Source organism: Xenopus laevis, chromosome 1S, assembly GCF_017654675.1.
Source record: "Xenopus laevis strain J_2021 chromosome 1S, Xenopus_laevis_v10.1, whole genome shotgun sequence".
NCBI classification, from domain to species: domain Eukaryota; kingdom Metazoa; phylum Chordata; class Amphibia; order Anura; family Pipidae; genus Xenopus; species Xenopus laevis.
Genome location: NC_054372.1, coordinates 13,869,289 through 13,999,980, shown reverse-complemented (window position 1 = coordinate 13,999,980; position 130,692 = coordinate 13,869,289). Strand labels below are relative to the sequence as shown.

The 130,692-nt window shown below is 41.1% G+C and overlaps 1 protein-coding gene across 4 annotated transcripts; it reads right to left on the bottom strand.

Moving 5' to 3' along the window:
• Positions 1-25,350: 25,350 nt before the first annotated feature.
• Positions 25,351-126,020, bottom strand: rgs12.S (regulator of G-protein signaling 12 S homeolog). Of its 4 annotated transcripts, none has more exons than XM_018239492.2 (17): positions 125,865-126,020; positions 106,413-108,371; positions 95,690-95,797; positions 62,587-62,608; positions 45,738-45,907; positions 41,292-41,384; positions 39,232-39,375; positions 38,860-39,039; positions 36,223-36,385; positions 34,412-34,524; positions 32,349-32,546; positions 30,502-30,575; positions 30,219-30,345; positions 29,457-29,553; positions 28,312-28,382; positions 27,594-27,750; positions 25,375-26,093 (listed from the first exon to the last, which is right to left on the bottom strand). In XM_018239492.2, exons 2-17 carry the CDS (start codon positions 108,231-108,233, stop codon positions 25,465-25,467), a joined length of 4,167 nt encoding a protein of 1,388 aa, XP_018094981.1. In that variant the 5' UTR covers positions 108,234-108,371; positions 125,865-126,020; the 3' UTR covers positions 25,375-25,464.
• Between the last annotated feature and the right edge of the window lie 4,672 nt (positions 126,021-130,692).

Genomic DNA, 130,692 nt, shown 5'->3' with positions numbered 1-130,692 from the left:
GGGGTGTGAGCAAGAGGGGCAGGTGGAGACCAGAGCCAACTCTTTGCCCAGAAAGGGGCTGCATAAACTCATAAGCTTTCTCCTTTGAAATATGTGTGTATATATATTATTTATTATTGTATATATATTTTTTATAAATACATAAAATAAATAAGATTGTTTAATTACAAGCTGGCTGTCTGTCAGGCTATCAAATAAAGTGCAATGCCATTGTGTCTCTGTAGGAGGCAGTGTAGCCAAACACTAAATGAAAAATGTCAATAAGAGTATTTTTGGTTCTGCCCTGCTGTTAGAATGAATAGCACAGCAGAGAAGTCAAAGTGCTTCCACTTTTATGCATGGAGGGAAATCCTTGGAACAGAGATATTCTGTTTATAGCTAAGGACAATTCTCTCCATAATTAAAATCAAGGGCAACCTAATAAATTGCAGGGTGCAATCCCGTTTAGTGTGTGCCGGGTATCTGAAGGTATCCTCAGGGTGATGTGTTTTATTTAGGGGTCATGGCGATTGTTTTTGAGCTCAATGTGCTGTTTTCTATTTATAAGTTGAATTTAATTAGCCAGTAGGGGGCAGCCCTTCAGCAGAAATCTTCTACATCTGACAAAAGAGGTGGCATCTTCTTATGTATGTGCATATAAAATAATGGAAGGATATAAGTAGTGGCTGATCTTATCTGAAGCTTCACCTGTTCAGAAAAGTGGCCCCATGTTCGTCAGAGGAGTCAGGTGCCTTTCCCTCACTATTTTGTACAGAATTATTGTACCTGTATCAGAATTCTTCAGGGATTTTTTTTTCAGCAGGTTATAGCCGATTGGGCAAGCAAAAAGAGTGGAAGGAAGGTGCCACTTAGAAGAGCAAATAATAACTGAATGATAGACTTTGTGGAGGGATCCAGGCCAGATGTGCTGAGCCTGTTCCCAGGTAAAATGGGGGGTTGTCCAAGAAGACACTGGCACTCAAAGGCAAGTAACAGCAGGGTTATACCCTTGCGTATTTATTCTGCAAACGTGCAACGTTTCGGGGTAAGACCCCTTTGTCAAGCATAGAAAAAATGTGCAAGTGCAAGCAATTTAGGGGGGGTTGGCCAGGTGGGGCTTTACATGGCTGGGAACCAAAAAGGGGGGATACACAGTGAGCAGTTTTAAGAGACCCTTACCCAGCCCCTAGGGACAGGTTAGCCATGTTGCCTTGTCTGTCCCCCCCCCTCCCCCCCAATAGTCCCAGATTCTCTTGTTATGCATCTTAGTGCCATAAAACACAAAAAATGTCTTTTGATGATTTAACAACCCAAGTTTTAAATCAGACAGGCCGATCCCGTCACTTGGTCCCCAAAATAAAGCTTGAATATCACTAGTGAAAAGTGTGGTCCCACTGGAAAGTACTGCATGCACTGCCCAATTGTGCTCCTCCGCTAGCCTTCTCCTACTTTCTTACTTGTAACTGACCAAGTTCAATCAGGTATTGTTTGGGGGATAGTTTTTATACCCTATACCTGGGCTGATAACCCAGGTATAGGGTACAACTCCAACAAGACCCAGACTGGGAGTCAGATCCCCACAGCTTGTTTATGGCTAAATCTGAACTTCTCCTTCAGTGTGCAGATGTTCTCTTCCAGTTCCAGTACAGCAGTCCCATATAGATTACACCCAACTTATCTTCACGTGGAACGTAAGGCCTGTAGGTGCATCTGGTCCTCTCTCCTTGTGATACCATGTACTTACCAAGCCCTGGAACTAGTGGTACCTACAAGCCAGTCCTGAACAATGTGTGAAGCACTAGATTGGGGTGGAGAATGACTAGAGCTGGCCAAACATTCAGCAATCCACTAGTTTCGACATTTTGACAGCTCAACCCACAATCCAGGATCGTTAATAAAATGTCCCAGCTTTCTCTTTAATCTCCTGCACTTAAAAGCCAAAAAAGATACAAAGTTTCTAACTTAATTGGCTTTTGGCAAAGAGCCCATAATAGATACTAAGATACTTTTTGGAGAACTTAGACTCACAGCTTAAAGGACAATTCACCTTCATTAGCAAAACTGTAATAATACATAAAAACCACAGAAATGTGTTCAAAGTTTCCAATTTTTTTTAAAATAGACATGTTAATTAGGGGTGTAGTCAAAAATGGACGTGATCCAAAATTTTCGCCAAGCTCCACGCCACAAGTCTTTTGACCCTCTTTCTATTTCCAAAAAGTTGGGAGGTGTGCAATTCTGGGCCCTAGGGCCCAACAATCGTCCCATGTATGGGGACCTTAATTTAGCATAGGGCTGCAACAGCTGGAACTCAATACATCAGCCATATGTTTTATTATTTCCTATAAAATTCAATGTGTTTCAATGACCAATTGGCCCGAGGGACAAATAGATGGATATAATGTAATTTGCTTTCTCTGGAAATGGAGTATTTCAGTTAATGTTTGGGAATCTGCCTTTTATTTGCACATTTCTGGAAAAGGAAACCAAACCAAAGGGATCATGCATTAAACGAATATCATGTTTTGACATTTCGGAATCATTTTCTGTGGAAATCAGGAGCCTGTTTATAACAATGAGCCCCATCACCACTAAGGTCTGGGTTTCTTTCATTTGTCTAAATCAATCATTTTCTTTTCTTTTTAATTCTGCTTTTGTTTAGTTTCTTTTGTTTGTTTGGTTTTACCTGATTCTTTTCTGCCCACTATTTAGCCTCCCAAGGAATGTAACTGGATCTTCTCTCCCTATACACATTGCCCAGCACCTCTCTGCCAGTCACTGACACACATTCTGCAGCCGGAAAGTGACTTTTCATCTTGGAAAAATCCTATTTCACAGTGTCAACATTCCATTACCTGTTGCAATCACTCACAGGCTGCAGCAAAAAAGGACACTAACCTTGCTGGGGCCTCATCAGTCTCAGCCCCTAACTGCCCTTTCATTTTATGTACCTGCTCTCACCATTGGTTATTGGATGGGGCCAAGGAAAATAAATGTAAAACTAAATAAGCTTTATCAGAAAGGTCCAATTAAATATACCAGTAAACTCTCAAAGTAATGTGTAGGTCATGCATCTCAGGTCATTTTGCCTGGTCATGTGATTTCAGAAAGAGCCAGCACTTTAGGATGGAACTGCTTTCTGGCAGGCTGTTGTTTCTCCTACTCAATATAACTGAATGTGTCTCAGTGGGACCTGGATTTTACTATTGAGTGCTGTTCTTAGATCTACCAGGCAGCTGTTATCTGGTGTTAGGGAGCTGCTATCTGGTTACCTTCCCATTGTTCTTTTGTTAGGCTGCTGGGGGGGGGAAAGGGAGGGGGGTGATATCACTCCAACTTGCAGTACAGCAGTAAAGAGTGACTGAAGTTTATCAGAGCAGAAGTCACATGACTGGGGGCAGCTGGGAAATTGACAATATGTCTAGCCCCATGTCAGATTTTAAAATTAAATATAAAAACATGTTTGCTCTTTTTAAAAATGGATTTGAGCTGGTGCAGCACTATTAACTGATATGTTTTGAAAAAAATATGTTTTCCCATGACAGTATCCCTTTAAATACAGTTAGGCAACAACTTGAGGTGAATTATTGTTTGGTGTCTTAGATACTAGGGCTCATTTACTGAACCCTCGAAGCTCTGCTCTTCAAACCGGATTGAATTTTCAGCCCCAGTAGTCGAGCATGTGAAATGTCACAGGATTTCTGTTATCGATAAAATTGTACACAATTGGCTGTAGTGCACCTAATCCTGCTGCGTACCAACCAAATCCGACCCCCCACTACTGGGGATGCTCCCCTTAACCTTTTAAGCATGATGTTTGTGTTATTTAATTATTTGCCTTTCAACTCTGCTTCTTTCTTGCAAAGTCTGCAACTGAAACTGCCATAAGTGACACCCCTACAACCCGAAAGATTCCTGAACCCGAAGATTCATTCCAAGTTTGTTTTGCTTTTAACTTATATTATTCAGACCTGTGAGTACGATCCTCTGTCTACATTATATCAAAGTCAAAAGTCAGTCAAATATAAATATATATATATATATATATATATATATATATATATATATATATATATATATATATATATATATATATATATATATATATATTAGAGAATGCATGTGGCTTATTACATGCTTATAATTTACATGCACTTGGCAGAATAGAGCTGAAGGCATTTGTGGTTCATGAGTGGGTGCCTGAGTTAATGATTTATGTTAGCTCTTCTGTAACACAAAGTGTGGGTGGCAGTAAATAAAAGACAGTATATGGGAAGGTGGGCGTTTGGGAAGGTATTGGCTAGTACAGTGTGTAGCAGGGGTCAGCATCAGTACAAAGGAAATTCCCTATACTGTGACCTTCTGTGTTATACTAAAGCCATAAAACTCCCACAGGCAGTGAGAATCTAAATCGCCGACGGGATGGCACTCGGAGCGCTTCGTCTCAAACTTCGGGGACTTTGAAAAATGAAGCGCTCCAAGGGCCAGCCCGCCGGCAATTTAGATTCTAGCCGGTGGGAAGGCAGTTCGGGGAGATTAGTTGCCCAAAGAAGAGGTGATTAACTAAATGCCAGCAAAGCTTATACAGGTATAGGATCCCTTATCCGGAAACCCGATATCCAGAAAGCTCTGAATTACGAATTAGACTCCATTTTTTCCAAATAATCCAAATTTTTAAAAATGATTTCCTTTCTCTCTGTAATAATAAAACAGTAGCTTGTACTTGATCCCAACTAAGATATAATTAATCCTTATTTGAAGCAAAACCAGCCTATTAGGCTTATTTAATGTTTAAATGAATTTCTAGTAGACTTAAGGCATGAAGACCCAAATTATGGAAAGATCTGATATCCGGAAAACTCCAGGTCCTGAGCATTCTGGATAACAGGTCCCATACCTGTATAGGGCAGTTACACAAGGGGGGTATTTATTACGCTTTGAATCTGAAAACCATGAAAAAGTTGCAATAAAAAAAAGACTTACTTTTTTAAAAGATTTATTATACAGGTATGGGACCTATTATCTAGAATGCTCGGGACCTAGGGTTTTCCGGATAATGGATCTTTCCATAATTTGGCTCTTCATAACCTTAAGTCTACTAGAAAATCATATAAACATTAAATAAACCCAATAAGGATTAATTATATCTTAGTTGGGATCAAGTATAAGATACTGTTTTATTATTACAGAGAAAAAGGAAATAATTTTTAAAAATGTGGATTATTTGGATAAAATGGATTCTATGGGAGACAGCCTTTCTGTAATTCGGAGCTTTATAGATAACAGGTTTCTGGATAACGGATCCCATACCTATACCTATACCTACCGAAGCTGTTCCAAGTCTGAATCCGAAAATACGCCTTCTAAAACCTGCCGAATTCATGTAAAGGTCAATAGCAGATGTCCCCTTACATTTTAAAGATCTTTTAACCCTCATATAATGTGTGGATCATCTTTCTCCAGCAGATCTTGTTTAGTGATTACATTGTACACTAGGAGGTCACTTAGATCCCTCTTCCACTCAGAGTTGGTGGTCACCCCTGATTTACAGATTGCCCAACACCAGTGTTGGACTGGGATGCCAGGGGCCCACCAGAAAACCTTAGACAGTGGGTCCACTTTCCAAACTATTATTCCTCCTCTCCTCTCTCTCAACCTCTTATTCTTCTAGTCTTTTATATCTACTTACTATATTTTTCCATTAGTAAGTATTTTTCCCCCATAAAGGAATAGGTAAGGATCATGAAATAGGCTAAATGGTTAGAAGCAAGAGGGCCCACTGACACCTGGGCCCACCGGGAGTTTTCCTGGTCTCCCTGTGGGCCAGTCCGACACTGCCCAACACAACAAGGTTAGGTTGCAAGTGTGCTCCAACATCCAAAAAGCACACAGAGGGAAACAAAATGTATCATCTCTGCCCAGATAAGAATTCAGTGGTTCTAAGTGTCTCCTGGTCCATAATGACACTACTTAACTCATAAACAGAGCTCATTTGTTCTGCAAAATAATTTAATATCTTTTAGTCAGCATGATGAGAACAGATCACCCACTGCTCAGAATTGTGGGTGCCGGAGACGCCATTTTTAATAGACAGACAAGCATGGCATCGACAATAAAACATTTAAAACAAGGAAAGTTATGTATGAAGATATATAATACAAAATGGCCCCAGGCTGTCATTTATAATAACCAATCAGAAAATGTCCTTCATTGTGTAATTGCTCAACAAATTCACAACTGATTGCAGTATGGTTGCTATGGGAAGAGGATGTTCCATCCCAATATACAGTTTGTGCATAATATTGCATCGTATTGCTGTAAAACGCATATGAGAACAGGTGATTGTGGATTAGTAATAATTTATAGCCAGAGGTCTCATATAAGTGCATTGTGCTCAGTCAGATGCAGCAACTCGAAACATCTTATTGGAAAGTAGAGTTCATTGAGTTCATTTCACTGTTTAAAGGCCATATATACTGGTCCCGCAGAAATATACTCTCATAAGGGGAATAGAAAAATATCTGAATTCTCTGTTCATTTTAAACAGGTAATTGTCTTGCACCCACATCAGGGCAGTCAGACGTTGGTAAAATAATACTTTCACCCCATTATTGGGCGTTGAACAGTTTTCATCCAAGTACTAGACTTTCCATTCAACGAGTGGGACATTTTTGTTAAAAAAAGTGAAAAATTGGCAAAAGTAAACACCCCCTCCATTGATATTCCTTCACAACAGAACCACAAGTTCATGATTTAGTCTTGAAAAGTTGCTGAAATGATGAATAAATGTGTTGTTCTATTCTGCTCTACAACTCTGCTCTGTACAATGTATAAAACAAACAGTAGAGGAGACACTGGTCGCCCTATCCTAGGGCAGAGTATATTACACAAAGGTGGCCTTGAATCCACCATCCGAGCCTTTGTTTCGGTCCCCTTTTGCAGTCACCGTGGACGGGAGGTCGGATGTTCTGTAGACACCTGACCTCATCCTGCCCTGGTAAGATTTCAGTTCGGAAATGTAGCCTTCAAAACTCAAGTTTGCTTCCAAATTTTCCCTAGCCGATTGTCTCCTGCTTTCTTGTTTAACTCCATCAACATCAATGATCCCTCTGGTTGGGAGGCCATGACGTGACTGATTGTGCCTGTCAGCAGGTTGAAGAGAAGTGCTGCCCTTTGCACTAACTGGAGTTTGTACCCAGAAACTCTCAATACTCTTTGACCGTGTTTCTTTCTTTCTGGGCCTACCTGAGGTGGAGACAAGATAAGAGAGACGTTAGATTCAAAGTAAATGTTGCATGGCGATCAATCATTATCACATTCATTCCTTTAAAAATACAACACCAAGTAAAGATACTTTCTTAAGAACCATCCTAAGAGACTTGTTTTTCTGTTCAGAGTAGATTCCTTTATCATGCCGATTTGTAGAAGAACGGGGTCTTTGTATCCCAAAACCTTGCACTATATTAATTTTGAGTTGAAGACATGCACCGGAAGGTGATTTGCCCTGAGCAATCTGTAATTGGCAGCTCTATAAAAGAATGCCAAATATACTGAGAGTATTAACCTTAAAGGGTGGCACACAAGTGACAAACATTATATTACATAACACATTGTATTGTAACACTGTATTCACAGGGTCTGTCTTGGGTATTCACCCACTTGGACTCTTTTTTATGTATTTCAACCTGGAATGGAGTGTTTTTGGTTCAAAGCAAATCTACCACATCCCAAAAATCACCATTCTTCCCAGGGATGCATGGTGGTGCTTGGGTTTAGATGCTTTGGTGGATGGTGCTGAAGAGCCAGAGGCAGGAGAAGACCTTAAAGGGATACTGTCATGGGAAAAAAAAACATTCAAAATGAATCAGTTAATAGTGCTGCTCCAGCAGAATTCTGAACTGAAATCCATTTCTCAAAAGAGCAAACAGATTTTTTTATATTCAATTTTGAAATCTGACATGGGGCTAGACATATTGTGAATTTCCCAGCTGCCCCAAGTTATGTGACTTGTGCTCTGATAAACTTCAATCACTCTTTACTGCTGTACTGCAAGTTGGAGTGATATCACCCCTCCCTTTCCCCCCCAGCAGCCAAACAAAAGCACAATAGGAAGGTAACCAGATAGCAGCTCCCTAACACAAGATAACAGCTGCCTGGTAGATCTAAGAACAACACTCAATAGTAAAAACCCATGTCTCACTGAGACACATTCAGTTACATTGAGAAGGAAAAACAGCAGCCTGCCAGAAAGCATGGCTCTCCTAAAGTGCAGGCACAAGTCACATGACCAGGGGCAGCTGGGAAATTGACAAAATGTCTAGCCCCATGTCAGATTTCAAAATTGAATATAAAAAAATCTGTTTGCTCTTTTGAGAAATGGATTTCAGTGCAGAATTCTGCTGGAGTAGCACTATTAACTGATGCGTTTTGAAAAACCATGTTTTCCGTTGACAGGATCCCTTTAAGAAGGACATGGTGTGTTAAGTAGTAACTTGTTGAGTTATGTTCCAGCAATAAAATAGTTCACTGTGTTTTTAAGGACCACTGGTACTAATGTTTATGAAGTTTGTGTAAGAAATCCTTCTTCCAGTCCTAAGGCTAAGGCCACACTAGGCGATATCGCCGCGATTTGACTCGCGGCGACTTTTCGCCGCGACTTTTAAGCCGCAATCGCTGGGGAAACTTTTGCGCTGGCGTCTATGGGGAATCGCGTAAAATCGCCAGCGTAAAAACACACGTGGCGATCTTTTTTCTATTGTCGCTCGAAATCGCCTAGCGAGGCAATTTCGAGCGACAGTAGAGAAAAGATCGCCGCGTGTGTTTTTACGCTGGCGATTTTACGCGATTCCCCATAGACGCCAGCGCAAAAGTTTCCCCAGCGATTGCTTAAAAGTCGCGACGAAAAGTCGCGGCGAAAAGTCGCCGCGAGTCAAATCGCGGCGCTATCGCCTAGTGTGGCCTTAGCCTAAAGAGACGGTGCATCAGAGAGTAAGAGTGAGAGAGAGTCACGTGTTAGGCATTATTTACTGAGTGTTTCAGGCAGCAGTAAGTGGATTGGGCATGGACTAGGAACTGTGACTTTCTGAGGCTTTGGCAAATTGGCAATGGCAGAAGTATGGGGTCCAAGTCAGGCCGGGTCATCAGCAATTGCAGAATCAACTAGCAATTGTCCCAAAATTGGACAGCAAACATTTCCCCAACCCTGGTCAGGATATACTCTATATATATATATATACGTATGTATTTTATTTTTTTTCTTGTACTACATTTGGGCACGTATCACACATATGATTCACCTCTGGCTAAAAATATTTACTCTGGTTCCTCAAAAATGTAGATTTACAAAAAGGAGAAGAAGATTAGGAAAAAGGATTAATGGGAAGCGAGCGTCTCATTAGAATCTCTGAGACTCACTGCGGCAGTCCCTGAAAGTACCTTCTGCACAACCATGAACATACCCACGGATTCCGCAGGTTTCAGGGTCATTAACCCCTCAACTCTCTAATAGGCGTCATACAAGGGGGGCAGTGCTAAAACTATTCTCTTCTAGCACTGGCACTGTTCATTTTTAACATCATTCCCTGCCCCAGTAGAGCTTACAGTCTGTTCCAGTAGAGCTTACAGTCTGATCACACACAATCAGGAGCCAATTAACATGCCTGTATGTTCTCGGGGTGTAGAAGAAAACTGGGGTACCCAGAGGAATCCCACACAGATACATGGGTGTACATTGACAGTTTCTTATTTGTCTTTCTTTTCCTTTTGTGTCAGTTATTAGCCCCACCACCCTCATCTAACAAACCCATTCTCCCACATTGTACATTTGTGATTAATGTGCTATAAATAGGCTTTATACAAAAAGCCATACACAATATGTCTTTATAAGTGGAATAAATGTTGAGCAGCTGCAGATGTTTGAGTGATTGAAGCCTATGAAAACGCTGACGGCTAAATCCCCTGTTCTTCGGCACTATCTGTTAAAACCTGTAAAAAAAACTCGTGATGCAGTGCTCGGTGCTTTATAGTTCAACACGTTGCTTGTAGTCAAACCCATCTCCAACATTTACTGATATAGACAGGTCTCTCCACCAATGCACTCATTTCTTTTCATTTTGCTTTTTATTTGCTCTTGGCTCTTCACGTGCTCAGAGAGACTTAATGGAACAAAAGCAATTTAACTGAACACTCTGGTTTGGCACAAAGAGAAGAGAGCCATTCAGACTGTCATCAATCCTCTTGCTTTGTTTGTAGAGCTTGAGTCAGGGGAATCTTGGGGTTCCAAGCTTGGAGGTTGGGATTCAACAAAATTACATAAACCAGTTATGCCCAGACAGTGTCTACTTTAGTACTTCTCAAACTAGAACTCCCAGACCAAGAGTCTTCAGCATAATGGGTCATATATGTATGAGGCACTACAACTCCCTGCCCAGCCAAAATAGGCCAGATATCTATCAGAGAGAATTTCCATCAGATGAGGAACACATCAGCGCTCCGGGCCCATAACTGATCCCATACTCCCACAGTATTGGATCTGTCCAATTCTATTAGTTTGGTGATCTAGCTAAATGAGTGGGCCCTGGTGTGTATGGCCAGCTGAAAACTGAGTAGGAATAATAGTGCAACATGGAAATAGTAGGTAGTTGTAAGTAGTAAGTCACACTGATTCTTTAGGTGACTGGGTCATCCTCACCCAGTTACTGACTCTTTGTAATTTGCACTTAAATTGAAGTTAACATCTGGATTCACCCAAATACCCTTATAAATTTGCAAAGCTGGACATAAGTGAGCACATGGTCATGCTGTAGCCAAGATGCACGTTGAACATAGAATCTCAAGGTTGATGTCTCAGAGGATGATGACAGTAATGGTAATGTTGTGACATAAATGTGACATTAGGAAACAGATGAGCGAAGTGGGAGACAGCAGCACATCATGGAGACAGCCGTACAACATGGAGACAGCAGCACAACATGGAGATAGAAGAACAACATAGAGACAGCAGCACAACATGGAGACATCAGCACAACATGGAGACAGAAGAACAACATAGAGACAGCAGCACAACATGGAGACAACAGCACAACATAGAGACAGCAGCACAACATGGAGACAGCAGCACAACATGGAGACAACAGCACAACATGGAGACATCAGCACAACATAGAGACAGCAGCACAACATGGAGACAGAAGGACAACATAGAGACAGCAGCACAACATGGAGACAGAAGGACAACATAGAGACAGCAGCACAACATGGAGACAGAAGGACAACATAGAGACAGCAGCACAACATGGAGACAGCAGCACAACATGGAGACAGAAGGACAACATAGAGACAGCAGCACAACATGGAGACAGAAGGACAACATAGAGACAGAAGGACAACATAGAGACAGAAGGACAACATAGAGACAGCAGCACAACATGGAGATAGAAGGACAAGAAGGTGAGAGTTGTCACCCAGTAGAACCAATGAAATGCTGAAAACAATGAACTCTAGTTATTAGTAGTGTTTTCAAAACAGCTTATTGCAATAAACCAAAGTAGGGTCATGAAACTGTAATGTTTGCACTGAGAAAGCAACCAATCAGATGTTTGATTTCAAACATGTAACAGGCAAGAGCTACCTGCTGATTGGTTGTTATACCTAACCTGCTGCAAACTTGGTGACTTTCAGGACTTTACCCCATGCTGTAAATGAGCTGAAATGCTGAGAGGGGCTTTGCTACATGTGCTATGGCAAAACAGCTCAGTGCAGGTACAATGTCTTCCCCCATGTTCTCTGTGCAGTTACACTTCTGAAAACTACAACATATTTCCATTAACACCTTCCTATTTGGTTAGCTGGGAAATTTCCAGCTTCTCGTTTAAGGTCGGTGAGTAGACGGATAATTATATAATCACTTCCTCTTTGGATTTAGCAGCCGACCCAAGTCTTTCCTTAGTATTTGCACTTCTCTTGTTGCTTTATATTTATAATCTTTAACTTTCCAACCAAATAAATGAAAATTAAAGGAATAAGGGTTCCCTTTCCTTTAAAGGAGAACTAAACCCTAAAAATGAATGTGGCTAAAATTGGCATATTTTATATAGTGAACTTATTGCCCCAGCCTAAAGTCTCAGCTTGTCAATAGCAGCAATGATCCAGGACTTCAAACTTGTCACAGGGGGTCACCATCTTGGAAAGTGTCTGTGACACTCACATGCTCAGTGGGCTCTGATTGGCTGTTGAGAAGCTAAGCTTAGGGCTCGTCACTAATTATCCAGCAGAAAATGAGCTTCCCTGGCTGTAATATAAGCTGATGCTACAGGTTTGCTGATTATTAAATTCTGATGCTAATTGCACTGGTTTCTGTGCTGCCATGTAGTAATTATCTGTATTAATTACTAATCAGCCTTATATTGTGACATTTCTATTCTATGTGTACTGTATATTGTGAGTGGATCCCTAAGCTCAGTAAGTGACAGCAGCACAGAGAATGTGCAGTGAATCAGCAGAAAAGAAGATGGGGAGCTACTGGGGCATCTTTGGAGACACAGATCTTTACTGCTAAAGGTCTGTGGTTGCCTTGGGCTGGTACAGAAGCCCAAAACATAATGAACAACATTTCTAACCTATTCGTTAGTTAAGTTTTAGTTCTCCTTTAAAATGTTCCCTTTAAAACACACACAAAGTCTTTTCTTTTGAAAGTAGTCCTGGAGTGTAGCTAAAGTTATACTGCAACTGCACCTAAGCCAAAAGAAGGCCACACTCCCACCATCTTTCACACTTGGAAAAATGTTCCTGTTTGTGGACCGAAATCGCCCAAAGCACAATGAGACGCAGTTTGTATTAAAGGATAAGTAAAGGCCAATTCACTTGGGGTCCCAATGTGTTAGACACCCCCCAGTGAATAAAACCACTTACCTTAGACCCTGGGGGGTGCTGGGCCTTGACTTGTCCTTGAGTCAATAATCAATAGCTGTGTGTGCAGAGGAGGCTCAGAGCAGTATGTTATTTCATAATGTAAAACACTTGACCAGATTGTACTTAAAAGCAACTTTGGAGGTGCATGCAGGACAGAGGGAAAAGTATGAAAAACATAGCCAATTGCACTCGTTTTTGCACCCTGTCCTGAACCCTATAACATACAATGTAGCTATAGTCTTTGTAAGCTTATAGGGCCCCCTAAGCAGGGGTGTAACTTCAGAGGAAGCAGACCCTGTGGCTGTAGGGGGCCAGTGTCGGACTGGCCCACCAGGATACCAGGAAAATTCCCGGTGGGCCCAGGTGTCAGTGGGCCTCTTGCTTGTAACCATTTTGCCTATTTCATGTTCATTCCCTATTTGGGAAGGGGCTTAATAATGGAAGAATAGAGTATAGTATGTAGATATGAAAGATTAGGAGAATAATGAGGTTGAGAGGTTGAGGTAATGAGAGTGAACAAGGGAGGAATAAAAGTTTGGAAAGTGGGCCCACGGTCTAAGGTTTACTAGTGGCCCCTGGCATCCCAGTCCGACACTGCAGGGGGCCCAGGAGGTAAAGAGGGCCCCATGAGGCCCTAATTCATTTACAATTTCAATAAATATTTTTAAAAAGAAGTCAACCTCTAGACATTTCAGGGGCCTGAAAAATGATTTGCTGTGGGCCCAGTAATATCTAGTTATGTCACTGCCCCAAGTGCAAATAATGACACAGATGAAATACATTTTGGGTAGCTCTGATCCCACCAAAGAGTGGAGAAATGATCAAATTACGTCATTTGGTTCTGAGGTTGCAGAGAGTCCAAACACTCCCCCCCCCCTCCAGATCTTGAGATCTAAGGGTTCATCTGATTTATTATTATTTTGGGGGACAAGTGATGTAAAGAGATTTAATATGGCTATAGTCACATAAGTTGACTCGCTGGAGTTTGTTGGCCCAAGAACTTACTGTTCCCTGGGGAAACAATAGCTGGGCATCACTGTTCCTAAACTTCTCATTCCCAGGCAGCTAAAAGCGATCACAGGGTAGAAAGTTACGATTCAACAACATCTGCAGAGGCTTAGGCAGAACTCCCCCCAGTTACATATATTTTTGTCTCCTCAGATTGGCACTTCAGCCTTCTTGCAATGTGTCGGGCTACATGATCTTTACATCCAGCCCTGGGCGCAGGTCTTCCTTCTATTATGATCATCTATGGACATAATCACACTCAAGAGTTGCCATTTATCCTACATTGTTCCCAAAATGTTTTTTTGATAAATGGAGAAGCACTTTTTATGTTTTTTTCCCATGTGATCCAATGCTAGACTTGCCTGAAAAGTAGGATGAAACAAGGCTATGAGGATATGTCCATTTAAAAAAAATGCTCTAGTGAAGTCCATAACTCATCTGTCAGCTCCTAGCTGCCACTTCTCTTTCCATGGTCCATGTGTAACTACCTCCCCTCCAATCCCTGTGCTAAGTAAATGCCGCCTCGTGTCCCATCCAGCTGCCACGTGTGCTCATACTCTGAACCAAATCTCATTCTTACAGCACAAAACGTAGAAGTATTCTGGGAAAGCATTGCATTGACGGCTTCCAAGGCCCCGCTCACAAACCCGCTTCCAAGCCCTTTCTAATAGTATTCCAGCCAAAACACAAAAAATAATCCCAAAATATAGAACTATTGGCAGCCATCCAGTTGCTAAATCTGCTGCTTCGTTCTTCACCGTAAAATCCTGAAGGTTTATTGCCAGACTTTCCCAATTAACTTCTGCCTTGAAAGCCAGGCAACTACAAACAAGCACAGCCGGCAGTTGCAATTCAATGGATGCGACCTGGTGTCCAGAAGAACATGCGATTGCATATACAGTATATTTATTTGTATCGTGGGACCATAGAGGACACTATAGCAGGCTCTAAGCTGCAGCACAACAATATATGGGAAAATAAAACGTATACGGCTATAATAAATGCAAGGGCTTTTCTCTGGCCAATTAAAGACACAGGCCATTATACAGATCCCAGGAAGTTACTAATTTCAGCGGGTGATACTGGTCCTCAATTATCAACCCAGGAGCTACTTTTCACTAGGAGGGAAGAGACGTCCCCAGATGATGGAAGGAACAGAAAATGTCCCACTTTAGACAATCCAGCTGTTTCTTCGCAAGAATTGAATTGTAAGCTCCGCTGGGGCAGTAACGATGTACAATCTCGGTAAAGCCCTGTTGAAAATGGTGGCACTATATAAAGCATAATAAAGTGTTTACTGTGTAAAGTTGATTTCACAAACCCTTATGCTTAGTGACTAATTAAATGAATAATTATGAATAATTAAATATAAAATCCCTCAGGATAAGTGCCAACCAGGGAGCACTTCTGGAAGGAGATTGTGTATCTTGCTTTTTTATTTATTTTGTTTCTTATTTTAAGGAAATGTTTTGGAAATAAGCCACACAAGATGAACGGCCTTCCCCACTCATTCCAACTGGTTTTATCTCAAGGACCATCTGCAACAACGCACTAGGACACTGAAAAACAATCAGCATTTGTTTACTCCCTGCCGTCCCCTCATTTATCACTGCCAGGACTCGCCGACAGGCACGCCAGCTTATTCTAACGAAGAAATCCTCATTCCTATTAAAAATAGCAGAGAGAGGCACTAGCACAGATATAACATCACTCTTCTGTAACAATTCCTTTGTATTGTCAGGGAAAATGATGGCTTCTATTTCTGTGACCACCAGGGGGCGCATTAAAGAGGCAATTAAAAGCACATTAAAGGGCATGTAAAGGCAAAAAAATAAAATCCCATTTAATGAAAAAGAAACCTATCTCCAATATATTTTAATTAAAAAATGTGTACCATTTTTATAAGAAACCTGACTGTATGCGGTGGAATTCTCCCTTCATTTACTGCTGTGGATAGGAATTGTCAGACGGTCCCTAACTGCTGAGCAGGGAAATAATCATACTTATGAACAGCAGGGGGAGCCCCCGCCTTACTTCCCAGCCATGCAGAACTCAAGCAGCTTTGTTTATGACGATCCCTAAGCAGCCCAGACCACACTGAGCATGTGCACAGTCTTGGTCTTGCAAAGATGTATAACAAAGTTACAAGATGGTGACCCCCTGTAGCCAACTTTGAAAGCATAAATCATTTGTTTGATTAGGCTTGTGGTGCAGTAAGTTCTTGTTTATATTTAGTATACAAAATACAGCATTTCTAGCCTTATTCTATTTTAGACTTTACATGCCCTTTAAGAAGCTGAGAAGAACAGGACAAGCCAACTGGCAAACAATGAAAGCAGTAAGCCAGCAACTGGCTCGGCAATGTTGATGTGTCCTTATTGACAGGATGTCTAAAGGTGGCCATACACGAGCCGATAAAAGCTGCCGACAGACCGAGACTTGATATTGATCGGGTAAGCCTGTCGGAGGGCCACAATAATTGCCTCATTATTGTCCCTCTTGCTTTTCTTTATCTTGCTTTTCCATGTGTTATTGATCCAGTTAGCACTTTCAGTTTTGCCTAAGCAACTATTTTCTCTCAGGTTGGCTGACTGGCTGTCTTATCACTCCCCTTACCTTATTATTATATCATAATCCCTTTAAAGAAGCTACCAATTGGTAGGGGGGGGTGTCTGCTGTCACTGGGGGCATTGTCAACAAGGGCCATTAACAAAACACCCCTGGCACTGCACAGCAACAGTGTATACAGGGTGCCATAAAGCCATGACAACGTTTTAGGCAATGTGGCCATTCAACCCATTGGTCCCACCAGGAAACTGAGAGGTGAAACCTCCAATCTCAGAAATGAAGTGCAACACTGCGACCAGCCTGGGTACAGAAGAGCTGCACTTTCAGGCCTCAATAACAACATCTAAGGACTAGACCATACTGCAGATATCCTCTGGGCACCTGGGCTGATGCAGTGTAGGTAAAGAGAGAGGAGTCTATAATACAGTCAAGCTTCTCCCACTAAGTTTCTTCTGGAGAATTTAATATACAGTACCAGGAGCTAAAGGTGGCCATAGATGCAACAATGAGACCGTTGGTCACACAGAAGATTGTTCATTTTCAATACAAATGTGTTATGGTGGTCACACATTATTTGGCACCTTAACTTAGATCAGACAATGACATGGCAAAAAACAATAAGATAGGGAGAGACTGAGCCTTGGAATTTAGCTAGCCAGAGTGGCCGATCTCTACTCAGTTAAGGTGGCCACACACAGAGAGATCCAATCGTTTTGGATGTGGGCAATATCGGGCTGATCCGATCGTGGGCCCTAGGGCCCAACGATTAGATCCTAACGAATAGTAATGGACGGTCGGATCGCGGGACCGCATCAACGAATAGATGCGGCCGCGATCCGACGGGATTTTTAGTCCCATCCGATCGAGATCTGGCCGACTTTCTGCCAGATCTCGATCGGGGAAGCCCATCGGGGGCCCCCATACAAGGCCAATAAGATGCCGACGCGGTCTGTATGTATGGCCACCTTTAGGCAAAGTCATGGACCACATTGGACTGATTGGGTCACAGCCAATAAACGTTCACCTGATCTTATTATTACATGAAAGGACCCCAGCTGATATATAAACCAGGCAGGCAATCATTTTGGCCCCATTGGATTGCATTGGGGGAATATAATTGCCCAGTCTGGACAAAATCACTCCTGCATATTTGTACCGATTTAGTCTTTGCATAATTTGCTGAAATAAACTGTTTTAAATATTAGTAAACGCCGTGACCATTCTGTTTAGAGCAATTGTAAAGTTTAGGGCTTGTGGGAGGGATGTGTTATTGAAGCTGCATAAACAGAGTCCTGCGCAGGCAGAAAGTTGGCATGAGGTCACGGCTTTCTGAGGTCATCAAACACCGGTGCCCGTCACTCGTTTACTGTCTGTTTAAAGCACAGCGAGGGCACAAACCAGCAAAGCTTGGTTGTTTTTTGGTATATGTATAAGACCTGTTATCCAGAATGTTCAGGACCTTGGGTTTTCCGGATAATGGATCTTCCCGTAATTTGTAATTTCCGTAATTCTGTAAATCTTCATGCCAGAAAATCATGAAAATTTTAAATAAACCTAATAGGCTGGTTTTGCTTCCAATAAGGATTAATTATATCTTAGTTGGGATCAAGTACAAGCTACTGTTTTATTATTACAGAGAAAAAGAAAATAGTTTTTAAAATTTGGATTATTTAGATAAAATGGAATCTATGGGAGACGGCCTTGCCATAATTCGGAGCTTTCTGGATAACGGATCCCATACCAGGATCATGATATGGAATGGAAACCTTGGTTTTATCCAGGCAGCAACACGGAGACCACCCGACGCACAGAATGAGACAAAGGTTGGAGGTTTATTAAAGGGGTTGTTCACCTTTGACATACTTGGGTATATCTCCCAACATTTTGGAAATAGTAAGACCACACCCATTTTTGTAGCCACACCTTCTAATTACCATGTTCATTTTAAAAAATTTGGCAGCTTATGAGTGTTTGAACACATTTCTGTGTTTTTTCTGTGTTATTACAGTTTTGCTAATGAAGGTGAATTGCCCTTTAAGCTGCAAGTCACCGTTTCCCCCACAAGAGACCTGTTTATCTTAAATTGTTTCAATCATTTCTTTGCTTATCTTAAATTGTTACAAAAGTATCTAAGTGCACCTGCCACATATTCTGGGCTGTCTGCCAGAAGCCAATTAAGTTTTAGAAACTTTGTATCTTTTTCTGTCTGTTCAGTGCAGGAGATCAAAGAGAAAGTCGGGACATTTCAGTAACAATCTGGGACTGTGGGCTGAGCTGTCAAAATCGGGAATCCTGAGGAAAAACGAGCCAGTTGGGAGGTCTGTACTTGGGTGCAAGTGTCATGAAATGCTGGGGGAACAATGTATCATAAAAAGTGGGAGTCACTGGGTGTCTCTTATTAAAACAGGGTGTGCTTTTGTTAATGGGGTGTTGGGGGTATGGCAACAAAGTTGTTGTGGATAAAATGTGTGCCACTGCGCTAGTGAATTTTCTTTTTTCAGGTGTGTAATTAGTTCCTGTTCCTGATTAAATTGCCCCAGGGACTGATCTAGATTCCCCGTATGGGGCAGTTGTATATGTTGGCGCTAGACATTCAGGGTTTCACCAGTACAAGCCCCTGCTCCGAATATCTAATAAGCTTTGCAGACATGTCACAATGATGAGGGGGATAAGATCAATATTGTGTATTACTGATGGGAAACAAATCTGTATGGAAATGGCTCTCATTTCTGATTTCACCAGAACAAGGCCGTTATTTTCCCCTGCATCTCAGCAAACTCTCCTTCCACCTGGGACTTGGATTCTCACATCTCCAGCAGCTCCCAGATTCCTTCTTTTCCCAATGTAAAAGAGGCTCGGGAGGATATGAACTTCCCTAATGCTAATTCTGTATAAACTCTACGCTAAGGGCAAAGTTCCAGCAGGAACGCTTAGATCTGCAGAAAATGGCTGGAATCTTCCAGGATGATTTAAAGGAGAACTAAAGCTTAACTAAAGAAGTAGGTAGAAATGTTGTACATTATATTTTGTGCTTCTGTACCAGCCCAAGGCAACCACAGCCCTTTAGCAGTAAAGATCTGTGTCTCCAAAGATGCCCCAGTAGCTCCCCATCTTCTTTTCTGCTGATTCACTGCACATGCTCTGTGCTGCTGTCACTTACTGAGCTTAGGGACCCACTCACAATATACAGTACACATAGAATAGAAATGTCACAATATAAGGCTGATTAGTAATTAATACACATAATTACTACATGGCAGCACAGAAACCAGTGCAATTAGCATCAGAATTTAATAATCAGCAAACCTGTAGCATCAGCTTATATTACAGGGGAAGCTCATTTTCTGATGGATAATTAGTGACGAGCCCTAAGCTTAGCTTCTCAACAGCCAATCAGAGCCCACTGAGCATGTGAGTGTCACAGACACTTTCCAAGATGGTGACCCCCTGTGACAAGTTTGAAGTCCTGGATCATTGCTGCTATTGACAAGCTCAAACTTTAGCCTCGTGCAATAAGTTCACTATATAAAATATGGTCTTTTTTGCCACATTCATTTTTAGGGTTTGGTCCTCCTTTAACTCTTGTGACGGGGCTCATGATGTCTCCTCTTACAGTAAAAAACAAATGCTTTACCCAAAAACTGTGTTTGGCTACTGTGTGTTTCTAATCACTTGCTGAATGTGCCGCTGACTTTGTGTTATCAGTTTCAGGCACTCAGCCATGCAGTTGGTCAGTCACGATTAACCCTCCACTGGCTGTTTACTTACCTCCTACATCACTGGTCGTTGGCTCAACCCCCCCCCCCCCACAAAGTTGTGCCCCAGGCAACCCCCTCTCCTGCCTCCCCATAGTTCCAGCATTTTGTTACTACAGAGCAAGAAGCCCAGTTATGGTAGGATGGCACACATCATGGTAACAATTATAGTAGGGATGCACTGAATCCCCTATTTTGGATTCGGCCGAACCCCTAAATCTTCTCGAAAGATTCGGCCGAATACCGAATACTAATTTACATATGCAAATTAGGAGTGGGAAGGGGAAACATTATATAACTTCCTTGACAAAAAGTCACACGATTTCTCTCCCCGTCTGTAATTTGCATATGCAAATTAGGATTTGGATTTGGTTCGGCCGAATCCGAACCCTGCTGAAAAAGGCTGAATCCCAAACCGAATCCTGGATTCGGTGCACCCCTAGGTTATAGTCGCATTTATTACATGGCACGGCAATGAGATTGTTAGGGTGCAACACGGCAAATAAACAAGCAGCGTAAACGATTGAGAAAGGAAGAGAGAGAGTGAATGAAGCCCAATGTACTGGGCAGTGTTTATTACATTTTAAAAGAACAGATACAAATCGTCTATAATCAGAATATCTACAGAGCGGAAAAGATAATCTCAAACTACAGGTGAAACGGCACGGTATTTACATGCACTGATCTGAACACTCGGAGAGGGGAGAGAGAAATCAACATGCAGAAAACAACACAAAAAAAAACAACAATCAGAATGACGTCACAATGCGGGCCTGTGCTGCAGCCAAGGGCAAGTGTGTGGCTTCATTACAATAAATATGGATTTTCTTGAACAGTTCCGGCTCTCCTTCCCACCTAAAATAATCTTCCCAGGGTATATGAACGTTCGAAGCCTCGATGATCCTTACTTAATTGGAGGTGACCTGGACGGACACATTCTATTGTAAACTGGGCGTGTCCATGGGAGGAGCTATGGCGCTCTAGTGCTAATGTTCTATTGTAGAACCAACTGTAGTTGCAGGATATAAATCAGCTTTGATGATGTCACCAAGTAATGACTTCTTGGTGGCACCTTTAAGAACTTGAGGCACAGCTGTATGGACTGGATATGGAAGAAACCACCTTAAAAGGGCTGGTTCACCTTTAAGTTAACTTTTAGTATGTTATAGAACAGCAAACTCTAAGAAACTTTTCAATTTGTCTTCATTATTTATTTTTTATAGTTTTTAAATTATTTGCCTTCTTCTTCTTCTGACTCTGACTGTCTTCTTATTCGAATCAGTGCATGGTTGCTAGGGGAATTTCAACCCAAGCAACCAAATGGCTGAAATTGAAAACTGCAGAACTGCTGAATAAAAAGCGAAATAACTCAAAAAACACAAATAATAAAAAATGAAAACCAATTGCAAATTGACTCCGATTATCACTCTCTACATCATACTAAAAGCGAATTCAAAGGTAAACAACCCCTTTAACTACCCAAGAGCGGCCAATCAGCACTTGCCCACGTGCACTAACCACATCACAGGCCTGCATTATGCTGTGCGTAGGATTTCAGGGAGAAGTCGGACTTTGATCATTTCACTTTCTTCAATTTAGGGAAAGCTCTTAAAGGCATTCAACAGTACTCATTGGTTCCGTAAAAATAAACAAAAAAATAGTAGTAATCTTGTGTTAAAGGTGTGGCGTGTTCATAGAGGGGTGGTCCTTGCCCAGTGGAGGGTCCTACACACTAAAGACTAGTGGGATACATTGTGGCCAGATCATAGCTCCACCCCCAACAGGCGCTCAGCTTCATATTATAGCGCATCAGATACAGGTCATGTGTTGCCTTGCCGCCAATCTGTGAATAGGACCCCCATACTCTGAAATTTAAAGGATAAGTAAACCTTTAAAATAAGTGAAGGTAAAATTGATGAGGGGGCTATTCTAAGCACTTTTGTCATTTACATTCGATTGTTTTCCTTTTTATTCCAAGATATTAAGGGATACATGTACTATTAATATAACTGAATTTTGTTACAATGGCGCCACCTGTTGGTCATTTTCCCACCAGTCTGACCAGCAAGTAGTCAAGGAAGTTGTCAGGAGAGAGAAAGAGGCTGCTCTGATGTTCTTCTGCTTAGGAAAACAATTAGAAACCTTTCTCACATCTTTCTTAAGCAGAAGAACATCAGAGCAGCCTCTTTCTTTCTCCTGACAACTTCCTTGACTACTTGGTGGTCAGACTGGTGGGAAAATGACGAGCAGGTGGCGCTGTTGGAACAAAATTCATTCATATTAACTGTAAATGTATCTCTTAATAACTTGGAATAAAAAGAAAATAAATAATGAATGTAAATGACAAAAGTGCTTAGAATAGCCCCCTCATTAATTTACATTCACTTATTTTAAAGGTTTATTTATCCTTTAAAACTGCAGGAACACATTACACCTCGAACCGGAGTCTGAATTCCCACAGGAATGTTCCATACAGATCATTTGTTACCCTGATAGTTAAACTAGACATATTAGATGAATAACAATGTTGAATGCCTTTAAGGCAGTACCAGAAATCAGTTTATACACAAACAAGGCATGCAACACAACAATCTTTTTTGCTTCTACCAAAAACATTTTATTTAGAGAAATTAAATTGGTGGCAAATGTGACTCTCCGGCTGTTGTAAAGCACCAAATCCCAGTGAAGCTTCTGGGTGTCGATGTTACTCGCGGCCAATATGGCCGTCACTGTCCTGTACAGGCAAACTGGAAATATAGTGAATAAAGTACCCCCTATTGTAAAATATAAGGATATTATAAGTAGGGATGCACTGAATCCAGGATTCAGTTCGGGATTTGGCCAGGATTCAGCTTTTTTCAGCAGGATTTGGAATCGGCCGAATCCTTCTGCCCAGCCAAACCGAATCTGAATCCTAATTTACATATGCAAATTAGGGACAGGGAGGGAAATCACATTACTTTTTGTTAGATCAGGAGGAAGTAAAAAAATGTTCCCCCTCCCACCCCTAATTTGCATTTGCAAATAAGGGTTCGGATTTGGTTCAGTATGCGGCCGAATCTTTCGTGAGTCACTGAGAAGTTTCATGACCATATAAAAGTACAAGGCAGAAGTAACTCTGAGGTTACTTCTAATATCCTCATATTTTCCAACAAGGGGTACTTATTTATTATAATACACAAGTTTTAGTGAGTCATGTGACAAAAATGACATCACTACTCACCGTTTATACCTGATGACATCACTAGTCATCGTTTATACAGATATCATTTACAAGATATTCAAAAAGAAATAAAATCTATGGCTTCTGCTTACAAAAATATCAACTAGGCAGGAATATTATATACATTTACAACATTTTTTTTCCATTAGTCCCGATATTCACCATCAATCTTCTAAAAAAAATAAAAAAAAAGGCTCCGTATTCACTACTGATACCAAATAAGACATCCAGTCGCTTGTGGCTATTTACACTGAATAGGGAGCTGTATGGCAACTCCGCCGGCAATGTGCAACGGCATCGTATGTGTGTATTTATACATCTGTATGTACACAATTCCTGGTTTTTAAAGGGAAAGATATACCCTCTTATGTCAAATGTGGAGATTTATAGTTGTTCAGTAATATGATTGATTCTTGCCTGTGAGACTTGAGACACTGGAACCAATGTAACCTTTCTGGGGGCAGCTAAAACCAGCGCACATGGAATAACACCGAAGACAGTAACACCGAAAAAAAATGAAAGTCTTTTAAAGTCATGAAAATAGAACATACTGTTGCCCTGCACTGGTACAACTGGTGTGTTTGCTTCAGAAACTCTACTATAGTTTATATAAATAAGCTGCTGTGTAGCCATGGGGGCAGCCATTCAAGCACAGGATACACAGTAGATAACAGATAAGTACTACTATAGTTTATATAAATAAGCTGCTGTGTAGCCATGGGGGCAGCCATTCAAGCACAGGATACACAGTAGATAACAGATAAGTACTACTATAGTTTATATAAATAAGCTGCTGTGTAGCCATGGGGGCAGCCATTCAAGCACAGGATACACAGTAGATAACAGATAAGTACTACTATAGTTTATATAAACAAGCTGATGTGTAGCCATGGGGGCAGCCATTCAAGCACAGTATACACAGTAGATAACAGATAAGTACTACTATAGTTTATATAAACAAGCTGCTGCGTAGCCATGGGGGCAGCCATTCAAGCACAGGACACACAGTAGGTAACAGATAAGTACTACTATAGTTTATATAAACAAGCTGCTGTGTAGCCATGGGGGCAGCCATTCAAGCACAGGACACACAGTAGATAACAGATAAGTACTACTATAGTTTATATAAACAAGCTGCTGTGTAGCCATGGGGGCAGCCATTCAAAGCTGAAAAAAGAGAAAAGGCACAGGATACACAGCAGATAACATAAGCTCTGTAGTATACAATGGGATTCTTTAGTACTTATCTGTTATCTACTGTGTATCCTGTGCTTGAATGGCTGCATGGCTACACAGAAGCTTGTTTATATAAACTTTAGTAGAGTTTCTGAAGCAAACACACCAGTTTTACCAGTGCAGCACAACAGTACATTATATTGTCATTCTTTAAAACACGTATTTTTTGGTGTTACTGTTGCTTTAATGAGACTACAGTCTAGAGCCTCATAATTCGCCCGTATGGAAGGTAAAGTAAAGGGCAAATCAACTCTGCTAATAAATAGGCAATATTTTCTTTTTAAAAAAAGACTTATGCAGGGACAGCTATAGGTCACCCCGTCTTTTGTGGAAGCTGATGTGGCACACCCACGAGAAAACAGGCAGCATTAGCACATTTGCCCTTTAAATGTCCTCAAATCCAATAACAGTACCTACTATGGAATCTTATTCCCTGTGACCTTGGTCAGAAAAGTTTTTCATCTGTCCAAAAAAAGCTTCACGTGAAAGTATCCGATTGCCATGCACAAATAAATATTATGCGGGCAGATTTGGCACATGTGTAGTCGGCGTGTCCTACTCTTCTGCAGTAGTGTTATGGAATTCATCCAATATACATTTAATGTTTAGAAAAATAAAATAACCCGAGAATTATTTTTTTTAAAAAAAATGTGCAATTCTGCATTTTCTTTTTTTTTTTTTTTTTTTTTAAAGTGCAACCATCCGATTTAAAAAATTTTGAAGCAAAAAAATAAAAAAATAAAAATCATGAAACACACGAGAGGGAGATCTAAAGAGAAGGAGAGATTAAAATCTAGAAATACCTGATCTCTGATATCCAGAGTTATCTTGGCTACCCATAAATGAAGGTGGGGGTGAATAGTTGGCCTCGGATAACTTACTCAGATCGCAAGGAGGACTCGGTGGAGGTGGTAGTAGGGTGCTGTTGGGGCTGCTAATGTCCCCTTCAGCTACTAGTGTGAGATCTTCTTCATTCTCATCTTCTATGGTCTGTATAGTGTCCAAGGGCAAGTCTCTGGATTGCTTCTCCTTGCCGGGTTTATTCCGCTCTTGTACATGGGGTATTGGTGAAAGAGGGGCATTAAAGGGGAGATAAGGTTTCCTGCTGCCAGCTTGCGAAAAGTCTGCCCTGTCTCTATTGTCCAAACCACCTGATTTCAAAGGTCTATCCGTGCACTTCGGTGGGGTCTCTAGCCTTGTGCCGTTCATTGCCCGGGAAGAAGGAGCTGCCTTATCTTCCCCGTCTTTCCTTCCAGTCCTTTTGTTATTGGAATTGGAAGCGGTCGGCCTCGAGGAGGCAGATTCGCCCGGAGTCAAACGGAGAAAGTCTGGGAGGACCAAGTCTTCTTTACGTAGGAGGCCACGCTGGTCTTCAGCTCTGTTGCTCTGGGCTTTTGAAATCATTTCAAAGAATGCTGAGGAAGAGAATACCAGGCGATAATATTTTTACTTGGTTCTACAAATGCACAATATTATAGTGGGCAATATTTGTTTAAAGGGGAGACATGAAAATATCAGTCCAATGTGGTCCAGCCTAACTGGCTAGAGATCAACCACTCTGGCTAGCTAAATTCCAAGGCTCAGTCTCTCCCAATCTTATCATTTCTTGCCATGTCATTGTCTGATCTAAGTTAAGGTGCCAAATAAGCCTTTGTGTTTATTTTAAAGGGGAACCATCGCGAAAATGAAAATGTAATATAAGCTTCCTCATACTGAAATAAGAAACTTTCTAAAAACAATCAATTAAATATTCTGCATAGTTTCTGAAATAATCAAGTTTATCTTCACTATTCCTCTCTCAGCATCTGTTTCTCTTCATTCTGTCTTCATGCAGCAGTTGAGTGTCAGATATTCATTGACAGTTAGATCCAATATATCTTATAGGGGGGCTCCTTTCCTAGCAGATGTATTAGAGATCACTCAAATAACTGATTCCAGTACAAACAAAATCTAAAAAAATAACTGCCTTTTTCACAAATCCTGCATGTAGAGAGACATGATGTCTGGTGATTTAATAGAGTGAGCTCTAATACATCTTCTAGGCAAAAGGAGCCCCCCTATAAGATATATTGGATCTAACAGTCAATGAATATCTGACACCCAACTGCTGCATGAAGAGAGAATGAAGAGAAACAGATGCTGAGAGAGGGATAGTGAACATAAACTTGATTATTTCAGAAACAATACAGAATATTTAATTGGTTATATTTACAAAACTTCTTATTTCCATATGCTGAAGCGAATATTAAATTTTCATTTTCGAGATAGTTCCCCTTTAAGAAAATAATTTATATTCTGTGCAACTTTAATTGTTGTGTAAGGTCTGCAGCACATGGGGTGTTCAACTGCCGATGTGCCCCATTGGAAAACATAGGAGGTCAATAGCTTGTACTTAGTGGCGGAACTACCGGGAGGAGCAGGGGGTGCGAGCGGGCCAGGGGCCGCACCCCCTCAGGACCCCCTGGCAGCCTGTGCGCCACTGAAAATGTGGGCCGTATGGAGGGGGCGGTGCCCAGCTGCGTGTCACGCACCAGGGCCCTCCCCCCTCTAGTTACGCTACTGCTTGTACTTCCCATGCAGATATTTAGGAAACATTATCACTATTGTAGACTCAGCAGTAAAGGGACAAATCATCACACAGGAAAACTTGAGGCACTCACTACCGACAAAATGGAAAACATAAGGAAGCAAGTCCCTCTTATTAATACTGTATATTTAACCTTTGTGTTTCTATACATTTAACTTCTAAATGATAGATCATCCCCTAGCAGCTGCCAGCAATTATCTTGCACATCATTGGCCGACTATGATTCAGCTTGGCAGAATGAACAGACCAATTAGCAATTGAGGGCACCGGCACAGGTTCTACACCCCTGTAACCAGAAGTCCAATAGTTGAGCTCTATGTCCACTTACCTTCTGCTTCATCCAAATTGATTTTTTGCTGTCTTTTTCTCCCCGTCCGAACAACGGGCTCGTCTTTATTCAGTAGTCGAACATCTCTGGAACCCTTTCCATTTTCCCTTTTCATTCTAATAGAGGCAGACTTTACCAGGGGCCTGTCCTCTCCCTGCTTTTACGAGGAAAAGAAGAGGAAAGGTTTGCTTGAGATAGCCTGGGCTTTAATATCACTGAGCAGCTGCATAGACCTGCTATTGAATTTGAATATAATATATAATAATAACTGAATAGGTGTCAGCGTATTGTGTCCATCTTGTGTGAGTTGGTGACAATAAAAATGCTCAGTGTGCTCTAGGCTGCTGTTCAGAGTAAAAGTAAGTGATATGTTAGTACAGGTATGAGATCCATTATCAGGAAACCCATTATCCAGAAAGCTTCGAAAGGATGTCTCCCATAGACTCCATTATAATAAAATAAGCCAAATTTTTTAAAAATGATTTCCTTTTTCGCTATAATAATTAAACAGTTGCTTGTACTTGATCCCAACTAAGATATAATTAATCCTTATTGGAAGCAAAACCAGACTATTGGGTTTATTTAATGTTTACATGATTTTCAAGTAGACTTAAGGTATGAAGATCCAAATTACAGAAACCCCAGGTCCTGAGCATTCTGGATAACAGGTCCCATACCTGTACTAGAAAGGCCACAAAGAAGAAGGAACAGGACTGACCGCTGATGTGGGACTTCTGGGTCCACTTATCACCGTGGGGCTCGTTTTTAACACGGGTGGCTTCTGTTTCTCTGCAAATAAAGAAGAGGTAAAATATTCCAGCAGTTTCAACAACCCTGTCCCACTTCTGCTTATTCAGTCAGGGAAAAATGCATTTCAACATGGGGAACGCCATGAAAGCTCTGAAATACAGCAATGCTAATTTAGCAAAAACACACTCTGATTTTTGATTGATTTGCTTTTTTTTGTATCTGTAATAATAAAAAAGGTGAGTATCTTGGTATTTAAATGCTTTTCATGTATTGCCAGATTGCTTGGGTTTCATAAGGCTGAAAAACCGAACAGAAAGTTCAGACCTAAAAAGGCCTTACAAAACCGAACATCTGGCAAACCTAGCCCACCTTTATACAAGATGGAGAGCCCTCATATAAAATGACAGCCTAAAATTTATAGACTAGTTTTAATATTAAAACAGGAGAAAGAAATTCATTCCAGCAATTATATGAATGAAACTGTGTGCGCATATTATGGGCCTAAAAACTCCCACAAAGATGAAGGCTTTTAAAGCTCATTAAAATGACATTGTGAACTGAAAAGAAGCAAAGAATCACTGGGCGTTGCTTTTGGTTTCCAACTCGGCAAATTTTAAAGGGATACTGTCATGGGAAAACATGTCTTTTTCAAAACACATCAGTTAATAGTGCTGCTCCAGCAGAATTCTGCACTGAAATCCATTTTTCAAAAGTGCAAACAGATTTTGTTATATTCAATTTTGAAATCTGACATGGGGCTAGACATATTGTCAGTTTCCCAGCTGCCTCCAGTCATGAGTAGGAGAAACAACAGCCTGTCAGAAAGCAGTTCCATCCTAAAGTGCTGGCTCTTTCTGAAATCACATGACCAGGCAAAATGACCTGAGATGCACCGACACACCAATATTACAACTAAAAAAATACACTTGCTGGTTCAGGAATGAAATTTTATATTGTAGAGTGAATTATTTGCAGTGTAAACAGTGTCATTTAGAAATAAAAACTACACCATAAAAATCATGACAGAATCCCTTTAACCTTAGTGGAACAGTGGAACATCTTTATCCTAGATTCTGACACTGGATGAAAACAGGTACCAGCACCGCTACTCACCTTTCCCTCGGAGGTTCTCCTTTTCTTCTAAAACCACACGCTGGCCATCCAGATTGGAGATGGGAAGACCCAGGTCAAGGGGCTCATGCTCCCCACTCTATGGTTATAACAGATGCAAATTAGTTTCATGGTACTGCAGTAGGCAAGCTGTGATCTCTATTATTTTGGGTTTGGGTGCAACCCAGATGTATTAAATTTTACGTAATAGTACTATATAATACTGAATTTAAAGGAATTGTTCAGTATAAAAACTGTAAATAAATAGGCTGTGCAAAATAAAAAATGTTTCTAATATAGTTAGTTAGGCAAAAATGTCATGTATAAAGGCTGGAGTGACTGGATGTCTAACATAACACTTCTTCCTGCTTTTCAGTTCTCTTGATTTCCACTGATTGGTTACAAGGCAGTAACCAATCCGTGACTTAAGGGGGGCACATGGGTCATAACTGTTGCTTTTGAAACTGAGCTGAATGCAGAGAATCAATTGCAAACTCACTGAACAGTTATGTCCCATGAGGCCCCCCTTATAGTCACTGACTAACTCAGAGTTAGAGAGCTGAACAGCAGGAAGTTCTGGCTATTATGTTACACATCCAGTCACTCCAGCCTTTATACATGACATTTTTGGCTCACTAACTATATCAGAAACATTATTTATTTTGCACTATCTATTTACCCAGTTTTTGTTTTTACACTGAACTGTTCCTTTAAATAATTTCCCAGAGAGAGACAGCAAGAAATTAGAGCAGAGTATTCACTTACAAGCCTTACTACAAGTTCACTAAGATTCAGTCCGTATTTAGCGACCACAGGCCGCAGAACCTCCGTCACAGGCTTGGTAGGTTTGGCTTTGAGGCCCACAGATCGGTTAATTGGAACAAGATCCAACCTGGGGAAATAAAACAAAAACACTGTTATTTATCACATTAAGGAAAACCACATAAACAAATGGCCTGTAGCTGATGCCAAGGCATATGAAGGACAAGATGCCAATGTATTCGTATTTTCCACTGTATTTTGAATATATATTTTGTCATTTATTTACCGAAATAAAGTTCGCTTTTCTATTCTGAGATCCCGAGATTCCAGAATGCTGCTGTCCTGGCTCAACACAAGCGGCTTCATTGCAGGAGACAAACAAAAAAAATGAGAAAATCACCTTCACGTGTTTTAATGAGCATTTATTTGTATACAATAAAATAAATATTGTAACATACATAGGGGGGAATTCACAAAAGCGGAGAGAGCCTATTTTGGAGTAAAAGTGGTGGTAAACTGGTGTAAAATACTTTCTCCATATTCACAAACAGAAATCCGCCTAAATTCCAACTCAACCGCCACTTTTTATTTTTTAGTGAAAGAAAGACCGTTTACAGACACTTTTATGAATTTGTCTTTCAAATGACATTATGGTGCAAAAACGACTTTTTAAAAGACATTTTCTACCGAAATTTTAAAAATGGAGTTAAGATCAGTTTAACTCTTCCCCATGTGTCAGATCAATTCTAATATAATCTGCTTTGCTTCACCCAGTCTTCATTTCACACCTCTTGTAGGTGCCCCATTGGGTATTTATTAGAATATTTATAGGGATTAGCGTTTTATAGTCAGGGCACAAGATTCTGCCTAACTCTATAGGTGTAAAAGCCTCATTATCAAAACGCTGATAAAACAATAAAGTGTATTTTATACAATTTGATGAGGGATGCACCGAATCCACTATTTTGGATTCGGCCGAATCCTTTGCGAAAGATTCGGCAGAATATCGAACCTAACTCTAATTAGCATATGCAAATTAGGGGTGGGAAGGGGAAAACATTTTTTACTTCCTTGTTTTGTGACAAAAAGTCATGCCCTCCCCGCCCCTAATTTGCATATGCAAATTAGGATTCGTTTTGGCCTGGCAAAAAGGCTGAAAAAGGCAGAATCCTGGATTCGTGTATCCCTTAATTTGATATGTAAAATGTTTTTAACTCAAACTTGCATTATTTTACTAGTTTTAGCTTAATTAATGAGGAAATATTAGCAATTTGAGTGAATATTTTATCTAAAGGAACAGTAAAGCCTCCCAGCCATTTTTTTAGTTTTAGCAGCAGACACTTAACCTAAAATAATAAAACATTTCTGATACAAATCCCAATATTGTGCAAAACAGTATTTCTTGTATTTAGACCATTATATCTTGTTACAGAATTTGCAGATTTAGAAAGCCCAGGTTATCCCGGAAAAAATAATGTATAATTTTACTTGGTAAAATAAAACCCCTCCCCCAAAAAATTCCAGTTTGATGGCTGACTGACAGGTGTAGTAAGAGCTAAAGATGAATTTAAAAAAATGTTTTTAAAATGTCATTCAAAAGACAAAGTCTGAAAACGGTCTGTGTTTAAAAAGACAAATTCACAAAAGTGGAGTGGAGGTTTCTGAATTTGGTGGGAAATCAGACCTTTTTATCTCTACTTTTATTTTGTCTCAATATCAGCACTTTGTGATTTTATTTTAGAACCATGGGGACACTTGCGAAGTAAATGACTAGAGATGCACCGAATCCAGGATTCAGTTCGGGATTCGGCCGAATCCCTTTGCCGGGCCGAACCAAATCATAATTTGCATGAGCAAATTAGGGGTGGGGAAGGAAATCACGTGACTTTTGTCACAAAACAAGGAAGTAAAAACAGTTTTCCTGTTCCCACCCCTAATTTGCATATGCAAATCAGGATTCAGGATTCGGGTGAATCTTTCGCAAAAGATTCGGAGGTTCGGCCGAATCCAAAAAAGTGGATTCAGTGCATCCCGATAAATGACACAAGGCCTTTGAACGTAATACAGAAAGTGCAATATACAATCAGTCGGGGACTTGACTACTTTACTTATAGTTCTAGGCACATTAAGTACCTTATTGCCGCCGATTAAGAAAAGATCAACAGCGGCAATGTTGAATCCATGTTTCTCGCACAGACCACTCAGCATGTCCTTAATGGAGAGCCCAGGTTTAACCAGCATCGCACTGGAGGAACCGTCTGGGAGACTAATGTAACACTGCTTGGAGGACTTCTCTCTCTCTTGTACGGAGGACACTCTCGAAGATTCCAACTGGAAAGAATAGATGGAGCATAGTATCAGAAACCATCAGCCAAAAGCTGGCCATAGACGCAAAGATCTGATCGTACAAATCGAGGATTCGTACGATTTTCGGAACATGTGTGGAGAGTCCCGACATTTTTCGTCCTGGATCTTCATAACCTAAATCTACTAGGAAATCAATTAAACATTAAATAAACCCAATAGGCTGGTTTTGCTTCCAATAAGGATTAATTATATCTTAGTTGGGATCAAGTACAAGCTACTGTTTTATCATTACAGAGAAATAGGAAATAATCTTTTAAAATTTGGATTATTGGATAAAATAGAGTCTATGAGCGACTGCCTTTCCATAATTTGGATCTTTCTGGATAACGGGTTTCCGGATAACGAATCCCATATTTGTAAAACATCACCTGGTCAAAGGGAGCAGATACAACTTTTGTATTTGGGCTACAGTGAAGATATCTGGCCAAACAGTAACACCAAAAAAATGAAAGTCTTTTTTAAAGCAAAGAAAATACAATGTACTGTTGCCCTGCACTGTTAAAACTGGTGTGTTTGCCTCAGAAACTCTACTATAGTTTATATAAACAAGCTGCTGTGTAGCCATGGGGGCAGCCATTCAAGTACAGGATACACAGTAGATAATAGATAAGTACTACTATAGTTTATATAAACAAGCTGCTGTGTAGCCATGGGGGCAGCCATTCAAGTACAGGATACACAGTAGATAACAGATAAGTACTACTATAGTTTATATAAACAAGCTGCTGTGTAGCCATGGGGGCAGCCATTCAAGTACAGGATACACAGTAGATAACAGATAAGTACTACTATAGTTTATATAAACAAGCTGCTGTGTAGCCATGGGGGCAGCCATTCAAGTACAGGATACACAGTAGATAACAGATAAGTACTACTATAGTTTATATAAACAAGCTGCTGTGTAGCCATGGGGGCAGCCATTCAAGCACAGGATACACAGTAGATAACAGATAAGTACTACTATAGTTTATATAAACAAGCTGCTGTATAGCCATGGGGGCAGCCATTCAAGCACAGGATACACAGTAGATAATAGATAAGTACTACTATAGTTTATATAAACAAGCTGCTGTGTAGCCATGGGGGCAGCCATTCAAGTACAGGATACACAGTAGATAACAGATAAGTACTACTATAGTTTATATAAACAAGCTGCTGTGTAGCCATGGGGGCAGCCATTCAAGTACAGGATACACAGTAGATAACAGATAAGTACTACTATAGTTTATATAAACAAGCTGCTGTGTAGCCATGGGGGCAGCCATTCAAGCACAGGATACACAGTAGATAACAGATAAGTACTACTATAGTTTATATAAACAAGCTGCTGTATAGCCATGGGGGCAGCCATTCAAGCACAGGATACACAGTAGATAACAGATAAGTACTACTATAGTTTATATAAACAAGCTGCTGTGTAGCCATGGGGGTAGCCATTCAAGCACAGGATATCTATGGTGTATCCTGTACTTGAATGGCTGCCCCCATGACTACACAGCAGCTTGTTTATATAAACTATAGTAGAGTTTCTGAAGCAAATACACCAGTTTTAATAGTGCAGGGCAACAGTGCATTCTATTTTCTTTACTTTAAAAGACTTTCATTTTTTTGGTGTTACTGTTCCTTTAAGCTCTTTGCTGTGAACAGAGTTTCCCCACATTCAGACAGCTGGTAGAGCAATTACAAGCAAATGATTTTTAGTGTACACACAGGTTAAATAGACGGCACTAACAAGCATCTGCTCTCTGAATTATAACAATTGAATTTAGAGCTCTTCTATACATTGGCTTCTGTATAAGAAAATGATGGAAGTTCAATTCTGGCCGTACCTCGAGTGCATTTCCATTAGAGCCGCAGTTAATCAGCTCAAGACTTGCTGAGGAAGACACAGAGCCCTGCGATCCCCGTCTCCTGATGTTCCCTCCGTTGATATGGGAGCAATCTGGGATGGAGGTTGAAAGACAATTGTGAGCTGGGAGAACAATCAAGGAAAAGGAAAAGAATATTTTGGCCTAAAACTCCACTGTTGAGGGAAACCCAATGGCAAAAGCAGAAGCTACCGCCTGTCAACAATCATTTTTTGTTCATGTTAATGACAGGAGGCACAGGGCTATTGGGTATTTCTCTTCTTTAGCCCAAGGGCAGAGACACACGGGAAGATTCAGGGCAACTAATCACCTCTTCTTCAGGCAACTAATCTCCCCGAAAAGCCTTCCCGCCGGCTGGAATCTAAATCGTAGGCAGGATGGCACTTGGAGCGCTTCCTTTTAGTCTCCTGAAGAAGAGGTGATACGTTGGCGGGCGACTAAATCTCCCCGAATTTTAGCGTGTGCCCTTACTAGGGATGCACCGAATCCACTATTTAGGATTCTGCCGAATCCTTTGTGAAAGATTCTGCCGAATACCGAACGGAATCCAAATTTGCATATGCAAATTAGGGCCAAGAAAGAAAAAAGTGTAAAACATTTTTTTTTCTTTCTATTTTTGTGATAAAAAGTCATGTGATTTCCCTCCCCGCACTAATTTACATCTGCAAATTAAGATTCGGATTCGGCTCGGCCAGGCACAAGGATTCGGCCGAATCCTGCTGCAAAAGGCTGAATCCTGGATTTGGTGCATCCCTCACCTTACCCAAGGGCAGTGTCGGACTGACCCACAGGGATACCAGGAAAAGTCCCTGTGGGCCCAGGTGTCAAGGGACCCTCATGCTGCTAAACATTTGGCCTATTTCATGGCCATTCCCTATTTCTATGAGAAAAAGAGGTGAAATAGATGTAATAATGGATTATAGTGTGTAAAGAAAAGAGACTAGGAGAATAGAGGTTGAGTGAGGAGAGGAAGAATAATAATAGTACTGAGAGTGGGCCCCTGGTCTAAGATTTTTTGGTGGGCCCCTGGTGTTCCAGTCCGTCACTGCCCAAGGGTAATCGCACAATGGCTACTTTGGGGGCTTTAAGCACTAGATTTTTAGTAGCCCGAAGCAGCCCTCCCAGCGTTCATGCATTATGGATTTCCCAAACTACGATCACTTGACAAGTGCTTGGCAACCAAATGACACTAAAGTCGACAGCAGGCTTCTTTGGCATTGGTATTGCATATTGGTATTGCATTTTCAGGATATTAATCAACATGGAGCGTAAAAATCCTAAAGCAGACCAGTGTTCCATTACCCTAGAGCAGGGGTCCCCAACCTTTTTTACCCTTGAGCCACATTCAAATGTAAAAAAAAAAAGCTGGGGAGCAACACAAGCATATGAATATTCCGGGTGCAAAATATGGGCTGTGATTGGTTATTTGGCAGCCTCGGTGTGGACTGGAAGCCTACAGAAGGCTCTGTTTGGCAGTACACCTGTTTTTTTAAGCAACTAAAACTTGCCTTCAAGTCAGGGATTCAGGAATAAGCAACTTCATTGAGGCCACTGGGAGCAACATCCAATGGGTCGGAGAGCAACATGTTACTCACGAGCCACTAGTTGGAGATCACTGCCCTAAAGGCTCATATATCACAAACCGATTACACTAATCACAAACACTGCAGCTGTTTTTTGCCTCCTAAGAACTCTCTTTTAACTCGCATTGTCGAATCACAAATGTTAATGTATCACCCAACCCCCTGTAAGACTATCACCAAGATCTTTACCATTGGAAATGTCCCCATTCTCTCTTTTCCTCTGGGACTTCCCAATACTTTTACTTCTCGACCAAGAGAAAAACGCCCCTTTCTTCTTCCTTTCGTTATCGTCTTCACCTCCAGACTCTTCATTGAGGGACCTTCCCGATCTGGTTTTCCTACTCAGCTGCTGCTTTCACACAAGGAATTGAACAAAGCACATTTATAACAATGCATAATCTTCCAGCCGTGATATTTTATCTTGCTCTGCATGTATGGGAGGGCGCGCTGGAGAATGGCAGCAGTTGATAAGCCAATATAAGAATTGTCATATTTACATGCTGCATTAGATTATGTCTTTTCTGCAGTGCAAACTCTGTATATAACAGCAACTATACCTCAAATAACCCACTTGTATTTGCCTATTGGAAAAATTAAGTGGTGACTATATGTGTATTTCCCTAGCTTCTGTGAAAGCATTATGGTTTAAGCCTGGATTAAAGTGGACCTGTCACCCAGATATAAAAAGCTGTATAATGAAAGTCCTTTGCAAATTAAACATAAAACCCAAATTCTTTTTTTCTTTAAAACATCCATACCTTTTATAAACTCATTTAAAAGTTTCAGCTGTCAATCATATATTGCCTTCCCCTCAGGCATAGAGGCGGGGCAGTCACTTCCTTTCACTTTCCATTCAGCACTTCCTAGATGTCACTGCTCTCCCCACATTCCCCCTCTCTCCTCACACTCTATAATTGTGTAGGGTACCATGCATGGGCATTAGCGCCCCAATTCTGGCACATACACTAGATTTTGGGGTGATAAACAACTTGCCTTGTCACAAAATGGCTCCTGCCTGTTTACTATGATTGTGAATTCCAAGACTGAAGGAAATTTAAATAATAAATATAGTTACATAGTTAAATCGGGTTGAAAAAAAGACAAAGTCCATCAAGTTCAACCCCTCCAAATGAAAACCCAGCCCCATACACACACCCCTCCCTACTTTCACATAAATTCTATATACCCATATCTATACTAACTATAGAGTTTAGTATCACAATAGCCTTTGATATTATGTCTGTCCAAGAAATCATCCAAGTCCCTCTTATAGTCATTAACTGAATCAGCATCACAACATCACCCGGCAGTGCATTCCCCAACCTCACTGTCCTGACTGTGAAGAACCCCCTACGTTGCTTCAAATGAAAGTTCTTTTCTTCTAGTCTAAAGGGGAGGCCTCTGGTACGGTGATCCACTTTATGGGTAAAAAGGTCCCCTGCTATTTGTCTATAATGTCCTCTAATGTACTTGTAAAGTCTAATCATGTCCCCTCACAAGCGCCTTTTTTCCAGAGAAAACAACCCCAAACTTGACAGTCTACCCTCATAATTCAAGTTTTCCCTCCCTCTAACCAGTTTAGTTGCACTTAGTCTCTGCACTCTCTCCAGCTCATTTATATCCCTCTTAAGGACTGGAGTCCAAAACTGCACTGCATACTCCAGATGAGGCCTCACCAGGGACCTATAAAGAGGCAGAATTATGTTTTCATCCCTTGAGTTAATGCCCTTTTTTTATACAAGACAGAACTTTATTTGCTTTAGTAGCCACAGAATGACACTGCCCAGAATTAGACAACGTGTTATCTACAAAGACCCCTAGATCCTTCTCATTTAAGGAAACTCCCAACACACTGCCATTTAGTGTATAACTTGCATTTATATTATTTTTGCCAAAGTGCATAACCTGCATTTATCAACATTGAACCTCATTTTCCAGTTTGCTGCCCAGTTTTCCAGTTTAGACAAATCACTCTGCAGAGTGGCAGCATCCTGCATGGAACCTATAGTTCTGCACAATTTAGTATCATCTGCACAAATAGAAACAGTACTTTCAATACCCACCTCCAGGTCATTAATAAACAAGTTGAAAAGCAAAGGACCTAGTACAGAGCCCTGCGGTACTCCACTAACAACACTGGTCCAATATAGTGCGAGTAAACTTTATTTTGCTCAACTAACATGATAGAAAATAATTTGGAATTATTTCTTAGGATGACAGGTCCCCTTTAAACTGCAAACATCTTAAACTTGGCTGTCCCCACCCTGCGTTATCCATTTCCCTCCCATTGTGTTATTATTCAGCAGAGTCCCAGCAGAGTAGTGCAGTGCCAATGAGAGTATAAAACAGCTGAAAAGGCCCCGAAGTGGAATTCTCCTTAGTAGGCAGGGATGCCATCAGAAACAGCATTTATCCAATTGTGCCATCAGCCCAAGGACCACCAGTAGGACAACCCAACTATTAACTATTAGGTTAACTGCCCCCAATAAAGAGAAACAGGGCATGTTATTACCAGAACGACATCCAATGCAGAATTAAAAAGCAATGATCAGTGGCGTAAGTAGATATTACTGGGCACCACAGCAAATTCAATTTAGGGCCACAAAACATTGATAAGTTGACCTTTTCTCCCAAGATATATTAAAATTGTTACTTAATTGGGTCCTTACTGGGACCACTACCGTTTTGGACAGAACTGGTTTATGCTGTCCAAATGGGCCTCAAAATCACAGCTCTACAACCATCTCCTGCTCCTTATATTAATAAAGTCATACAGTGTAGCAATAAAGATAAAGATGCAGTGCCGGCAGGTTGAAAGTCGAGTACCTTTTTCGGGGTTGAGATGTTGGATCGCTCCGAGCTGATGCTGTTCTTTGATGTGGGGCTGCTGGGAATCTCCTGAGGATCAGGGAGTGACCGACCCTCAACTTCTGCCAGCATACATTCCTGGTACAGGCGAGATTTCAGAAACCTTGTGTAGCTGTCAAACTTCATCAGATTAAATATCTAGAGCATAGAAATAATGAATAGTATTATTATAAAATACAAGGTTCCACAAGAGAGCTAGAGAAGAGGTGACTCTTGGCAAAGTAGGTGCCCCAAACAGAGTCAGAAAGTAAAGTGCTGGGGTTCGGACAGTAGTCATGTGCCGTCCATTTTGTCTGCAATGATGAATGGGAAGCAAGAAAACGGCAGTACCTGGAGTTGCTGCTCTTTAAACATATCCGGGTGAGGAGCATTGAGCACATCGTCGGCCAAGTGCGCTTGACTATCAATGTTTACTGGAGTTGTTGCCTTGTTGCTCAGGAACTTGTTGAAGATTTCCCGGGCTCTGTAGGAGAGCTGTGAGAGAAATAAGTAAATATCTATTATCTGGAAATCGGGTTATCCAGAAAGCCCCAAAATATGGCTTTAATATTTGCTACAGTCTCCTATTTAAACATCATCAAAAAAGCATTTGTTTTAGAATAGTTTCCTTGCAGTGGATGATAAATAAGTTGAATGAATCCATATTGGCGGTAGAACAATCCTATTGTGTTTTCTATATTATTTTAGCGACCTTAAGGTATTGTGATCCACATTACAGAAAAATCTAGGTTACAGAAAATCTTCATTATAGGAGAACATCAGGTCCCAGACATTTCTGGTAACAGACTCCCATAGTTGTAGGGGGTTATTTATAAAAATGACAATTTCTCTGATAATTTTATTTAAAAAAGTTAGAGCTAACTAGAATCCACAATTTGACCTTATTTATTATTGAAAAAGCACTATTTCATCGGATCAGGGAAAAACTCAAACTCAAGTGAAAATCGAAATCATATGATATTGATTTTTCTGACTTTTTTCCCAAAAAGTCAGAATTTTTGCCCAAAAAGCACAAAATAGTTGGATTATCTGGCTAGTTCCAGCACAGACCACAGAAACATCCAAATAGGATAGGGACTTCTCCCACTGACATATGCAACCTCGGCAGGTCTGAGATGCCGGATTTTCGGATTCCGACTTTTTCCATTGTCAGGGTAAGTTTGAAAAATTAGAGGTTTTTTTTGTTCCACTAAAAATTCCGATTTTATGGTTACATTGGCTAAAATTTTTCAAGTTTTTTTGGATTAGGATTTTAATAAATAAACCCTGTAATGTGCCATAAAATTGCTAAACTCATGGTTGGTGTACAGGTATGGGACCTGTAGAATGCTCGTGACCCGGGGCTTTCCAAATAACGGATCTTTCCATAATTTGGATCTTCATACCTTAAGTCTACAAGAAAATCATGTAAATATTAAATAAACCCAATAGGCTGTTTTTGCTTCCAATAAGGATTAATTATATCTTAGTTGGGATCAAGTACAAGCTACTGTTATTACAAGTATGGGACCTGTTATCCAGAATGCTCGGGACCTGGGGGTTTCTGAATAACTGATATTGCCATAATTTGGATCTTCATACCTTAAGTCTACAAGAAAATCATGTAAATATTAAATAAACCCAATAGGCTGTTTTTGCTTCCAATAAGGATTAATTATATCTTTGTTTGGATCATATACAAAGTACTGTTTTATTACTACAGTGAAAAGGGGAAAAAATTTTTTAAAAATTAGGATTATTTGGAAAACATTTTAACGTATGGGAGACAGCCTTTCCGTAATTCTGAACTTTCTGGATAATGTGATTCTGGATAATGGATCCTATATACAAGACTAATTACACAACAGTTCACACAAGTCCTAAAGCAAGGTCAAGATGAAGTGCTCAGGTGACTGCCCATAATGCACCAGTGGTAGGTAGAAAGAATAGTGGATAGCCGGTATAGATGGACAAGATGGAGACACCAGGGCAAAGATGAAGACAGCAGGGGTATATAGAAACAGTAGGGCAGGATGATTTGAGCACGACAGTAAAGGTGGCCATACACGGGCCGATAAAAGCTGCCGACAGACCGTGTCGGCAGCTTATTGGCCCGTGTATGTGGCCCCCACGACGGGCTTCACCAATCGAGATCTGGCCGAAAGTCGGCCAGATCTCGATCGGATGGGACAAAAAATCCCGTCGGATCGCGGCCGCATCTATTCGTTGATGCGGTCCCACGATCCAACCGCCCGTTAGGCATCGTTGGGATCAAGGTGGGCATATCGGAGGGAGATCCGCTCGTTTGTCGCCAAACGAGCGGATCTCTCCATGTATGGCCACCTTTACACTCAGTGTTGCCGAATCTTCAGCTGTTGAAACACCCACCAACAAGTAATTGAAAACGTTACCTCATTCTTGTCATGGACGGGAATGCGGCTGAAATATTCACAAGATTGCCAGAACAATATATTTTCTTCACTAAATTCTTTCTTCAAAAACTCCTGTATTGAAAGAAGAAGTCATGTATAAATAGGTCGATTGAAAGTGGTAGAATTCCCCAAAAGCATAAAATGGTCAGACTTGTCCTCATCAATACAAAGGCAAGAAGCAATGCAAACATAAAAATACATGTAGAACATTCCATTTGATTAAAGGAGAAGGAAAGGCTTAAACTAAGTAAGCTTTATCAGAAAGGTCTATATAAATACACCAGTAAACCCTCAAAGTAATGTTGCTCTGACTCCTCTGTCAAAATAAACACCACATTTCTTTCCTTCTATTGTGTACTCATGGGCTTCTGTATCAGGCTTCCTGTTTTCAGCTTAAACCTCCAGGGCTAGGCTTGAGCATGCTCAGTTTGCTCCTCTCTCTTCCTCCCCTCTCTGCTGTAATCTGAGCCAAGAGTTATAAGTGAGCAGGGAGAGAATCAGGCAGGAAGTGATGTCACACCAAGCTAATATGGCAGCTGCTATCCTAACCAAACACAGACAGTGTCTAGAGTTGGTTACTCAGGTATGGTAAAGCATTCTAAAGAATAAAAATTGCATTCTAGCTTGCACTATTGTGGCTAATCTATTGACAATAAACTGCCTTGGTAGCTTTCCTTCTCCTTTGAAGACCTTAAGTCATCTTCTATATTCAGCAGCCCGAACAAACTAAGAGGAAAAGGTTCTATTAGTTATAGTCATACCACACTATTCAGTGCTGCCATATACACTAACACAGGTGTTATCTGACCATCAAGCCCACAGCCTTTATTTATTAATGAAGACTTTTGTAGCAGTGTGTATGCCATTGGACAATCCTAAAGAGAAAACGGCCATTTTTAACCAGGCATACGATTAGCTGTGTTCACACACACACACACACACACCCCCCAAGGTCACACATACATGCTAGGTTTGATGAGCCAATCAACAGACAGAGTTCGGTCAGGTGATCTCTCAGGGGAGCAGACAGACTATCACAAAACAGTGGCTCAAGGGAAGTAAAAGCGCAATACTATACCTACAATGTAGGTCCCTATAAAAAGATATTGCATAAAACAGCTCATATGTAAAACCCTGCTTCGTGTAAATAAACCATTTTCATAATAATATACTTTTTTAGTAGTATGTGCCATTGGGTAATCATAAATAGAAAATTGCCATTTTAAATATATATATATATATATAAATATATATATTAGACAAGAAAAAGGCAGCACTCGTATCAAAAAGTGAAAAAAGTGTATTTAAGTTAAAAGTTCATTACATGACGTGTTAGTGGCAGCACATCTCTCTGCCTGCGACGTTTCGGGCCTGCAGCGTGCCCTTTCTCAAGCATAACACCCTGCTATGCTTGAGAAAGGGCACGCTGCAGGCCCGAAACGTCGCAGGCAGAGAGATGTGCTGCCACTAACACGTCATGTAATGAACTTTTAACTTAAATACACTTTTTTCACTTTTTGATACAACGAGTGCTGCCTTTTTCTTGTCTACTCTGTATTTGTATGGGAAGCCTACGGAAGTCTCCCTAAAGGCGCTGCACCAACCACACTTGTTAAGCTGAAGATACAGTGAGTGCTGCTAAATACTTGTCTTTTATATATATATATATATATATATATATATATATATATATATATATATATATATATATATATATATATATATATATATATATATATATATATATATTATATATATATACATACATACATACATACATACATACATACACACACACACACACACGTGCATATTCATTCTTTGTGTAGCCTAAAAGAAGTGGTTCCCACAGTGTGCACGCACACACAGACACACACACACACACACACACACTGATGTGGCTCCAAAAGGTGATAACAGCTGTGAATGAAAAGGGACTAATGATGGAGAGAGGTGACAAACTGTGCGCCCATTTTTATGTCATTACTCTAGGAAAGCAGTCGTTTGTGTCTGTCCTAAACACATGGCCTGTTTATTGGCATCCCATAAATTCACTGGGAGCGCAACAAAGAAAACCCATGGCCGAGACATTTGGCAGCAATGCTCTAAACTGAATGTGACAACTGTCATTGCAACATGGAATCACCTCCAAGCTCTCTAACAAGGCTGAATTTGGTTGGGTCCTCCGGGTGGCCTGACATTACAGAGCCATTAGTGAAGATCATAGCGGCCATTTACATAACAGAAAGCACTGAGCACACTGCAAATAAAGGCCACTTTGGCACTTTGCACTCTGTGTTGTTCTTTCTATGAATTGCCGCAGGATTTCCTGCGTTTCCTCTTCAAAGGAATTCTATCATGATTTTTATGATGTCGTTTTTATTTCTAAATGACACTATTTACACTGCAAATAATTCACTCTACAATATAAAGTTTCATTCCTGAACCAGCAAGTGTATTTTTTTAGTTGTAATATTGGTGTGTCGGTGCATCTCAGGTCATTTTGCCTGGTCATGTGATTTCAGAAAGAGCCAGCACTTTAGGATGGAACTGCTTTCTGGCAGGCTGTTGTTTCTCCTACTCAATGTAACTGAATGTGTCTCAGTGGGACCTGGATTTTACTATTGAGTGTTGTTCTTAGATCTACCAGGAAGCTGTTATCTTGTGTATGGGAGCTGCTGCGGGTCGGTCAGGGGTTCAGGCCGACCTCGCACCCCCTTTGCGGGAGGAGGATGGGTCCGGGTCGAGCTCTTCCACTTGCTCTCCTCGCCACCTGCAACTGCCGGCTTCCAGCTTCCGTCTTTAAAGCTGCGCACCTGCTCGCCACATCCCTTTTGTGAGGTCATCAGTGGGGTGGGTCTATAAAGGGAAGCCGGAAGTCAGGCTCGGGCGGGAACGGATCGGGAAAAACCAGACCCGCACATCACTAAGGGGGACGATATCCCTCCAACGTGCAGTACAGCAGTAAAGAGTGACTGAAGTTTATCAGAGCACAAGTCACATGACTGGGGCAGCTGGGAAACTGACTATGTCTAGCCCCATGTCAGATTTCAAAATGAAATATAAAAACATATGTTTGCTCTTTTGAAAAACGGATTTCAGCGCAGGATTCTGCTGGAGCAGCACTATTAACTGATGTATTTTGAAAAAAAAACATTGTTTCCCATGACAGTATCCATTTAAGGTTTGCACACTGGGTGATAAATGATCTAGGATTTTTGAGAATTTTTAATTACGGTGAGCCTAAGGAGCAAAGAAAGAGGTCAGATTGGTCTGTGGTGTAAAGAACATGAAGTTCCCCAGATAGCAGGGACCTTGATGAGCGCATCAGTAACCCAGCACTGGAAAAAAAACTCTATTATCCTTGCGCTCTGCAGAAACACAACTGACATTCATTGCAGTGGAAAACAAATGTTCATGGTAGCGCCAGGATATCCAAACTGGGGCCCACTGGTTGTTACTAAATTTACAGTCCCCAGCATCCCATGGCAACATTTGGTGCAGTTGTCCTTGGGCAACAGAATATCCTTGGGATAGACAAAGAGAGAACAGTCTCTGTTTATTTTCCATTGCAGCTTATTGGACGCAGCACTGCTTCTAATGCTCTGTGAAGGGGAAACATGACCTTTATCACTCCCAAAAAACAACTGTGAAATAGTTGGCAAAAAAATAAGAACTGTTTTTTTTTGCATTTTGGATGAGTTCTACACCAAGATACAGAGGATGTGAAAGGGCTAGTAACGCCTTAGTGTTGTCCCCGTGTTGTACAGTTTTCATTATAATGTATGTATTTTTAAAGGAGACATTTGGTGTAAAAACTAAGAATGTACCAGTACATTATACTCAATTGTGCTTAAAAAAAGCAGTGTTTCATGCAGATTTATTGAATATTTCTGCAAAAACTCCCTTCGCTTCCACTTCTGGTTCCCTGAATTCCCAGGCTGTGCAGGGGAGCCGACGGCTCTCAGCTCACTGCACTGTAGGACAGGAACCAATCAGCAGCTAGCAGGACCTGATAGGGAACTGAAGCCTGTCTCTGCTTGTGTGACTGCAGGGCTGTGATTGGCTGTCCCTCTTCCTACTGTGCTTCCGGCAGGGACCGTTAGGACACGTCCACCCTCATTTGAAACAGGGACCAATGAACATCTACAGGGAGCTCCAATAAAGGGGCTATTTTTAAAGATAATTTTTAGCACCTTGTAAAAGCAGCATCATATATTACTCAACTGCCTACAAAATTAGGGTTTTTTCATTTATCCTATATGTCTCCTTTAAAGGCTTCTGCAGCAAAGAAAAGGTTAATTTCCCATTGCAGACCCCCACCTGCCTGCATAGCCCTGATTATTCCCCCAGCTCTTTATTAAGCCTAGAAATGTCCCTGCATTCCTGTATTAAACCCATCAATCCTTCGAGAAAGTCACTTACTGTGAAGTATCGGACACCAACAGGATCCTGCAGTAAACGCTCGAATGACACGGCCCAGCTTGCCACCCTGCGCTCCCCCAGCCTCCTGCAGCTTTGCACACTGGGAAGGCTCGCATTGCTGCTCAGGCTGTTATCGCTGATGCATCCCTTCAGATCAGTGCTATTCAGCTCTGCAGAAAAAAAAGCAAGATTCATGTAAGTTTGTATAATATGGAAGGCTCCTGCAGAACTTCACAGTACAAAGACAGGCAGGGCTCTCTCAGCTAATACAAAGGTAAGGCTTGCGAGGTACAGCAGGGAGGCCAAATGTAGTTGCAACCCACTGCTTCCACCACTTGGCCAGGGACTTATGTAAATATCTCCATAAATGTTTATAAAAAATAATAAATACCAATCACTCCCAGCAAGACAATAGTTGCATGTAGGGAGTGAGAACCATGGAACAGAAATTGCTTGCCAAACAATTCAGGGTTGGAGCTGGAGGATCTTGGACTGAGCAGACTTGCTGGCAATCTAATGAGAACTTGGGTTTCACAGAAAATTCATCCACAATGTAAAAGGGACATTATACTGAGCATGTTTATATGCAGAAAAAAAAAACAAGATCTAAAACTTGAAAATTTCAAATTTATACTTTATATAAGATTACGGTTAAGGAGGAATGCCGTGCATTAGATTTTAGGAACTGGACTAGATAGGCTGTAATGCTGGGAAATGGTCCTGATGGATAATAAAATGGCCGTGCATTAATGCAGTGGTTCCCAAACCAAACTTGTCCTCTGCCAAGGAGGTTCTGACCAGTAGAATGGGGGTTCAACCTGAAAGTAAGATTTAAGGGATGCCAGTTAGATACACATTAGACCTTCAAGCTGCTATCATAAATATTCTTGGAACTGTGAATGACTGACACCAATATTTATCTGGGAAAGGGGTCCTGACCAAAGGCTGCACCTCCAAGGAGGGCAAGAAACACTTTAGTAATAGCAGCTATTAGAGTCAGTAAGAAGCACCTTCTAAAAAGTAGGAATATGAGGAGATACAAGGTGAAACTTTTGAAAAACGAAACCGGGAGAAAGAAAGGAAAGAGCGTTCGTGGACAACCCCTATCCAACAATCTCTGGTGTTGGAGGGAACGGGGTTCTATTAATAGTGAGGTCCTGCATAAGATTCCATTAGACAATGGAATAAAGATAAAAAAAACAGAGGAAGAGATATTCTGAAAGACAGCTAGAGACACAGTGCAGACAAGGAGTGGAACTAAAAAGGTTTACAGTTGTATATTTGGATGTTCTTTAGCCTAGAGGAAGAACTAGCTGCCAAATGTGCGAAGATAATCTGAAAAATAACAGAGCTCCTTGGGACACTGGGAAAAGCTGCAAACAAGTTCTTCAACATGACAGAACATGAAGCAAGGGAAGGAAGTACGAGAGAGGCCACCAGGGTGAAGCCTCCGAGATGAGCATGAAGAACATTCTCACTGTAAAATTAGTAGGAAAAGGTTTATAGTTGTTTCCTGGGAATCATAAGAGATAAGGGTTGTCAGCAAGAAAGAAATCACTGGAAAATAGATTCCATTTATAGGCAGTGCTACACATCTGTCATGGTGGTGACACCTGAGAGTACGGCTTATAATACTCCATACACAGCACATAAATACACACACACAATAATGCCTCTGACAACTGCAGAAAATAAAAATATTATATATAGATACGCTTATATAAACACACGAATAAAAAGTATTTTAGAACTTAATCTGTGGGTCGTTGACGAAGGGTGCCAAAATGAAACATGGTTCAGCTGCTTGTCTATACTGTAGGTCACGACACAAGGAGCATAAATAGCAGTGCTTATATGGTAGGTCACTAGCAGTACCTTAATAAGAGGTTGTGATTAAGCCTTAAAGGGATACTGTCATGGGGGAAAAAAATGTCACAAGCCGGAAAAGGATCCCTCCGTGGTGCAGGAACCCCAGGCCGGTGCAGTTTTCTGCTGATAGGAGCACCAGCCCGGGGTTTCGGGAAACATTTGGCACCCTCAAGTGTTAAACGACTTTCCTTCTCCTTTAAACTAATAGGATTTAGATGAGGTGTCCAATCTCATGTCCTGATGTACCAATGCCAAGATAACAAGCAGCAGCAAATCTTTAGAAATAAAGGTCATCCATCAGCACAAAAGAAGCCAAACAATGACTTTAACAGCACAAGGCGAATGTGTGGCTATGAGTCATTTAAAGAGGAGTTGTGCAAGCAGCGTTACCACCCTATAGGCTCCGACATGCAGGATACATGGAGTCAGGAAGACACATGCACATATCTTGCTATATAATTTGCTGTCACAGCAAATAAATCTCCACCCAGGATTAGGAGAACAGGGTTACGCTCTGAGCCATATTCACTTAAATACGATAATACGACTTTATATGCAAGCTGTGCTAGCTGTGGCCTGTTCCTAAGGGACGCGCATTGAGAAACCTCATGATAGAAGAGGCCCATGCCAAACTAGGCTGACTGCACTCTAGATCTGGTGTGTGCCAAATGTCCAGCACTGCCTCCATGTCATATAACTGAAGGGATGAGGCCTAAATCTTGGAGTGCAATTTGGCCATCTACATATGTGGCCATGCTCTACTAGAATCCAGTCTATCATCCAGTAGGATTAACAGGCATTACATTTTGGCTCAGGGTAAATGCTCTTGATGTTGGGATTGTTGGTTACTGTAAAATGTTTCTTATACAAGCAGTCGTGTATAAAAGTTGCTGTTGATAGGTGTTAAATAATGTAAAGTCTTCTCTTTCCATCCATGGTGTAATTGGAGACAATGTAGTGGGCAGTTGTATGGAAAGATTTTGGGCAACAATAAGTAGTTGTGGGTGAATGAGCTGAAGGAATTTCCCATCTTTATGTCACTAATGGGAGGCCACGCTTGGCAGTAGAAACACAGAGGAGTTCACAAGTCCAAGGGCTCCCCATCTGCCAAAAAATACACATGCACATATATAAAAGTGAATCCAACAAATAGGGGTGCTACTACAGACAAACCCAATAAATAGACTGATGAAGGGCCAACACGGTGTAGGTGTTTCTACAAACACATACCAAACATGCACCTTGTACCTAAACTCAGGGCTGCACCACCCCCCTGCTTGGAGCAGTAGCATTGGGAGCATAGTCTGAAGTCCGTTTTGGAGAGTTTTATGGACAATACCATTTTTGCTATGTTAGATACTCCTTAAAGCCCAACTTGAAGGCCAATTAGGGTGAGACTTATGGTATGTACTAAATCATCTTGAAACTATGGCTGATTGAAAGATACATGAATGTTTTTCTATACCTTGTCAATAGCTAAGAGGGGCTGTTTCTTCAAAGGAGGACAACCAATGCTACAGAACATAGAACTTTGTGGCCAACCAATGCCAAGTCACCGGGCGAATAATCTCCCCGAATGGGACCGCGTGTCTCTGCCCATAACTGTTCTAAATTGGTACATTTAGTGGATATATTTGTTATCTTTGTCCCTGCTGAGCAGAATCCCTGGGTTTCATTACAGGCAGCTGTTAGAATTGATACAATAGTTGCTAATACTCCAGAGATGCTGCTGAGAAATGTATCAACTGTATATACTAAAGGTGGTCATAGACATTACATTACGATATTTGCAGGAAAGATCGTTCGTTTTCAATACTAACTGTTAGAGCTGAATTGTCCTATATACATATAGAAACAATAGAATTCTCCCTGTATCTGATGATTCAGCGCTAACAGTCGCTGATGTTCAGGTGCCTTCGCATTAATGAGCGGATATCTAAAGGTGGCCATACACGGAGAGATCCGCTCGTTTGGCGATGTCGCCAAACAAGCGGATCTCTCTCCGATATGCCCACCTTGAGGTGGGCAAGATCGGGCTGATCCGATCGTGGGCCCTAGTGCCCAAAGATCGGATCCTAACGAATGGGAACGGGCGGTCGGATCGCGGGACCGCATCAACGAACAGATGCGGCTGTGATCCGACGGGATTTTTAGTCCCATCCGATCGAGATATGGATCAGGGAAGCCCATCGGGGGGGGCCCCCATACACGGGCCAATAAGCTGCCGACTCGGTCTGTCGGCAGCTTTTATTGGCCCGTGTATGGCCATCTTAAGTCATCAGCTCGTCTCCCGCCATACACGCACCGAATATCGTACAAAACTTTGTTTCATCCAATATTATTGTTGCGTCTATGGCCACCTTAATTGTGTCAACTAAATGTAGCTAAATGTAGCAAATTGTAAGTGTTCGTTCAATTGCTCCTGGATCACTGAGCTGCCAGACTAAAGCTGGCCATAGACGCAAAGATCAGATCGTACGAATCAAGGATTTTCGGACTGTGTGTGGAGAGTCCTGACATTTTTCATCCAGCGGAGATCGGGCGGTCATTGGTCAATCAGAAAGGTTAAAAGATTTCTGTTGGCTGCCGATAATATCTCTGTATGTATTGCCGATCGTACGATTTTCAGAGGGAGACTGTCACCAGCTTTTGTCGGACATAACTTTCGTAAGATTACTGTCAGGGGCAGAACATCGGCTAATCTGTTCGTTTGTACTTTATTTGATCGGAATGGTTAGTGGCAGGTCGGGAAATGGGAAAGTCCGGTCGTATGAGGATTCGTACGATCGGATCTTTGCATCTATGGCCAGCTTAAGACACCAGAGATGGGAACATTAAACTTTAAATTTAAAATTTGGGAAAAATGTTAAAAAAAAAAATAAAAGAGCAAATGAAAAAAGTCTTTTTTGGTGGTGAACAGCCTATGATTAAGTGCCCATTGGCTCGAAACGCATAAGGCCATGTGTTGATCTACTTTGTGGCCTAAAGTTCTCAGTTCTTTTACAAGCCTGTTTGTGGGATCTGTGAATGTTTTTTCTTTTGGTTGGATACCTCTACCTTGAGCTGTAGGTCTGGGTCATAAACACCCGGACCCAATGTATTACTAGTGAGACAATAACCTTTTTAGGTTTTTACTTTAGGACTTTTTTCCTTAAAGGGATCCTGTCATCAGAAAACATGTTTTTTTCAATAAGCATCAGTTAATAGTGCTGCTCCAGCAGAATTCTGCACTGAAATTCATTTCTCAAAAGAGCAAACAGATTTTTTTATATTCAATTTTGAAATCTGACATGGGGCTAGACATTTTGTCAATTTCCCAGCTGCCCCTGGTCATGTTACTTGTGCCTGCACTTTAGGAGAGAAATGCTTTCTGGCAGGCTCCTATTTTTCCTTCTCAATGTAACTGAATGTGTCTCAGTGGGACATGGGTTTTTACTAATGAGTGTTGTTCTTAGATCTACCAGGCAGCTGTTATCTTGTGTTAGTGAGCGGTTATCTGGTTACATTCCCATTGTTCTTTTGTTTGGCTGCTGGGGGGGAAAGGGAGGGGGGTGATATCACTCCAACTTGCAGTACAGCAGTAAAGAGTGATTGAAGTTTATCAGAGCACAAGTCACATGACTTGGGTCAGCTGGGAAATTGACAAAATGTCTAGCCCCATGTCAGATTTCAAAATTGAATATAAAAAAATCTGTTTGCTCTTTTGAGAAATGGATTTCAGTTCAGAATTCTGCTGGAGCAGCACTATTAACTGATTCATTTTGAAAAAAATGTTTTTTCCCATGACAGTATCCCTTTAAAGAACAATCTGAACTGAAAAATATGTGAACAAGGTGAACAACCCCTTTAAAATTTCTAAATTATCATCATTAGAACTGTGGTATGGGACATAATATATAACCTGCTATTAATGACAATGCTGAATCACACCGAGTTCCCTTTTCATGCCTCTTTGTACCAGTGGTGTTTTTTAGAATTTTCTGGATCATTCTGAGGCCAAACATTTGGTCAGGGCTCCCCTTGCCTATTAATAAGTTGCTGGAGATCTATGAAACACGGACGTATCAGCTAATGCGGATATAGCTTTTGAGAAAGTGGCTTAGCCCACGAAACGCGTCAAGCGTGCTTGGGAATGTATGTTCTGCTCTAATTTTTAAATGAAGACTTAATAAATGATGGAATTTAAAGTCTGCTGATGCTCCATGTTCAAATACATTGTATCAGCTATGCGGTTATATTTCTAAGAATAACTAGGACAAGCTATAAGTGTTCAGTCCAAATTTCCCCCTAACTGGCCTTCAGACTGGTTTTCCAGGAATATCTAGCAGCAACAAATATGCATTGACCGCAAACTGTACCCTACTTGGCCTTCAGGAGATGTTGCCCCAACCATAAGTGGTGACAGGCGTTTTACCACTAGTAGAAGGCTGTCAGTTAGGCCTAACAAAGTAATAAACTTATCACACATTTGATGACTCTTTGCCTTTGGGATTTATTTTGGAGACTTTCACATCGATTTCCCTTGGAGAACGAACAGTGTTATATCCAGCCAGCCTTGGATGCCATTTAAAGTGCACTGTGATCTAATCCGGGGAGTGTGCTCCAGTGACAGGCAGTAATCATGTCTTTACACGCCGTACAAAGCCGGGGGAACAACTGTCAGCACGATTGGGCCTCCCCCACAGATTTCCGCACTGTGCCAGTCAATGGGCAATCAGCATGGCTGGGGAGAATCCACTGAAGCCCTATAATTATGTTAGCTCAACATAAACAAAGAGAAGCCTCACACAGATAATCATTTAGAGCCCCTAACAAATAAGAAAAGGGTCTCTAGACATGTGATTTTCATAACTGTCTATTTACCAAGTGCCAAGGCAGAAGAGAAGAACAAATGTAGTGGCAATGAACAAACCCAATCTACGACTCTGCACTGCTCCCTTTTTTCTTCCTTTTGGCTATTAGTTGCAAAGTATACTTACTAATTATTTACTAAACATCAACCATACTATTATTATTAATAAGCAGTTTGAAGAGGATTCTCAGAAATGAGGTCATGGGTGTAGACTGAGGCCCATCAACCCTACTACATAAGAAAAGCAGCCCTCCTATTTAGCTGTGGGGGTTTTTTTCCTCCTAGTACCCCTTTATGCCTCCCATGCCCAACTACTATGGGGACTCATTTTTCTGTCCCATCTCATGGGTTAAGTGTCCCTGATATAAAGGCACATGCCCACAGACTTAGTACTATTAAAAAAAAAACACAAATGCTACCCTGTAGGTGTGACTTAAAACCTGGGACCCATGGCACTTATAGGGGATCTCCACCAGGAGTGTAACTACAGAGGAAGCAGACCCTGCGGCTGCAGGGGGCCCAGGAGGTATTGGGGCCCCATGGGGCCCCGATTCATATACAGTTTCAATAAATATTGCTAAAACAATTCAACCTCTAAACATTTTGGGGGCCTGAAAAATAATTAGCTGTGGGGCCCAGTAATATCCAGTTATGTCACTGATCTCCACCCAAGAACATTCAATTGCTTTCAAATTATTTGTAAAGGTACTTGGTTTTGAATGTGGTGTCTTTTAGGCTGTTTATATTCTCTGCACTGCTGGTTCTGAAAACTCACGGAGTGGCCATGTAGCTGTTCCAATTCAGCTGGCCACCCCCACCCCCCATACTAATTTCATGACAATTGGACTACATGGCTTTGTGCAATTACATTATCATACACATGTGTAAAATATATCCATATAAATGGTGTTTAGTGATGTCATTATCATACAGTTGTAGCGTAGCTCACAACTGCTTTTAGATAGGATTCATGACAGATGCTTATACAGGAATGGGACCAGTTATCCATAATGCTCAGGTTTTCTGGATAACGGATCTTTCTATAATTTGGATCTCCATAGTTTAAGTCTACTTAAACAAAATTAAACTTTAATTAAACCCGATAGGATAGTTTTGCCTCCTATAAGGTTTAATTATATGTTAGTTATAGGGATGCACCAAAACCAGGATTCTGAGTTTTTCAGCATAATTCGGATTCTGCTGAATCCTTCTGCCCGGCCGAACCTGTATTTGCATATGCAAATTAGGAGCGGGTAGGGAAACCGCGTGACTTTTTGCCACAAAACAAGGGAGTAAAAGATGTTTGCCCCTTCCCACCCCTAATTTGCATATGCAATTTAGGATTCGGATTCAGTTCGGTATTCTGCCGAATCTTTCGCGAAGGATTCAGGGGTTCGGCTGAATCCAAAATAGTGGATTCGGTGCATCCCTAGTTAGTAAGGATCCAGTACAATGTACTGTTTTCTTATCACAGAGAAAAAGGAAATCATTTTAAATCCTTTTAATTATTTGATTAAAATGGGATCCCAGGGAGATGGCCTTCCCATAATTCAGAGCATGATGGATAACGGGTTTCCAGATATTGGATCCCATACCTATAGAGGCTTGGCTAGAAACTCACATCACTGCCACTGTTTTGCGTGCGAGGCATTAAATTGGTATTTGTGCAAGCTCTATACTTGGGTTTATAAAAGAGCAAGGATTCCTCTATCAGACGGGGCTGGTTACATCTAGCAAGCACAATTGTGTGCGTTACATTCCTAAATAATAGCCACATTATGAATTGATGAAATTAAAAGAATGAAAGCATCAGAACTTGTACTAAAACAAACTGTTCCTTGGAAAATGACCCAGGCATAACATTACATTGCTGCAGGAAAACGACAACTTGCTACAACACGAATAAATATTTTATAACTCAGAATATTTCCTGATACATAAGGCTGTTCCCTCCTCGGCTCCTTACAAACAGCCCGGAAAAGTTATTTCTGGCATGGATAAATAAAGGTGAGCCACTGTACGGATAAAGGATCCAAACTAGAAGTAGGAACAGAATTCAGTGATGGGAAGTGTAGTTTAGCAAGAACTGGGATGCAGATTGCTCTCAGTATAAAGAATAAGCACTCACCTGGATTCAGATGATAGGAGCCGGAGTGATGCCACTTGACTAAATACTTCAAATCGCTCACTGAAAACCAGCCATTAGAATCCATAGCCAGTTTGGCTGCTAATTCCCCAAGCCCCCCAGGCTGGCGTGTCGGCTAATTAAATGGCACATGATGATGATTGGGTAAAGCCTCCAGTTTAAGGCAAATTGATTGAAATTTTCCAGGAATGCCATCCGGGCTGGCACGGTGCACAAATTGATTCTCTTCTCCGTGGCTTCAAGGAGAGAAAACTGATAGGGCGCGTAACAAAGCTAAATGGGATGGCTGCTAAATAATTGAATAAAGGGGACCTTTAGCCTGCGGCTGATAAAGCTCCATGACTTATTCATGCGGCTGCGGCACACAAGCAATGATGTGCAAACAGCCCACTATGTGCAGCAGCCGTCCCTGGGCCTGGAAGGTAAGTGCAGCTACAGGGGCAGGTTTGTACCGAGCAGCGAGGAACCGGTTCTGTTAATAAGCGACAATAGTTTGCTGAAGGGATTCAGTGGAGCTGGTGGCTGATGTAAGCCTTTAAAGTCATATTTATATAATCACACACACACACCCATATGATTAACAGGACGCACATAAAAAGGAGACAGTGTATAAATTAATGCCTTGTACTTTTATGATAAGTCTTGGGAACCTGCAAACATTAAGCACATGCAACGTGGCGGGAATCATTTGGCTGCAGTTTAAAAGGGGGGACTATTGCGAAAATGAAAATTGAATATAAGCTTCATCACACTGAAATAAGAAACTTGTTAAATACAATCAATTATTCCGCATAGTTTCTTAAATAATCAAATTTATAGTCACTATCCCTCTCTCAGCATCTGTTTCTCTTCATTCTTTCTTGATGCAGCAGTTGGGTGTCAGATATTCATTAGAATTAGATTCCAATATATCTTATAGGGAAATGTATTAGAGCTCACTCAAATAATTGATTTAATAAAAACAAAATCTAACAAAATAACTGCCTTTTGCACAAATCCAGCATGTAGAGAGACATGATGTCTGGCGAGTTTAATAGAGTGAGCTCTAATACATCTTCTAGGCAAAAGGAGCCCCCCAATAAGATATATTGGATCTAACTGTCAATGAATATCTGACACCCAACTGCTGCATCAAGAAAGAATGAAGTGAAACAGATGCTGAGAGAGGGATAGTAAAGGTAAAACATGACTATTTCAGAAATGGTGCAGAATATTGAATTGATTGTATTGTTTCAGTATGCTGAAGCTAATATTAAATTTCAATTTTACGACATAGTTCCCCTTTAAGGTTAAAAGGATAGACACATTTACTGAATCCTTGATGTGTGATTCCTAGTCACGACCCGGATTTCCATTGCATTTCCAATTTTCAGTAACACTAACCAGTGTTGGAAGTCAAGCTGCTGCTTTCTCCTATGGAGAAGTGCAGTTACCCAACAATCTAAAGTGATTCTTACAATGTCACCCCCACACATTTTGAGCCATTAAAACTAATTTTGTGTCGCTTAGTTGAACGGGTTCTGGGGAAGACATATTAAAGGGGCCCTCCACTCGAAAACATAAAATGCCATACAAAGTTACTTTCCAATAGACCTTTGTTACACATTTCCAATGGCTTCAAAATTATTTGTAAATGTAGTAGAAAGTAGTGTTTGTTTATCTCATTCTCTTCTCTGGGTGTGACCGACTCTTATTACAATGTAACAGGAGTCAGTTCTCCTTGTGTGTTTTAATAGACTAACAATATAATTTAGTGTTTCCCTGTGCTGGTGTGTTTGCTTCAGAAACTCTACTATAGTTTATATAAACAAGCTGCTGTGTAGCCATGGGGGCAGCCATTCAAGCACAGGATACACAGTAGATAACAGATAAGTACTACTATAGTTTATATAAACAAGCTGCTGTGTAGCCATGGGGGCAGCCATTCAAGCACAGGATACACAGTAGATAACAGATAAGTACTACTATAGTTTATATAAACAAGCTGCTGTGTAGCCATGGGGGCAGCCATTCAAGCACAGGATACACAGTAGATAACAGATAAGTACTACTATAGTTTATATAAACAAGCTGCTGTGTAGCCATGGGGGCAGCCATTCAAGCACAGGATACACAGTAGATAATAGATAAGTACTACTATAGTTTATATAAACAAGCTGCTGTGTAGCCTTGGGGGCAGCCATTCAAGCACAGGATACACAGTAGATAACAGATAAGTACTACTATAGTTTATATAAACAAGCTGCTGTGTAGCCATGGGGGCAGCCATTCAAGCACAGGATACACAGTAGATAACAGATATGTACTACTATAGTTTATATAAACAAGCTGCTGTGTAGCCATGGGGGCAGCCATTCAAGCACAGGATACACAGTAGATAACATATATGTACTACTATAGTTTATATAAACAAGCTGCTGTGTAGTCATGGGGTCAGCCATTCAAGCACAGGATACACAGTAGATAACAGATAAGTACTACTATAGTTTATAAAAACAAGCTGCTGTGTAGCCATGGGGCAGCCATTCAAGCACAGGATACACAGTAGATAACAGATAAGTACTACTATAGTTTATATAAACAAGCTGCTGTGTAGCCATGGGGGCAGCCATTCAAGCACAAGATACACAGTAGATAACAGATAAGTACTACTATAGTTTATATAAACAAGCTGCTGTGTAGCCATGGGGCACCCATTCAAGCACAGGATACTCAGTAGATAACAGATAAGTACTACTATAGTTTATATAAACAAGCTGCTGTGTAGCCATGGGGGCAGCCATTGGATGGTTATGAGCACTTTTCAGCAGGTAGAGTAAGTACTAACTAGATCTACACCAAGCATCAAGTGGCCGCACAGCTATGAAACTGCCGACAACACAGATTACCAACTCGCTTGCTATGTGTTCATGTCCTGAGCATTTTGGTAGGTCCCTCTATTTAGCCTTGACAGTATATCAATATAATTGTGTTCAGAATAATAGCTTAATAAATAATAATAAAACTTAAAATCCTTATAACTAATTTTTGGACAATTTAAATTTCCTGGTGTTACTGGCCCTTTACCTTTCCTTTATCTTTGCTGACAATGTCGTGTCCCATGTTGCCCGACCTTAGGCAAACAGTCACAAACTGAATCTGCAACTGAATATCCACAAGCAAATATTTCCTTCTTTTTTCTTTACATCAAGGACAAAACACTCATTTAATGCCTGTGGCAAAGAACTGCTGTGTTGCAGTTAGACACCTCTACACACTTGTCACTGTTTCCCATAATAATTCACTCTACTATATAAAATGTAATTCCTGAACCAGCAAGTGTATTTAGTTGTAACATTGGTGTGTAGGTGCATCTCAGGTCATTTTGCCTGGTCATGTGATTTCAGAAAGAGCCAGCACTTTAGGATGGAACTGCTTTCTGGCAGGCTGTTGTTTCTCCTACTCAATGTAACTGAATGTGTTGCACTGGGACATGGATTTTACAATTGAGTGCTGTTCTTAGATCTACCAGGCAACTGTTATCTTGTGTTAGGGAGCTGCTATCTGGTTACCTTCCCATTGTTCTGTTGTTAGGCTGCTGGGGGAGGGAAGGGAGGGGGTGATATTACTCCAACTTGCAGTACAGCAGTAAAGGGTGTCTGAAGTTTATCAGAGCACAAGTCACATGACTGGGGACAAATGGGAAACTGACAATATGTCTAGATTTCAAAATGAGAAATGGATTTCAGTGCAGATAAATGGATTTCAGTGCAGAATTCTGCTGGAGCAGCACTATTAACTGATGCGTTTTGGGCAAAAAAATGTTTTTCCCATGACAGTCTCCCTTTAAGAACATCCACCCCAACCCAGGAACTCTTACTTTTTTCAACGCAATCGCCCGGGACAGGTGAAGGAAGGGAGTGCCGGGCTGGCACAACTTTGTTACACGACTGGAGCTGTAAGTGTGGGATAGTGTGTAGTGTTAGAAAGATGCATCTGAGATAGGGTCTGAAGGTCTGGGAAAGCAAATTTGTTAAAATGTAGGGGCTTTATGTAGGGGCTGTCCAACCTGCTACGAGTCCAATAAGAGTTGGAGTATTCAGTCATAAATAATAGCACCCCCACACCAATGTGCCCTGATTGGCCCAAGTGCCCCACACTGCCCCTGGCCACATGACCCAGGGCCAGACAACCCTTATGCAAAGTAAAATAGTTTAAAAGTATACATATATAGAGGGAGAATAAAATGCCATGGAATGCTGATTGAGGCTGATTGCGGAGGAATAAAGAGAAAATCAAGGCAACATAAATCAACATTAACGAAATACCAGATCAATTTGTGTTCAGGGGAGGAATGCACCTGCAGCCACTTGAATTTGAGGGAAGGATCACCTAAGCATTGCCATGAAGCCAGAGATGGATAAACACAACTAGCCTTCCTGCATCCCCTTCCCTAATCCCAGTCCCGCTCAGCACTGACTGACAAATGGCCCTGGGCTGCTCTCCAGCACATCACACAGGGCCGGATTTACATAGAGGGCACTCCTAGACCCGATGACATTCGTCTTTATTCACGCAAATTTTCATCGTTGGGACCGTAGGATTTTAAAAAACTATTTTATCTCCTGCACATCCCCAGTGTTTCTGGACCAATGTGGGTGTGCTTGGGCAGTAGGGTTGCCACCTTTTCCCCCAGTGGAGACTGGGCAGGTGCGGGGGCGTGACATGGCAGGGCGGGGCTGTGATGTCGAGGGGCGGGGCTCAGATCACCGTGTCAATCATGGGGAATCCTGCCCGAGTTTTGAACCAGACAGGTGGCAACCCTATTGGGCAGCGTGCCATCCCCTAAAATCCTGCCACCCTAGGCCTTTCCATAAATCTAGGCCTGACCCAGCACCCTACAACCGTTAGCTACACCAGCCAAGAGCGACAGTTTACAAAACACTGGTTGGTCAAGATCAATCATTTGAAGTTTTATAAGGTCAAACCGACTATCCCTCTCTCAGCATCTGTTTCTCTTCATTCTCTCTTCATGCAGCAGTTGGGTGTCAGATATTCATTGACAGTTAGATCTAATATATCTTATAGGGGGGCTCCTTTTGCCTAGAAGATGTATTAGAGCTCACTATTAAAATCACCAGACCTCATGTCCCTCTACATGCAGGATCTGTGCAAAAGGCAGTTATTTTGTTAGATTTTTTTTGTACTGGAATCGTTATTTGAGTGATCTAGGAACCCCCCCCCCCCCCCTATAAGATATATTGGATGTAACTGTCAATGAATATCTGACACCCAACTGCTGTATGAAGACAGAATGAAGAGAAACAGATGCTGAGAGGGATAGTGAATACTTGATTTCAGAAACGATAGTTTATTATTTCAGTATGCTGAAGCTAATATTAAATTTTCATTTTTGGAATAATTCCCCCTTTAAGGTTTAAGCCAAAATGACACTGCCAAGACCATAATGGCACTATACCTGGTCATAACCATAAAGGAGTTCCACCAGGTTTCCAAAAGAGTGCTCAATCGTAAGTTCTCTCTTCACATGGCTTCCAAAACCCATCTCTCTCCTTCTTTGTTGCTTTGTACAAATAACATTATTCTAGAGAAATACGTTGTTCCCAAGAGACTAACCGCAATGGTTTATTTATCTTTTCCCTCCAGTTCTACCAGCAGCTGAAATTCCGTGTATAATAAGAGCCGTGAATGGGGAAAGTGTTTTGCTCCGTGAAGGTGCCCTGACGGCTTCCAATAAGCACTTTGCTATATTGTATCTCTTCCAAACTGTCATCTCAGTTGAGCAACCGTCAGTTTAACATTTCATTATTAAATTACAAGTTAATAAAAATACTTCGCCCTTGTTATGCGCCATGCCCCCAGGAGGTGGGAGTGCATTTAAAAGAAAGTGATCCCCATGTGCACTATGCAATTCTCTCTAATAGATTCTTTACCATAATTGTGTTCCCCATTATGGATTAGCCCCTAATTTTATTCAGCATATTGTATATCTGGCAAGACTCGTCTAACAGCGAGGTACAGATGGCACATCCACACCACCCCCTGCTGTTGTCACATGCCTGCTGCAGAAGCACCGGGCTCTACAATTCTATAGGCACAGCTGCAGATTCAGGCAAACAATACATTTTAATTTATATTATTCTTCATGCCATTCTGCATTGTTGCTTTACAGGAGGGCTGTCTAACCAGCAGCCCTCCGTCTGTTGCTCAGTTAAGGTATCTCATTAGTAAGGGTTTTTTTTTTGTTTTTTTTTAAACAGAGAAACCAAACGTATCTGCAACTTGTCAGTATCACTTTAAGTCTGAACGCCACCCACTCTTAGTAAAGCTGCTTATTGTAATTACATTTTAATTCATTTTGCACATTTTCTGTTTTATTTCATTATTTCGGTGGAGTTCCCCTTTAAGTTCTGCAAAGGAGCGGTACAATAATATTGCATATAAAATCTGGGAATCACCCAGAGTACTGTGTACAGTTTGCAATTAAAATAGCCCTAGAGTGGGAGGCCAGAAGCAGCTTCAGAGGCAACGTGCTTCCCTAAAGCTGGCCACACAAACTGATTTTTTTTCTCTTTCAGTTCAACTACTTCATGTTAAAACCTCCAACATGACCTGCTTTTTGAGTGCAAGTTCAGCCATGACAACTGCTCGCATAGAAAATCAGATGAAACTGCTCACGAGGGCCCCCAGGGACTGTGATTTCTAAGAATTGCATTGCTTTCCCCTCACCCTATCACGACACAGCGGTGGCACAAAAGAACAACGGCACAACAGTCAATCACAATCTGGGAACTCACATCCAATACCAAACAAAATGCCAACTGATGCCATACCAGGGGGTCCTTGCAACTAAATGTAGTTTTATTTATGAGAGAAGCAACTTTGAGTGGAAAGCGGCTGTCGCATGTAGTTATTATTAGCCATTTTATTAGCCATTTGTTGGGTTGATGAAGGAAAGCATTTGCCTTGGGCCCCCCATCACCACAAGGGTCATTAGGAAAAAAGAATAAAATTAAAAAGTACATACAAGTTAGTTTATTTTAAATTATATAATTGTAGGATGTTTTCAGAATATATATCAGAGATTTTCAAATTGAGACCCTACAACTGCAACTCTTAGTAACACCGAAGTATAATTATATGGCCAAAACTACCCCGGTACCAGTCGGTCCAACATCTCATTCCCATATTGCCATATTAATATGAAATCAGCCCGCTCTTTCCTTCTATAAAAGCCTCTACTTTTCTGCAAGGGTTTCCACTTCCACCAACATTGTTGGTGGGATTTTCTTCCACTCAGCCACAAGTGCAATAGTGAGTATGGGCACTGATGTTGGGCACAGGGCCTGGCTTCTAGCTGATGTTTCTTTTATCTGATGTTCCATCTGAAGTCATCCAGCCGGTCCATTTGGGTTGATGTGAGAACCAGTCAAGAGCTAAGGGGAGCAATAGCAAGAACTTCACCAGTAGAATAACTCGCCAAATTGAGTAGATCAAGAGCTTCCGTTCCCATCTCAGGAAACCTCCTTGGTATGGACCTCACCTGGTGCATGGGGGCATTATTCTTCTTCCCCAAAACATTGCCACAAAGTATATGGAATGGAATCTACTGTCATTTTAAGCAATGGGATAGCAATGGGATAGCCACTTCCACTAATAAGAAGGGGTGTCCAGACATTTTGAGCCATATAATATAGTCACTGCATGCAGAAACCCTTAGCTAGCAGAGACTTAATTTACTCCAGCTGCAAAAGACTGGTTTGTAATTGGCTGCTCTGGGTAAGTGAGCTATATCCAATCCCTGTGTCTTACTACCTAATGACTTGGTGAAAAAGACATATTTATGCACATTTAGGGGAATGGCGCATGGAACAGTCTATAATGTACACTTAAAGGCAAATAACATGCTTTATAGGTCTTCCCTGTAAAATACATCTTCCCATGCGATACCCTAAAGGTTATGAAAAAGAGAGAACACTTACCACCATCAGAGACTGTGGCAGCCTGGGGAAAAGAAGAGAGAAACATTTGTTAGAGAATGAGAAGTCATTACAGATTAACTCTTGGGAAATAATATATTTCAGCTTCCAATACTAAAAGACAAAGGGTCAGCCAAGAGACAAGCTCCATCTATTCTGCTGCAGAAAATTCATCTCTTGCACTCTTCTCTTGCTTTCCCCACCAGCCTGGAGAGCAACTCCTCCTCATATAATCAAGATTTTCAGTCCTATCAGCCGCAGAGTACATAAGGAGGATGAAACCGCACAAGCCCTAATCAGCGCTGGGATAAAAATACCCCACATTCATTCACAGCCTTATACATTATGGAAAGCAAAATCGTTTCATCATCACTGCTGAATAATAATTAAACGATTACCCGACTTCAATAGCGCCCTCCTTTTATACCCATAATGCCCCTCCTGGACAAGTTTCTGCCTTCTTCCTACGGCCACCGCATGGAATTTATTTGAAGGGACCTTATCAGACATTGTTAGTTTAGTTCCCGATACCTGTAGGCCTTATTTCTAAGGGTCAACTTCGGAAACAAAGTGCTCAGAGTGCCATCCCGTCTCTTCTTCGGGGTCGACTAATCTCCCCCCGAGACTGCCTCTCGCCGGCAAGAATGTAAATTGCCGACGGGATGGCACTCTGAGCACTTTGTTTTTCTGAAGTTGCCTCACGAGGAAACTTCGGGCAACTTCGGAAAACAAAGCGAGCCGAGTGCATCTTCTTTGGGGCAACTAATCTCCCCAAACTGCCTCCCGCCGGTTAGAATGAAAATCACCAGTGGGAGGCAGTTCGGGGAGATTAATCACCCCAAAGAAGAGGAGATTTGTCATCGGGCGATTAATCTCCCCGAATCTGAGCATGTGCCCTGACCCGAATAGTTTTTGATTATGTGACTAACATACTTATCTGAAAAAGAATCAGTTGTCTGAAATCCCTTTTGGTATACTACAACCCTGAAGCCTGGTCATTGGTTTATACAATATAAATCTTAAGGAAACCTGGGTCTCTTGAATAATAGATATGTACACATTGCAACGGCAATAGCACAAGAGGTGGGATTGGGAGGTGGGATTTGGATTCGGTTTGACCAGACACAAGGATTCGGCCAAATCCGAATCCTGCTGAAAAAGGACGAATCCTGGCCGAATCCCAAACCGAATCCAGGATTCGGTGCATCCCTAGTTCTAATACATCTGGAGGGCCATATGTTGATCATCCGTGGTCTAAACTAAATATGTGAGGGGCTGAAGAGTTTTTCCACTATTTTTAATTCCTTCTGGCCTTGGCTAACCCAGTTTGCCTTTCCATTAAAGGGGTGGTTTAACTTTAAGGTAACTTTTATTATGTTATAGAAGGCCAATTCTAAGCAACTTGGTTTTCATTATTTTATTTTTTTTTTATAGTTTTATATTTATTTGCCTTTTTCTTCTGACTCTTTGCAACTTTCAAATGGGCGTCACCGACTCCCTTCTAAAGAACAAATGCTCTGTAAAGCTACAAATGTATTATTTTTTTTCCTTTGGTTAAGATGCAAATTGAAGAGCTGCAGAACAAAAGCTAAATAACTCAAAAACCTTCAATAAGGTTTGGCAGCACACTTGTTTTTTATGCTACCAAAACTTACCTCCTCTCTTGAAATTAAAAAATAAGCACCTGCTTTGAGGCCACTGGGAGCAACATCCAAGAGGTTGATGAGCAACATGTTGCTGGTGAGCCACTGGTTGGGGATCACTGCCATAGACAGTCCATATTTATTGGGCCTTATTGGGCCACTTTGTATTTGAAATGTCTGTTTTGAATGTCAGTACGGACCTGGAAGAATCATTACATTGTCCATCCAGCTGGTCAGGAATGAGCAGTTTAATGGACACTTCTGAATCTAATCAATAGTGGCTTATTGGGTTCAGTTTGTCTCTTATCTCATCCATGATCACATGAAAACTGAATAGAAGCCTATTACATTTAATGAGTAGATCAGATGTTTCCATCAAATTTAATCTGGTCCAAATGATATTAACTTTTTTACCCTGTGAAGCAGAGTGATTGTGCATGAAATGTCCCAAACAAAGTATAAGAGTATGAGTTCTCATTTGGTCATATCCTGGTCATGTTATAACACGCCTGCATTCCTTACTATGCTAACTATGTATGATTCCCACAGCACTACCCATAACACCATGGGCAATGAATGGCACGACTACGAGTACTGAAGGCCATTGGACAAGGATCTCTTGTACACGGGTGACAAAAAGCTGCCATTTAGTTGGGCTGCATCTTTACCATCCCTGAATATAGGATGAATTCTTTGCACAAGACAATTAAAATGACTGTGTTTTGTTAGTCTATGTAAATGCTTGTTTGGGGCAATACATACAGTGCAAATTCTGTCTGGTCAAAACAAGGAAAACTAAGTAAGTCAATATCCCCCACCAGGAAATATACAAAGTCGTTAGTTTAAGGGTTAGGGCACCCAGGCAGATTTGGATTAGTCACCCGCGACAAATCTCTTCTTCGGGGCGACTAATCTCCCCAACTGCCTCCCCTGCCATCCCGCCGTTTTCCGAAGTCGCCCGAAGTTTCCTCGTGAGGCAATTTTGGACGATTTCAGAAAACGAATCGATACGAGTGCCATGCAGTAGGTGATTTTCATTTTAGCCGGCGGGAAGGCAGTTTGGGGAGATTAGTCGCCCTGAAGAAAAGGAGATTGGTCGCCGGGAATCTGCCTGTGTGCCCTGACCCTTAATAGGGGGGTGCCTACACTTCTAAACAGCAATTTACATTACTGACCCTGAGGGTGACCTATAGCAGCACTGCCCATGTAGGTAGTGATACACTTTATCAAGTGCAAAAATCCATGCCCATATTTTGTTTGGTTGATCACGTAGACAATCAAAATCACTGAGGATACGGCACGCCTTCATGACTACGTTGATGCCAAACGCACTATAGTCACAGTTCCACTGTTCACGACGGCGAGTAATGAATGTGGTTTAGCCAGTTTTGTGAGCCAAAATATCACCCCTGCACAATGCAAAGCAATTGCCTACAGAGATATAAGCTTCATGGAAAAATATTAGAAATTTCACAACAATCTGTTTTACACTGCCCTGAACTGTTTCAGCTAATCCCAGGAATAAACAGTCTGATTGTATTCAGGTGCATGACCCACAGGTGAAGGTTGTGTTCTGTCTCCTCTCTCACTGCCCCTACAGATAGAGCACACCACTGATAACACCTTTTCTACCCAAACACATGTCCCTAAATTCCAGTCCTTAGCCCCGACATGAGTAGTATGTATCTATTTTTTTCCCCCAATACTCATCACCATAACTTGAGATACAGAAAGGCTTGCCATGCAACCCTGCCCACGTTCATACATGCCTAGGAATTTTTGGTGATGTCTTTTTCCACCGCAACAGATATTTGTATGAATCCACGCTCGAGGGGATCTTTATGACACTGGTTTCAAGTGTGTTTTGACAGGTAGGAAGGCAAACAATTGTTTGGAAAAGAGTAAGGACTGCGGGTTTCTTTTTGACACGCGAGAAATGAAAATATTAAGTGTTAGAATACAGAATTTATTGAGCTCATTATATGAGCACATTTAGTTGAGCTGCCATAAATGTATTTATATTTTTTTCTTAAAAGACAGATTAATATAATTGCTCAGATTAAAATGAATCCACAATGGTCTGCGTCACAGACGCCATTTCCCCACACCCCACTTCCCTTAGGCTGGCAGAGTCATTCAACCCCTCCTTTGCCTTGGTCCATGTTGAAATGATGGATTCTGGGACTTAAAGTTCCTCTGCTTTCATTGGAGGGCAGGGCACAGATTGTCTGAAAAGTACAGGGCCTTCAAGTCACAGAACTAGTTGTTCTCACATTCCATCGTTTATTGAATGGATGTACAAATCCTGTTATCCCACTGACTAAGGAGAACTAAAGAAGTAGGCTAGAAATGTTGTACATGATGTTTTGTGCTTCAGTACCAGCCCAAGGCAACCACAGCCCTTTAGCAGTAAAGATCTGTGTCTCCAAAGATGTCCCAGTAGCTCCCCATCTTCTTTTCTGCTGATTCACTGCACATGCTCTGTGCTGCTGTCACTTACTGAGCTTAGGGACCCACTCACAATATACAGTACACATAGAATAGAAATGTCACAATATAAGGCTGATTAGTAATTAATACAGATAATTACTACATGGCAGCACAGAAACCAGTGCAATTAGCATCAGAATGCATGGTAGCTAAAACCCGGACCTCTTTATCACAATAAGCAAAACACAAATACAAATAATCATGTATTTTACCCAGAACGCATAATTTTTTCCATAAAATTCAAGTATAATAGGCAATGTTGGATTGGGGTGATCTGGGCCCACTGGGGCTGACACATCAGGGCCTGCTGCCACCCCCACGGTCCCCCGCCCCACCCTAAAATTAATTTCTGTTCCCCTTTAACATCCCTGCCAAAATTTCTTTATGACACCGGGTTGGGGGGGGGGGAGTCAGGAACTTGCACCTTTGCTTATAGCAGATCTAAAGCTTAACTAACTAATTAAGAAATAGGCTAGAAATGTTGTACATGATGTTTTGTGCTTCTGTACCAGCCCAAGGCAACCACAGCCCTTTAGCAGTAAAGATCTGTGTCTCCAAAGATGCCCTAGTAGCTCCCCATCTTCTTTTCTGCTGATTCACTGCACATGCTCTGTGCTGCTGTCACTTACTGAGCTTAGGGACCCACTCACAATATACAGTACACATAGAATAGAAATGTCACAATATAAGGCTGATTAGTAATTAATACAGATAATTACTACATGGCAGCACAGAAACCAGTGCAATTAGCATCAGAATTTAATAATCAGCAAACCTGTAGCATCAGCTTATATTAGAGGGGAAGCTCATTTTCTGCTGGATAATTAGTGACGAGCCCTAAACTTAGCTTCTCAACAGCCAATCAGAGCCCACTGAGCATGTGAGTGTCACAGACACTTTCCAAGATGGTGACCCCGTGACAAGTTTGAAGTCCTGGATCATTGCTGCTATTGACAACCTGGTGCAATAAGTTCAGTATTTTTAAATATTGCATTTTTAACCATATTAATTTTTAGGGTTAAGTTCTCCTTTAAGGGTGATGTAATACAGTGACGACTGACAGGTCTCACTTTGGCAACGTGACCAGTTTGCCTGAAATTGATCAATATTATCAGCCTGTCCATTCCCAGCTTAATCGTATTCCAATATGTCAACTGCTTTGATTGCGATTAGAACATCAACCCAAGAGAGAAGCTCTGCGAGGAACAGACATTGGCTTTCTCTGGAATAATTATGGCTTATTTACTTTTGTAACTTTTGCTTAGGAAGAGTCTAAAAGGAACAGATGAGACTTCATAAACAGCCAGTGTGCCAAAAAGTCACACGCCGGGCCAAATTGGGCTGATCCAACTGCTGGTCAGGGAACCGTGGGCCTTTGGAGACTCAAATCACTGGTTGAGGGTCACATTCAACAAGCCAATGCAGTCCTTACCCAATGTGATTTTCAAAGGAAGGTCCCCTTAATGGTCCCATACACAAGGCAATTTGGCAGCTTTTAATGGCCGGTTCATGGCCAGCTCAGGGCATACAAGAACATTACAGCGTTTTTTTATTTTTGTGGTGCTCAAACTCACTCACTCCCCATGTGTCAAAGTCCACAGAAGTCCAAGGTGTGAGTCTGTTCAAATGCACTGCACATTATCTAGAAGGCACAGAATAAAATGCTGAAAGGAGCCTTTGCAGCAATGCTGTTTCCAAGTGTTGGAAAACAAAACTGTTTTAGGTACATACTCTACCTAACATAATAACGCACAAAAAATTCCTTGTTGGGCTAAAAATATGTAAAAAAAAAAATTAATAAAAAGAATTTAAAAACAAGAACAAAATATCAAAAACCATTTAACAAAGCTAAAAAAAATAAATAAAAATTGAAAGAATCCCTCTCCATTATAGAGCTACTTTTTTTTTTTTTTAGAAATTTCAGACTAGGAAAGGGATTTTTAATCTATGCATCTCCATGCTGCTCAGGGAGAGCCTGTTATTAGGGTTCTGTGAAATTAATAAAATATAATTATTAAAATAAGTTACCTAAAATTGTTGTAAAGCTGTTTTTGACTTCATTTGGTTCCTTTAAGAAGCACTGGAGAAATGGCATAAAACATTACTTCCAGCAATATTACTTCTAAATGCTCAATACAATGTCCTGCGTGTCCCCAAGCCTCAGAAGGCCGCATTGTAATAGGATTTCCAAAGGCCTACAGCAAGTCATGCTGTTAAGGCATTATCCTTGAATACGCTGATCAGGCATGAGAACATACCCCATGCTGTTTTCACCGCTAGCTCAATAGAAAAGCAATTGTCTTAGCACAATTACATTAGCATAGGCAAACATCAACCCATTTGTTTGTTGGTATTTACTGGCCAAATAGAGATAACGAGCATAGTTCCCATATAGCAAATAGCTATAGCAGAACTTACTTTAAATGACAGTACAGAGAGGAGAAGAGCCTCTCATGTTTGATCACAGCAGTGTGACCATCTTATGCAGCTAAAAAATAATCAACAATTTCTTTTGGAAAATACTGTGAGTACATGAAATGTGCAAAACTGACAGTCATGGGTGGCTTAGCCCTTTGCCATGCCCTGAAACACCCAAGCTATGCCTACTACAACCCAGCTATACCCAGTTACACCTCCAACCATATCCCCAACTCCACCTTGCTTAGGGCTGCAGTGAGCCAGCAGGAGAACTCTGGGGGGCAGTAGCGAGCCGGCAGCAGAATGCTGGGGGGCTGCAGCGAGCCGGCAGGAGAATGCTGGGGGGGCTGAAGCGAGCTGGCAGGAGAATGCTGGGGGGCTGCAGCGAGCCGGAAGGAGAACGCTGGGGGGCTGCAGCGAGCCGGAAGGAGAATGCTGGGGGGCTGCAGTAAGCTGGCAGGAGAATGCTGGGGAGGGCTGTAGTGAGCTGGCATGAGAATGCTGGGGGCTGTAGTGAGCTGGCAGGAGAATGCTGGGGGATAGCAGGAGTTGGGGTGGCTACTGTGAGTTGGTAGGAAAAATTGGGAGGCTACAGTGAGCTGAGAATATGGGGGGGATGAAGTGAGCTAGGAGGGGACTGTTGTAAGCTGGCACAAAAATACTGGGGTGCTGTAATGAGCAAGCAGGGAAATGCTGGGGGGCTATAGTGAGCTGGCAGGGGAATGGCAGGGGACTGCATTGACCCGGCAAAGGAATAAGCTAGCAACATATTATTTACACACAATCAGCACATGACAGCACTGTCTCATATCTCCAGTACACAGACCCAGGGGGCTCAGCATCTTCGCTTGCTATTTATACTTATAAACAATTATTGGGGTCAAAATAAAAACAAGCTGTGTAGTTTGTAAGGGCAATCTCCCAAGACGGCGCAGCTCAAGGGAGCCTTATGCAAGCTGAGGCAGATCTCATGAGACAGCGGAGAAATGTATTGCCTCCAGGCTAAGTACAGCCAATCAGCTTTGATTATACAAAGTAGCCATTATGGGGTGTGGAAGCATGTGAGTTATAAAAATAAATGCTATTACAGTATATACGCAGGAAAAACTATACAAACTATACGGTCGATTCTGAGTTTAAATAACCCTGCCTCGGTTTTGCACAGGCTGGGAAACCATTTCAACGTTGCATTATTGGCACCCATTTGAAGAGCAATTCAAGGACCACAAAAAGTTAAAATGTTCTCCCCGAAATGTGCAAAGTTCAAATAAATACATAAGCTAGAGCTAGAGGGGTGTAGGTGGCCTAACTCCTGAATCCTTTGTGAAAGATTCGTCTGTAAACCAACCAAAATCCTAATTTGCATATACAAATTAGGGGCAGGGAAGAGACAAAGAAAAACGCACACATTTTTTTTTCCCACTTCCTCGTTTTGTGATGAAACATCATGTAATTTAAAGGCTACTGATTCAGCAAGGCACAAAGATTTGGCCAAATACGAATCCTGCTGAAAAAAAGCCGAATCCTGGATTTGGTGCATCCCTAATAGAGAAGCTATGTACTCCTGGCTATAATTATGTATTGAATGTTATTCCTGTTGGAATTCCCTCTTGTTCAGCTGAAGGCCTGTGGGCCACATGTTCAAGGGATGGTTCAAGGGTCCCTCCGACCTCTTTAGATGACATTATCACTATAAACTGTATTTAAAGAGTCCTTTGGGGAGGATTATGGGAAATGTCGATTAAATATGAGGAAAATATGAGGAGATGAGGCTGTCATGTTATCTCAGTAACCCAAATATGCAGGACAAAACTATATGTACTATCTGAACCCCATTGGCATCTATGTGAACGATCTGAAAGCACGGGCCCCAGAGCTGATAACATGTACTGCCATATTTTCAGGTGCTTCTCATGGGAGCCAAAGGAGGGTTATGACAATTATTTTTGGGATTATGATTATTTTGGCTTCATGTTTATGTGCCGTTGTCCTAAGATTACAACTTCCTCCTTTAACAGGAAGTCCACCTCCAGGCAGAGAGCAGCACTGAACTCTCCACTTCTACCCGCCCACCAGAGTGACAGAAATCCAAAATGGTACCGTCACACAGCCACGGTGACATCACAGCACCCGTTCCTCGCAGTACGACGCAAACGGGAGCTCAAGGATTCTCAGTATTCCAGTAATGCTCATGTGAGGAGAGTGCTGCAAGCATGAATAACAATACATCCCCAAGATCCTGTTTGCAGAACTGTGCACCAGTTCAGCCATAAAAGCAAAACTATAACCAAAACCTCTGCAATAGGGAAATTTCACAGTGGGGAAATTCAGATAGTTACTGGAATTTTATATCATCACCCTCTACATGGGTCCAACTGAGAAAACCAGTTCCATTAGTATTAGTGATGAACTTGAATTTTTCCCACCAAATAAAAATACTTTGTGAAATGATATCCGATTCCCCTTTGAATTAAGTGTCTCAATTAGTCATTATTTATATGATGTGATTGGGATCCTTCTTCTGCCAATTCCCAGTCCGTTTCTGGTTGTCAGTAAATTGACCCAAGTTATCAAAAAATAAGGTGTTTGTTATTATTCTTTTTTGGGACTTCCACATGCTACCTGGTTGCTAGGGTACTTCAGTACAGCTGGCCGACTTTCAGGCAGATATTGATCGTGGAAGAGGGCCCCTAAAGCTGGCCATAGATGTTGAGATTTTTAAAACATCCAATCCTCATCGTGAGACCATGATTTTCTCGGAATGATCGTACGAATTGACCATCAACTAAAAAGACCAATTTGCCAGGAAAACAAAGGGGAGCTGCCTGCTTGGCCCTGCAAACATAGATACTGCACTGGGGCCGACAAAGATTTTTTTGACCTGGCCAATCAATTTCCTGACAGATGTCGGCCGAAAAATCGTAAGATGTTTGATCGTTCGAATACCACTAACCGCACGACAATTTCGAAGGATTGGTCGGACTTCCCTAAAATCGGTCGTTCGGCAAGGAGAATCGTCGCGTCTATGGGGAGCTTTACACTGCCCAAGAAGCTGCTGACTTAATCTGCACGCATCTTATATCGGCCAGCGGAGAGCGCCCAAAACTGCGTTATTTGTGGTTTGGCCTGATCATTTACATAAGAAAGGACTATCCACACTACAACTTTCAGCACACACAAAAGTCAGGCCTTACAGGTATAAAATTGTCAGCCTTGTTTTGCTACACTGGATTTCTCCACTCTGCCGGACCCCACTATATGGTTAGAACTGCACAACCAATTTTACCTGCGATAGCATCTGTTCCAACGTGCTGAGATGAATCTCAGGTGTCACGTCAGATGCGACTAATCTAAGGTAAGTAATAGGAATGTCGGACGCCGTCGCTGCATGCATCTGACACGACTGTCAGATGCCAACCCTGCAAGTTGCGTCTTTATCCGACAGTCATGTCGCATGCATGCAGCGACAGCGCTCGACATTCCTATTACTTACCTTAGATTCAGCACATCCAACGTGAAAACTGCGATTCATCTCAGTGCGTCGCAAAAGATGCTATCGCAGGTAAAATCACTCGTGTAGTTCTACCCTTAGTGTGGACATTGCAAAAACAATTTACATTAAATGCCATTCGGGAAATGCATAACTCACTTTGGCACTGTGTTTTTAAAGCCCTTGAAGCAACACCGTGTACAGGTATGCGACCCAGGATTCTCGGGACATGGGGTTTTACGGATAACGAATCTTTCCGAAATTTGGATCTTCATACCTTAAGTCTATTCGAAAATCACCTAAACAATAAATAAACCAATAGGCTGGTTTTGCTTCCAATAAAGGATTAATTATATCTTAGTTGGGATCAAGTACAATATATGTAGAATACAAAACCAGTACAGCTATAGGATCCCCATTATCCAGAAAGCTCCAAATTACGGAAAGGCCGTCTCCTATAGATTCCATTATAATCAAATAATTCAAATTTTTAAAAGCGATTTCCTTTTTCTCTGTAGTTATGGAACGGTACCTTGTACCTAAGATATGATAGATCCTCATTGGAAGCAAAGCAATCCTATTGGGTTTAACTAATATGTAAATGATTTTTAGTAGACAAGATCCAAGTCCCGAGCATTCTGGATTACAGGTCCCATACCTGTATATGAATTGGCCACTTACTGTGCTCCCCTGACTTTGTGTCCCTGTTAAGACGTTGTTCATTTCTAACAAGAGAGGCTGCTGGGTAGTTGCTACAACTCATACTTGTGAGAAGTGCCGGTAAGTCTGCTCTCTAACACTGCCATGACTGTGCTGTCCCTTTGTCACAACTGTGAGTAAATGTCAAGAGCCGGACACAAAACATGTTAGGCAAGTAGCATGATATTTTTGGCTGTTGCACAAACAAATACATTCACCATCACTCACAGCTTTACTGAATTCCAGATCGTACAAGTTGTAGGTCTATAGATGGTATAATGAAAGCCATGAGCAACCTGTATATAACAGTAACCTACATACACATATATACGACAGCCATGAGTAGGGTTGCCACCTGACCGGTATTTTACAGGCCTGGCCAGTAAAAATCATGGTTGATCCCAATGTTATTAATAGGGAAAAAGGATTTATATATAGGAAGGCCGGTATTTTTCTCCAGAAAAGGTGGCAACCCTAGCCATGAGCCATTTGTAAACTATGTCCTAATAAAAACACTGCTTAGTGATGTTGTTTATGTCATGTTCCCTATAAATATATATATATATGGATTGTCATTGACCCTTGGGAGGTTCCAGAATTAAAACTGGAGCACTAATTACCCATCTGCCAGGGGACTGTCAGCATTTCTATTATAACAGGTATAACAGACTGTCGTATTGTAATTTAAAGGGAGTGTAACCAGAATTTTAATTTCTTTCATTAGGGCAAAGCTTATTTTTAGGTTGATCCATCAACTTGGTCAAAGACTGGTACAACCTCACTCATTGGTTGAAATTGATAATCAAGTTAACTGGTGATTAGCGTTGGCCTGTGTATTGAACTAATCCTAAACTGAATGGGCCTAAACTAACTACCAGGTCACCCATATGTCAGACTGGGCAGTGCAATATCTAACAAATGGGACAAAGGCTAGATTAGGTGTTGATGTAAAGCAGCCTGTGTGCAGATGCCCCAAAGAACTGACACTCCAATTTGGAAGCCTAAACGACATTGTTGAGCATAAATCAATTAATTTTTACTAAGGCAAATCACTTTACCTTGCTTGTTCCAAATGTGATGTAGAAAGCAAAACAGTGTTCACCCAACAACCCCGCTGTTGTTGAACTACAACTTTCAGCATGCCACCCACAGTTGAAAAGTTTTGACATTGTTTCAGGCAAGTGCCTTTTCCCCATGTAGAACTTGTAACAAACATAATGAAGCCTTGGATATCCAATTTGTGTCCCTCTTTATGGGCTGTTGGTGACAACAGCTGGAGGGCAATTTAAACAGAAAAAAAAGCAATGCAAATATTATTATAGGCCTTTTCTCCTAAATTCGGGCCCTTACACACGGGCGTTTTGAGCTGCGCTCCCCTGTGTTCCGGTTTCATGCATTCAGCCGCAGGGGAGAGCAGGAGTAAACGCACGCCATTACTGTCAAGGAGGCTGTACTCACACAGACGCATGTAAGCACAGAACGCAGGTTGAGCAGCATGTTGCATTTTACCTGCGTTCGGCACTTACATGCGTCTGTGTGAGTACAGCCCCCTTGACAGTAATGGCGTGCATTTACTCCTGCGCTCCCCTGCGGCTGAACGCATGAAACTGGAACAGATCAAAACGCCAGTGTGTAAGGGCCCTTAGGAATAAGTCCCAAAATCAATTTTAAAAAAGTTAAACCCCATAAAGTGGACGGGGGACACCTACTTTTGTGTCCCTCATCATAAGGTTATTGCAAAGCTGCAAAATAAGGTTAATACATTCAAGGGGTTCATTTGCAACGAGCAAAATGCAATTTCCATAAATACTTGGAAATAACCTTGTTCTGTATCAAGTGCTCCCAAGTGCCAAAACTAAACAGAAAAAAAAGTAAGGCTCTACAAGGAGTGGGTCTAAGCAGCTGTAGACATTGAAATGAAGATGTTAATTAGGGATGGGCCAGAGGCAGACAGTTTAATTAGCAATCTACACCGCTGCTGCAAATTGACATGTGGGTAACATTTTAAAGAATGAAGCAGAAATATATATATTTCTTTTGCTCCACCAAAACCTGCTTATCCAGTGCCCCCAAGCACCTACATTAGTAGGACATATACTCCTAAAAAAATCACATATTTACTCAACTTGGTTCAGTTGTAATTCTGAGCTGTACAACAGGGAACACAGGCAGCTTTGGAGACTGCAGAACGAACAACCCAGTAAAAAGTAGAAGGGGCCAGTTCAGCTTGACTTACCCCCATCTCCCTGCAAACAAAGCAGCCTCCCACATTGCTATATTATCAGTAGACACTCACCGACAACTGGCTAGTGTTCAATGTATCCTCAATGCCTCCCAGCAGATCCTCAAAAAAGGTCTCTTTCATGGCTCAGTCCCCCCCTTTCCTGCTCGTATCCAGATGAGTTTGCTACATCAGTTCAATAGAAAGAAATGCAGCCGCTCTCCAGGGCTCAGCAGCACCTCTCAGCCATGTCCCCGCCCCTGTTCCCTGTGACCCCGCCCATGTGAGTAGGGGGGGGTGCAGGACAATTGCTCAGACTGGTGTGTGTGTAGAAAAGGCAGCCAGAGGTTTGGTTACACTCAATCCCTCTATTCAGGAGCTAAGGTGCAGCCTGCACACTGTTATTTTTAGTAGCCCTCTAAAATTTCCCTTAAAGGGGTCCTCTATCCGAAAATAATTTGTTGCCTAACGAAAGAAAAGGTTAATTGTCTGCAACTTTCCAATATACATTCAATTAAAATTTTCATTGGTTTTATAATTATTTAGAAATGTAAATTGCAAAGGAAAGCAGTGTGTGTGTGTGTGTGTGTTTACCCCTTTCTGTTCTCTGATTTGGACTCTTGGAACAATGTAGCAGTTCTCCTCCAGGTCTCGTCCATCAGTTGGTTTTTGCTACACTGTCTCACAAGGCAGAGCCAAGGCAGCAAAGGATATAAACAGTTGGACACTGCTTTCAGTAGCAATTACTTTTTATTCCTTAATTTTGTTTTATTTTCCAAAAAAATTGTTCAGTTCCCCTTTAAAACAAAGTTAAAAACGAGGAACATGGATTCTGAATTTCCAACAGTGAAGGAAACGTTTGTTCCCTTTTTTCAAGGTGTACAAAGTAACCGCTCAGATAAAAAGGTAAAGACTTGTATACAAAGTAACAACACCAAGCATAAGAGAACAGAGTATGAAGCACAAGTAATTATTATGTATAGTATAAGGAATAATGCAATGTCCTTTTTGTATTCCTCCTTGGGTTATTGCTGAACTACAACTACCAGCATCCTGTGGGGCACCAATTGTTTATTATACCCCATTGCCACCAGAGGTCTAAAACCTTCATGCTGGAATTGGGAATTGTGAAAGGCTCTAATATGAGTTGATATAACAACTATATGAAGCTTATTGGAGCCTTGCCCTGTGCAGCTGGAGGGCCCCAGCCTACATATACCATAAGCTATACTGTCCAACTGGAGCTGTCAGACTGTGGCCCTTGAAGGGATTTTTTTATGGACCCAGAATGTCCAGTGGTTTCATACCTCCCAACTGTCCCGTTTTTTGTGGTACAGTCCCGATTTTGACAGCTCAGCCCGCACTCCCAGATTGTTACTAAAATGTCCCGACATTCTCTTTGATCTCCTGCACTGAACAGCCAGAAAAAGATACAACTTTTCTAAAACTTAATTGGCTTTTGGCAGATAGCCCAGAATATGTCTCAGGTGCACTTAGATACACGTTTAACAATTTAAGATAAGCAGGTCTCTTGGGGAAACTGTGACTTGCAGCTTAAAGGGCAATTCACCTTCAGTAGAAAAACTGCAATAAAACATAAAAACCACAGAAATGTGTTCAAACTTTAATAACCTGACAAATTTTGTAAAATGTTAATTAGGGGGTGTGGCCACTAAAATGTTGGAAGGTATGGTCTCACAAATGCAATGGCATGATGTGTTTAAAGGGGTAGTTCACCTTTAAGTAAACTTTTAATATGTTAAATTTAATATAAGTAATTATAAAACAACTGGACTTGCTGAGTAATTATTGAAGACGTTTTACTAGTCATCCGAGCAGCTTCTTCAGTTCAGCATGACCAATTTTAAACAACTTTTCAATTGGTAGTTATAGTTTATATATTTTTTTAATTAATTGCCTTCTCCTTTTCAGCTTTGAAATAGTTGTCACTGACCATATCCATAAAACAAATGCTCTGTAAGGCTACACATCTATTGTTGCAGCTACTTTTTATTACTCATCTTTCTATTCAGGCCTCTCCTATTTGTATTGCAGTCTCTTATTCAAATCAAGGCATGGTTGCTAGGGTATGTTGGACAATAGCAACCAGATTGCTGAAATTGCAAACTGGAGAGCTGCCATATAAAATGCTAAATAGCTCGTAAACCACAAATAATAAAAAAATAAATCCAACTGCAAATCGTCTCAGAATATCACTTTCTACATCATACTAAAAGCTTAAAGGTAAACAAACCATGTAATGCAAATTTCAGTTGGTCAAGATGGAACAAGTTAAACAGAACCACAGTGCATAGAGTTTAAAAAAAAATATCATAGGGAGTTAAACAGCAGAAAAAGATAAGGGGGGGGAAAGACTGTCCTGAAGAGCTTACACTTTCCTATACATGAGATAATATACATTGCTGCTTGCAGGACCAGACAAGCTTCCTGCCTGGGGCTCAGTTCTACAGCAACTCATGGAATAAGATTGCATGACCCCCATGCATATAGTGTGGGGTGCACAAGCACACTTGTCTCTGGAGGCTGCTGGGAGAAGAACTTGCAGGTATTCTACACCTGCCGGCATGTGACTACAAAGATACAAAGAGCTTGCATTTTATATATGGGTTTTGTTTGAATTGGAAAGGTTACCTATTTATAGCCACTGTTTATTTTGCCTTCAAATACACTCCAGGTATAAAGGCATTCCTACATATTTACATAGAGCAATCCATTTCCTGCATGTTTGCATTCATGCATCAGGGTAGAAGCTGCCATATTAATTGTCTCAGAACAGCCCACTCGTCTTGTTAAAAATAAGCCGATGTGTAGGCCATGCCTATAGGCTCTACTGCATGTATGAGCTATGCCAACAGGCTCTACTGCATGTAAGAGCAATGCTTACAGGCTCTACTGCATGTATGAGCTATGCCTGCAGGCTCTACTGCGTGTATGAGAAACCTGTGGCCTTCATGGACATTTAGCTTCCCCCCATTGATAGTCTTTGGGTGGGCTAAAGTTTGCCTTAGGACAATGGCAAAGAAGAAAATCAGGGGTGCTTTGCCCAAAGACTGGGCCAGAAAGCCCAAAATCCTCCTCCATTGACTCCTATGAAAATCGTCTTAAAGCATAAGCACCCGTTCATACCAAGCTATTCACACTGCCAAGGAGATTGTACATTCTTGTACTTTTCAGAGTTCACTTGGTACATTCCGCATAAAGAATTACTGGTGTCAACTCTGCATTAGCCTAAATCTACTCTACAGTCTATGAATGACAAAGTAGAGAAAGCTAAACCCTGCCTATATAGTATATCCTGGCCACACATTCTCTGCTCCGTTTGTGTGTTTTGATTGGATTCTATTTGTTTGCTGTCCTATTGCACTCTGCTATATGAATCGGCTAATTCGGCCTTATTTTATAGGACAGATACAATAGAATTGATCTCTATTCTCTGCTCAGATTCATAGATTTTTCATAGGAAAGGCTCTGCCACAAGGCTATTATCACCCAGCAATCCATAATGATTTGCCCTGGGGAGGACCATGCAAACGCAGACCATGCAGCTGCAGCAGGTGGTGGAAAGGCAACAGACAGGCGTAGGGGCCCATTTTTGGACCCACTAAGGGCAGCTCAGCATGTGTCTCCAGGAGAATTACAACGCTTGCTATAAAAAGTAGGGCTCCATAATCACTTCCATGCCAGGGGCAGGCAGTAGGTGAGTATGTTAGTGTGTGTCTTACTTGTGCCTAACCCCAAAGATAGTCCTGTCCACCCAGCTGATACTGAACTAAAATGAAGCAGCCGTTCTTCTGCAGGCCACACACACATCAATCCCTCCTTAAAAACCTGGTCATTTTCTGAACATGTCTGGACATTAATAAGTCTGGCATCATTCTGAATGCCTGCTCAAGAGCTCAACACCCACATGCATCTACATGCAAACTAGATGTCTGGGTATCTAGAGGCAAGCTATATGAGTGCTACTAGATTTCTTTCTACTATTTAAGGTAGACACGGAGCTGAGCTTTCAACACAACCAAGGTTTAAAGAGAGCCTCCCAGTTAGTCACTTTGGTTAAACCATCAGGAGTAACAAATGTTTCCAGCCAGTAAAAAGCCACTAATTCCCAAACATGTCAGAGTTGCCAAAAAGCTGCTGCACACTGAAAAAGGTGAATCAACTCTTTAGTTGTGCTATTTTATTGGCTCATGCAAAGTAGACAGGGCAACGTTTTGGATCCTGAAAGAAGGAATACAGGGGTAGAGCACTCCAACATTGAGTGGAATCCAGTTTTTATACTGCATCAAGATCAGGGCTGCTTTAGGTTTGTGGGAAAGAGGGTATCGGCCCTCTGCTTCTCTGGAACCACGGAGTAAAAAAACTGTTAGTCAATTTCAATTGAAAGATTTTTTTATACAATGATGTACATTGAGATTTCTAGCATGTGGCTTTTAAGCAGCTATTCAACTGAAATGGGTTCAAACAATGCTTTTTATCTTCTACATGACCTTATTATGGCTCTTCTGTAAATAGCCTGTAATTTGGGTCAGGGTTGGTAGATCTGCTGCTGAAATTGTGCCTATGCTGGATGGAAAAGGACAGGCCAGGTTGACCAAATAAGACAGATCTGCAAAGGACAGCTTTTTGTTTTGCTCATCCACGAGGGTGTTGTGGTGGGGCATTTTATTAGTCTACTGAAAGACCCACACTTTCCAGTTAAAAAAACCAAGAATCTGTCTCTTATAGTTACCTGGGGCAATCAATTGCTACCCCTTGTAAAGTTCCTACCTTACCTCATGAGGAAAGCCCATCCATGTAGAGCTTCTATTTCATCAGCTATCAAACTGTTGCATATAATTTGATCTTGATGAACAAAGTAATTTGACATTGAATAGTCAGAACAGGACTGCAACCAGGCCCACCAATCTGTGGGAAAATGCCAAAAGGCTGGTGTAGGGTGCCATAGAACAGAGCTGAACTGGGCCAATAAGATACCAGGTGAAAAACCAGTGGGCACTTTGAAAACTTTGGACTAAGGAGGCTCGATGGGGGTGGTGGGTGCATATGTCGGCAAGGTGGTCCTTGACTTTGAAGCCCCTGTGGGCCTATTGTGACTCCCAGTCCATACCTGGCTGGACCACCCCTATTGTCCAGCACATGGGCCCAAAAGGCTTGACTGGTTCATTATGGACAAACAGTGAGACTGAGCTGGGCTGATGCAGTCCCTCAAGTGTAAATATAGATAAGCAAGTTGGGGGGGTGGAGATTGGGTGTATGGATGGACTGCACCGTGCATTTTAACAGGACTATATACAGTACAACGATGTTCAAATAAATAAGGCTTGTATTCAAAATGTGCCCTGCCTAGTCTCTTAACTAAAGAAATTATAGTTTGCTTATTGTTTCCATTATAAAGTACTAATGTGGCATTGTTTTGTTTTACCATTTACTGCCTCCCTCTGGAATCAGTTAATGAGTTCTTCATTAACAAGTCCCTCCCTTTTACTAATTACTGCTTGTATCTCAGGCTTAGGGCAAAGACAGGGGCCGATGTGCCCCCTATACCCCCTGAGGTGCCACCCCTCCTGCACTTACCTTTTCTGCACTCTGATAGGGGTGAGGGGAGTAACATTTCTAGTGCAGAGAGTGGAACTGTGCTCCTTTTTCCTGAATTTTTCCCCCTGATTTTCCAAGCATTTTCTCGCCTACCTCTAGTTCTGGCCCTGCTTCTTCTTCTGCCTCACCATCAATTGCTCTAAAGCTTCAGAGATGTCAAAAGAAAGTGCTTTCAATGTCACTGTTCTGCACTGTTTATTGCAGGAAATAGCAAAAACCATGGATATTTCGAACTGACAGACACCGTGACTATTCAGCCTATACACTGAAGTCCTTTTGAACACAGGGGTTAGTTTCCTTCATCAATGGATGTCACAGCACCTTCCATAGAATCCATTTAAAAAGCCTTTATTGGTTTACATGGCTGGGATCTCTAACAAGCAACAACGTTTCAGGCCCAAACACAGCCCTTTCTCAACTTGAGAAAGGGCTGTGTTTAGGCCTGAAAAGTTGTTGCTTGTTGTCCAAAGGCTGGAGGAGGTAGGGAGGGGGACCAGCCTATTTTGTGACCCACTATAAAACATACCTCCCAACATTTTGGAAATAGAAAGAGGGACAAAAAGATTTGCGCAGCAAAAAATTTTTGACAATGCCCATTTTGTGGCCACACCCCCTAATTACCATGTTCATTTTACAAAATTTGGCAGGTTATGAAAGTCTGAACACATTTCTGTGGTTTTTAATGTGTTATTACAGTACTGCTAATGAAGGTGAATTTCCCTTTAAGCTGCAAGTCACAGTTTCCCCAAGAGGCCTGCTTATCTTAAATTGTTACAATTGTTTATTTGGTTATCTTAAATTGTTACAAATGTATTGAAGTGCACCTGACACATATTCTGGGCCAAAAGCCAATTAAGTTTTAGAAACTTTGTATCTTTTTCTGGCTGTTCAGTCTGGGACTGTGGGTTGAGATGTCAAAATCAGGACTGTCCCGCGAAAAACAGTTGGGAGGTATGAAAAACCTGAACCCCATCCTATCCCATGCCGTTGCATTGACATCATTTACAGTTAACTTTAAAAACACTGAACATGTGTATTGTGTAATGTGTATGAATCATCAGGCAAATAAGAAGTTTTCCGGTGGAGCTCTCCATTAAAGCATAAGTACAACTTTAAAATAAGTAATGTAAAACTGATGAGGGGGCTATTCTAAGAATTTTTGTCATTTACATTCATTATTTATTTTCTTTTAATTCCAAGATATTAAGGGATACATGTACTGTTAACATGAATGAATTTTATTCCGACAGCGCCACCTGCTGGTCAGTTTCCCACCAGTCTGACCACCAAGTAGTCAAGGAAGTTGTCAGGAGAAAGAAAGAGGCTGCTCTGATGTTCTTCTGCTTAGGAAAGATTTGAGAAAGGTTTCTGGGTTTTTTCTTCTAAGTAGAAGAACATCAGAGCAGCCTCTTTCTTTCTCCTGACAACTTCCTTGACTACTTGGTGGTCAGACTGGTGGGAAACTGACCAGCAGGTGGCGCTGTTGTTGAACAAAATTCATTCTACATGTATATCTTTATATCTTGGAATAAAAAGAAAATAAATAATGAATGTAAATAACAAAAGTGCTTAGAATAGCCCCCTCATCAATTTTACATACACTTATTTTAAAAGTTTACTTATCCTTTAAAGGGAAGCGACAGGCATGCTTAGAAAGTGTTGGGCTAATTACCTGCACGTTGCCAACTGCAAGTGATCACACAGTGGGCTTCCCTTGTGAACATCTGCTGGTTCTTTAAACACAGCTCAATTTTGTTTTGTTTTTTGGAAGTCTTGGAAATGCTCCCCCCTTCCACCCAGCCAGATTCAATTAGAATAAATGAATATTTAGAGGGCTGAAAGCAATGAAAAAGTAACTTTCCAGCCAACTGACTGATCACACGACCCATGCGATTTTTGTTTATTTCCATGGAGTTCGGATCATCGGGAAACACAACTTAAAAAAAAAAAGTTGCCCCATGCAAATAAACTGCCATTGGGGAAAGGTTTGATCACTGACGGTGGAAGCCATTGGGGGATTATTTGTGCAGCAGGAATGGAGTGCAGCTGGGTGGATCAGGAATAGATTTCAGCACAGGCTATTACAAATAATAATTACATAGGAGAGCTGTTCTGCTCTTCTGAGTATTCTTGCCAACTCGATGGGACTCGCATGGATTAGGTAATATTATGGTGGGTTTATCCTGCAAACAGCAAAGGTGCCATCTAGTGGTGCAATAGGGCCAATACATGCTTTGCAAATGGTCTTTTTGCACTCACCTCTGTTCTCTGCAGTTGTTTTAAAGGGCAATCAAGATAAATTATGCATCACATTTTTATCAAACGTCACTAATTAAACTATTCATACCCAGGGAAAAAGACCGAAACAGAAAGATCCACTGCAGAAAGATGAAAGCTCCCAGAATTCATTGCTGCTATGCAAAAAAGTGATTATTGCTAATGAAGGTGAATCGCTGTGAGTCTAACTTTTCCCAAGGGACCTCCTTATCTAAATTGTTACAATTACTTATTTGCTTATCTCAAAATTGTTACAAAGTATCTTTTTTGCACCTGTTAGGGCAGATTGGGGGAGATTAGCTGTCCAGCGACAAATCTCTTCTTCTTCTTCGGGTGAACTAATGTAAATCGCCGGCGGGGTGTCACTTGGAGCGCTGAATCTTGCAAAGTTGCCTCACGACAAAACTCTGGGCGACTTTGGAAAACGAAGCGCTCAGAGTGCCATCCCGCCATCGATTATGATTCTAGCCGGCAGCAGGCAGTTTGGGGAGATTAGTCATCCCGAAGAAGAAGCAATTTAGCGCCGGACGATTAATATCCCCTAATCTGAGTGTGTGTCTCTGCCCTTAGCTGTTCTGGGCTCTCTGCCAAAAGCCAATTAAGTTAGAAACTTTGTTTCTTTTTCTGGCTGTTCAGTGCAGAGAAAGTCGGGAATTTCCAGTACAAACGCGGGACTACGGGTAGAGCTGTCAAAAGAGGGACTGTCCTGCTGAAAACAGGACAATTGGGAAGTATGATGTAGAGAGTGATATTCTGCAATTGGTTTTCATTTTTTATTATTTGTGGTTTTTGAGTTATTTAGCTTTTTATTCAGCAGCTCCCCAGTTTCAGCAATCTGGTTGCTAGGGTCCAAATGACCCTAGCAACCATGCATTGAATTGAATAAGAGACTGGAAAATGAATAGGAAAGGAACTGACTAGAAAGAGGAATAATAAAAAGTAGCAAAACCATACACTTGTAGCCTTACAGAGCATTTGTTTTTTAGACGGGGTCAGTGACCCCTATTTGAAAGCTGGAAATAGTCAGAAAAAGGCAAATAATTAAAAAAGATATACAAAATAAATAATGAAGACCAATTGAAAGGTTGCTTAGAACTAGCAGTTTTATAACATACTATAAGATAGCTTAAAGTTGAAAACCTCTTTTAATGCTGGCTCCCCTTTGTATCCATCAGCTTCTTGGGTTTCATGTTCCCCAATCCAATTCTATTATCACCTGAACAGAATCTCATAGACACCGATGCCTGTGGTCATATATGTAACAACTGTGACCAATACTGAAGCTGTTGTATGTCCCACCGCTGACTCTGCCCGTACCATTGGCCAATACTTTAAAGGGGTGGTTCACCTTTCAGTTAACTTCTAGTATATTATAGAATGGTCAATTCTAAGCAACTTTTTCAATTGGTCTTCATTATTTTGTATATAGGTTTTAGTAAATTATTTTCCTTCTTCTGACTCTTTCCATGGGGGTCACTGACCCCAACTAAAAAACAAATGCTCTGTATTGTTGTTACTAATTTGTATTACTCTTCTTTCTATTCAGGCCTCTCCTATTCATATTCTAGTCTTATTCAAATCAATGCATGGTTGCTAGGGTTATTTGGACCCTAGCAATCAGATTGTTAAAATTCCAAACTGGAGAAAAGCAGAATAAAAATCTAAATAACTTAAAAAGCACAAATAATAAAAAATTAATTGTTAGTTTTCAAAAGGGAATTGCTTGACAGGAGCTGGTGCTTATGCTGTTTTTTTATAAAATGTTCACAATGTCCAAAGGAAGGAAAATTTGGCCATGTTGGTCCCGTGTGTTTTTGTGATGTTTGTAAATAAAAATTTGGCCAGAACCATCACAGAATAAAAAAGCAAATTACAGGAAGAAGCAATTATTGTTTTCACAGCAACTCAGTCAATCAAGGACAGCAAATAGGCATTTTAAGCCCCAAATCTAATGTAAATAGACTGTACAAGGTTAGTGTGAAGGACAAGGCATTTTCTGGCAGATTTGTTGCCCAGTAGCAAAATTTAAATGCAGGCGACAAATCTTACTGAGCTTAGGGACCCACTCACAATATACAGTCCATTTTATTCCATTTTTAGCCATATTAATTTTAGGCTTAAGTTCACCTTTAAAGGAGAACTAAACTCTAAAAACAAATGTGGCTATAAATGGCATATTTTATATATTGAACTTATTGCACCAGCCTAAAGTTTCAGCTTGTCAATAGCAGCAATGATCCAGGACTTTAAACTTGTCACAGGGGGTCACCATCTTGGAAAGTGTCTGTGACACTCACATGCTCAGTGGGCTCTGATTGGCTGTTGAGAAGCTAAGCTTAGGGCTCGTCACTAATTATCCAGCAGAAAATGAGCTTCCCTGTAATATAAGCTGATGCTACAGGTTTGCTGATTATTAAATTCTGATGCTAATTGCACTGGTTTCTGTGCTGCCATGTAGTAATTATGTGTATTAATTACTAATCAGCCTTATATTGTGACATTTCTATTCTATGTGTACTGTATATTGTGAGTGGGTCCCTAAGCTCAGTAAGTGACAGCAGCACAGAGCATGTGCAGTGAATCAGCAGAAAAGAAGATGGGGAGCTACTGGGGCATCTTTGGAGACACAGATCTTTACTGCTAAAGGGCTGTGGTTGCCTTGGGCTGGTACAGAAGCACAAAACATAATGTACAACATTTCTAACTACTTCTTTAGTTAAGCTTTAGTTCTCATTTAAAGAGTAAAGACACACAAGACTATTCCAGGCATACTTTTGTCTGGGCACTTTCCACCTGGGAATCGCTTTACTTTAATTTTAATGGCAATTACCTGGTCTTGTGGGTGCACTCCTGGGTCAGGAGATAGTTTGGGAAATGATGTAAGACATAGAAAGATACAGTGCCCTGGAGGGCCACATCTGACTCAAGGGATTCCACTGAACTTACATAGATGTCCCTCTCGCTGGTTTTAATTAGGGATGCACCGAATCCACTTTTTTGGATTCGGCCGAACCCCCGAATCCTTGGTGAACGATTCGGTCGAATACCGAACCAAATCAAACCCCTAATTTGCATATGCAGATTAGGGGTGGGAAGGGGAAAACATTTTTTACTTCCTTGTTTTGTGACAAAAAGTCATGCAATTTACCTCCCTGCCCCTAATTTGCATATGCAAATTAGGATTTGGATTCGGTGCATCCCTAGTTTAATCTCCTGTTGTTGGGTGAATAGAAGCCAAAGCTGCCGCGTCTATCTCAGCAGTAAGGATATGCAGAATCACAGAGCCCCAGTAATTGCAGAGACGGATGCAGGATTTCTGTGCCTTGTCAAAGGATGCTTAAAAGCAAATATCAAAATCCTTGCGCTGGTTAAAAGCATTAAGGGATTTAACAGTTCTCTTATCTCCACTCTTCACAGGTCCATGCATACACACTGAGATCTCCTGACGCTCTTAATAACAAGGCTTCTTGCCTGCATGAATAACCAATTCCATCACCATATGTTTTTAAAAAAAAACACATGTAAAGGCTGCAATGCTATGTAAGCCAAGTGGCAGTTAAGACCTGCTGCTGTCAGTTATTGGGGTCAGACTCCAAAAAATGGAACAGTAGCCTTCTACGAGGTGGGTTACCCATAAAGGGTTAACTTAGATATTCCCAGCAGCAGCTGCAGGCCTAAGAAAGACATAAGGGCTTATATAAGAAGCAAGGGCAGTCACACACTTCAGATGAGAATCATTATATATATTTTTCCATAATCCAACATTATCACCAGCACCATTGCAGCTGGCCACTAAATGACATTCACTATAAAGCTTTCAAAATTTGCAAAAAGTTCCACTTTATCCAAGGCAGAAAAATGAGTTTTGGATATCAGTTGGTTGGTCGATCGGCCCGGACGGAATATTTTAATACATTGGCCACTGTTAGTGCTGAATTGTCAGATACAGGTAGAATTTTATTGTTTCTATATGTATTTGTGTGTTGAAACAAATGATCTATTGTGGAAATATCTTTTCCAGGAAAGATTGTAATTGTTACGTCCATGGCCACATTAAAAAAAGTTTCCGCACGCAGCATGGCAAGTTGTTTTCACCACGCCCATTTTTGTGGCCACACCCCCTAATTACCATGTTCATGTTACAAAATTTGCAAGTTATAAGTTTGAACATGTTTCTGTGTTTTTTTTTCAGTAATTACAGTTTTGTTAATGGAAGTCAATTGCCCTTTAAGCTGTGAGTCTAACTTCTCCCAAGGGACCTGTTATCTTATATTGTTACAATTACTTATCTGCTTATCTCGAAATTGTTACAAAGTATTTTATCAATTGTTACAAAGTATCTGGTTGTTTCTTTTTCTGGCTGTTCATTGCAGAGAAAAATGGGACTTTCCAGTACAAAAGAGGGACAGCGGTTTGATGTCAAAAGAGGGACTGTCCCTCTAAAAACAGGACAGATGCATTAGAGAAGACTCCATATGTGACAATAGTCTTCAGAAGAACTGCAGCAGTCAAAACGCCTTTTCCCACCTGCAGCCATTTCTTATACATTTAAGTAAATGCTTTTTTATCTTATATCCAAGGCAAATATTAAGCTTTGGCCCCATGAGGTCCCTGCCCCATAGAGCTTACAATCAAAGTAAGCAAGCTGCATCAGCAGCCCAGTGAGTGCCAAAGATACCCTTTAAAAAGAAATGAAAAGAAGAAACGTTGTCTGTAGTGGTTGTGTGTCTGTAGTTGGAGATAAGAGACTGTCTGCCAGTGTACATGATATAAGGGGAGACCCTCCCCAATCTCTTCTGCTGCTGTGTCTGCCTTCGGCATTAGTGAATTGCTTGCTCAGACTGAAGAGATAAGCTCAGTTAACACATGCTGGGATAAAATATTTCAGTTAAAGCAAAATAACCTAAATAATGACCGGAAAAAGTATTTGGCCATGATACACAAGTTTAAAGGAAAAATAACCTTACCCCAAAGAGCCTCTAAGCAAACGTTACAGTCTACTGTTTTAATCGAGAAATAGCTGTGTTTTTCTATTTCTTGCACTAAATCCTGCAAATGGTGGAATGGAAAGTACTTTATTTTTATTTTTTTCAAATTTTTTTTTTCAAATTATTGGTTATTCCCAGTTAATCTCACTGTAGGGCTATTGGACACAAATTGCTTTAACCAATGCTGCAGGTGCAAAATAACAGAACGTCAATACACCCCCTTTGTCACCCCTTCCCATAGAGCAGTGATCCCCAACCAGTAGCTCGTGAGCCTCATGTTGCTCTCCAACCCATTGGATGTTGCTCCCAGTGGACTCAAAGCAGCTGCTTATTTTTGAATTCCAGGATTGGTGGAAAGTTTTGGTTGAGTAAAAACCAGGTGTACTGCCAAACAAAGCCTCCTGTAGACTGCCAAGCCATATACAGGCTACCAAATAGTCAATCAAAGCCCTTATTTGGACCCCTAGGAACTTTTTCCATGCTTGTGTTTAGTGTTGCCACCCAGCCGGTATTTTACCGGCCTAGCCGGTAAAACACCTGCGAAGGCCGGGCCGGTATTACAAATTTACCGGCAATGTAGCTGCCGGTAAATTTGTAATACCCTTAAAAAGACCCCTCGGCCTGCCCCCAATCCCCTGTAAAACGTAGCTTTTGTGGCCGTCTTGAAGTGTCAGTGCCGTGGCCACGCCCCTTTTATGACACAGCACTGCCCCTTTTGACGTCACACCTGCCCCTTTTTGTTCCCGCCCCCCACCAGGCCGGTAAAACAATTCTGAAAAGGTGGCAACCCTACTTGTGTTGCTCCCCAACTCCTTTTACATTTCAGTGTGGCTCACGGGTAAAAAAGGTTGGGGACCCCTGCCATAGAGTTACTGCAGCACGTCAGACCAGAGATCACCCAGTGAGTCAGAAAGAGAGGGGATTTTTTGATAGCTACTGTTCCTCCCTGATGGCAGTGAGTGTTAAAACACATTGGGGCAGATTTACAAAATTCGAGTGAAGAATTCGAATGTAAAAAACTTCGAATTTCGATGTATTTTTTGGGTACTTCGACCATCGAATTGGTTAAATTCGTTCGAATTCGAACGATTCGAACGATTCGAAGTAAAAATCGTTCGACTATTCGACCATTCGATAATCGAAGTACTGTCTCTTTAAAAAATAATTCGACCACCTACTTCGGTAGATAAAAGCTACCGAAGTCAATGTTAGCCTATGGGGAAGGTCCCCATAGGCTTGCCTGTGATTTTTTGATCGAAGGATTTTCCTTCGATCGTTGGATTCAAATCCTTCGAATCGTTTGATTCGAAGGATTTAATCGTTCGATCGAACGAAAAATCCTTCGATCGATCGATCGCAGGATTTGCGCAAAATCGTTCGACTTCGATATTCGAAGTTGAACGATTTTAGTTCCCAGTCGAATATCGAGGGTTAATTAACCCTCGATATTCGACTATTGATGAATCAGCCCCATTATGTGCCATCAGCATTTTAATGAACTCCTCTTTATCTGTAAACCTGAAACACAGGCAGCAACTTGGGGACTTGAGATGGGCATGTTTACACAGAGCTCATTATCTCTATTTAGAGAGAGAGAGTAGTAAGGGTAAAAACAATGGTCTATTTACACAGCGCTGTACATTAAGGGCAGAGACACACTGTGATTCAGGGAGATTAGTCGCCCAGCGACAAATCTCCTCTTCTTCGGGCAGTGTTGGACTGGGACACCAGGGGTTCACCCAAAAAATTTAGACCAGGGACCCACACGGCCACCAGGGAACCATAGACCAGGGGTCCACTCTCATTACTATTATTATTATTCTCCTCATTCTCCTCTATTCTCCTAGTCTTTATTCTTTACATACTATAATCTATTAATCCATCTATTTAGCATCTTTCCATAGGAAATGGACATGAAATAGGCCAAATCCTTAACAGCACAAGGGCCCCCTGACACCTGGGCCCACTGGGATTTTCCCTGGTTTCCCGGTGGGCCAGTCCGACACTGTCTTAGGGGCAACTAATCTCCCCAAACCGCCTCCCCGCTAGCTAGAATGGAAATCGCCGGCAGGATGGCACTCAGAGCACTTCGTTTTCCAAAGTCGCCCAAAGTTTCCTCGTGAGGCAACTTCGGAAAACAAAGCACTCCGAGTGCCATCCCGCCGGCAATTTCCATTCTAGCCGGCGGGAAGGCAGGGGAGGCAGTACGAGGAGTTTAGTTAGCCCCGAAGATGAGGAGATTTGTCGCCAGGCTACTAATCTCCCCGAATCGCAGTGTGTTTCTGCCCTAAAATTATAGATTTGGGGGAACAAAAATAATAAACAACTGCTAAGATCAAGGGGGTTATTTATTAAAGTCCAAATGCCAGATTTACTATAAAATCTAAAATTTTAGTGAAAAACAAAACTCGAAATTTTTCTGGAAAAATTCAGAATTCTAAAATCCGGCATCTCAGACCTCACGAGGTTGTATATAAATCAATGGAAGAAGCCCCAAAGATATCTTAATCTGAGCTGGGTTTTGTGTAATAATCGTAATATTTTGTGGTTTTCGGGCAAAAAATCTGAAAAAAAACGAGTATATGGGTGGAAATCCGAAAAGTTCGTACTTTTTTCTACTTTTTTTTCTAGTTTTTTCCTGCACAGGAAATTTTTCAGGGAAATATATTGATAAATAAGGGGAAATAACCCGTGCGGATTTGGTCGGAGTATATTTCAGAAATAAATGAGAGGTTTTTGGATTTTGTTAAAAAAAAAAAAAACCCTAAGGGGCCCATTTACTTAACTCGAGTGAAGGAATAGAGGAAAAAAAAAATTGAATTTCGATGCTTTGGCTACTTCAACCATCGAATGGGCTACTTCGACCTTCGACTACGACTTCGAATCGAACGATTCAAACTAAAAATCGTTCGACTATTCGACCATTCGATAGTCGAAGTACTGTCTCTTTAAGAAAAAACTTCGACCCCCTAGTTCGCCACCTAAAACCTATTGAAGTCAATGTTAGCCTATGGGGAAGGTCCCCATAGGCTTAGCAATTTTTTTTTGGGTTCAGCAAAAATCGTTCGATCGATGGATTAAAATCCTTCGATCGAACAAATAGCGCTAAATCCTTTGACTTCGATATTTGAAGTCGAAGGATTTAACCTCGACAGTTGAATATCGAGGGTTAATTAACCCTCGATATTCGACCTTAAGTAAATTTGCCCCTATGTGTGTTATAAGACAGGTTTGGAGAAGTAGTTCCCTGCCCATAATAGCTTACAATCTAAGTAACTGAATATAATTTATATTACAGAAGAATAGGCAGACATTTCTAAGGCAAGTCCTATATATTTAGCTCCTGTTCAACAGAGGTTATCTTGCCTTAGAAGCATTTAGGAATTACCAGGGTCAGTCTCTGTGAAAACTCATGCAATAAAAATCAATTTGGGTAATAGAATGAATTGCTGGCAATAAGGAAGCTTACAATTCAAGGCATGCAGTGTGTTTGGAAAGGGAAAGCCAATTAGGGTGTTATAAGGAGATAACAATGCCGGCAGTGTTCCTTTTCTCCCCACCAGCCGACACTCTGGAACATCAAGGGCAGAGGGGTCAGGGCTCCAGCTGGGAGAGCTAAATGCAATTCTCCTGTAAGTTTCAACTCTTTGCTAGGAGAGAATATACATTTGCAGCTCTCTCCCACTGTTTGTTATTGCTCAAGTATCTCACTGAAAATTCTATTTTGCTTTCTTAGATCCTTTTCAGTCACATTTGTTAAAAATGAAAGCATTGCATCGATGACTAACACCATGTTTTTGTATTGCCTTTTTTTTTCTCCAGTTATAATGCTGAACAATGGACTAACCCCTTGTGCCGCCTGTATAAAGGAAAGGTAACACCAAAAAATGAAAGTGTTTTAAAGTAATACAAATATAATGCAGTTTGCCCTGCACTGGTTTGCTTCAGAAACACTACTATAGTTCATATAAACAAGCTGGAAATGGTGGAAATTGAAAAAAGGCTATATGGCACAGGTTAAATAGTGGATAACAGATAACACCATAATGTTCTACAGAGTTTATCTGCTGTGTAACCTGAGCTTTTTCTCCTTTGAATGGCTGCCCCCATTGTTACACAGCAGCTTATTTATATAAACTATAGTAGTACTTATATGTTATCTACTGTGTATCCTGTGCTTGAATGGCTGACCCCATGGCTACACAGCAGCTTGTTTATATAAACTATAGTAGTACTTATCTGTTATCTACTGTGTATCCTGTGCTTGAATGGCTGCCCCCATGGCTACACAGCAGCTTGTTTATATGAACTATAGTAGTACTTATCTGTTATCTACTATGTATCCTGTGCTTGAATGGCTGCCCCCATGGCTACACAGCAGCTTGTTTATATAAACTATAGTAGTACTTATCTGTTATCTACTGTGTATCCTGTGCTTGAATGGCTGCCCCATGGCTACACAGCAGCTTGTTTATATAAACTATAGTAGTACTTATCTGTTATCTACTGTGTATCCTATGCTTGAATGGCTGCCCCCATGGCTACACAGCAGCTTGTTTATATAAACTATAGTAGTACTTATCTGTTATCTACTGTGTATCCTGTGCTTGAATGGCTGCCCCCATGGCTACACAGCATCTTGTTTATATGAACTATAGTAGTACTTATCTGTTATCTACTGTGTATCCTGTGCTTGAATGGCTGCCCCCATGGCTACACAGCAGCTTGTTTATATAAACTATAGTAGTACTTATCTGTTATCTACTGTGTATCCTGTGCTTGAATGGCTGCCCCCCATGGCTACACAGCAGCTTATTTATATAAACTATAGTAGTACTTATCTGTTATCTACTGTGTATCCTGTGCTTGAATGGCTGCCCCCATGGCTACACAGCAGCTTGTTTATATAAACTATAGTAGTACTTATCTGTTATCTACTGTGTATCCTGTGCTTGAATGGCTGCCCCCCATGGCTACACAGCAGCTTGTTTATATAAACAATAGTAATGTTTCTGAAGCAAACACATCAGTTTTACCAGTGCAGGGCAACACTGCATTCTATTTGTATTATTTTAAAACACTTTAATTTTTTGAAATTACTGTTCCTTAAAGTTCCATGGGACTGCACCTACTAAATGTGAGACTGGGCCGTTATTTGATACTTTGTGAAAGGTGGAAATGGATCTTCCACTCAGTAATTTCAACTGGACAGAAAAGAGGAAGAAATAACAGAATATTATTGTTTAATACACACAAAAGCTGTGGGTAACCTGTAAAATATATTCCAAGGGCAGGCGAGGAGATTTGTCAACTGTGAAGTCAAAAAACTTACCAAGTGCCCTTGACCAACAGTCTGGACAGATAAAATGACAATGGCTTTATTAGTAACTAGCGTTTTATTTGCACTGGGGGCCTTCTCCTCTTTAAAGGGATTCTGTCATGATTTTTATGATGTTGTTTTTATTTCTAAAATACACTATTTACACTGCAAATAATTCACTCTACAATATAAAATTTCATGAACCAGCAAGTGTATTTTTTTAGTTGTAATATTGGTGTGTAGGTGCATCTCAGGTCATTTTGCCTGGTCATGTGATTTCAGAAAGAGCCAGCACTTTAGGATGGAACTGCTTTCTGGCAGGCTGTTGTTTCTCCTACTCAATGTAACTGAATGTGCCACAGTGGGACCTGGATTTTACTATTGAGTGCTGTTCTTAGATCTACCAGGCAGCTGTTTTCTTGTGTTAGGGAGCTGCTATCTGGTTACCTTCCCATTGTTCTGTTGTTTGGCTGCTGGGGGGAATTGAGGGAGGTAATATCACTCCAACTTGCAGTACAGCAGTAAAGAGTAAGTCACATGACTGGGGGCAGCTGGGAAACTGACAATATGTCTAGCCACATGTCAGATTTCAAAATTAAATTAAAAAAAAGCTGTTTGCTCTTTCGAGAAACCAATTACAGTGCAGAATTCTGCTGGAGCAGAATTTTAGAATTTCAAATAATTTAATAACAGAACATACATCAACTTTGTGATGCACAAGCTAAACATAAACTCCACCTAGACTTAAGATGGCTATGCATTGGTCAATATAAGAAGCCAATCAGGCCCTTCCAGACCAAGTATGTAATCTTACTGGGCCATGTATTGGGTATATTAGAAGGACTGCCCAACTGCTATCTTGCCAAGGATCAGCCAGATATCTACAACATAGATACTGGCCAGATATGGGATGACTTTGATGTAGTTGGCCAGCTTAAATATATTGCAATATATGGACAAACAATCCCTGTTTTGTTTAAAGGGTAAGGCATCTTTCAGTAGCAGTATGCACAAAATGTCTCTGTCTTAAATATATTGATAATGGGTTGAGTGCAGAGGACTCTTGTAGTTGACTATATGTATTTTGTGGTCACAGCCTCATTGCACCCCCACCTAATGGTTTTAAAAATTAGTGGTGAGCACAACTTTTCCTTGTTTGTGGTTTTAAAAAATAGTGGTGAGTACAACTTTTCCCCTATTATAAATTCATAGTTGGCATGTGGCTAGGTAACCATATTGGGCAGACATCTACTGATTAGACAAGGCTGAGTATGGCTAGCTTTAATTCTTTATGGTATATACCAACATAATCATTAACTGGACTTCTTGCAATAATCATATAATATAGTGCATCAAGAAACCATTTGCTGACCCCATTGTTAAGTAAATTGTGAAGAAAGTTAGCACAATAGAGAATGAAAGCTGTTTATTAGAATGTCTACGGGCTGCAAAGCACCACTATTGGCCACAGTTGTCCTAGTATCCCATTTAAGCAAATGGTAAATTTTACAGGGAGGTTGATTATTAATAAAAATACGAATAATAAGCCAGAAAGGAAATCAGCCATCAACCTAAGACAATTTGCATCTTCTTCATTAATTATTTCTGTTTTTGAATAATTTAACTTTTTGTCCTGCACCTTTGCAGTTTGGAATTTAAACTGTTAACTGGATGCTATGGTCCGCTCCTTCACAGGCTGGAAGGCGATTAGAAAGATAATTAAAAATTAGAAAGACTAATTAAAATTCTAATAACAACAGCAGAATAAAGCTGCTCTTGGTTGCTGGGCATCAATGACCCTGACAACATTGTACAATTCAGGTTTGAAATGAAGAACGATGCAACGCAAACACCACAATAAAACAGAAAAAGAGGGGACTTGGTAATTCTACATCCTACTAGAAGTTATTAATGAAGAAATTAATGAGCAGGCAGTCTTACCTCAAAGTCATCCAGGGATCGAGTGATGCTGAACCTCTTAGACCTTCCAAATGACCTTCTACCAGAAGAGCGATGTGGGGCCTGAACCAAGTGGGAAGGTTTTAAGCTCTAAAATATATATAGAAATGTATTATTACTTAATTATATTGAAATCTAGGTTATCCCTGGCACCCATTCACTTACTTATTTCTACAATATAAGTTTATGTACAATAAAAAAAATACTTTACTAACAGATCAGTCTATATAGCTGGCCATACATGGAATGATAAAAGCTGAAGACTTGGCCCATTCAGAGTCAATAGCTTATTGTATGTGGGCTTTCCGAAAGCCTGCCCAAAAAATTCAGCCCTATATCCATCAGGCAGGTTAGAAAATCCCATCAGGTAAGGCCCTCATCAGCTCACTGATGTAATCCTCACATTGTGTGTTATAATTTTTACTGGTTCTGTTATGTGATAAGTACAAACAGAAAGAAAGGTAAATTGCTCCTGAAACAAGTAATTTGCATGTGGTGATTGTGATGTAGGTGTGTTGTCTGTACAAAATAGTTTATGAGGAGTTTCATATGTCTAGGTGTGTTCTGCCTTCACAAATGAAGCCATGACATGTTACACAATTGGAAGGCAAGCTTCTTCCACTGGACTACCAGGGAGAAGAACCTGATGGGCCCTGGTCCTAGTGGGCCCTAACCCCCCGGGCACATCAGAAGGTGGTGAATCATGGCAAAGGGTAAGGGCAGTGGATTGCCGTCAGACAGTAATTGACAGTGACGGGTGGAGGGCCCTTGACTCATCTTTTGGAGAGTTCCATGTGCCCCAAAGCAACACTGGGTAGAGGCTATCATAAGAAATCAGAATCTGGGTCTTCTATAGTTGGCTTCTGCTTGATGTCCTGGGACATCCTAGGTAGAGAGCTAATGATGAAAAACTGAAGGTCACTGTAGTAAAACCTGCTTGGAAATATTATGGCACAGTGAATAGCACATTTACCAGCTCTTGGGTTCTTGATTCCATAATAACCAGCTTCTGTTACATCTAGGGGCCGATTCACTAACTTCGAGTGAAGGATTCGAAGTTAAAAAACTTTGAATTTCAATTTTTTTTTTGGGCTACTTCGACCTTCGACTACGACTTCGAATCGAAGGATTCGAACTAAAAATCGGTCGACCATTCGATAGTCAAAGTACTGTCTCTTTAAAAAAAACTTTGACCCCCTAGTTCGCCATCTAAAAGCTACCGAATTCAATGTTAGCCTATGGGGTAGTTGCGCTCAGGGGTAGCGTAAGGTTGCGAAGTTGCGCTAGCGTTGCTTCGCTAAGTAAAGCGAAGTTACGCTAGCGAAGGCTAATTTGCATATGGCGCCAAATTCAAATTTCAATGGAGGAATACGTATCAGCACTACAAATGGCTAGAAAAGCTTCAAAACACCAAATAAAATTTTTATTTTGCCCTACACATGTGCCCACTGTCTAGGTAAGTTGCCATGAGTCAGGAAATGTAGGGGGGAAGGAGGGGAGCCCCAAAAATTTTTTCGATCTTTTTCAGCCTATCACCCATAATGTAGAAAACACACTAGCGTTTTTTGGGACTTAGAAAAACTTCGGCGCTTAGTGAATTTGCCCCTTAGTGTCTACAGGTGAGATGTTTATTAGGGATGCACCGAATCCCCTTTTTTGGATTTGGCTGAACCCCCGAATCGTTCACGAAAAATTCGGCCAAATACCGAACCAAATCCTAATTTGCATATGCAAATTAGGGGTGGGAAGGGGAAACATTTTTTACTTCCTTGTTTTGTGACAAAAAGTCATGCAAATTCCCTCCCGCCCCTAATTTGCATATGCAAATTAGGATTTGGATTTGGTTCGGCTGGGCAGAAGGATTCGGCCGAATCAGAATCCTACTGAAAAAGGCCGAATCCCGAACCGAATCCTGAATTCGGTGCATCCCTAATGTTTATTACCCTAACTTAGAAAGTAGTGAATTAACTCCTGCTATTATTAATCAATAGAATACAATAAAACAATATATCTATACAGACTGAGAAACAGAACAAGAAACCTCTACCTAGCATAGTGTACAGTGATGTTTTGTGTATGCCTCCTATCTCATACCTCCCAACATTTTGGGGAAAAAAAGAGGGATAAAAAAAAGTTGCTGTGCTTAGAATTTTTGACCATGCCCATTTTTGTGGCCACACCCGCTATTTACCAAGTTCATTTTACAAAATTTGGCAGGTTATGGACAGTTACTTTGAGTTTTTTTTTCATTTATTACAGTTTTGCTAATGAAGGTGAATTGCCCTTTAAGCCGTGAGTCTAACTTCTCCCAAGGGACCTGTTATCTTATATTGTTACAATAACTTATTTGCTTATCTCAAAATTGTTACAAAAGTATCTTATCTGCAGCTGTGGCTCTCTGCCAAAAGCCAACTAAGTTAGAAACTTTGCTTCTTTTTCTGGCTGTTCAGTGCAGAGAAAAACTGGACTTTCCAGTACAAACAAGGAACTGTGGGTTGAGCTGTCAAAAGAGGGACTGTCCCTCTAAAAACAGGACAGTTGGGAGGTATGCTATCTGCCGTTATGTAGAAGCTCATGTAAAATACATAGCAATGGGATCACTGTTGATTTAAATACATTGGGATCATTGTTGTGGATATATGGAGCTCTGCATATTAATACTAATGGGCAGTGAACCCCAACCAGTGGCTTGCAAGGAACATATTGCTCACCAACCCCTTGGATACAGATCCCAGTGGCCTGAAACTAGGTTCTTATTTTTGAGTTCCTGACTTGGAGGCCATAGCTGGCTTCTGCTTGATGTCCTGGGACATCCTAGGTAGAGAGGTAATGATAAAAAACTGAAGGTCACTGTACTAAAACCTTAAGAAGCCCTGCTTGGAAGCATTATGGCACAGTGATGAGCACATCTGTAGAAATGTCAAATCAACTGGACGTGCTGTGTTTTTTCCTTGAAAACATTTCACTAGTCATCCACCTGGCTTTCTCAATTCATTGATTAGCCCAGGTTCTTGATTCCATTATAATCTGCTTCTGTTACATTTTATGGTTTTAATTTTTCTTTGTGTAGGTTTCCTCTAAATGCTCTGGTTTCAACCCAAGGCCCCAGAAACATGAGGAAGGTTAATTGGCACATGGAAGGGAAGAGTGATTTCTGGAGCGTTTTACTGACTAATTATAGATTCTGGAAACAAGGAATGCTCTGTGTGGTTTTTTTTTCATAAAAATACATATAGTCATCTGAGAGGTCCTTAGTACAAAGTGCATTGCTTTTACTTAGTATAAATCAAGCACTTCAAGCTGATTTTCTGTATGTACTGCAGGCCATGCTTCATTAGTGTCTACAGGTGAGAATGTTTATTACCCTAACTGAGAAAGAAGTTAAAGGGATCCTGTCATCGGAAAACATGTTTTTTTTTTTTTCAAAACGCATCAGTTAATAGTGCTACTCCAGCAGAATTCTGCACTGAAATCCATTTCTCAAAAGAGCAAACAGATTTTTTTATATTCAATTTTGAAATCTGACATGGGGCAAGACATATTGCCAATTTCCCAGCTGCCCCTGGTCATGTGACTTGTGCCTGCACTTTAGGAGAGAAATGCTTTCTGGCAGGCTGCTGTTTTTCCTTCTCAATGTAACTGATTGTGTCTCAGTGAGACATGGGTTTTTACTATTGAGTGTTATTCTTAGATCTACCAGGCAGCTGTTATCTTGTGTTAGGGAGCTGCTATCTGTTTACCTTCCCATTGTTCTTTTGTTTGGCTGCTGGGGGGAAAAAGGGAGGGGGAGTGATATCACTCCAACTTGCAGTACAGCAGTAAAGAGTGATTGAAGTTTATCAGAGCACAGGTCACATGACTTGGGGCAGCTGGGAAATCAACAATATGTCTAGCCCCATGTCAGATTTCAAAATTGAATATAAAAAAATCTGTTTGCTCTTTTAAGAAATGGATTTCAATGCAGAATTCTGCTGGAGCAGCACTATTAACTGATTCATTTTGAAAAAAAATTTTTTTCCCATGACAGTATCCCTTTAAGTAACTCCTGCTAGTATTAATCAATACAATAAAACACTAGAATCTTTGCAGACTGAGAAACAGAGACACAGAAGAGGAGAAACCTCTAGCATAGTGTACAGTGATGATTTGTTTCTGCCTCCTATCTGCCATTATGTAGAAGCTCATGTAAAGTAAAAACATTGGGATCATTGTTGATGTAAATGCATTGAGATCATTTTTGTGGATCTATGGAGCTCTGAATATTAATACTCTTAGGCAGTGAACCCCAAACAGTGGCTTGCAAGGAACATATTGCTCACCAACCCCCTTGGATGCAGATCTCAGTGACCTGAAATTTATTTTTGAGTTCCAGACTTGAAGGCCAAGTATTACCTGCATAAAACCAGGTGTACTGGCAAAAAGAGCCTATGAGTAAGTGCCCATTTTGGCACGAAACGCGTTAGGCTAATGCATGTTCTTATGAAGATTTTTTCTTTAACTTTAAAAATATTTGGGCTACTGCTTTACTAGTAGTGGGTCTCTCCCTATTTAGATTTTCTATTTACTCTAAACGATTGATAACTCCTTGGACTGGGGGTTCTCTGGGATGAGACCATTGTACCTTTTCATAGTATATCTCTAACTACCAAATAGAGCCTTATGTAGCTGCCAGTCTACATAGGGCTACCAAAAAGCCAATCAAAGCCCTTATTTGGTATCACCAGGGACTTTTTGTCATGCTTGTATTGTTCCCCAACTCATTTTACATTTGGAGGTGAAAGAACTGGTGCAAAAACATGGGCAGAAGACAGAAATTGCTACTCATTAATTGAAAGCTTCATCTAGTAGTCATATGTTATCTTGAGGTGCATGGTGATGCCTCGACAGAGACAAGCAATCTAGAGGCTTCTACTGTATTAATACATAGAATAAATACTCTGTGTACAACAAACTAAGCCATCATTGCGGTGTTAAAACAAATATAACTATTATAAAATACTTTATACAACACCTAGGACAAAACAGATTCCAATATAAGCTAGCTGTTTTGAAACTTCCAGAAACCAACAAACTGTCAGGGCTGGGAGTTTCAGTGTAGCAGAAACCTAAGGACTAAAGTTGGTGTGAGACTGACATTATGATCTTTCTTAAAGGGCATGTAAAGTGTAAAATAGAATAAGGCTAGAAATGCTGTATTTTGTATACTAAATATAAACATGAACTTACTGCACCACAAGCCTAATCAAACAAATAATTTATGCTTTCAAAGTTGGCTACAGGGGGTCACCATCTTGTAACTTTGTTATACATCTTTGCAAGACTAAGACTGTGCACATGCTCAGTGTGGTCTGGGCTGCTTAGGGATCGTCATAAACAAAGCTGCTTGAGTTCTGCATGGCTGGGAAGTAAGGCGGGGGCTCCCCCTGCTGTTCATAAGTATGATTGTTTCCCTGCTCAGCAGTTAGGGACCGTCTGACAATTCCTATCCACAGCAGTAAATGAAGGGAGAATTTCACTGCACACAGTCAGGTTTCTTATAAAAACGGTACACATTTTTTAATTTAATTAATAAATAAGTATATTGGAGATAGGTTTCTTTTTCATTAAAGAAAGTAAAGATTCGATTTAATTTTTTTGCCTTTACATGCCCTTTAACCATCCATAACTAGTTTATACAGGGTCCTAGAGCAATATAATTTTACTTCCCCACCAGAATATCAAGCCATTGTCCTTGCAATATAAAGTGATTCTTCCTTAAATCGCACCCACAGCTGAGGCCGATGGAACAAAGCAATAATAATGTGGATTGGAGTTGGCAGTTAGCCCAAGCAAGACCCTGACTTGCAGATAATACCCTGTTCAATTATAATTACTACTATTAGAGACCACATTTGCTTTAATTAGTTTTAAATGCTAAGATTTATTTTTATGTCACCAGCTGCTGTTGCTTCAGAAATCTGTCCAGAATCCCCAAGCATTAGGAGAGCTTTGTTTGTGATGACTGTCAGATCTCAGCCGGTAATTGCAACCACGGTGTATAAATATGTCTCTTGTGCCAGGGCTGCTGCACCTGCAGCGCATTTATCTACACAACAGCCTCAAGCCTTTCTGGCACTTTTTAGATACCAGGACAGTGCAGGTACTGACCTCTATTAAAGATAATAGACATTGAACTTAAAGTCACTGTAAAGACACACATACACTCATATGTAATGTAAGATTTCTGCTCCCAGATTACATTTTTTTCCCCCAGGAACTGAAAATTTAAAGCAATGGAAACATTTGCCATTTTGTGATCCAAAAGTCAAAGCTGATAAGCCCAGCCAAGATTCTTTCAAATCTTCATTAAAAATTCACTATGAATAAAAGATACCAGAATCCACAGCTCCTTCTGAAAGTAAACAATGATCTTATATGGTGCTATACAAAGGGAGTGTAGCTGTGGGATAGCAGGTATAGTAGGGAGAGATGGTGCCTATAGTAACAGTGGGATAATAGTCTCTGGGAAGGGAGTGTGACTGTGGGATAGCAGGTATAGTAGGGAGAGATGGTGCCTATAGTAACAGTGGATAATAGTCTCTGGGAAGGGAGTGTGACTGTGGGATAGCAGGTATAGTAGGGAGAGATGGTGCCTATAGTAACAGAGGGATAATAGTCTCAGGGAAGGGAGTGTGACTGTGGGATAGCAGGTATAGTAGGGAGAGATGGTGCCTATAGTAACAGTGGGATAATTGTCTCTGGGAAGGGAGTGTGACTGTGGGATAGCAGGTATAGTAGGGAGAGATGGTGTCTATAGTAACAGTGGGATAATAGTCTCTGGGAAGGGAGTGTGACTGTGGGATAGCAGGTATAGTAGGGAGAGATGGTGCCTATAGTAACAGTGGATAATAGTCTCTGGGAAGGGAGTGTGACTGTGGGATAGCAGGTATAGTAGGGAGAGATGGTGCCTATAGTAACAGTGGATAATAGTCTCTGGGAAGGGAGTGTGACTGTGGGATAGCAGGTATAGTAGGGAGAGATGGTGCCTATAGTAACAGTGGATAATAGTCTCTGGGAAGGGAGTGTGACTGTGGGATAGCAGGTATAGTTGGGAAAGATGCTGCCTATAGTAACAGTGGATAATAGTCTCTGGGAAGGGAGTGTGACTGTGGGATAGCAGGTATAGTAGGGAGAGATGGTGCCTATAGTAACAGTGCATAATAGTCTCTGGGAAGGGAGTGTGACTGTGGGATAGCAGGTATAGTAGGGAGAGATGGTGCCTATAGTAACAGTGGATAATAGTCTCTGGGAAGGGAATGTGACTGTGGGATAGCAGGTATAGTAGGGAGAGATGGTGCCTATAGTAACAGTGGATAATAGTCTCTGGGAAGGGAGTGTGACTGTGGGATAGCAGGTATAGTAGGGAGAGATGGTGCCTATAGTAACAGTGGATAAGAGTCTCTGGGAAGGGAGTGTGACTATGGGATAGCAGGTTTAGTAGGGAGATATGGTGCCTATAGTAACAGTGGATAATAGTCTCTGGGAAGGGAGTGTGACTGTGGGATAGCAGGTATAGTAGGGAGAGATGGTGCCTATAGTAACAGTGGATAATAGTCTCTGGGAAGGGAGTGTGACTGTGGGATAGCAGGTATAGTAGAGAGAGATGGTGCCTATAGTAACAGAGGGATAATAGTCTCTGGGAAGGGAGTGTGACTGTGGGATAGCAGGTATAGTAGGGAGAGATGGTGCCTATAGTAACAGTGGGATAATTGTCTCTGGGAAGGGAGTGTGACTGTGGGATAGCAGGTATAGTAGGGAGAGATGGTGTCTATAGTAACAGTGGGATAATAGTCTCTGGGAAGGGAGTGTGACTGTGGGATAGCAGGTATAGTAGGGAGAGATGGTGCCTATAGTAACAGTGGATAATAGTCTCTGGGAAGGGAGTGTGACTGTGGGATAGCAGGTATAGTAGGGAGAGATGGTGCCTATAGTAACAGTGGATAATAGTCTCTGGGAAGGGAGTGTGACTGTGGGATAGCAGGTATAGTAGGAGAGATGGTGCCTATAGTAACAGAGGGATAATAGTCTCTGGGAAGGGAGTGTGACTGTGGGATAGCAGGTATAGTAGGGAGAGATGGTGCCTATAGTAACAGTGGGATAATTGTCTCTGGGAAGGGAGTGTGACTGTGGGATAGCAGGTATAGTAGGGAGAGATGGTGCCTATAGTAACAGTGGGATAATAGTCTCTGGGAAGGGAGTGTGACTGTGGGATAGCAGGTATAGTAGGGAGAGATGGTGCCTATAGTAACAGTGGATAATAGTCTCTGGGAAGGGAGTGTGACTGTGGGATAGCAGGTATAGTAGGGAGAGATGGTGCCTATAGTAACAGTGGATAATAGTCTCTGGGAAGGGAGTGTGACTGTGGGATAGCAGGTATAGTAGGGAGAGATGGTGCCTATAGTAACAGTGGATAATAGTCTCTGGGAAGGGAGTGTGACTGTGGGATAGCAGGTATAGTATGGGAAAGATGGCTGCCTATAGTAACAGTGGATAATAGTCTCTGGGAAGGGAGTGTGACTGTGGGATAGCAGGTATAGTAGGGAGAGATGGTGCCTATAGTAACAGTGGATAATAGTCTCTGGGAAGGGAGTGTGACTGTGGGATAGCAGGTATAGTAGGGAGAGATGGTGCCTATAGTAACAGTGGATAATAGTCTCTGGGAAGGGAGTGTGACTGTGGGATAGCAGGTATAGTAGGGAGAGATGGTGCCTATAGTAACAGTGGGATAATAGTCTCTGGGAAGGGCAGTGTGACTGTGGGATAGCAGGTATAGTAGGGAGAGTTGGTGGCCTATAGTAACAGTGGATAATAGTCTCTGGGATCAAGGAGAGATGTGAGTCGTGGGATAGCCGGTATTGAGCAGGTATAGTAGGGAGAGAAGGTGCCTATAGTAACAGTGGATAATAGTCTCTGGGAGGGAGTGTGACTGTGGGATAGCAGGTATAGTAGGGAGAGGTCTTACGGATAATAACTCTGGTAAAGGACTGTGCTTGGGATAGTTAAATAAGAATGAAGCCCAACTGATAAGGTATCTACATGCAGTGTGCTGTCTGACTGGTCTTATTAAAAATGTAAATAAACATACCTTACCTTTCTAAGCTCTCTGTGTTTTGGCATAGTTATTAGAAGCCAAATTTATTATGTACATCAACAGCTTTTTAGTACCAACATTGTCAACTGTACGAGTCACAGGGAAGGCTGGCCGAGAATTCCCTACTCACGGTACGTCAGCTGGAATTTGTTCATCGGGAAGGAGGGTAGCCAGTTATGTAGGACAGCATCGTGTAAGAACGTGCGTAAGTCTCTGATGTCACTGATAGATCATAGTGGGAAGAGTGCCTACGTTAATACTCTGGAACGATTCTGTGACGCAGCACTATATAGAGAGTGTTCATGTGCTATGAGTAGCAGCTCTAGTTTGGAACGACTGGACTTCGGATAGCAGGTTAGTAGGAGAATGGTGCCTATATAAATGGATATAGTCTTAAGGGATGTGACTGTTGATAGCAGATAGTAGAGATGTGCCTATAGTAACAGGAAAATGTCTCTGGGAAGGGAGTGTGACTGTGGGATAGCAGGTATAGTAGAGAGAGATGGTGGCCTATAGTAACAGAGGGATAATAGTCTCTGGGAAGGGAGTGTGACTGTGGGATAGCAGGTATAGTAGGGAGAGATGGTGCCTATAGTAACAGTGGATAATTGTCTCTGGGAAGGGAGTGTGACTGTGGGATAGCAGGTATAGTAGGGGAGAGATGGTTGTCTATAGTAACAGTGGGATAATAGTCTCTGGGAAGGGAGTGTGACTGTGGGATAGCAGGTATAGTAGGGAGAGATGGTGCCTATAGTAACAGTGGATAATAGTCTCTGGGAAGGGAGTGTGACTGTGGGATAGCAGGTATAGTAGGGAGAGATGGTGCCTATAGTAACAGTGGATAATAGTCTCTGGGAAGGGAGTGTGACTGTGGGATAGCAGGTATAGTAGGGAGAGATGGTGCCTATAGTAACAGTGGATAATAGTCTCTGGGAAGGGAGTGTGACTGTGGGATAGCAGGTATAGTTGGGAAAGATGCTGCCTATAGTAACAGTGGATAATAGTCTCTGGGAAGGGAGTGTGACTGTGGGATAGCAGGTATAGTAGGGAGAGATTGGTGCCTATAGTAACAGTGGATAATAGTCTCTGGGAAGGGAGTGTGACTGTGGGATAGCAGGTATAGTAGGGAGAGATGGTGCCTATAGTAACAGTGGATAATAGTCTCTGGGAAGGGAGTGTGACTGTGGGATAGCAGGTATAGTAGGGAGAGATGGTGCCAATAGTAACGGTGGGATAATAGTCTCTGGGAAGGCAGTGTGACTGTAGGATAGCAGGTATAGTAGGGAGAGATTGTGCCTATAGTAACAGTGGGATAATAGTCTCTGGGAAGGGAGTGTGACTGTGGGATAGCAGGTATAGTAGGGAGAGAAGGTGCCTATAGTAACAGTGGATAATAGTCTCTGGGATGGGAGTGTGACTGTGGGATAGCAGGTATAGTAGGGAGGAGGCTCGGATAATAACCTCTGGTAAAGGACTGTGGCTGGGATAGTTAAAAAGAACTGAAGCCCAACTGATAAGGATCTACATCAGTGCTGTCTGACTGTCTTATTAAAAATTAAATAAACATAACCTTACCTTTTTATCCTCTCTGGTTTTGGCACAGTTATTAGAAGCTCCAAATTTATTATGTACATCAAACACTTTTTTAGACCAACTTTCAACTTTACGAGTCACAGGCGGAGGCTGGCCGAAATTCCCTTCAACCCGGTATCTGTCAGCTGGAATTTTGTTCATCGGAGGAGGAAGGGTACCACAGTTAATGCTAGACCAGCCATCTGTAGAATCTGCGTAAGACTCCTGATCACTGATATTACCATGTTGCCAGTCCTGTATCACATGCACAGGCAACCACCTCTGACCCCCTCCATCTAAAGTAGTTGCTTTCTTTGATGAAGGTGCTGCACCTCTAGTTGGAACCACTGGAACTTCAATAGAGGCTGATGGGCCTAAATGTTTCTTAAAGTTTTGCTGCTTATCAGCATTAGCTCCATGTAAAGAAAAATGTCTGTCTTCTTCATTACAATAACCATTCCAATGTAGAGCCGCCTGATGGCTTTGTCCTCTTCCTCCAGGAGCCTCTCGTAATGCATGTGGGATATGTTTGCTTGGTGCAGTTCCTAAATCAACAACTAACACTCGATTGGGCTTCTCTTCTTGGTTGAAATTTCCAATTCCACTGTCGCTGTTACTGCTGGTGCTGTTATTCTGATGGGCATCTGCCTCATTATCCAGAAAAGCCCTCGCTCTCATTCCTTCAATCAGCTCGCCCATGTCTCTGTACAGCACTGAGATAAACTGCAGCACAGGCAATGATGATGTTGGGAACTCTAGACAACCATTGGTGTCTGGATCAGGGGTACATTCAAATCCAAATCGCCTGGAAATCCCTTGATGTATTTTATGATGAAACAATTCAGGGTCTACCATGAATACGTGGCAGGATGTCCTCAAAATCCCTTCTTCGTCAGCCAAGCTTTGATCGTCAGGGCTCTGCATTGTGACAAGGCCAAAAAACCTTCTGTCATCTGGACAGACAGCGCTAAATGCTAGTTTTTCAGCAGGATAAACAGCTATAGCACCATTTTTATCAGTGCACAGCTGGATGCTGTCGTGCATTATCTTCATCAGCACCAGTGAATGTATTTTTTGTTCAGCCCTCAACCTCCTCATGCATCCACGGATGGCTTGCAAGCTGTCATACTCAAGATTTGAACTCGTAGAAGGGAGTTCAATAGAGCCAAGGTAGCCAACAACCATCCCAACATTTAAAATACTTGCATCAAGCTCAAAATCCTCCAGATTGTCCATGCCATTAGAAAATAGACAGACATTACTCAGCACCTTTGATATCTCCTCCTTGGAAAGCAAATCTACTTTATTTGCCTTTTCCCGTCTCATTTCATAATGAGAAGCAGACATAGATCTGGACCTCTGTTTTGGTGCACGAGTATCACATTTTGCAGCACTAGCGGAAGGGTTTTCAAAGATCATGTTGAATATTCCACCAGACTGCATTTCCTCGACAACCCTCTTCGCTCTATTGATGCCCAAAGCTTTGGAATCAGGTCTTGGCTTCAGACAAGTTTTTCCTTCGTAGAAGGCAAGTTCTTCATCACTGGAACATGAGTCTATGTGACGGATTACCTCAGCAATCACCATATGCAGAATGCCTGAACATTTCCCTATCAGTTTTACCACATCTTCATGCGATGCATTCTTAACGTGGATCTCGTTCACAACACATATCTGATCTCCTGGTTTCAGCCCAACAAACTCAGCTGGACTTTCCTTGATGACACTACTGATCACACAAGGGGACTGTCCGGAGAGAGTGAAGCCATATCCTGTTCTTCCTCTTGCCACCTCCACACTTCTTAGTCGTGATGACACTTGCATTTTGAGACAGTTTTTCAAAGGGTCGGCTGGCCTGGTTTTTTTTTCACTTCTAAGGTGTCAGTTAAAAAGACTTTTCTTCATAGTGTCAAGAAATCTTCAGTTCAGGCAGATGTTCCTCAGTGCGCACGCCATAGACTCCTGCAGAACACAAATAAAAAACACATTAACCAGATGCCTTCTGTTGAATTTGTATTCAGGCCAATAACTATTCGGCTCCACTTTACAAAAACAATATTCAAGGTTAGCGTGCTTGGAGAAAAAGAAAAGGGCTCTGGCAAAATTAAAACATTCAAACTCATTCATTAAGTGCTCCATCCTTTTCTTTGTAAGTCATGTGTGCTTTTCTCTAGTTACCAACCTGCTCCATATCTTTCATTTAAAAGGAAGAGCATCCAATCTACAACAGCGGTCATGAAGATCGCTTCAGATATGCCTACACGCAAGGTAATCACTTAGATCACTTGGATTGTGGCACCATTTTTAAAAAAAAATCAAAATGTTACAAATGGTACAGATATGACAATGCAATAATATTGAGACAATCTAAAGGTGCTCTTCTGTTTTTGATAACTTTGCCCCAACTTGTGCTCTTTTCTGTTTTGCCTTCCCCCAACTTGAATAGCAGAAGTAGGCAAACTTACTAACTAAAGCTTGCAAACGATAAAGTCTGTATACTGTTATATACTCACGTTTGATAAGGTTACAATGTGGATCTTGCCCCAATATGGCCACCCATGTACTGAGCCAATTGAGCTGATCTAATTGTTTGCCTTAGAGACAGTGATTGGATCATACAATGGGCCTACAGAGACCTGTAGGAAAAGAACCACATCAGTATGTTGATGTGGCCCTTGGCCAACAGGATTTTTCAAGAAGTGACCAAGCTGGCAGCTTTTATTGGACCATTCATGGCCAGCTTAAGACCCACAAATGGTTATCTTTATCTTGCATAAGTTATATTTCCACTCAGACCCTCACCTATTCATTCATCTTGTCCATTAAACCCATTACTGGTATCACCAGATAGCTGTTAGACAATGGACCAACAAAAAATGTCTTTCTGGGGATTCTTAAACTAAATGGGTCCCTGTTTGGAGTAGGTCTCTATGATCCAGAGCTTTGTATAGTAGTAATTAAAATACAATAAATAACTGATTCAAGATACATTTTATGGTGTCCATAGAAAAAAATTAAGATTAAGGGGTTTAATTAATGCTATAAATTAGGTTTTTTTCCTATTTCGAGATTTATTATACCCCAAGGATGCAAAAAGTCAGAATCCCGAAAATCTGCCATCCCAGACCTGCCGAGGTTGTATATACTGTAAGTCAATGGGAGAGGCCCCTATCCTATAGCCTATGTAGTCTGTGCTGGAATTTTCACAAGATTTTATTGAGTTTATTGAGGTCAAATCATAGATTCTAATTTGGCCTGACTTTTTTAAATTAAATAATCACAAAATTTTGGATTTTGATAAATAACCCCCTATGGATTTAATAAGTGTTTTAGTTGCTTGGGCCCACTTTTAAATACAAATTACTTGGAAATGGGTATAAATGGGAATCATTTTCATATTTTATGCCTTATACTGTAGATTTTTACGTCAATTTCCAACACAATTTTGAAATATTTCTATTTTAACAGACTTTAAAATAGTGGAATTTCTATTGTAACACAACTCAACTGCAACAACCCAAGAAGGCAATTCCTACTAATCACAACTTCTGCATTAAGCCCAACAATTTCCAATAACTAATAGTCCTTCTTTGAGACAATGATACTCCTGCATTAAAGGGCATGTAAAGGCAAAAAAATAAAATCCCATTTTTACTTTCTATAATGAAAAAGAAACCTATCTCCAATATACTTTAATTAAAAAATGTTTACCATTTTTATAAGAAACCTGACTGTATGCAGTGAATTTCTCCTTTCATTTACTGCTGTGGATGGGAATTGTCAGACGGTCCCTAACTGCTGAGCAGGGAAACAATCATTCTTATGAACAGCAGGGGGAGCCCCCACCTTACTTCCCAGCCATGCAGAACTCAAGCAGCTTTGGTTATGACGATCCCTAAGCAGCCCAGACCACACTGAGCATGTGCACAGTCTTAGTCTTGCAAAGATGTTTAATAAAGTTACAAGATGGTGACCCCCTGTAGCCAGCTTTGAAAGCATAAATTATTTGTTTGATTAGGCTTGTGGTGCAGTAAGTTCATATTTATAATTAGTATACAAAATACAGCATTTCTAGCCTTATTCTATTTTAGACTTTACATGCCCTTTAAGCCCAGCAAATTCTAGTAACCAGTGGATATATATCTTTTGGGTTCTTTGGGGCAATAAATAACAAATGGAGTTGTGTAGGAGAGTTTATCCTAAAGAACCACTGGTTATTGGAAAGTGCTGGGCTCAATGCCGAATGACAACAAATGGAAAGTAGTAGAATTGTAATCGAGCTGCTATTGCCACCGTGATTTTTGTTTTTTTATCTGTGATAATTTTTCATTGGAGCTGTGTTTGGACAGATGTGATTTATTGAATTTCCAAAAAATAATACAATCAAGAGTTGAGACACTTCATTTATTTATTCTACCTAATAAATGGACTGAGTGATTTATTTTTTTAATGCCCGATATTTGTGTGCCTTGGCAGGACAATAAGATATAGCTCTATTCAAAGATACAAAAGTTAAAACATTTTTTTATCATTTTTAAAAATGACACAATCTAAATTCTAGTACAGGCACAGCATCCGTTATCCGGAAACCTGTTTTCCATAAAGCTCCGAAGTATGGGAAAGGTCGTCTCCCATAGACATTTTATCCATTCTAGTACAGGTACAGCATTCATTATCCGGAAACCTGTTATCCATAAAGCTCCGAATTACAGAAAGGCCTTCTCCCATAGACATTTTATCCATACTAGTACAGGTACAGCATCCATTATCCGGAAACCTGTTATCCATATAGCTCCGAATTACGGAAAGGCCGTCTCCCATAGACATTTTATCCAAATAATCCAAATATTTAAAAATAATTGACTTTTCCTGTTTTCCATAAAGCTCCGAAGTATGGGAAAGGCCGTCTCCCATAGACATTTTATCCATACTAGTACAGGTACAGCATCCATTATCCGGAAACCTGTTATCCATAAAGCTCCGAATTACAGAAAGGCCGTCTCCCATAGACATTTTATCCAAATAATCCAAATATTTAAAAATAATTGACTTTTCCTCTGTAATAATAAAACAGTACCTTGTACTTGATCCAAACTAAAATATAATTAATCCTTATTGGAGGCAAAACCAGCCTATTGGGTTTATTTAATGTTTATATGATTTTCTAGTAGACTTAAGGTATGAAGATCCAAATTACGGAAAGATCCATTACCTGGAAAACCCCAGGTCCCGAGCATTCTGGATAACAGGTCCTATACCTGTACATGAAGTACATTTATTATGGCAGAGATTTCTGCACTACCGACGCAAAACACCCTGGAAAGCCTAAAAACAACAGTGCAATTTCCAAAAAAAAATGACTCCCGGTACTTGTTGCATTAGGAACCACATATATTAGTTTTGCCAAAAATAAGGGTCATTTATGAAAGCAGGAGCAGTGTGCAAATAACAATTTTGAATGCAATTTGCCATTTTTTTTTTGATCAACAATTCAAGGTTTTCCTGTATGCATGTCTGCATGTTTTCGCAATAAAAATTGCATTATTGTTGCCTATTAGTCTGTGAGTGATTCTGTGGCGCAAGTCTGCTGCACCTACTGATGCAGCCTGCAGTGTTGCAGGTTGCTGTAGCTCCATAGTTCCCCTGTATCAATAAAGGCACTTGAATGTGATTTATTGTCGAAACAGAACAGAAGGGTGCAATGGCAGCTGGTGTAAAAGGTCAGAACTAGGAGGAGTCGATCAAGGTGCAAGGATTCCTTTAATGAATGTCATCAATACATGCAACAGTTGTGTCCATTTTTGACCCCACTTGTTGCTGTGTTCATTATTTAGCCTTATTTTATGACTTTTCTTTACTTGTTTTAAGTCAGATACAAAGTTATTCTTTGATGCGTATGTCCCTTTAAGAGGCATACAACTGGAAACTGCACAGAAGTGATATGACTAAATAAATCAAGAAATATTGTTCCTGGCATTACTTGCCAAGTGACTACTGCCTATTGAGAGGGAGCTGCTATACTTCTTAACAGGCATGACAACATCTTACCTCTCCCAGAGACTCTAATAAAAACAGTTCCTCATGAACATTTGCATTAAAGGAGAACTAAAGCTTAACTAAAGAAGTATCTATAAATGTTGTACATGATGTTTTTTGCTTCTGTACCAGCCCAAGGCAACCACAGCCCTTTAGCAGTAAAGATCTGTGTCTCCAAAGATGCCCCAGTAGCTCCCCATCTTCTTTTCTGCTGATTCACTGCACATGCTCTGTGCTGCTGTCACTTACTGAGCTTAGGGACCCACTCACAATATACAGTACACATAGAATAGAAATGTCACAATATAAGGCTGATTAGTAATTAATACAGATAATTTCTACATGGCAGCACAGAAACCAGTGCAATTAGCATCAGAATTTAATAATCAGCAAACCTGTAGCATCAGCTTATATTACAGGGGAAGCTCATTTTCTGCTGCATAATTAGTGACGAGCCCTAAGCTTAGCTTCTCAACAGCCAATCAGAGCCCACTGAGCATGTGAGTGTCACAGACACTTTCCAAGATGGTGACCCCCTGTGACAAGTTTGAAGTCCTGGATCATTGCTGCTATTGACAAGCTGAAACTTTAGCCTCGTGCAATAAGTTCACTATATAAAATAGGGCATTTTTGGCCCTATTCATTTTTAGGGTTTAGTTCTCCTTTAAGTTCACATTTGCCAAGCAATAACATTTAATGAAAATCTCTTTCAGGCAGGGAATGCCATTGTTCCTCTTAGCAGGAAAAGCATTACAAATCCTGCGTTCCGTTCATTTTTCTGACACAGGATGCTGTTTTTTTTCATGTTCAACAGCAACAAGAAAGCAGGCTCAGAAGAGACTAATAATTTAACAAGCACTTCAAAGCTGAAATGTTGCCTAAAGAGTAGAGTGCCCTTTAAGTGAACTTAAGGGGCAGATTTACTAAGCTCGAGTGAAGAATTCGAATAAAAAAAAATTAGAATTTCGAAGTATTTTTTTGGGTACTTCGACCAGCGAATGGGTCAAATTCGATCGATACGAATGATTCGAACGATTCGAAGTAAAAATCATTCGACCATTCGATAATCAAAGTACTGTCTCTTTAAAAAATACTTCGACTTCATACTTCGCCACTTTAAGGGCCCCATATTCGAAGTCAAAGGATTTACATTCGGCAGTCGAATATAAATAACCCTCGATATTTGACCCTATGTAAATTTGCCCCTAAACCTACCGAGCTGCAATTTTAGCCTATGGGGACCTTCCCCAGCACTTTTCTAAGCTTTTTTCGAATAAAAATCGTTCGATCAATCGATTAAAATCTTTCGAATAGTTCATCGAAGCATTTGTGCTAAATCCTTCATATTCGATATTTGAATTCGAAGGATTTTTACTTTGAGGGTCGAATTCGAGGATTTTTTAACCCTCAAAATTCGACCCTTGATAAATATGCCCCTAAGTGTTTTAACCAGCAACCTCAAAGTAACTTTTCTAATGGTCCTCATAACATATTTTGTATTGTTTTGAAAAATGAGCCCCCGCTGTTTCCGGCGTGCAGCTGAAAAGTACTCTCTGGTTGTCTGGCCAAAAACCACATAGAATATGAGGCTTCCATTTTATCTTTATTCTTATTTTTTATTGGTTCTCTTCATTTTATGGTAATTAAGCTCTTGCGGCCAGTTAGCAATCCCAGCCTCTATATTAATATAAATATTTCAAAAAGCATGAATTAAAAAAAAAAATGAATATCAATTGCAAATTGTCAAATACTGCTGCCCTAATAATACTTAAAAGTTACATACTTTATACACTAAGTGGCAGATTTATCAAGATTCAAATATCGAATTTGAAAAACGTCAAAATTCCAATTCAAAAAGACCAACTGAAATTAAATCAAAGTTTTTTTTTACCTAATAGGTGCATTGTCGATCAAATAGGTTCGTTTTCAATCAAATTCGAAACGTTCAAATCAAAGTAATAGCACATTCAATCGATTTTGATTTGAAGTTTTTCCAAAAAAAACTTTGATTTTTTCAAAGTCCACCAACTGACTCCAAATGGGTTCTAGGAGGTCTAAAACAGCAATTCAGCGGGTTTTAGATGGTGAATGGTTGAAGTCGAGTTTTTAAAGAGACAGTACAAGATAAATTTCGATATTCGAATTTTTTTATTTTTTTTCAAATTCGGATTTAATTTGGAATATTCCCCAGCTGCAGTACACAAAAATTAGCTTGAAATTCAAGTTTTTTAAATTCGAATTTTCACTTCGACCTCGATAAATCTGCCCCGTAGTGTTTTAACCAGCAACCTCTAAGCAACTTTTCAAGTAAATATTTAGTAAATATTTTAAAAAGCATGAATTGAAAAAAATTAAGACCAATTGCAAATTGTCAAATACTGCTACCCTAATAATACAAAAAGTTACATACTTTATACTCTAAACTTTAAAGGGCACGTATCAGTAAAAAAATAGTTTCCCCCATCCATAATGCAGCCTTATGTAGCCTTACTCACGGATGATTATTAATGTTAATAATAGGGCGCATCACTGACAAGACCCTGGATATAGGTGCCCATTGATTAATGGTGTAGCACCCAAACCAAGGCTGGGGGGGAATATCGCTGGGTGGAGGAAACATTGCCAAGTGGCAAACTATCCTAGTACCATTGCCTATAATAAATGGCACCCCTCATGTTAGGTAGAATAAGCAATCGTGTCCCTTCTTACCCTTATTCAAATACAGGTATGGGATCTTTTATCCAGAAACCCATTATCCAGAAAGATCCAAATTACGGAAAGGCCGTCTCTCATAGACTCCATTTTATCCAAATAATCCAAATTTTGAAAAATGATTTCCTTTTTCTCTGTAATAATAAAACAGAAGATTGTACTTGATCCCAACTAAGATATAATTAATCCTTATTGGAAGCAAAACCAGCCTATTGGGTTTATTGAATGTAAACATAATTTTCTAAGTTATAAAGATCCAAATTACAGAAACACCCCTTATCTGGAAAACCCCCGGTCCCGAGCATTCCGGATATAATATATACCTGAGTGTATATTATTATATTGCTACAAATATAAGTGCAGCCATAAAACAATGTGAGAATGACAAACCTCACAGAGGAGCTCTTTCCCATTTCTCTCCGACATGCAATTTAAAACTGAAAAGCACTCAGGAAAGAAGCAATTTCTCACAACATATTTAAGAAAATCAAAATCTATCTTGAACACAGTAAATACCTACGGGAGAAGCGGAGAGATTGGAATTGAATTGGTTCCTGTAATAGCCGTGCAGTTGGATTGGTGTTGTCCCCTTAAAAAGAGTTCTTGCTGGGTTATAGTAATATATTAGGGGAATTCATACTTCTGTTGCTTTGTATATATAGGCTTTTACACAGGTCATTCATAACCAGTTACTCTTGGCTTCAACTGAACTCAACCAGGAACATTTAAAGGGCAACTACATGCTAACTAAAGATAAATTCAGGTTATAATTTTAGGGAACAGAGCTACTGTGCCATTTCCCAGTGAAACTTTTTTTACGGCCGTCTCCATTTAACCCAGAATCCCTTTCTTACTTGTTCTCCAGTTCTCCCAGACCCTCTTCCCTGTTCTCCCCTTTTAATTTTTTTCTCTCAATTTCTGTATCTCCTTTAATGCTTATATTTACACTCCCCTTCCTTTCTTCAGCTCTCTCCGGGGTAAATTTACTAAGCGGGGAAATTCGCCAGTGACGGCTTCGCACAAAACGCTACACTTCGCCAGGTGAAAATTCGCTCAGACAATGCTAATTTACTAAAATGCGAAGTTACATCCAGAGCACCGAATGCTGGTGAATTTTAGCTACCGTTACTTCAGCAATTAAAGCGAAGCTGTGCTAACATTAAATTATGCCTAGCGCAACTTCGTTAGAGGTCGGCGATCAGGCTAATTTGCATACGGTGGGAAATTTAAAGTTGAATGGACGTATCTGTTGCAGCAAATACATTACATTACACAAGTCCAGGGAACCTTAATAAAGACAATAGAGTTGTTATAATGCCCTACACATGAGCCCACTGTATAGTTAATGTTATATATGTTAGAAAATGTAGGGGGGAACCTGGTTACCCAAAAAAATTTAAGGACTTTTGCAGCCTATCACTCTGAAAAAATGGAAAAGACGCCAGCGTTTTTTGGGACTTTTTTTTTTGGGACTAGTGGAAACCTTTTTCACAAAAAACATGATGTAAGTAACAGAAGATTGAGATCTATGCACTCCAATATGGTCTGAGCTGGCGAAGGCAAGTCTGGCCAAAAATGTAACGTTCATTAAAATCTACATCTTAGTGAATTTGCAGAGTAACATCCATTCAAATTGCAGTAATAGACGGCACCAATCATTGATTTGTTGTCTTAAAATGCCTTTATTGGGACATAGGCTCTGACCCCAAACACCCGGCAAGCTTGAGAAAAGACCGTGAAAGGTCTGAAACGTTGCCGGGTGTTTGGGGTCAGAGCCTATGTCCCAATAAAGGCATTTTAAGACAACAAATCAATGATTGGTGCCGTCTATTACTGCAATTTGAATTGATGAACGGATTGAGGCTGGGAACCGTTTGACGTGCATCATACTAAAGTCTTTTGGAGGTGAGGGTGCTGACTGTGTAAATTGAGTAACATCCATTCGCCAAAGTGAAAATTCGCCTGGCGATAGAGTGTGAATCACCGCTAGTGTCTGTCTCTTTCGCTAGCGAAGTTACACCTGCGCCCATTAGTACATCAGCAAAGTGCCTAAAAGTGGAAACACTGGCGAATTGTCGCCAGCGTAAGTCTTTGCCCTTTAGTAAATCTTCCCCTCCTTCTCTTACCCTTCCATATATTGTTCCTCTTCCCATCACCTTACTGTCCTTTCTCTTTTCTCTTCTCTTGTACCCCATTCTGATTTCCATGGCTCCTCGCTATTTTTTTCATTTTATTTCATTGTATTTCTTTTAAGTTCTTCTGCAGTACCTGGGACATGTGCCCAAGTTGCACGCACCTAACACTGACAATGCTGGACAAGGTACACAGGGAAAATATTGTTTTCAGAATTACCTCCAAACCGCCCAACCTCCACATTACTTAATTTGTAGATCATGTGTAAAGAATCTGCACTGTTCTATTCACCAATTATTTTTTTAAAGGGGTTGTTCACCTTCCAAACACTTTTTTTCAGTTCAGTTGTTTTCAGATTGTTCCCCAGAAATAAAGACTTTTTTCAATTACTTTCTATTATTTATTTTTTACTGTTTTTCCAAAATCTAAGTTTAAAGTTGAATGTTCCTGTCTCTCGTATTTGAGTCTGACAACTCAGTAATTCAGGTGCAGACTCTGAACTGTTACAATTTTGCTACATTAGTTGATCCATTTCTCAGCAGTATCTGTGGAATATTAGCAACTATTGTATCAATTCTAACTGCTGCCTGTAATGAAACCCAGAGATTTTGCTCAGCAGGGACAAAGATAAGAAATGTATCAACTAAATGTATCGATTTAGAACAGTTTACAGGGTCGGCGACCCCCCCATTTTACACTTCAATATTAGAAAAACGGAGACACATAGAAAATAGAAAGTAATTGGAAAACTGCGTTATTTCTGGTGATCTATCTGAAAACAAGTAGTTGTTTGAAGGTGAACAACCCCTTTAATGTAGGGGGGCACTGACCACCAATTCTTTTTTAAAAAAACTTTTATGGGGGACCCTTGTGCCACAGTTTTTTTTAAAACTGATAAGGGGGCCCTCGCCATCAATGGCTTTTTATAACTTTATAACACTGTGTGGTGGGGGTTTACCGTTTTTAGCGCTGATGTCTGTGTGGTCTTTAATTGTGGTGTAGGGTGGGCGGGATCTGGAAAATTTTGTTGAACGGGGCCCGTGATTTCTAATGGCGGCCCTGGTGACTGCAGCACCCTAAATGCTAATGTTAGATACACTCTAATGGAATAGTGCTTCTTTGCACAACCAGGCCTATCATTCCTCCAGTACAGCCCAACATCTCAGAGATCTCTAAGGGAGCTGGGAGCACATGCACAGTCCACTGCCTTGTGGTGCATGTTACTAGATGTGTAAATTGCAACCCTACGTATCGCATGGATTATGAGCTATACCCTAGAAGAGTTGAGCTGTGCTGGAGGAATGGAGCAGAAAGAAGAAAGTGGCAATCAGAAGGAAGAGGTGGGAGCAGAGTGATATATTAAAAATGGAAAAAAGGAGGAAAGTGTTAAATGAAAGTAAAATAATTGTAATGAGTAGAAAAAAGGTGGTTAATGGATAATATGGTAGGGAAGGAAAAGCAACCTTCCAACCGAAATTAAGTCGAAGATTTTTTTGTCGAATAGGTCCGTTTTTGATCGAGTAGGTCCGTATTTGGCCGTATTCGAATCGTATGAATCGAAGGAATATCGCATTCAATCGAATTCAATTCAAAGTTTTTCCCAAAAAAAAAGTTTTCATAGTCCACCAAGTGACTCCAAATAGATCATAGGAGGTCCCCCCCAGGCTAAAAACAGCAATTCAGCAGGTTTTAGATGGCGAATAGTCGGTCTAATTTTTAAAGAGACAGTACATGATAAATTTTGATGTTCGAATTTTTGAATTTTTTTCAAATTCGAATCGAATTTCCCTAGTCGAATAACACAATAAATAGCTTGAAATTTGAATTTTTTTCAAATTCGAATCGAATTTCCCTAGTCGAATAACATAAAAAATAGCTTGAAATTTTAATTTTTTTCATTCAAAATTCACCTCAACTTTTGATAAATCTGCCTCATATGTGGGTGTATGACACTGAATACTTCCCCACTGTTCCATTTTCTGTGGGACAGTCCCGATTTTGACAGCTCAACCCCCAGTCCCAGGTTTCTTACTGAAATGTCCCGTGTTTCTCTTTGATCTCCTGCACTGACGCCAGAAAAAGATAAAAAGTTTCTGAAACTTATTTAAAATAAGAGGCTTTTTGGCAAAGAGCATAGAACACTGAGCAGCTGCACTCTGATGCATTTGTACCAATTTAAGATAAGTAAAGATATAATTGTAGCTGTTTAAAATAAGCAGGTCTCTTGGGGACACTGTGACTCACAGCTTAAAGGGCAATTTCTGGTTTTTTTTGTGGGGTCCAGCGCACTCTAGTTACGCCACTGTCCCTCTTTACATTTTTCAAATATTGGGAGGTATGACACTGTGTGCCTGGTCCAAAGTGCAATACCCCTCATGTTGAATCTATTGCTACACATTACTATTCATAGGTTTTAGGGTGGAATAAAAAAAAAGATACATATGGGTAACAACTCTACATACAAAGAAAAAGTGAACTGACCCAATAATTTACTGGCCCATAAAAGGTCCAGAATTTGTGCCCTAAGCACCCAGACATAAAAGAGGCCCTCCATCTGTTGTCAATTACAGCTCCCAGCCAGCTGACAGTTGTAGTTTACTTCTTATAGACAAGGGGTCGTCCAGCTGATATAGGTGACATAATAGCATATGGTAGCTGTAGAATTCTCTGTGGCTCTAAAATGCCAGACTTGTACTAGGAAAGAATTTTACTGCTAAAGTGGCTTCTATTTCCCTGTCATGACTAGCACTATAGATTCCTATACAGAAGGGTTTTAAATAAAATAGGAATTACCATGGTCTCCTGTCATTGCTTTCCTTTGGCTGCCCTCATTGTATCATTGTACTGGTGTAAAAGTCACTGAAATGTGACTCTGGGTGAATTATTAATGGACCCAGCACTGGATTCTTTCTCTCGTGTTCCACAAGCACGTGGGCAAGTGAAACAGGTGAAAGGGCACAATAACTGACGGCAGGTTTTTTTCAAACATTGGCGGGAAGATCTTATCTGTAATATGAATGCTGACACTTGCAAGTGCCGTCTCCTGCTGTCAGAGCTCGTATAGTGAGATAGGGCTGTCTGTAGCAATGGCGGGGGGCCGGGGCAAACAGGTTTTTTTTATGCCTCCCCAGGCTCTATAACTCTGTGTTGCTCTCCTATGCCTCCTTTCACCCACACCTCTGCCCCCTCTAAGGAGAGGACCTTCTGTTGCCTTCTTCAAAGAAGGGACATGACTTTGAGAGTCTTGTCTCTGTTTTTATTTGCCCTACTTTATTGTCAGTCTTCTGAAATGTTTAGATCAATGACATGACATGATGCTGGTGGTTGAGGGGGGATTCTGCAGAAGCACCATGATCTGGTGAGAAGCATTGCCCCTCCGAAGCCCAGCATAGACATGGAGAGGAATGGAGGGCGCCTATGCAGAAGGCCGTAAAACAGGGGTCCCCAACCTTATCTGTTATCTGTGCATCTATGGCCACCTTAAAGAGACACTGACACCAGAAATGTAACCTTTTTTTACATCTACCATAAAATTTACTTTGCATGCTTCTTATAATTTTGCCATAAAGTTTTTATCCAATGCTTTTACATTACCTCTGACTCCCTGTGATCGCCTATGAGGGAGCTGCCATATTTGTGCAGCAGGCGTCCGTTAGCATTAGAAACTTTAACTGACAGGCTGAGATGCGACAGTCAGGTTGGCAAGGTTGGTCAGGTTTAGGAAGTTCAACTAACAATTACTTACATAAACAAACCTCTTAGCAGAAAATAACCAGCATGACCTATAGGTAACTTTTAATGTACATTCATATTTTAAAAAGTAGTTTTTTAGTGTCAGTACCTCTTTAAATTCCACAAAGACTGAGCGCTAAAGTGCACTCTCAGGACATCTTTGATTAGACCTGCACTCACTCAATAAGTGATCTGTGCTAAATGCCTTGGGAGAAAGTTAACTAAATGCCTTTCAAAAGAAGGGAAGATTGTTGGGCTGTTTAGGAACTGGCTCAGCTGTACCACGTGCTTGCCTAGAAACCTATGCTCTGTGTGGCCTGTACATGGACTGCTAATCACCCATGAAGTGTGTATTTGTATAGGTGGCCAGTTGTAAAGCAATAAAATGCCAGGAGCACCCAAAGGATCAAGTTTCATATATTTGCAGAGTTTAAAAGATTTATGTGTGTACTGTTTTAAAAGAGAAATTAATAATAATTGTGTCCTAGTAATGTACACAATAATAATAATAATAATATCTCATTATCACTGTTACTTTATATATCCAATTATCATATCATGTTTCAAAAAAATGTTGTGGGGCCGTTTCAACTGCTTCCCTAAGCTTTCTAATCAGAATCACTTATTGGGGCTCATTTACAAACAAGAGGCTAAACTGCAACTGATTAGCAATCCGTCTTCTACAAGAAGCACTAAATTGTTTGATGGTGGCAACTGCATGGGTGCAAGTTAACACCTATGATAGTAAATGAGCCCTACTCAGGGTTGGACTGGGCCAGCAAGACATGGGGTAAAACCCAGACCTTCTTCCAACAGCCGCTGCCCTCCCAGACCTCGGGGAGTTGTGGAGGCGGTTTGTGGCCTGGCAGGAGGCTGTGGAGGTGGGTCGGGGGTGTGGGGACCCCTCATTTGTCAGCCCTTCCCCCCCCCAGTCTGATGCTGGCCCTATGGATCCAAATGAGGGCTTTAGTGGTGATAATAGTTTGGAGACAGGAGGGCTTATTAATGATGAGCTCGCGTAGGAGCACTAAGTGCAGCAAAAATCATGTCCCTCTGAACCCAATACAATGGTTCTGTCTTGTCCGGATTTCAGACAAACCCGTCAGTCAGCCTAAAAACCAGACCCTACAAAAGCAGTTTGATAAGTAAGGGGCTCACACCACTGTGGTCTGAATGATCTATTATATAGATAGCTAGAATTCAGCCATAAAGCAAGGCAGTGCTGCTGCTTTGAGAGCAGTAGGAAGCAAACCACTTTTATTACACTATAGGAATGACTCTGCTCTACTAAACACCATATATTGTCTTCAGGCACCAGTACAAATATCATTTGTACAGAGTTTTTCAATATTCTTCTGTAACTTTTTGTGCTTCCATTCGGCCATACATAAAATAACAATCCAAATCAATGTGTGTGTATATATATATATATATATATATATATATATATATATATATATATATATATATATATATATATATATATACTGTATATATATATATATCATCTTGTTCATTTTCTGCAAAGTAATGATACAAAATAAGTCACTTCCTAACCCAGCATGTGATTACACATTCTCTTTCCATTGTCCGCCCTCTTTGCATATAAAACTGTTTCCAAGGGAACGTGGGAAGCCTTCAAGCCTCTCTATTTACTATGACAGACAAATGTTAATACTACGTTGTCACACTTGTACCTTGGCAGAAAATAAAGTTGTATTTCTAGTTTAGGGGTCTCTGAACATACAGAAGTGACACAGCAACCAGAACCTTTTGTGCTCTGGAAAAGATCCAATACGTGGCATTTGGACCCCTCATTCTTATTGTCCAGTTTCAGCTGGGGAAGACATTCTTGTTCCACGTGTGAAATGCAGGAAATATGGGTTACAGAGTGAAACTGTATCCCCCAGTGTGAGAAACTAAACCCAGATGTCATAGGCTGTAGTTTTTATAGGTGTGGGTGTGACTACCGAGATGTCAACTAAGCTCATCACATATTTACTGGTTTGCTGCCACACGCCAGTCATCGGAGGGTATAAAGCTGCCTACATGGCTACAAAGCAGCTGGTTTATATAAACTATTATAGGTTTTCTGAAGTAAACACACTGGTTGTACCAGTGCAGGGCAACACTATATTATATTGTCATTAAAATATTTTTTTTGGTGTTACTGTTACTTTAAAGGGATACTGTCATGGTAAAAAATGTTTGTTTTTTCAAAATGCATCAGTTAAGAGTGCTGCCCCAGCAAAATTCTGCACTGAAATCCTTTTCTTAAAAGAGATTTTTTTATATTTAATTTTGAAATCTGACATGGGGATAGACATATTGTCAGTTTCTCAGCTGCCCCAAGTCATGTACCTTGTGCTAAACTTCAGTCACTCTTTACTGCTGTACTGCAAGTGGGTGATATCACCCCTCCCTTTCCCCCAACAACAGAACAATAGGAAGGCAACCAGATATCAGCTCCCTAACATAAGATAGCAGCTGCCTGGTAGATCTAAGAACAGCACTCAATAGTAAAATTCAGGTCCCACTGCGACACATTCAGTTACATTGAGTAGGAGAAGCAATAGCTTGAAAGAAAGCAGTTCCATCCTAAAGTGCTGGCTCTTTCTGAAAGCGCATGACCTGAGATGCAGCCTACACACCAATATTACAACTAAAAAAATACACTTGCTGGTTCAGGAATTAAAATTTATATTGTAGAGTGAATTATTTGCAGTGTAAACAGTGTAATTTAGAAAAGAAAACAACATCATAAAAAAACAACATCAGAAAAATCATGACAGAAGTTACACATTTAAAGATCTGCTCGCTTGGCAAGGCCAACAAACCAGATCTTTTTTCTGATTTGGCCTCCCAAGTGAGGAAGATTGTGTCATACTGAAGGCCTATGGGAACCAGTTCAACAAGGACCGCATCAACATGTCAATGACCATCCACTGGACAATACTAAAGTCTACATTGTTTGCTTAATAAATAATGTCAGTGTGAAGAAGGAACATAACAGACATGAAGTCAGACATGACCTACCTGCAGCCCTACAGTCACTGCTTAACTACAACTCCACCATCCCCTTAATGTCGGCAGCAAGTTGCAGTTCAATAACTGCTGAAGGGTTGTAAGTTGGAAACATATATACTAGAAGTCTTGAACAACTGTTGCATAAAATGTACCCCCCCCCCAAGTTATATGTCCCCCTGATGCTGGAGGCCCTGGACAGATTTACAAAAGGGTGAAGTGGCCATTGCTATCAAAGATTCATCAAAAAGACAATTTGCAAGGATATTGCCAATTTACTATAAGGTGTAGAAGACAATTCACTATCAAAAAAGCTCAGCGCTAGCTACGTTTCATGCCAGGCGAATTTTCGCTCGGGCAAATGATCGTGATTCAGCAAATTCATCAAAGTTAATTGATAAAATGAATTTACATCCTCCTCAATCTTATGTCAGTGACATCATATCCTGTGAGCCAAAAAGTCATTAAAAAAGATAAAACACTGGCGTTTTTTTCATATTTTAAAATGGGATGTTCTTTTAAAAGTTGTAACTCTTAAATATATATATTATTTTAAAAATGTTTTAACCATTTGAAGTTGTTTTAGGGTGGGCTCATGTCTAGGACATTAGAGGATCTCTTTTTCCTTTATTTTGCTTCCTTGGACATTTTTAACAAGTGGCCACTTCAAGCAATTTCACCAACACTAATAGACCTATATATGACCTATAATATATGTACCATCCATATTCAAATTGATGTAAGCGTAAGTTTGTTAACAAAGTTTCGCTAGGAAGAAAGTAACGCTAGGAAAATTCGCTTAGAAATGTCAGCACTGACTAATCTTTGCTGGTGAAACTCCGGCAGCGTTCATCTGCCGAGATTAAACTTTGCATTTTGATGAATATGTGTATTTGCTGCAAATTACGAAGTATGGCAAAGACTTACGAGGCGAAAATTCGCCCTTCAGTATATTTGTCTCACACCAAAAAGCAGCCAGAGCCCAGGACTATTATACGTGCTGACGTCGCTAGCTATGTCTGGAAATGGGAAACTACAACTTGGGTCTGTAGATTGAGCAGTGCTAGTTGTAGCCTTCAATAAAGAGGCTGCTGGGAGCTGTAGTTTAGCAACATACATTAAGTAGCTGAAGCCAATCAAAGCATATTTTCTATTCACATTGTGATGAGAAAACAAGGTGATATAATACTTATTTGTAGGTACTTTAACATTTAAGAGCGTTACGCTTACCTTCCTTAATATGCTGTACGGTTACACGGCATTACACAGCATTTTGCTTTCTATACAAAGCTCCAGCACATTGTAGACATAAAGCAAGAAGTTCACAGACATTTGAACTATGTTTAACTACATCTCCCAGAATCCAAAGGCTAGACTGAAAGTGAGAAATGCAGAAGTGGAGGCTGGGCACCCGTGGCAGCCGCCGTCTACTGGAGCCATATGTGTGTGCCACGACTTATTATCAGTTGCACGGGGCTACAGGAACGGGGCTACACAGCCAAGTGCAAATACTATAAACCAGTGAGCATGTGAGTGTGACTGTGCAGACAAAATGAAAGAAGATAGTTGATTGGGGTGGAGTGTAGAACAAACAGAGGGGCCCATCACCCTACAGAGTACAGTGAGATGCTACAGATGCCAGTCCTGCAATCTACTTGCCACAGAGCGAGGCAGAGGCTGGGCCTGGCCCCATGACATTCAGTAGCCTGAGCCCAGGGAGGGGGGGAGCTGCTGCTGCTACACAATAGCATCTCTCTGGCATCCAGTTACCCAGCCAGCGTTACACACAGATCCGTCCCACTAGTGAGCAACACTTACCGGCTCAGAACAAGCCTTCCTCGGGCAGCACCGGCCCAACAGCCACAAGCAGAAGGAAAGTCGCATTTGAAAAGTTCTCTCTCTCCCTCCCAACAATGAACTTTCTTCCCAGTTGACAATAGGAGCCTCCTCCTGCCTCCCCTTCCCCAGAAGCCAGACCTGCAGCCTATCCCCTCCCCAGGCTGCCCTGCTCTCCCCTCCCACCCATTTCCAAGGAGATGGCTGTGTTGTGACTGAGCAAGGCCGCTGATTGGATAACTTTGAACAGAGCAGTGCACATTGTGTGTTGGTAGTGGCAAGCAGCAGTGCAGTGCAACAAAGTAGCAATGGCAACAGGAATAAGTGTAGCAATGGCCTGTGTGCAGTACAGAAGGGACACACATTTTTGGACACAATAAATAAAAGTTGCCAGAAGCACAAAAGGTTTTTTTTTAGTGTTTCAGAGGGAGAAATTATTTTGTTATGTGGAGATGCAGACCTCTAAACTAAATACAACTTTATTTTTAAGTCTACAAGTGACCATTAAGTCTAAACAGATGTCTGTGACAGTGAATAGGTCCGACCGCTTCCTGTGTCCCCAGGAAACATCCCTCATATGCAAGTGTAAAGCTGGCCATAGACGCAAAGATCTGATTGTACGAATCCTTGGTTCGTACGATTTTCGGACCGTGTGTGGAGAGTCCCGACATTTTTCGTCCGGTCGGAGATCGGTCGTTCAGTCAATCAGACAGGTTAAAAGATTTCTGTCGGCTGCCGATAATATCTCTGCATGTATTGCTGATCGTAAGTTTTTCAGTGGGAGACTGTCACTAGCTTTGTCGGACATAACTTTCGTACGATTGCTGTCAGGGGCAGAACATCAACTGATCTGTTCTTTAGAACTTTATTTGATCGGAAATGGTTAGTGGCAGGTCGGGAGATGGGAAAGTCCAATCGTACGTTGATTCGTACGATCGGATCTATGTGTCTGTGGCCAGCTTAATTCATGTAAACAATGGCTGACTCAATCACTTCCCTGGGCTGTACTGTGACAGTGAATAGGTCCGACCACTTCCTGCGTCCCCCAGGAAACATCCCTCATATGCAAGTGTTACTCATGTAAACAATGGCTGACTCAATCACTTCCTTGGGCTGTACTGCTCTGTGAGGCTATAATATTAATGATAGGGCTGCTTTTTATTGCTTATCTTTCTATTTAAGACTCATGTTATTCATATTCCAGTCTTTCATTCAAGTCACCGCCTGCTCGCTAGGGTTAGTTATATCCTCCAAGTACCAGATAGCTGCTGAAACTCTAAACTGGAGAGCTGCTGAACAAAAAAGCTAAATCATTTAAAAAAAAATATCAAAAACTAAAAATTGAAGACAAATTGCAATCTGTCTCAGAATATTACTGTTTGCATTACACTATAAGTGAAGCTACAGATGAGGTAGCGACCCTAGTCCTGACAGGATCCCACGTATTTATATCACTGGATGGGTAGAATGTAGGGGGGTTGGGCTTGAGTTATGTTGAGGTGGTGGGTCTGAATGGAGTAAATGCAGGTCCCAGGTTTGGTCAGGTGTCAGTCCAATCATTTAGACCTATACGCCCCCAGACCCACTCCAATGGAAGATGGGAAAAAGAGCATTGGGAGCGGCATCACAGGACCCTCCTCAGTGCAGCTTAGGGGCCCCAATCTCATCTGACTATGGACTTGTGCCAAGTTAATTGTCGGCTAATGCCATCACTTTGGTGCCAGAAGTGAAGTCAAACCTGTTCTTTCGGCAACATGCACTCGATTCGCAAAACGCAGCCATCCACTAATATATATGAGTATTGGTGCATCATGTGCAATTTTGACAGACAACTATATCTTGCCCTTCAGGAGTCTCCTAATGAACCAATGTAAACAGAGTAACTTAAAAGAGCATGTATTGGAGACAACAGCACTCATTGCTGAAGGAAATGGCAATACACTAGAAGGAATAAAAATTAAATTTTCCCCTAGAATTTCTAGCACAGAGAAACTTGCAGAAGATTCCAGTATGTGTAAATCCATGGGCTCCGTTTATGTATGCCCTGTACTTTGCACCTTGCACCTTGCATCGTATTCATTAAAACCAACTTTTAATGCATAGAAGTGTGTACTGAAGCAGGCAAACAAGGAAAAAACGTTAAAGGCCCCCATAGATGGGCCGATAAAAGCTTCCAACAGACCAAGTCGACAGCTTATTGGCAGTGTGTGGGGTCCTCCAACCGGCTTCCCTGATCGATATCTGGCTGAAAGTCGGGCATATGTCAATTGGGCAGGGTAAAAAATCCTGTTGGATCGCAGCCGCATCTGTTCGTTGATGCAGTCTCGCTATCCGACCACCCGTATAGCCTCCATTTTGATCCGATCATTGGGCCGTAGGGCCCATGCTTGAATCAGCCCGATATCGCCCACCTTAATGTGGGCATATCGGGGAGAGATCTGCTCGTTTGGTGACATCGCCAAACAAGCTGATCTCCCTGTGTATGGCCACTTTAACACACAAGTAAGTTTGTGATGCATATTAAGCCCTGACATTTAGAGCACTGCTCAGAAAAGGCTATAGCCAGAGTATCCATCTTATTGTCTTGTTATTATTTTAAAAGCACTGGAAGTGATGGGTGAATTTATTTGCCAGGCATGTATTTGCAGCGAATTTCCGCATTTCGCCACCTGCAAATGTTTTCGCAAAACTGCTGCAAAAATTTGCCTCTGTTAAAATTTGCTGCAACAAAAAAGTTGCGCGTGTAAAAATTGACGTACGTTAAAATAATTTTGAAGCCCATTAACGGTAATGCATTTGGACAAAAGAATCGTGTGTGTAAAAATTGTCGCACGTCAAAATTATTTTGACGCCCAATTTGGACAAATAATTTTGCAAATTTTGCAAATTTTTCGCCGAAACCAGACAGATTGGCCCATCACTACTGGAAGCCATTCATACAGATACATGTTAACCTAATAGTGCTGAAGAGCTTACTGCCTTCTCAGTTCTGCCCTCCCTGCATCTCAACAGGGCTGTGCTGGTCTGTTCATATTCAATTCCTCCAGGGCAGACATCAATAATCATCGGGCAACATGCTGTTGGGAAGTGTTACTTACCCTTTCCCTAATGGCACAACCCTGTGAATTTAAAGTGAGGCAGATTTTTGGATTAGGTTGGATTAGGGCTGGTGGGATACGGGGTAAAAACCCGGTGAGCCCGGCCAGTAACGTAGGGGGGGGCGGCCCTGGTGCGGAACGTGCAGCCGGGCCCCCCGCCCCCCTCCATACGCAAGTATCTACCCGGAAATCGTTAGAGCACAAGCTGCCAGGGGGCCCTAAGGGGGTGCGGGCCCTGGCCCAATTGCACCCCCTGCCCCCACCGGTAGTTCTGCCACTGGCCCCGGCTCTCATGGGCCCCACCGACCCAGACCTGCACCCTTCTGCTGTCCACACAGCCCGCACTCCCTTCTGACCTCTCCCTCCTCCGGCCCCAAACAAGAGAACAGGTATGTGCTGGGGTAAAGATTTAGGAGTTTCACCTGTAGAATCTTTACTCATAGAGGGAACCCCATAGTCAGGGAGTGAGTTAACCCTTTCCATTCAGGTAGGGGAGTAATCCCTGTAGGATAGATAGGACTTCAGCCCTGTAGTGAGTTACCAGCAGGTACACCGGATCTGGCCTGTTGATTTCCCATCAGCCTCCGTGACACCTGCAGTGGATTTCTTCAGGATTTCAGCAAACCAGTTTCAAGCTCATTGTGGATTAAAGCTGCCAGACTGCTTCTCTGCATCTGCTCTGCCTTTCGGGATTTATTTCTCTTCCACTACCACTGGGAGTTGGTGAGATATTTTGCTTTTCACCCGCTGGGATTCATCAAATCTGCTCTATTCACTATCACGCTATCACTCTATCACTATTGTATCCTCACAGATTTTCAGCCAAGGGGTGAACCAATGTTACATTGATTAATATTTTTTTTTATGTTGACATTGTTAATTCACTGTTCTCATTGATTTGCTTACATATCTTCTTGCTAATATATTACAATTCTTAGATATTGTGTGTTTTTTTTGTCTTTTTACATTGGGTTACTAATCCCTTCTGCTGCAATTCCGTGGGAGTTGTATGCCCACTGTACATGGTTTTAGCCTTTGCTGGAGGCCCATAAAGGGGTTGTTCACCTTTGAGTTATCTATAAAGGAACAGTAACACCAAAAAATAAGTGTTTTAAAGTGCACTGGTAAAACTGGTGTGTTTGATTCAGAAACACTACTATAGTTCATATAAACAAGCTGCTGTGTAGCAATGGGGGAAATTGAAAAAAGTCTATATGGCATAGGTTAAATAGTGGATAACAGATAACACCATTATGTTCTACAGAGTTTATCTGCTGTGTAACCTGAGCCTTTTCTCATTTGAATGGCTGCCCCCATTGCTACACAGCATCTTATTTATATAAACTATAGTAATGTTTCTGTCCGGGGTGGACAAGGGGGCCCAGAAAATTTTGTTTTATGGGGCCCGGTGATTTCTGATGGCGGCCCTGGGCATACAGACTCAATACCTTGCATTGAATTTAATGAGCCAGACAACAAAGAAATGTCCTGTGCTTAGTGGTGAAGACATGAGCATTAGGTGTGCCACCCTGAACCCACAAAAATCTGGATTATTTGATTATAATGGAGTCTATGGGAGACAGCCTTTCCGTAATTCAGTGATTTCTGGATAACGGGTTTACGGATAACGGATCCCATACCTGTATATCAATAGAAAATAAAGGCAAAAAAATAATATTAACAAAATGTATTATATTGTACAGTTTATTAAT

Excerpts from the sequence above, each read along its gene's own strand:
- rgs12.S (XM_018239492.2), bottom strand. The coding sequence starts at position 108,233 with ATGCAAGTGTCATCACGACTAAGAAGTGTGGAGGTGGCAAGAGGAAGA. Across the intron at positions 29,554-30,218 it reads GTGAACTTGTAGTAAGGCTT|AGTGGGGAGCATGAGCCCCT; the intron begins GTAAGTGAATAC and ends TTATAACCATAG. Across the intron at positions 27,751-28,311 it reads CCAGAAGTCCCACATCAGCG|CAGGGAGAGGACAGGCCCCT; the intron begins GTCAGTCCTGTT and ends TCCTCGTAAAAG.